This window comes from Muntiacus reevesi, chromosome 6, assembly GCF_963930625.1.
Source record: "Muntiacus reevesi chromosome 6, mMunRee1.1, whole genome shotgun sequence".
Classification (NCBI taxonomy): Eukaryota; Metazoa; Chordata; class Mammalia; order Artiodactyla; family Cervidae; genus Muntiacus; species Muntiacus reevesi.
The window spans coordinates 94,220,522-94,363,914 of NC_089254.1; the positions used below are offsets into that span (position 1 = coordinate 94,220,522).

Below are 143,393 nucleotides of genomic sequence, written 5' to 3' on the forward strand. Positions count from 1 at the left end.
CGTTAGTCATATCTGGGATGAGCAGGCTGCTTTGGACTGAATCTCCGGTCTGGGGACAGAACAGTGCTGTTCAGTCTACCGACCAGACCGAAAAACACCCTTTCTGAACTGACTGCTCAAGAGTGTTAGCCGCCTGGTGGACGTGGCAGCAGCTTCACGGAGCTGCTCTGCTTTCTGTTTCAGAGCAAGTCAGGGTCTCAAATAGCTGAACAGGGGCCAGTCATTCTAAGTCAACTGAATTCTTTTTTTTTTTTTTTGGCTGCACTGGGTCTTTGTTGCTGCATGCGGGCTGTCTCTGTAGTTGCTGTGTGAGAGCTGCTCATTGCAGTGGCTTCTCTGGTTACGGAGCACGGGCCTAGGACTTGTGGACCTAGTTGCCCTGTAGGGGGAGTCTTCCCAGACCAGGATTGAATCCATGTCCCCTGAATTGGCAGGCGGATTCTTAACCACTGGACCACCAGGAAAGTCTGAAGTCTTAATTATCTGTCACCTTTTCTTTCTCCTTTTGCTTGTTTATACTCCCAGCATCTTATTGATTATCTGTGCATTGCCTTGTTGTCTGACTTAAAGGTTTGGCTTTTTAAATTCTGAAACAGGTCAGACGCTCGACCATTTGGCTACCCTGACAATAGGAGTGACATCCTGACTCAGAAATATTTCAAAGCAACATGACTGGTAGAGATACTGGTTCCTCAGACCTGCCATAGTGTACCTAACATTGGTATTTCATTTGGCCTCATTCACTTTTGTAAGTGGCCAGGTAATTTGGCCTGCGCTAACTGGAAGCAGCCATAATATTCCTGGTTAAACCTGGTGCAGGTTTTTGACTGGCACAAAAGAAACTTTGTAACTCACAGATACATGATAAACTAAGAGAATGACTTTACTGATAAATCATTGTTGGAAAACTGCACTTGCTATCATTAGTAACTTAAAATCAATTCAAGCAGTGCTGTAAGTATGGTTTCCTCCTTTTCCCACAAGATGTATTTAGCAAGTAGTTGATGGTAGAAATCTGAAATGTGTCATGCTGAAGGGATTGGGAGCAACATCCAGTCCTATCATGGGGATCAGGGTGCAGTTCAGGAAGAAGGAGGAGGCCTGGACTTGTGGAGTCATTTCAAGGAAGACATTTATTGAGCAGACACGCACACAGTTTACTGTATCATATAAGTTGCTGGAGACTTTAAGAGACGTGAGACATCTCCCCTCCCCTCCAGGGGCTCATCAGCTTTTAGAAAGTGACAGATGTGTTTGGACTTTTCTGTGCCTGTCTTCTTAGGGACGAGCTACTCATTACCTCCTGGAGAAAGCCCATCAACACATCATCAATAGTGCTGTGGTCTTAGTCACAGTTTCCGCCTCCTTAGTGAGACAGGTATGAACTGTGAAGGTTTTTCCTTCCCAATGCTTAACCAGCACAGTGGCATTGATGGTTAGTTAGTGCTGAGTGGAGAGAGACTGATCTCAACGTGTCTACTTTCTCTGCTGCCTTTTCCTTTGACACAACAGCACCAGCCTCTTTCTGAAGGGGACACTATTTCTTTGCAGGGATTTGGTGCCAGGGTATAGAGAAGCCATTGAAGAGAGGCACTTAAAAGAGGAGTGATAAAAGAGTACTGATTGCCACAAAGAGGCCTCACTAAGAACTGCCCTTTTGTGGAGAGAACTTGGGCGAGAAACACCCGGGAGAAAGGAGCTGATGTCAGGTCTCAGGTTCTGGGTGAGACTTTTCCCCCAAAGAGGAGATGACATTGGTTTCGCTCTCTGCACTTGGAAGGATGATTTGGGTTTTCTCCTATTCCTAAACGGGACTGAGAACTTAAGAATAACATCAAACCCAGTGAGACTGGTCAGTTTGTGAGGCTTGGCCTCTGAGGGGCAACGAGGACAGACTTGTCTCTTGCCGGCTTTCATTCAGAAAGAGCTGGTTGGAGACAAGCTACAAGGGGGGGAGAGGGGTTTTAGGTTTCCTCGCGCTGAGGAGGGAGGGCAGAGCGGAAGACACACATCCGGGCCTGTTCATTGTGCTTGGAGGCTCTCCGCACGTCACTGGAGGTGGAAGATGGAGGAATCTTCTGAGGGGGTCCTGTGCTGCTGCTGGTCCTCTCAGCCTGCTGGGCGCTGGTCGCTCCTGGGGTCGGGCCGTTCGCCCACAGGGGTCAGGCTTGATCAGTGATATTACTGACCTTGGCCCAGGCGGGAAACGTGTTGAGGTTGAAGAGGCTTATTCCCCAGGTATTGATGGCCACCATCACTGTCACCAGGCCAATGACATTGACCCCCAGGCCAGCTTTCACCTGCAGGACACAGCAGCAGGACGCACAGCCCGCGGTCACTGTGAGCAGACAGCACAAGTGCCCCGGTGCCCCCGCCTGAGCCCGTCTTGCTGACATGACCCCAGCCCCCCTGCACGGCCCTGACTTGCTCCCCTCACTGCCCCTGGTTCTCTAGTGGTGCCTCATGGCGGGCACAGGCCTGCAGAGGACAAGTGGACAGGAAGGACTTGGGGCTGGGAGATGGCCGTTGGCATCGCCTCTCCTTTTGTAGCACTCACACTGCTGCATGGAGGCCTGGGAGGTAGGTGCCTGGGATGCCAGCTCTCGGCATGTTAAGTTGCACTAAGACAGCTGCATGACTGGGAAATGTGTTCACTGAGATCAAACAGAGCTCATGAAAGCAGAAGCCTCTCGGCCTTCACACGTGAGGGCCTCCTAGGAAAGCCTGTGTTCTGTGACTTGCGTTTTCCCCACAAGGAACAGCTCAAGGAAGTAGCATCCTTGGGTTCACCTGGGCAAAGGTCAGCCGCCTCCACTCAGCCCTTCCGCAGTGAGGTGACGGACAGTGGCATGGCTGGTGGCATGGGGCCTTTGCTGCTTTCTCCTGAGGGAATGTCACCTCTGCGGCTCTGACCGCTTCGTTTCTGTCGCTGACACGCCCAGGCGGAAGGGGGACCGGGGGGAGGAAGGATGGCAGAGCCAGGGCCATCTGGGAAAGTGTACACTAGGGAGGGCTGGCATCCTAGCGGGTGACGAGCAAAGTGCTCAGGGTGTCTCCACAAGTCCACTGACCGGGACTGAGCCGGGCAGGCTGCGAGGGAAAAGTGAATGTGAGGAAGTGGTTGATGACTCAGTGAGTCGCCCTTCTGCCTTCTGGCCCAAGCCCTGTCCTTATGAATCATCCCGACCCCCCAAGCCTTTCAGCATGGAGAACTGCCCACGTGTCCCAGCAGGTGAGAGGAGGCAGGTTCTAAAGGAGCTAAGCGAAGGTCATTTAGAGCTGGGAGGTCACACAGAGCATCTGGGCTGAACCTGCTCACTTAGCAGATGACGGAAGTGAAGTCTTGAGTCAGTTCCTAGACTGGGGCGAGAACCCAGGACCGGCTCACTGCTCGTTATTTGGTGCCTTTAGAAATGACTGACTCTCGTCCCTTGATTCCAGGGTGAAGGCTGGGGGTGAGTGGCAGGAGCACACGGCAGAGGGAGCATGATCGGGGGTGCAGGGGGAGGCCGAGGGGACAGGAGCGTCGTGGAGCTCGGCAGGAGCAGATGGGGCTGTGCAGTAAGATCTGGGGGGCGGGGACAGAGGGGCGGCTGTGACCCCATTCCCGAGGTAACTCAGCTGACTCAGATGGGCAGTATGAGAGTAGAGAGGATCTGAGTATCTGCTCCCAGCCTGAAGCTCTTTCTTCCTTTTCTCCGTTTGATATTTACAGGCTGCTGAGATCTAGTTTGGATTGGAGTGAAAACCTAGCCCCCAGCAAGGGAGGATGGGCCATTTCAGTCCACCAGGCCCACGTACCTGTATGAGGGTTTCCTCCCTCCCCAACCTCGTCAGCCCTGGGAGTCGAGAAGCACAGCCGTGAGCGTAGGCTGAGGGGTGGAGGGTGGCCCCACACTAAAACCAGCCGCAAAGTGTCCCCTCCAAGCTGTGTTTCGTGAGCCTCGCTGAAAACTAAGAAATGCGCTACGGGTGCTTCATTTTGCAGTTGTTGCTTCGGGGGTTTCTTGGTTGGGGAGAGGGTTGGACAGAGAGAAGGATCTTGTTCTAAGTATCTTTCCCCCTCAGTCCACAGTGTCTCACATTTAACCTATGAATAAGCCAGCAACTCCGGGCCAGCGTCCCCACGGTTCAGTGCAGGAACTGAGCAAAGACTAGAACGAGACTCTCAGCTTCCGGAGTGCGTCACACCCCAGGTCGGTCCCAGCCTTTTCTGTCTACGTTCCCACTCTTTTCCCAGATGAGGGCTGGGGAGAGCACATGATTGCTCTTCTTGGTGCTTGTGGACCAAAGAAAAACCTTTTACCAGGACCATTCTTTCTGCCACCCTGGGGCTGAGCGATGACAGATCAGGGGTACTGCTTATAAAATAATAACCTTTAGAAGGCTAGATAGGGCCAGTCATCCCTGTCTTCATGGCAGGTGGGCCTGGTGGGAAGAGGCCACCCACGACTCACCATATCTTTAATCTGGCAGTGCCCATAACTGAAGACGATGGCGTTGGGGGGATTGCCCACTGGCAGCATCACTGCAAAGGAGATGCACATGGTGACCGGGATCAGGGTGTAGAGTGGATTTATTTGCAGCGTCTCAGACTAGGAAAAGAGAGAATTCACAGAAACATTAGCATGGAGGTTAGACTTGCATTTGCCGTGCTTACCATCACAAGTGTGCCTAAATGATGGCTGGCTGTCAGCTGCCCTTGACTGGATGCCATGTGTGAGGGACAGTTAAACCATGCCCTCAAAAACACATAGTCCCAGGCTCTTTGGATGGGCCCCTGCTGCTCACTCACTCCCCATGGAAACACGGACTCCAAGTTGCCTTCCTACTAGAAGGGATGTTTCATTTCTTAGTGCTGGTCTAAGGGAGTAGTTTTAAAATCTGATGCTTCAGCTGAGAAATTCTTCCAACACAAATCTCATGAACAAGTTGTATTGACTGAGGTAGACATCTCTCGCTCTTGGGGTGCAGAACTAAAGTTTTTGTTTTTGTTTTTCCTAGGTAAGATAACTGCCTTATGTGGGACTTGAACTTGTGGTCTTACCCTCAATGGTACCAAGTTTTAAGTGCATTCCTGCACTCACGCAGGCGGACTGATGAGAGGGAGAAGTTGGAGGGAGACCTCTGAGCAGTGAGCAGAGTGGCTGACTGGGAAGAGTTTGGGGCTGATAAAGTAGGAGGATATTATCTTATTGGCAGTGAGGAAGAGCCTTCATCTTACAGGTTCCACCTTACAGAATGGGACGGAGGCAGCGTTGTGTTTGGTGGATCACCTCTGGGGCTGCTTAGCCAGGCTGTGATCTGCCAGTGGCTCCACCCCCACCATCCCACTGCGCAAACACCTACTCCATTAATCACAAATTGTTCTGAGACCCAGGAATGAGCCTGGCATTGCTCATAATTCTCAGAATCTCCTGGACAGAGAAGCGGGGTGGAGGCGGTGATGACAGAGCTGTGGTTTTGGTCTCTGCAGCTGAGAGTACTTCTGGGAGCACTTTTTGTCTCCATTTTCTGTAGCTATTTCTCCCGCCCTCCTGTTAGGTCTCATCCCTGGAGAAGGGAAAGGCTACTCACTCCAGTATTCTGGCCTGGAGAATTCCATGGACTGTATAGTCCGTGAGGTCACAAAGAGTTTGACACGACTGAGCGACTTTCACTTCACTTTCACAGGAGAGAAAGATTGACGGCAATCGTGGGGTATTAGAATCCTCGGGTTTTACGGTTATCTTGTCCATTCTTGTTTCCATTCAGAACTGCCCCTAAACTAAGCCTAGACTTTTGGGAAGGGGTTTCTAGAGCTCTTGATTTTATTATCTATCTACTTATCAGTTACTGGATGTCTGGGAGCCCTGTTCTACTCACCAGACTGCACACGATGGGCAGGAAGATGGTGATGGTGGCTGGGTTGCTCACAAACTCTGTGACAATGGACACCAGGATGCATGCCAGCAGGGTGACAGCCCATGGTGGAAGGCTGCTCAGAGACAGCATCTGCTGCCCGATCCACGAGGAGAGGCCAGAGGTCTGCAGGGAGACAAGGTGATGCAGTGAGGAAAGAGTGGCACTCTTAGCCTCCAGAAGGTCAGGGATAGTGGGGGCTGGAAGGGACCACCAGGAGCCATCTAATTTGCCTCCCTATTTTTAGGCAGGCTGGATCCACAGGCATTCCTGTTTTGTTTTGTTTTTATGATTAAGTCACTTCATAGCCCAGCAAATTATTATTATTTTTTAATATTTATTTATTTAGCTGTGCTGGGTCTTAGTTGCAGCATGTGGGATCTAGTTCCCTGACCAAGGATCAAACCTGAGCCCCCTGCACTAGGAGTGTGGAGTCTTAGCCACTGGACCACAAGGGTCTCAGCAAATTCTTTTTTTTTTATTGGTTGCACATTTAGTCTTAGAGCCGCCTGGTCAGTTGTTGTCACAGGGCACGGAGAGCCTCCACTTGTGATCCTCCTCGGCGCTGTGACAACTTGGCAGGGATTGGAGACCTTTAGGGGTGGTGGGCCGCTCAGCTTCAAACCTGCTACTCTTTCTCCAGCCTCTGACAGTGTCATGCTGTCCATTCAATCAACAATGCCCTTTGCAGAGGTTGCCAAGTATAATCCTTATTCCTGCTTTTGAAATCTATTTCTATTATCGCCCATGAGAGGGAACAAATTATCACCATGTTTGGATAGTAACTTTTCTTCTGGTCTTTGAGGCCTGAGTAGGCAGGGCTGGACATTAGAAATTTTACGTGAGTAATGAGGGAGAGAGGAATTACAGGTCTGTCTCCATGTCGTGGTGAAGGTGCCACCTCACTAGCCTGGAAATGGTCATTCAGCCTCAGCCTGTGTTAGGTTCAGGTCTCATCATGGCTGACATCAGGATCTGCCATCTGCCCGTACTTCTTGTCAATATGAAATAAAGGCTTGAACCTTTTCCATTAGCAACACCTACACACATCAACTCAAATAAACCAATATTTCCACTTGGAGTAATTCATTTGGTTGGAAGATGTTCATCTGCCAGTGATGAGGGCTCTCCCCATCCCCTAAAAATGAAGGGCACAATTGAGTTTATGTTCTTAAAAAACCCCAGGTTGCCGTATGCACTTTCCAGCTCTCCCACCCTCCCTCCTCTCCCTTCTCTAGTTGACATGCTCTGACTTTTCCTGTTCACCCTCCAGACTGCAAATGCAATAAAGAAATGGGGATGAGGGCAAAAAACAGGGTGAGACGTTTTATGATTCCTCAAACTGCGGGCCCTACTCATGTTCTGCTATTAAGGACGGCCTCACTATGTTGTCTGCAGGCCACCCTTTCTCCTCTTCTCCCTGTTCATCAAAAGCTCATTTCATCTCCACAGCACCCGGGCCACTTCATGGCACGCTCATAGACAACTGATAACCAAAGGGCCGCAGAATTCTCTCATGTAGCCATTTTTACCCTGAGACACTTCCTTTTTATTTTCTCCACTGACTGACAGCTATAAATGCAATATGTGAGGACTACCTCAGTTAATAGTGGGTGCAGTGCCTCGAACCTCTGTAATTGCTATTGCTTGTGACACATAAAACTCTGCTCATGAGAAAAGAGAGGAGGCAGAGAAGTGAGCTGAGTGGAAGCAGTGTGTTTTATAAAGAAATGGAGTATTATTTATCATGTTATCCAACAGTACTTGTAAGTAAAGTGAAATAGTGGCAATTTTTTCTTCAGAAGAACTAGCTTATACTATAATTTGAAATAAACTGATAAATTAGACTGTAAAGTTAGGGGGAAAAACAGAGTAAAGGAAACTAAGTTTTTAAACCCTTGGTATGAAAACATTTTTATTGAATTTTCCTCACTAATGTTAAGACTCTGAAACTATTTCCGATTCAGGAGGAATCACACATACTGTACCTAAATTATATTATTAAAGTAGTAGAGTGAGTAGGTTTTATAGCCATACCAACTGTACATGTACAATTTTGGTTAAAAAAAAAAAATCTTGCCAGGCTGGGCTCAGTGGCCAAAACTAACCACTGAAATTCAACAAGGATAGATATGATACTGTGGACTTGGAATCAAATATTGAAAGCATATATATAGAACTGATTGAAGGATTTGAAGCTTAATAATGGCTAACAACGAAAAGAATGAAGGGTATTAGTTGACTGTGGTTTCAGTGTAAACATTGACATGAGTGCCAACAAAGCCTTGTAAAAGCTTCCATAAAATACAGGACGGGGCTTGAGTTATTATTAATAACTGCTCTAGTCTGCAGTAGACTGACCACACTCGGACTGTCTTTGATCAAAGGCAAGGTGTAGTGAGTCCTAAGGAGAGAGACCAGTGTGGTCAGGGCTCACTACTCCTATGAAGAATGGTTAAAGGAACTGGGGAGTTTTAGTTGGAAGAAAACATGATCTAGGGGAACATAAGTGTCTGTATTGTTTTAATAATTATTACTGAGGAGAGGGTTCCTGAGAAGAAAGCCAGACCAAGGAGTGGAAGACATCCAGAAGACTTTAACTGAAAGTCAAGAGTGACTTCTCTGCTGGCTGTGTAGGGCTGGCCTCGTCACCCGAGGTGTCCTGGAGGGAAGAAGTCTCTCCTGGTGGGCTAGCGAACCCCGTGTCCTCCGTGGTTCCTTCCAAGTGGAGGACCCTGGGACCTGATTACTGATGCAGATAGCATTGAGGCCCACACAATGGGCAGTCAAAACTAAGCCACGTTTAGAATGGGTTAATGTGTTAAACATACAGAGAAGACAGAGGAAGGAAAGAGTGAGAACCTTAACCTGATTATTAACAGTTGTTACTTTAGGAAAGGGTAAGGAAAATCAACTCTTTCCCACCAGCCCCCTTTAAAAGATCTCATCCCAAATCCTCCCACACAGGAAATCAGGGGGCATCTATACCCGCTTTAGCATACATTCTCCACAGGTCCTCAGGATAGGCATACAGACTGACTGAGGGATCAGTCTGGGGCATCTCTTGGCCCTTATACCTGTCACCACTGTCAGATCCCCAGATGAGATGGCTACAGAGTCCAGTACTTCTCTTGCCTGCAGTGGTGTGGGCCCGTACATGAGGTGTGAATGCCTGTATGCCGGGACTCTGCTCCCAGTGGTGCCATTTAGACATTCCGGGTGGGACATGATGTCCATTCCTGGCTTCCCTTCTCAGCGACTTGGGTGGACATTCACCACTTAGCACCTCTGAATCTTCCCTCCCAGAACCATAAGGACTCGTTATATAAAGCCAGTGGCTTGACATAATTTACGTAATGAAAAATACTTGGCCCAATAAGACGACTCAAGGGTTACCTTGCTGCCAGAAGCCAGAGCGTAGCCTCCTCCCACCAGAATGACGATCTCCCAGGGCATGGTCTTCTGGAAGTCCTTCCACGTGATGATGGGCTCCATGCCCAGCGAGGGCCCCCGGTCTTCCCCTAGATCACAGGGAGACAGGCGGAGCCAGATGAACCCTCCTGGTGTGATTCGTGGAGACAGGGGTCTCGTTGATGAACGAGAGGATACTCTGCTACGCCGGGAGGAGTCAGAAGGGCTATGGTAAGGCTCCTTCCAGAAATTCTGAGCTTAGACCATTATTTGACTGGAGCCAGCCCCGACTCTTCCCTTGAACTCCTCTCACCATCTCTCTTTTTCCCGAAGCAAGGCTTCTTCGCTGGAATCAGGAAGAGGAGGAAGCCAAGGAAGACAGAGACCGTGGCATCGGTGCGATAGCCCTTCCTGCCAGAGACAAGCAGAGCTGGGGAGGAGAGTCAGGAGGCCCAGGGGTCACACCGGGCCCAGGACAGCCTGTCTGCACGTGGTGCCTTTCTAGGGCACCTGGTCTAGTGGGGACCTCAGCCTTCCCTCTGTCCAGCTGCTGCCATGCCATCCGCTGGTGGATTTAATGTCTGGAGGCAGGGCCTGGCTAGGGTAGATGTCTTAGTGTGAATGTATGGACCTGTTGGAAGGAGTGAGCAGGAGTTATTTTAGACAGAGGAGAAGAGAAAAGGGGGCGTTCTCTTTCCTGGGAGGGGCACAAGCTGGCACTGAGAGCTTGTGGCGTGTGACCCTGGCCCTTGGGAATATCGGGGGGGGGGGTGGCGGGACACCCCTTGGCCACTGCAACCATAGCCTTCACAGGTGGTGTTTTACTCTACATTTTCCCCTTTAAACTCTCAAAACAAGCACTCAAGTAACAAGACCAAGGTCATGTGGATGGTAAGTGGCAGCTCCTGACCCCAACCCTGGAGGCAGACTCCAAAGACTGTTTTCTTCTTGGGTCTGCACTGCAACTTCTCTAAGAAAGATGAATTTTTAAGAGGACAGATTCCTTCCTGGGTTCCTGACTATCCCTAAGAGTCTAGGAAGGGATCCTGGTAGGTACTGCCTGAAGAGTTCGGGTGAGGGGGTCGTTCACAGAGACGGTATCATTTACTTTTCAAAGAAGGAATCCCAACCAGGAACAAAGCCAGGCTCCCGAGTAAACCACAGCACGGTCATCAGGATGAAGAAGAATCCAGTCACCATTTCCGGGTAGCTAGAAGAGAAAACAGGAAGACCTCCTCCAGGAACTGGGACGTTTCGCTTGGCCTCCTCACTTTGCTTCGGGATGCTCTTGCGATCAGGGCTCCAGAACTGGAGACCTGAGACGCAGCTTCTGCTCAACCACTTGGAATACAGCAATGGGGAAGGGTGGCCCCTAAGGCCTGGGCCAGCTTGTCTTTGGCATTAAATAGCACCTCTATTTGTACTTGAGGAAAACTCCCCCAGCTCAGGAGGCCACAGAGAACAAGGCTGCTTCTGTGCACATTTTACCTGCTGTGATTTTCTCTTAGGGAAAGAGAGAGGGTGAAGGACTGATTCTTACGTAATGGCTCCCAGCTTTTCATATTCCTCTTGGATCCTCTTCTCTGATAACTCCTCCCTTTTGGTTCTCTTCTTCTTACTCAGAGAGCAGGTCTCTTTAAAACTGAGAAGGGAAGAATAAGCAGAGGAATGAAGGTCGCTTCTGAGAGCAAGTGGAGAGCAAGTCGTAAGCAAACACTAAACTACTGGCCTGGCTGTGACGGTTCTTCTCTCCCCTCACTCCGCCTATCATGTGTCTTCGTCTGCCAAGTTAACACAGCCTATCAGCAGCCTTCTCCCCAGCTTCCTGGGTGAATCTCTGGTATATAAATGTGAATTCATGTCTCATGGACTTGCGTGAGGGTATTTATGTGGGGTTGTTTCTACACACTCATCTTTCCCCCGCTCCCAGTTGGTTTTTTAATTTAGCTAATTAATTAGGCTGCACCGTGTGGCTTGTGGGATCCTGTTTGATTCCGAACTAGAATTGAACCTGTGCCCCCTGCATTGGAAGCAGAGTCTTAGCCACTGAACTGCCAGGGAAGTCCTTACACACTCACCCTTTACCTAAGTGAGAATCACTGTGATGTGGCATATGTATGTAGATGCTTATATATTTATTTTTTTGCAAGCACGCATAGAAGTGTGTGTGTGTGTGTATCTGTCTAGAGACAGGGTTGTTTGGGGTGAACGGGTTGTTAGTTTTCAATTAGCAATACTGGGAACATGGAAGTATACAGTTGTCATTGATTTGATGATTGTCTCTTGAGTTATTTTTTTAAAAAGCTCAGCTTAGAGAACATTCCCTGAGCAATGGGAAAGTTGGGTCCCCTGGACTAATAGCAAAACATCAGGTATATCTTTCCTTTATGTGTTTGAAACTGATCAAATTTGGAGTAAGCATCAGTAATGGAAAGCTGGCTAAGTAGATTAATATTAGAATAGTATTACAAGAGGAATGTCTAATGTTATTTTGAGTGATATGAGCATATTTCATACAACTATTAAGTGTAAATCAATCATGTCTATAAAATTAAGCCTAAGGCAACTTGGAATCATTTCCTTAGAAATTAGTTCAAATTACTCTCCATGAAACTACATTAACTACTCTCCAATTCAGACTTTTTATGAATCCAGCCCTTCCTCTAACCAGTCAGTTGACCTTAAGAACATTACATTGTAGAGCTCATAGAGAAGTGCAGAGTCCATGTGTGTTTGGAGTATCTAGAAAGCATGATGCCTGAGTCCTCATCTGCTTCACTGCCTTCTCCCCTGGGCATCCTTGATGGTTACTTGGCAGCTCCCAGTAGAGTATCATGCTCAGGGCTTGAGCCATGGCCCTGGATGGATGGGAGAGCCTTGCTCTCAGGGCCCTAGGACTCACTTGCAGCCCAGGAACAGCCAGTGCATCCAAAACCAGCTGACCACCAGCATGATGAGGGAGATGGGGAAGCTGAAGAGGAACCAGGTGCCAAAGTTGACCACTTCTGCAGCTGGATACTGGCTGGAAGGGAAAGAACCAGGACAGTGGTTAGAAAAGGGTGGATTTCATGTAGTATTTTGGGGAGTAATAAGCTAAATAGTCCTTAGGAGACATAAAGCAGAGTTAACAGTACAGCTAATGATAAAAGTATGATAATACATTATCAAGAAGTCACTTGACAGCTGCAGCTGTCCTGAGCCCAGCCAAGAATTATGAAATGCGCTAAAATGGCATCCAAGCAACCAAAATTGATATCATGGAAGGGTATACACGTTGCACTCAGGAGAATCACTCAGATCTGTTTGCTTCTTAATTTATGTAAAGATTCTGATAAATTTACCACCCAAGATATAGACTAAAAGAATATGAATTGGCCCAGAAACTAAATCAGAAGGGCAGAAACTGAGCTTGGGCAGAGTACTATGTTGTGAAGAGCTCAGATCCTAGGGAATTAGGTCTTAAACGTTGATCTATACTTCTTCCTCCCATCTCCTTCCTCATTTTCTTCCATTTTCCTTCATTCTCTCCCTGCTCGAGATCCCACCCCCTCTTGTTTCCTCAGTGCCATCACTGTCAGTCATCCCCTCTCCCTAGTCTTTAATTATTTCTTATCTGGATCATTCCTTTCAGTGCTGGAATGTCTTTCATCTTAAGAGCCCTTTCTTGACTCTGCTTTGTTGTTCAGTTGCTCAGTCAGGTCCAACTCTTTGTGACCCCATGGACTGCAACATGCCGGGCTTCCTTGTCCTTCACCACCTCCCAGAGCTTGCTCAAACTCATGTCCACTGAGTTGGTGATTTCATCAAACCATCTCATCCTCTGTCGTCCCCTTCTCCTTCTGCCTTCAGTCTTTCCCAGCATCAGGGTCTTTTCCAATGAGTTGGCTCTTCACAACTCATGGCCAGAGTACTGGAGCTTCAGCTCCAGCATCAATCCTTCCAGTGAATATTCAGGATTGATTTCCTTTAGGATGGACTGGTTTGATCTCCTTGCTGTCCAAGGGACTCTCAAGAGTCTTCTCCAACACCACAGTTCAAAAGCATCAATTCTACAGTGCTCAGCTTTCTTTATAGTCTTAACTCTCACATCCATACATGACCACTGGAAAAACCATAGATTTGATGATACAGACCTTTGTCAGCAAAGTAATGTCTCTCTCTAGGTTTGGCATTGCTTTTCTTCCAAGGAGCAAGCATCTTAATTTCATAGCTGCAGTCACCGTCTGCAGTGATTTTGGAGTCCAAGAAAATAAAGTCTATGACTATTTCCATTGTTTCCCCCATTTATTTGTGATGCTTTATCCTCCCTTTATTATCACCCCATCTCTCCCCTTCCCTTCACAGCCAATTCTGCATTTCCTCATTTCCACCTTACTCCTCAAACTACTGAAATTTGGCTTCTTTTCAGGTCACTTGACCAAATTGTTCTCACCTAGGTCACCAGTATCCTCCATATCATCAAATCTAATGGATACATTTTTGTCCTTACTTTGCCTGGTCATTCAACAACTTTAAACAATATGGACCACTTTTTTCCCTTGGGTAGAATGACACTAGATTTTCCTCTTCTCTGTCTGATACTGTTTTATTCTCTTTTCTAGTCTACTTTAAATGTTTTTCTAAAAAAATATTTACTTATTTATTATTTGGCTGTGTCAGGTCTTAGTTGCAGCACGGGGGATCTCTCATTGCGGTGCCTGTACTCTTGAGCTGTGGTGTGTGAGCTTCATTGCTCTGCGGCATGTGGGATATTAGATGTCTGACCAGAGATAGAACCTATGTCCCCTGCATTGCTAGGCAGAGTCTTACCACTGGACTAACAGGGAAGTCCCTAAATGTTTGGGCTTAATGTTTATGCCCCTGATCTCCTTATTCTGTGCGTTCTTCCTGAGTAATCTCTGTCACTCTTAGGGCTTCAGTTTCTATATGCAAGTCACTAGGACCAGCTACCATCTACTTTGTGGGACCCAGAGCAAAAGGCAAATGTAGGGCCGCTTGTTCACTGACAGCAGGACATTAAACCCCACATGAGGGCCTTGTGAGCCTGGTGGCCTGGGGATGGCACAGGTGACCTGCCTCTGCAGGCCACCCCGACTCCACATCTGTGTCTTTAGCCTGAAAATGCCTCTTGAGATTCAGGGACGTGTCCACCCGGACATGTCCACTTCTCTATCAGCACTTCCTCATCTTTACCCTCATGTAGGTCAAGGGCAGCTCTGTTAACCCAGCTGCTGAAGCCCCGACTCAGACAATGAGTCCAGGGCTTCCCCTCTCTCAGGCTTTTCCTAATCTGACCTCAGAAGCTCACTCAGATCAGGCCATTTCTCCTCCCACTGTTATCCAGGCTGCCATCAGCTCTGTCCTGGGTGCTGGCAGCAGCAGCCTGGATTGTCTTCCTGCCTTTTCCTTCCCAAATTCCACTGTCCATTTAAAAAATCCAGAATGTGTTTTCAAAACTGTAAATGTGATCACCTCACTCACTGCCTATAATTCTTCAAAGGCTTCTCCCAGCCTTTTTGGATGAATTTCCAGTTCCTTCATGGGCCTTGTGAGGCCCTGGGTGGTCTGTGCATCCACCTCCCTGGCCTTTCTCCCTCTGCCATTGCCTTTATTTTCTCTGCTTTCTTGCCTCTGAGCCTCTTACACTGTTTTGTCTGGAAGATCTCCCTTTGTCTAGTTTACTCCAGCTCAGGCTTCAGGTCTCTACTTTCATCATCACCTCTTTGGGGAGGCATTTCCTCCCTCTAGATGGATGCCCCCCACCAGCCCCCCGCTACCCTTGCAGAATCCCACTCTTCTCATCACATTTAACTGTAATGACTTGATCTTTTCTCTGGCCCTTTGTACAGAAGCTGCTCTGATTCCATTTTCTGCTATATCCTTAGCACCCAGGTCTGTTGCTGACCTGCTATGGTTTGTAAATACTAGTTGACCAAATAGATTACTTACTTATTGAAGTGCTCCAAGAAGATGAGGCTGGTGGAGGTGCCGATGATGGTGGTCAGACCCCCGATGGTGGCGGCATAGGAGATGCTCAGAGAGAGGCACTTGCAGATCATCTGGTCATGCTGGGACTTGTACTTTCTTTTGAGCTCCTGGTTCCTGGAGCTGGGGGTCAGGACTGATGGCTTTGCCTACCAAAGGAAAGTCAGTGAACTTCTCCAACCCAGCTTGGGCTTCTGGCCCACAAAGCATGAAAGATCATTGTGCAGTGGAAATGTTTTGAGCTTGGGTGTCAGATGGGTCCCAGTCCCAGTTCTATTCTTGACCTGCTTGGGCAGCCCCATCTGAACTATAGTTTCTTCTGTAAAATGGGGAAAATCCAGTTCCTCGGCCAGGTTGTTGTAAAGAGTAAATAGAAAGTACTTGGAACCCTTCCTGGCATTTAACAAATGGTAAGCTATTAATATTGTTATTTTTGTTGTTATGAATATTAACAGTTATGTTTTTTACTTGAATTCCAGTAAAACTGACTGCTCTCTACTTCATGTTTAAATACCAAATGGAAGATGGAAATTCTCTGTGGATTTACAATACCGTCCTGGTTCAGAAATGACTAAAAAAGAAGCTTTGCAGAGAGTCAAAGTGTGTTTCTCTCCTCCCTTCTTTCTCACTTTTTCCTTCTTGCCTATTGACTTTTCCTCCCCTCTTTCTCCTCCCCCTCAATTTGCATAGAAATCTCAGCCTTGCCCTGGTCCGGTCAGGCCCTGGGTGGTCCATGTGATGGCCTTTCAGGGTCAGAGGTTTCTGACTTCCGATCTCAGCTCTGGGCTTAAGAAGCCAGTGCCCCTCTGCCCTGCCAGGCCCATGAGGAGACCGGGGGGCAGAGGCTACCCTGCCACAATTCTCAAAGCCCATAACCTCTGCCCCATCTTCCTATGAGGGCCCGGAAAAGGCTGGAGCCTTCCACATTCTCCTGAAAGAGTCCTTGATTATAAGAGATGGAGAAGACCTCAGAGAGTGTCTGGTCCAGTGGTTTTCCATGATCCTTTCTCCTAATGAAAACATCGTGGACCTCCAATAGAGGAAACAAATATGGCATTTAATGGGCATACATCGATGGTTTAATTGAAAGTGCATTTGAACCAAGGTTCTCCTCTTACTACCTCCAAAGCCTTGGGTACATCTCTCTGCATCTCTGAAAATGCAGTTCAAAGTTGCTCCCTCGTTGAGCCAAGACTAGACAGCAAATGCCTGGCACAGTGTTTGGTATTTTATAAACAATGGTGTTTATTTATGATGATACAGTTGCTACATAATTGAGATGATTTTGATGAACACAAAAACTTGAAATCTAGGGTTATAAGTAAGAGTTGCAGTGTGACACCAGCTTCCACATCTGTTTTACTTCTGCATTTTGTTTCAGTGATAAAAGTTCCAGGAAAATCAGGGAACAGAAAAGCAGTTGCCTTAAAAAATCTCAGGATACGTGAACACAATATTTGCAGGGCTCCCGAAGCACCTTTGAGGAGTAGTGTGAATACCTCTGATCTAGACTGAGCCTCAGTTTTAAAGCTGATGAGACTGAGGCTCGGGCAGTGGGATAACTTGCCGAAATCAGCAGCTAGTGGGATGCCTTGTCTCCACGGCATACGCAGACCTCGCACACAGGTGCCTGAAGTGGCCTGGTGACAGCCCGCCTGCCTGGCGCCCTCACAGCTGCGGGAACAGTGCCCCCTGGGAGCTCGGGTGCTTCACGAAGGAAACAGGGCCAGGAGGTACCGTTCCATTACCTGGGATGGGTGCTGCTCCCTGCCTGGGAGGTTTGCTGTTTTGGCAGAACTGGTGACTGTGGGCACACCATTCAGGTTCTGTCGGGACAAAGACCATCACACCATCAGGGGAGGATGTGGGGTCTGGAGAAGCCACTGGATCACCCCGGGGGGGGGGGTCACGCCTCTGTCTCCCCTCCCTGGGGACTTGGGGAGCAGAGCCAGGGTGAACAGAGGTAGAGAGCCACCCCCACTCTGCCTGCCTCCTTTTCACAGGTTCCTGTCCAGCTGGACCAAGCACCCCATTTGAAGAAGCTTTTGAAATTTGGAAAAACATGGCTCTGTTCTTAGAGGAGAGCTTGACTTTCTAGAACTCCATTAGCTCATGAGGAGCCCTTCATTTTAACACACAGAAAATGAGAAAGAAAACGCACACAACCAAGTCCACAGTTTGGACCAATCAAGGCCCATCCATTGGGACTGAGGTGAGAAGTGATGTAAAACCAACCCCAGCGGAAGGGGCAAGGCTGAGCAGTGTGTGGGCAACTTGACTTTCACCTATAAACCATCCTCTTTTGTAGTACGATTTTTCTAAATGAACCCCTCCTGAAAGGAGTCCTAACGGTGAATCCATGGATGGCTGAATATTGGGTTTCTGTGAGGAAAAGTTAGCTTGTCCCTTTGTGAAGCTAAGCCCAGAAACCAGGCCTGGGCTTCAGAACTGCCTGAAGCCTCACGTGTGCAGGCTCAGGTGAGCACCTCTCTGCCCTCACATCTGAGAAGGCCACTGGCTCTCGACAAGCTGCCAGGCATCTCTGTCTCTGAGTTACCTTTTTTTTTTTGTATAACTGTTTTTTTTTTTTTTGGCTGCACCATGCAGCTTGCAGGATCTCCGTTCCCCAAGCAGGGATCAAACCTTCACCCCTTACAGTGAAAAGGCGGCATCTCAACCACTGGATCGCCAGGGAAGGCCCCATGAGTTATCTTGAGGGTCTTTTAAGTATCTCAAAGCACAGGAGAAACCAGGCCATACCTTGTTCTGCATCAGGGAACTGAAGTCTGTATTCGACGTGCTGGAAGAGAACAAAGGAGGTGGGAAAAACAGCAGTGGCCCAGACTGGCTGAGGGTCCTCCCCACATTGATGTTTGGTATAAAGGACCCTTCTAGACTCGGGTGTTCTTGGCTACAAAGAAGACGAATCTCACCTTCGAGAGATGTGGTAAGGATTTGTGGGGACGGGGGTCAGGGGGTTGCCTTTGAAGGGAGACCGAGACTCCTAATAATAGCTAACATGGAGCTGAGCCCTCAAGAATGGATTCCAATCCTCATGACCTTGTTAATCTCACAGCAGATCTGTGGGGCTGGTACTGTTACCTACATTTACAGGGTAGGAATCTAAGCAGAGGGAGGTTACTAGCTTCCCCGGGGGGCTGCGTGCTAAGTGGTGGTGCCAGAGAGGAGCCTGTCTGCCTGCCTGGAGAGCCTGGGCCCCCGGACCACAGTCTCACTGGCTGACCATCTAGAAGGAGAAATGTGAAATTCTTCTTTAAGGAGAACAGGAGCAGGGAGGGCCAGGGCCACGGGTGGTGAAAGTCACAGGAGAGCAAGAAGGTGGGGGCGAGTTTCTCAGCAGCAGCTGCACCCCCCAGGGTGGGAGTCACCGTGGGTCCCTCCCACCCTGGCCACCCTCCAGCTCTGCCTTGGGGAGAGAGGAAGGTAGGGATTTATCACCAGCCTTACCGACTGCCACTCAGCACTAAAGGCATGTTTCTGGTCTGTCTTAGCTCTGAGGACAGTGGGTCCCGTGAGCTCAGCCACTGGGAAAGCCAGTGAGGTGGTGGACACATGCAGGACGTGGGGCCCTGCGGTCGTCACCCACCTCCAGGCTCTATCGGGAGTTGATGGAGCTCAGGGGAAGCGTTCATTGGAGGGAGTTGTCAGCCTGGGGGGAGTATTGTGATATTTCCCTGTCCTCCTTCCCAAATCGGTGAGGAGGCTGGTGAGGAACCCCTCAGACTGCCATCCTGTCTGGCAGTCTGGCAACCCCCTCCCTGAATCCCCCTGCTCCAGTGCTGCTGAGAGAATCCAGGGACACCCTGAGCTTCGGCTTTGGAGTTTGGGACGTGTGTTTTCATTTGGAAAAGAAACAAGGGCAAGAGGCCAGTGGGTGCTGCCGAGGGGGCCAGAGTGAGGGGGAACAGACCCCCTGCACCAGGAGCAGCTAGAGCTTTCGGTGTCCAGCGGTTCTTGTCGGGGGGAAGGCCCAGAGGGAAGGTGGCTGGGCTGCTGCTCAGCATGTAAAGGCCCCACCACAGAGGCAGAGGCAACCCCAGATGGAAGGGCGTGGGGAGTGAGCCACCAGACCACAGAACCAAGGCGGCCAAGCAGTTCTCCAAGAGCACCTCATGCCACTGGGCCCTGTGCAGAGGTGGCCTCCAGGGGATGCTCTGAAGACGCTGAAGGGAAATGCCCGATTGGGAAAGGGTAGGGACCTGAGTCCCCAGGCACTGACCGCACTCTCCAATACTTCCAGCCAAGGCCCTCTGTGCCCCTGTATCTTTCCTGCTCCCTACAGCTGCTGTCCTGACCCTGGAGAAGTCAGAAGTAGCAGAGAGGGTTGGTGAGGGGAGGGGAAGGCAGAGGAAGACAGAGAAAAAGCCAGCTGCTCCCCCGCTCACGGTCACCTCTCATCCTGCAGACCTGGGCTGACGGGGGGTTGAGTGTGAGCATGATAGAGTGTGGGGAGAAGCTTCAAATGAGAGTGAAGTTTTGACACGAGCCTGGACTAGATGGCAGAATATCTGAAAATGAGATTGGTCTAATATCCGGAAGGAGCTGTGGGATTTGCCTGAGACATCATCAAGGGTGAGGAGGCAAGGCCAGTGTATTATGATAGGAGACAGTGGTGGGAGGAGGGGCCCCCTGCATCTGTTTCTCCAGATAGTGCTGGTCTCACTCACTGTGGGTATCCCCCCTTTTTATGAAAAGAGCAAATTGCACAACGGAGCTCTAGTACAGATCCAACTTTTAAAATGTCCTATTCATCACAGTCTTCCTTGAAGACCACATATTGATATCAGATGTTCAAAAGAAATCAGCTGTTCATGAATCTGCCTCACATGAGTGTTTGAGACCAGATTTCTCCTTTTCTAAAAAATCTTGTTTTCATCATCCCGGGGCTCTCTCACCAACTGTCCTGTTATCCCCAACGTGCCACTTAATTTTTCCTTGCCATATCTAACAAGACCAAATCTTGTAAGACTAAAATCTTACCAAAACTAGTAAGACCATATCTAATACCTATGAAATCCTTTGTGGTCCTCTAAGAGGTTCCAGCAATATCCAATATGCAAGATGTTTTTCATCCATAGATTTTTAAAATATTCTCCCAAGAGGGACATCAATTTAGATGAAATTCTGCTTGGGAAATGTATGTACAGTCTGTATATCCTGTCAGGTTCAGCGTAGTCTTTCCCCCTCTTCCCTCAGCCCTGCAGTACCCAGTTTTGAAGGGAGCTGCCCTCAGGATCTTGGGCAGTGTCTCCCGGCCAGAGAGGAAATCGGGGCGGGGGTAAGGTGGTGGTGTGGTGAGCTGTGAGTGTGGCCCATCCAGCTGAAAGGGCGGTTCCTGGGGGGACTCTTTCCTGACCTCTGGGATGGACCTGGGGGGGCAGTCATACTCACTCTTCATTGACAAAGATGAGTTCCAGGGGAGGTTGGCTGTTGTTTACATCGAGATCTACAGCAGCAAAGGAAAGCAGAAAGTTAGACATGGAGTCCGGACTTGATCCTGAAGGGCAGGGACTCCGGGCTGGGGCTGGACTAGGGGGACCCAGGGGCATGCAGGCTCCTGCTGGACCTGGTGCCTGGCGATTCCCCTTCCCTCCACTCTGAGGGCGTGGTGGGACTCAGGGACACAGAAAAAAGCCTGGGGTCCTGGGCTAATCCTTGAACATCTGGGGGCAGGAGCAGCAGAGGCTGCTGGAAGTGGGGCAAAAAGAAACAGCTGGGAATGGGGGTCACAGGGAACCTCTGGATGAACAGGGATGGAGGTTAGGGGATAAGGGGCAGGAGAGGGGGGCGTTAGAAGACGAGGGGAGGGAAGCCGGGGAGGTGGGGTGGTGGGAGCAGGTGCCGAGCTGGGGGGTGTCACTGGAGGAGGGGTGGAGGAGCAAGGGGGAGATGAACTCCAGCAAACTGTACTGATGGGCTCGGCCTCTTCGGCGCTGGGGGTGCCGGCCACGAGCTGCTCCTCCTCGGCACTGACCAGCTCCTGCAGCACGGCCTCCACGATGGGCATGACCATGGCGGTGGTGGACGTGTTGGAGAGCCACATGGACAGCAGCGTGGTGCAGCACATGAAGCAGAGCAGCAGCCTGCAAGGCAGGGAGGGGTTCGGGGTGGGGGCATGCCCGCCTCCCCAGGCCCCACCTCTGACCTCACGGGGCTCCCTCAGGGCCTCCTACCAACCCACCGGTGCGGGCGTTTATCCAGAATATTGGGGTTTTATGTCATACTTGGTACTCCCAGGGCTTGGCACAGAGTCAACATTAAAGATGTGAAGATGTGTTGAATGAATGAAGCACACTTCATGGGCTAGTGTGGCCTTGGCATTCCCCCCTACCCCCACCAAAAAAAGCCCTTACTTAAGCAAAGAGCTTTGGTCATAGGGTCACAGGGCATGGACTTAACTGATTCCTCATCTCTCTGTGGAGAGAGCTTGGTGACATTAGCTTGGTGATGATGTGTGTTTCTTTGTGTGGGTATAAAGGAATTCTTTTTTGGCCCTTGCATCCAGCAAACCTCTGAATACCTTCATATTCCTTGCTTTGCAGCCATGTCACCATAGTTATTAGCGACCGAATAGAGATGAATGGATGGAGCTCCTGGTTCCGCCCACTACTTGTTCCGCTACTAACATGTTGAAAGCTTAGCCCTCAAAGGTCCCAGTGTTCTATTTCACTGTGTGTACTTTTTCAAGCTGGTGTCTTAAAGAGTTGAGGCTTGGAGAAAGGCTAACAAAGATACCATTCAAGTTCTCCTTGACTTTGAAAACATGCACTGTGTGTACAGATATAGTTCTCATTTCCATAAGAGAAGTCAACATAAAAACTTCCCATGTGCAGTTTGGGGCCAGCATGTCTGTCCTATGGATCATGACTGGGTAGGTGCCAGAGCCCCAATGAAGCCTCTCTTTAGGCTGATGGCGACAAGAGTTGGTCTGATTTGGGCCCTCACCAGCAAACAGAGGGCCTCACAGGGGTGGAAGGTGCAGTGAACAGAGATGAGTGGAAACACAATGGGATAAAAATTCTCGAAGATGGTATTCAGGGGTTTTAAAGAGCTGCAGAGTCCGAATATCATGTTGGGAAGTGCCAAACTGTCCAGCAGGTTGAGTGTGGGGTACAATATTAGGTTATTATTGAGTGAGGGGATATTACCGAGAATACCCCCCCCCCCCCTTTAATGCTGTGAATTAAAGCTGTGGTTAAGTGAGAGACGGGAACATCTTCTGAATTATAACCTGTATTCATCTAATGACTAATGTTGAAAATGAATACCATAATATTTATTTATGCTCTGTTGGATTCTCAAAGGAGCCAGGGAAAAAGGGTTGCAAGAAAGCTGTAAGCTAGAAGGAGGTGAGGAAAGTATTCCAAAGGGAAGGGCAGGGTTATTATCCAACAGAGTGGGAGTGAGTTCACACAACACCATCAATTCTGACCTCCTACACATTCCCAAGTACCCCTCCTGACAACAAAGAGAGAAGAGGAGACAGCTGAGGGGCTGCAGATGGGTTCAGGTGCCACGTGTGGCAGGCCTGTGGTCTGAACCAGTGACAACACGAACTCGGGGTGGATGGCAGGAAACTGCCACGCCTCCTCAAATGACAGAGGAGAAGACACCACTGCTTCATCCAGCCTGTTACCTGATACACCGGAAAGAAGGTTGGGAAACAGCTTACGTTGGTCCATCTTGTTTTACTGAATGAGCCGCTTAGATGTTGTAACCTGCTGCACCGGGAGTCTAGGTTACTCGGGTTATTTAGATTGTGACGATAAAGGACACTAACGTCTCCGTTCCAAGGTCACAGTCCCTCTCCCTGGTGGGAGAGGAGGGAGCCTCATGGCCCTGGTGTCCTCCCATCCCTTTTGGTAGAAAACCTCAGGTGGACATCCCCCTGACTGTCCGGGGGCCCGGTGGGAGCTGGGGAGGCGCGCTCAGTGTGACTCACATGCCCGGCTTGGCTCCAGCCATCAGGACCATGCGCAGAGCAATGCGCTTGTGCAGGTTCCACTTCTCCACGGCCGCCGCCACGCAGATGACGCCCACCAGCAGCAGCGTGGTGTTCTTGAAGTACTCGCCCGCCACCTGCGGAGGCCAGGGTGGGTCACCCCGGCCCGACCCGGCGCCCAGCCCCCATCCGGCTAAACGCGCTGTCAACCACAGGCTGGCAGGCAAGAAGCAGGGAGGCGAGGTTTATTTAAATAGCTAGCTATGGTGTATATTACATATATGGGCTTCCCTGCTGGCTCAGTGGTAAAGAATCCACCCGGCAATTCAGGAGACCGGGGTTTGATCCTCAGGGTCGGGAAGAACCCGTGGAGGGGGAAACGACAACTCACTCCAGTAGTTCTAGCCTGGAAAATTCCATGGACAGAGGAGCCTGGTGGGCTGCAGTCTATGGGTCACAAAAGAGTGAGACGTAACTTAGCAGCTAAACAACAATATTACACATACATATTCTACTTTGGGCGGGTGCTGTTCTAGCTTTGTTGTTCAGTTGCCAAGTCATGTCCGACGCTTTGCAACCCCATGGACCGCGTCCTTTGCTATCTCCTGGAATTTGCTGAAATTCATGCCCATTGAATCAGTGATACTGTCTAACCATCTCATCCTCTGCCATCCTCTTCTCCTTTTGCCTTCAATCTTCCCCAGCATCAGGGTCTTTTCCAGTGAGTTGGCTAAGCACATTACAAAGATTATTTCATTTAATCCTGCCAATAACTCTATAGGGTAAATAGTCTTCTCCACTTTTTAAGAGATATAAAAAACACCCATTATGAATATGATTTCAAAAAATAAACATTAACAATTTTATCTTGTGAGTGAAGTGAAAGTCGCTCAGTCATGTCCAACTCTTTACGACCAAATGGACTATACAGTCCTTGGAATTCTCCAGGCCAGAATACTCGAGTGGGTAGCCTTTCCCTTCTCCAGGGGATCTTCCCAACCCAGGGATCGAACCCTGGTCTCCCTCATTGCAGGTGGATTCTTTGCCAGCTGAACCACAAGGGAAGCCCAAGAATACTGGAGTGGGTAGCCTATCCCTTCTCCAGCAGATCTTCCTGACCCAGGAATTGAACTAGCATCTCCTGCAATTCACACAGATTCCTTACCAACTGAGCTATGTCCTTCAAAATTATGAAAATAACCCTGGGTCTGTCCACTAATCTTATTTTCTTTAGTTTTTTTTTTTTTTTTATAAAACCATGTTCATTTTCTTATTAGAAAAACACCTGTTCACTATGGAAAACTTTAAAATATAGAAAACTTAAATATAAAATCACCCTCAATCTTACTACTGTTAATACTGTGGTATATTCTCTTCGATTTTTAAAGTCTATATAGATACATAATTGGATTTATATAGTATGTGCTGGCTTTTATCCTCTGTTTTTTCATTTGACATTGTACTTTGATCATTTTCTTTTGAGACTTAAATTTATTTGAAAAATCCATGCTCCTGGCAGCATGAAGTACTATAGAATTTTTAGCCATTTTCCTTTTGTTGAATATTTAAGTTGATTTCTTTTCTTTCTTTCTTTGCTACAATGGAACAAAGAATAATTTTCTGCTTAAATCATTAAGCTTATATGAATGTGATTATTTCCTTAAGATAGAGTTCTTGAAGGTGTCTTTATAACTTGCCCAATAATTACAAAGTTCCAAAAGGTCCCAAAATGATAATAGTGCAAGGAATATCCTACACTGTATCCATTTTTGTTTATTTGTTTCTCAACCATTTGAAGGTTACAAACATTTTGGACCTTTTCCCGTAAGTATTTCAGTGTTTATTTCCTAAGATTAGGGGTTTTCTCTCGAACAATCATAGTACCAGTTGCCAGCTTCTCCTTGCATTTTAATAATGAGAAAATTGAGACTGAGTCCTGTTCAAAGATGTTTCCTATGTTTGGGGTCCAGAACCATCTCTTCATTGATCCCCTCCCTTGGAATATTCTCTTCTTATCTCCACTTTGATGAGACTTCAAAGCCAGTTCAGGCCTGGTACCCCCCAGAAAACCTTCTGTGTGCCTTTAGCCTCTGGCTCCAGAACATTCCTTGTGGGTCCTATTAACTCTACATGCATCACAGAGCACATAGGGCAATGCTTAAATTGTTGCTTCATGCTTGTACTGTTTATCTTTTTATGTGTGCCTCTCTTGTCTCTTTGGAGAAGGCAATGGCACCCCACTCCAGTATTCTTGCCTGGAAAATCCCATGGATGGAGGAGCCTGGTAGGCTGCAGTCCATGGGGTCGCTAAGAGTCGGACATGACTGAGCGACTTCACTTTCACTTTCAATTTTCACTTTCATGCATTGGAAATGGAAATGGCAACCCACTCCAGTGTTCTTGCCTGGAGAATCCCAGGGACAGGGGAGCCTGGTGGGCTGCCGTCTATGGGGTCGCACAGAGTCAGACACGACTGAAGTGACTTAGCAGCAGCAGCAGCAGCAGCTCTTATCTGTTAACTGAATTCTAGGCTGCAAAAGGCCAAAGAGCATGTTTCTATATTTCTTAACACCTAATAGGATAAATTGCAAAAGTAGACACTCAATAAATGCTCGTCACATACAAGAGAGTTGTTCCCAACAATGGGACCATGATATAAACTGAGAGGAAAAGATGTAGAAAAGTTGAACTCCTAACTTCGAAACCCTCTTAAAGTGAGAAAACAATAACATTTCTGATTGCAAGAAAAATCAATACTGAACAGGGAAGGAAATGCAAATATAGTAAATTCTCTGATGTTTAAAGTAGATGGAATTTATATAACCATAGTGTTGAAATTTGATTATTGAATTATATGCCTATACTGAGAGATGGAGGAGAATTGGGTGATGTAAGAGTATAACACCCTCATCGACTACAATCAGAAGACAACTGATAATGTCTAAAAGTGATAACAATTAATATGTGTGTATTAAGTCGCTTCAGTCGAGTCCAACTCTTTGCGACCCTGTGGACTGTGGCCCACCAGGCTCCTCTGTCCATGGGATTCTCCAGGCAAGAATACTGGAGTGGGTTGCTATGCCTTCCTCCAGGGGATCTTCCTGACCCAGGGATCGAGCCCATCTCTTTTATGTCTCCTGCTTTGGTAGGCAGGTTCTTTACCATTAGCGCCACCTGGGAAGCCACAATTAATATAGGAATATCATAAAGGACTGTGGCACTTAATAGCAGAAGAAGCAGTTAGCAAAGTTAAGTTATTAGCTCTGGGTTGGGGGAGGTAGGTGGAAGAGACAGCTATTTTTTTAATTATGATCTTTTTCAATATTATTTGATTTTTTAACCCTGCTAGGAGCACTTTGGTAAGATAAGAGCTGCGCCAGAAGGCAACCTGCTCCATTTCCCTCTTCTCTCTTGTTCCCCCACGGAGATTTCCTTGTGTCTGATGAGTTCTATGCTGCAGAAGGACCAGCTTTCCTCTCTGATCATTTGCTGGAAGAAAAGCCCTGTGTTTCTGGTTAACCTAGTCCTCGGCCTGGACCCCAACCCTCATGGACACTGTCACTAACTCTCCTGCAGGACAGAGAAGCTCTGCTGGGCTTGTGACTCCGGAGGAGAGTGCCCTCCTGGAAGGAAAGGCAGGGCTTGGACCCCGACGGTGGATGGAGGTGCTGCCTCCTCGTGGGAGGTGGAAGTGCTGCGGGGAAGGCCAGGGATGGCTGAACTGGACCTTCCTCACTGCCGCTCATGGTCCCAGGCAGCTGAGAGGCAGCTTGGTGGTGGAATCAGTGTTTCCCTTTCCTCTGTTGATCAAGGAGGGAGACCTGGGCGACGGTCCCCCACTGGCCCCATGACTCCTGGCCTTCTGTGTAGCTTCTAAAGACTCAGTGCTACCAGGGTTACTTTCCCAGGGGACTGACAGACAGCATTATGGTTTTCTGCCTCTTTGGCACAAACCCTAATGGAACTCCAGTTTGTGATGGCCTTTCAGGAGGCTCAGAGCCTGCACAATGGGAGGGGCTACTTTCTCTGGGTTCCTCTCAAAGGGAAGCAGAAAGGAACCAATGTGTGTAGAGTGCCTTCTGCATACCAGGAATGTTGCATTTTGCATTTGCTTTCTCATTTAAGGTGAGGAAACAGACCCAGAGAGGTTTGGGAAAAGGTTCCAGGGTCCCTGATGTGAGGGGTGGAGTCGAGATATCAATCCAGGTCCCTCTGAATCTAAAGCTACCGTGCGACATGCCATTCATGGTAGCCAACTGGAAACCATTCATCTAATTCAACCCCAGGGGAAATTCTTGGTCCCCTAGACAGCATGGGCCAGCCGACATTCCTTATCTTTATTCACAATCACAGTCCTGATGCTAACCCCAAATACCTGGGCCTGGTCCAATGGAAGCTCCAGGCTCAACTTCAGTGGGATAGTTGTTAGTTGTTTAGAAAACAACTGTGCTGTTTTCTTATTTGGTGTTTGGTGGGTTCACACGTCCTCCCTCCCCGTTGTGAATGATACCACAGGCTTGGTGATTTAGCCTGGGTGTGGTCTGCGATCACAAGATAGTACCATTAAGTGGGGAAGAGCAAGGGCTCTGGAGTCAGCCAGGACTTGGCTGTGTGACCCTGGGCAAGTGATTCAACCTCTCTGGGCTTCATTTCTCTCATCTAAAAAAGTAAATGAGGACTATATGACTCCCAGTCTTTTGTAAAGCTGTTGTGAGGATTAAATGACACGTGCAAACCAGCTAGCCTGGCCACCACCCTGCCAGCTGGGGCTCCTGTGGTTCTCCTGTCAGTCAGTGGTCCAACTGTCCACATCTGGGGCCATTCGCCCACGGAGAAGGCTGAGGCACAGCAGACAGAACCCTGTCCAGGGGTGGTGTCGGTCAGGTTTCTAACCCACTGATTTTTCTTTGACAATGAAGCCTTGGTTATTCAGAACCCCTCTGGGAGTTCCAGGATTCTTAAGGATTTTTTTAATAATTTTCTAAAATGTGTTGCATCCTCACATTTGCCATGAGCCTTCCTTTCCCCACTATCTAATTTTCAAGACTAATATTCTATGAGTTGGGAAACGAGATAATGGAAATCGTTAGAACTATTTGCAAAGAAAAATTAGATTCTAAGACGAGAGCTCCTCCCGTGGCTAGAGTGTGTGGATTCTGTGACATTTATGTTGGCAGGATTATTGCCTTTACTGCTTTTCTGCTCTGTGGTTTTTCTCCTTGTGCCAAAACCCTGGGCTTGGAGAGCAGAGGTATTTCCGGACAGTGTTTAAGAAGAGATGAGCTCAGAGAGACGGCTTTGAAAAGGTGGAGCAGAGGATAACAAGCTCAGGCTCTGGAGTTAAGATGACCTGGGTTCAAATGCCTGCTCCCACAGATGCTCTTGGACCAAACACTGAACCCAGATACTCTCGTCACTCTGTGCAGTGATACACAACACATTGAATCCATCATACTGTGTGCCTCAAGTAAAATGATGCAGGACAGGCTTGGCATATAAGAAGTCCTCAGAAAAGGCCCATTATTATTGTTCAATGAAGTAAAAAAGATGAAATGCTTCAAGACGAGATTCAAGGTCAGGAATCAGGTATGCCAGCATAAATGAAATAAGAAGGAGCAAGGTGGACCTCAAAGAAAAAGATGCTTCCAAACTTTCTTAAGTGAAGGGTGAGGATATCTCTAGAGTTTTCTAACGCAGCCTGGACTAAGAGGCACAAAGACGTTAAGTGCTGAGCAATGTAGTCTATTAATGAACTAGTTCATTGCTAGTGAATTGCAGGTGACATCTCTTAGTGATGAGCTTTTAAAAACATCACCCTCTTTGGCCGTGGAATTATTTATTGCTCTCTAGATATGTCAGGTTTTTGTTTTTACAAAGTTGTTGCTGTTGTTTTTTAATAGGAGGAGGGCAGTTGTGGCTTTAATCCTAGAAGTCTGAGGAGAATAGGAATCTGGATATTGATCTTGGTTCAGTGCTTTTCTCACTAAGAACATCATTAAGGGCATTGTCAAGGAGAAAGACAGAGATGGACCAACCAATCATTCATGAAGATGAGCTGGGCACTCTGATGGGCACTTTCTCACTCAGAAAGCTTTTAACATCCTCATAACTCCCCATGAGGTAAGTACATCAATTGTTCTGATTTTCCAGGTGAGTAAAATGGTTACAACTTAGAGAAGTTACACAGGGAAAGAAAAGAATGTTGCCCATTCCAGTTCTCTAAGGATCAAGCCCTCAGCTTCTGCAGTCATGCACCCTGAGGGGAATGCAGGATGGAGAAAAACAGGAAGCCTCTATACTTTGGGTATGAGCCCTAAATAGTTAAGATGCATATCTAAGGAATCATTTCAATGGCTCCAGATTCTTATATCTTCTCATAAATAGAAAAGCACCAGGATCATTAACTGGAGATGGCTGTTGTGATTAGCAGTAGTCTTCTGATGTTTGACTACATGTTTTTTTCCCCAGAAAAATAAATTCATATATTTCCTGGCTCCTGCCTCAGCTCTTTGGAGCAGCTCCTCAGTAACCCAGGCTGTCTCCCAGGCCATAGTCCTCAGTAAAGTACCGAAATAAAACTTAACTGGCAACTTTTATTTCAGTCAACACACAGTTTGCTCCAGACTAGTTAGTGACAAAACTGGATTCAAACTCAGATCTACCTTACTCCCACCTTGGATCCTGCCCCTTGCTAAGTTGCCGCTGCCCCTGCTCGTGGTGGTGATAGCCGGAGACTGGCCGGATGTGTGGATCTGACTATGTCCTGACACCGTCATGGGTGGCATTGCACAGGTACTGTCAGCACCCTGCTGTTGGCGGCACACACCCAGGCTCTCCTTGCAGGTCAGCTGCGGGTGAGCCTTGTCACGTGGCGGGAAGGTGGCAGTCCCTCAGAAGGTTGGTGGTGGTCACTGGAGATGGGCCTATATTGAGGCTCTTTTGGTTCATCTGAACTATTTGCAGTGAGTCCAGGATGGGATCCTGGGCAGGCTCCCCCTCAGTGATGAGATAAGCCCATCAGAGCTGGAGCCTTCCCGACACCACTCCAACCACCTCCTTGGCAAAGAAGCTACGCCCACTGTGGCTGCCTCTCTGCCCTTCCCTGGGGGCAGGAATGATGATTCTACTGGTTAAGTCTGTGCAGGCGAAGACACCCTCCTAGCCACTTGTCTGTATTCCCTGAGGACAGAGGTTTTCAAACCACTCACTGCCCCCTGGAACCTCAGGGGCTGCGGTGGGAACAGGGTGGCCACAAGGGGTTGCAGCAGGAAGGGCCCAGGCAGCCAGGGCTCTGAGCCCCCATGACCAATCGGAGCAGGACTTCCTCTTCCATCAGTTTCATATATTGAATCTCCTAAGATTTAGTTTCAAAAAAAGCTTTTGTTGCTTAAAAAACATGCTTGGCAAACCCTACCCTAGAGAAGGCTATTGCAGAGAGACTGAGATGGGTGCTGACCTGGCCCGAAGTCAGCCCAGCTCCTGCAGAGCGTAGAAGTGCTGACTTACCCGGTGCCCCCAGTTTCTGCTCTTCATGTGGAAACACTGGTTTGGCCTCAAAGGGCTGCAAGATCTGTAGGTTCCTGGGTATTGGGCCCCTCTTGTGGCCTGGGCATGGGCTCAGCTCTGGGCTGTGTCTGGATGGTTGTGGGTGATGGGCAGCCTGGGTTCAGGTGGGTGGCTGGGCACAGATGCTCAGTCTGTATCCTCACAGGCTTGTATATGTAAGGGGGATGGGGAGGGGGGTGAAGGGGATGGGGGTGTCAGCCTCCAGCCTCCAGAAAGGCAGAGTAGAGAGTGACATATGAAATGCCCCCAGATTTCAACAAAGAGTCAAGGTCTGGGCACCAGTCAGGAATCGGTGGGTCAGAAAGATCAGAAGCCAATAGGGAAGCAGATTTCAGGGTATCAGACTCCAGCATCACTTGGCTGTAAGAGGCTGTTTTGTTTTTACAGCTGGAGCCGCCTTGCCTCTTCTCTGGCCCCGGCAGGAGCTAGAATCTAAGTGGAAGTTGCTAGAGGCCTGCAGTGTAGGCCACTGAGACAGCAGAGGGCGTGTGTGTGCGTGTGCGTGTGCGTGCGTGTGCGTGTGTGCACACGCGCGCACGCGCACATGTGTTTGTTGGGTAGATAGCAGGTGTAATCACTACCAGAAATAGTTCCTGACCCTGGGCACCCCTGAGACTTTCTAAGCCTCAGTATTCAAACCATGCCGTTTAGTTCCCCAGAGCACCCCTGGGCCCCTACCTCGATGCCGTTCTTCTATAAACAGTGACTCTCAGCTCACTTGATTGACAGGTACTGTTCCCGGCTACTGTAATACATTAGAAGGGCTTAGAGGACTTTCAAGGCAGATACATGATAGTAATGAGAGTCACAATGCAAGCAAAACAAACAAAGACACGCCTAAAAATAAATCTGAAATACAGAACTGAGCTCTGTGCACCAGCAGAAGGGAGCAGTGACTGGGTGCTTACAACCTTGATAGAATCCTAAAGTCAAAGGGTCCTTAGAGCCCAGGCCCTCCCCCAAGGAATGCAGTCTACCTCTAATGTCCCTGACTCAGTCATCAGACTTGTGCTTCTGGGGACAGGAACAGCAGGACCACATGGGGTCCCCGTTTCAGAGTCTTCCCTCCCAAAAAGGGGAATCTCCCTTATGGTGCTTTGCCTCTGGTTCTGGTTTGGCTCCTCTAAGCCTGGTGTGCTGAGCTGCACAAGCCAGAAATCATGCCCCTCTTGAGGCCTCTCTTCCTTCCTCATGTGACTCAGCTTCTAGATTTTAGACATCTCGGCTACCCACCTCTGAATGAGCACCTTATCTAGAATTTACTGCCCTGGACAGTGAACATAATAGTCACTTTATAGAGGATTACAAGATAGGCTCCTCTGACCACAGGATTTCCCAGGCAAGAATACTGAAGTGGGTTGCCATTTCCCTCCTCCATGGTTCTTCCTGACCCAGGGATCAAACCAGGGTCCCCTGTACTGCAAGTGGATTCTTTACCAACTGAGCCACCAGGGAAACCCATTAAAAGATACAGTGCATGTACAGGACCTCTGCATTTTGGCAGCCACCTTGGATGGAAAGCTTACACCGAGTCTGTACTCAGCTGACAGCCAAGGGTCTTTTTCACATGAACTGCTAACATTCATCCTTATTAAACTTCATTTTGCCAGTCCCAGTCCATTGCCTCTTCCTGGCAGCATTGGTTCTGTCACTGTATATTAACTGGTCCATCCAGCTTTGAGTCATCTGCAATCCCAGTAATATGCCTTTCATATTTTCATTTGTGTCCTCGCTCCAGCATGATGCCAACATGTCATGAAAGATTCTTTAGGTTCAGCTATTTAACCACTACTCAAGCTACTCAACTGTGCTATTATCCAGCCTACATGGGTTCCTCTGATTGAGAAATTTTTATCCCTGGAAATACTGAAGGTGCCAAAGAAAAAGTTAATTTATGTTCAGCAACTCCTGTTTTAGAAGACCAGGGAAATTGTAAAGCCTATGGAAAGACCTCCATCAAAAAACAGTCAGTATAAATTTTGGGCACTTGATAGGATAAATTTCATTTATCTAGAACATTCTCTCACAGGAAATCGTGTAAATCCTCTGCAATGCCAATAATAGTGGCATTACTGCATAGAGTCTTCTGTGTTACTCCTTGTGGTTTACACTTTCTCTCTACTAGAACAGAAACTTCTCAAGGTCAGGAGTCATTTCTATCTCTTTTCAGCACCAGAGTTCAGCTGAGAGAGGACAATCTAAGCTTTGCATAGTGAACTCTTAACCTGCAGACTGAGAATCCATCACTGTAAAACTTAGCCACTTATATGCACACATCCAACCCCAGTGGGAAACCCAAAGCATTAGCTATGAGATTCAAGAGGGCAAAAACAAATTTCTTTTTCATTTTTGTCACCTGCAAGGTATCTGTAACATCCTACAGTGCACATAGTAAGTACAGCACTCAGAAATAAATATTTTTCTGAATGTTGACTGAATAACCTGAGAGACAGAAGCCACAGATTCAGGGTCACACTGATCCTATTTGCACGCTTTCCTTCACATGGAGAGTACAATACTGACACATACCATCAAGAACACTGCAGTTGAGAAACATTGACTGAGGCTGGTGTGAGAGTGGACTGTATGTAAAAAACACTGTAAATCCTAGATGGGGTAAAGCTGGGTGGAGAGACGATATGTCTACAGCAAGTTTTTAGTCTGATGTTCTCCTGTACCATTTAAGGGACAGATAGTACAGATGAACCTACTTGCAGGGCAGGAGTAGAGACACATATAGAGAATGGACATGTGGACACAGTGAGGGAAGAGAGTGTGGCATTAACATATATACACTACCATGTGTAAAGGAGATAGCTAGTGGGAAGCCACTGTCAACCACAGGGAACTCGGCGCGGTGCTCTGTGACAACCTAGAGGGGTGGGAGGGAGGTTCAAGGGGGAGAGGATATATATATTTATATGCTGTTATTTGCATCCATTGCTGTTGTTGTATAGTGGAAACTAATACAACATTGTAAAGCAATTATACTCCAACTAAAAAAATCAAAGGACAAAGATATCAGGGCGGTCCCAAAGGAAGGGACCAACACATTTAGTGTTGGAAAGTTTTTGGAAAGGCTTCATCCAACAGGGTAACTGTGTAGGATTTTAAAAGCTTAAAGGATTGGAGAGAACTTTACAAGGTAGCAGAGTGGCCTGAGTCCTGGCAAGGGGCTGGGAAAGCACAGGTGGGTTTAGGGAGTGACAAATGGCTGCTGTATCTGAAGAAGGGGATTCCTGTAGACCACCCCCCCACCTCATTTTTCCCAGAAAGCTAAAGCATGTGCTGGTACAGGAGATAAGTCAATGGCTGAGGAAGAGATATGTTCTCTGTCTTGCAAAGTCAACAGGCTCACACACGGCTATCACCCATGTCCTCTACCTGATCGGCATTTCCTTTAATCTGAGCTTAAAAGGCTAGCTAAACAGATTATTTTTGGTCTAAACTGCACCCTGGAGCCCAGCTGTTAAATATCATCACCAACCAAAGCCACTTTATCAGGGCGATGGGGTAGAATTTTTCACCTCAAATGATAAAATTGGCTCCCTGGCTCTTCTGGTGTTTTCCACCTCTAGCTCAAGCAGTAACAACCCCTAATCTCTCCCCAGACAGTCTTCTTTTTCTCCTTACAAAGTGCGGTTGCCTTTGATAACAACTGCCTCCCTAGACTCCTTATAGGTTGAGCCTTCCTAATGGTGCAGATGGGCAGACCCTAGGATGAACTGTTGCCTAGCAACATCCCTAGTGCATGGAGGGGCTGACTGGCCCACCAGTCTGTAGGATTCCGCTGCAGGAAGCCCTTGGGGAAATAGAGACATCATCTACTTTAAGGCTGAAGCATGCTGTTGGCTTTTGGGCTACCTGTAGTGAAATACAAAGATATTAGCTTTTTAATGAATAGTTAGCTCACTTTAAAAATGTTACTTAAGTTTCAATTCTTTCTATAACTTTTTTTCTCTGCACTCTACTTTCACCTTCTGACTCATTGGCTTTTTTTTTTTTTTTTTTTTTTTATTTTATGCATTGGCTTTTGCTGTCACAATTTTAAAGATAAACCTGCCAGACAAGTTCATACTTTTCTCTTAATAAAGGTAATATTGATGCTTGTTCTTTTAGGCATGCATACAGACCCGAGCTACCTGTTCTCTTTCCACAAAGGAAGGGGGACAATTGGAGAGACTGCCTAGTACTTCAGGTCCCAGGAGAGTTTTATGTGGGTCCCAGGATACTGATGTTAGACCCATTTCAGGAATAAAAGCACTGCTGAGCGTTTGGAGGATCATATCCTTTTTGGAGAGTTTGGAGAGTTTTTATGACTACTAAATGCCAACCAACAAACTAATGTACTAGCCACCTCCAAACCAAAATGTTGCAAACCAAAAAAAGCTAAACAAACACTGGCCAATTGAGTCCATCTGGTAGAAGGACATGTTAGTTTGTAGTCATGTACAGTGATTAATTAGTTGCTCTGCTGTGTCTGACTCTTTGTGACCCCATGTACTGAAGCCCACCAGGCTCCTCTGTCCATGGAATTTTTCAGGCAAGAATACTAGAGTGGGTTGCCATTCTCTTCTCCAGGGGATCTTCCTGACCCAGGGATTGAACCTAGGTCTCCTGCAGGATCTGACTAACTGCAATTAGAGGGGAGCCTAATTTTATCTCTAGACTTTCACAAAAAATTCTGTTATCCATGGTTAAGGCATCCTATGGACCCAGGTTCATTATTCCTTCCTCACATCACAGAGGTGGAGTGAAAAGGTATACAGTTCTTACTAGTAACTCACCATGAAGCTATGTAATACTTAAGGGGGTGTTTATCTGACGGTACAGTAAGCAAGTACATAGATTGAAATCTAATAGGTATGAGTTTGAATCCAATTCTGCTGTTTCCTACTATGTGATCTTAACTCTGAACATCTTTCCTCATTCTGTAGAAGGGAAATAGTAATGTCTACCATGATGGAGCTCTTGGGAGTATTAACTAATACAGTACTTCTGGGATTGTACCTGAGTCTTAGTGGGCATTCAAACAATAGATCCCTTTCCTCTTTTCTTCTGAGCCTATGTCCTTAACTAACCTCTACATTCAATCTTCTTCAGAAACCCTAAGCAGAGACCAGGTGCTATAATGAGATAATCCAAATGGAACCAGGTGTTAATGAATGAGGACCGTTCTTCATCTTGCTCTTCGTGTCTGGCTGTGATTTTCTTCTTTCCTATTTGTCGGAGGCTTAACTGTTTGCCCTGAAATTTGGCATCACTCTGGGCCTCCTGTTGACAATTTCTGTCTGAGCTTTAAGAATGCCAGAGATAGTGAACAGAGGGCAGAGTCTAGGTAGACAGCAGTCAAAGAAAGAATCTGCAGTAATCCTGAGTTGGGGAAGAAGGGAGAGATGTTTTTTAGAGGAAGTGAATGAAGACACTGTCAGGCCTCAGGGAAACACAGTAAGTTTCTCTGTCAGCAAGCATTTATTGAGCCCCTGCTCCATAGAGGCTCAACTTTATCATGAGATTCCAAAGACCCCAAGACCTGACCCCTCCTTTGAGTGTTTAGAGTCTACAGGGACAATCGAAAGACAGAGAAAGGAGTGGGGAGCAATCTGGTTGAATGTGCCAATCACATGGTTCCTAAAGGTTTTCAGGTTGAAGGAGCATTTGGATCCAAGAGGCTTCCTGAAAGTGGCAGTTTGAGGGAGATGCAGGTCATGGGTTGAAGGAAAGGAGCACGGGGTCCAGAACAGCAGGTTCAAAGGCTTAATGCTAATGGGTTGGTCCAGGGTTGAAAGAAGCCCCTCCTCAACGCTCTGTGAATCTCCCTTCACATCCAGCCCTCTCTCACTGGCCCGGCAGGGACCAGGCAGGGGCTGCCACCAGTGGTCTAACCTCGTTGGATCGCAGGACTCCGAAGAACGGGTAGAGGAAGGCAGGCACCAGGGCTGCAGCTCCAAGAGGCACCGCCTCGGACACCCAGTACACGGCGGTCACGATCAACACATAAGCACATGAGGCCTCCTGGAAGGGGAGGAAAGTGGGTGGTTAGAGACAGCGTTGCCACCGAGAATCCAAAAGAGAGCCGGGGCAGAGGCAGCGGTCACACGGACTTCAACACGGGCGCTGGTGCACAGGCCTGAGGGTGGGAGCAGAGCTGGACTTGGCAGAGGAGTTTGCTGGGTTGTTGTTTAGTCACTAAGTCATGTCCGATTCTTTGTGACCCCACAGACTGTAGCCCGCCAGCCCCCTCTGTCCATGAGATTTCCCAGGCAAGAATACTGGAGAGGGTTACATTTTTTTCCTCCAGAGGATCTTTTCAACTCAGACATCGAACCTGCATCTATCAGGTGGATTCTTTACCACTGAGCCACCAGGGAAGCAGTTTGGTGCATATGTGCCATCATATTTTGGTGGGAGAAGGTATGACTGCTCCTTGGGGAGACTGATGTCTGACACGTGGTTTGCATGGGAGGTTTGCGGACACGTGGTTTGCGACACGTGGTTTGCGACAGGGAGGGACTGGACAGTCATGCTATCATAGCTCTATTGATCCCTGAAACAGCAGGGTAGGGACAGAAATTAACTGCAGTGTCCAGATAGATCCAAGATCGTATATCATAAAGGTATATCATATGTCATAAAGGAGTTCATACAGAATATTTTGGTGTCAAGTTGATCAGATGCTAGAAGTTCTTGGGGTGGCTGAAGGCAGAGGTTGATTTGTGTAACTGGTTCACATGTGAATTCTGGGCCATTTGAAGCTGGATCACTCCTTGCTGGGGGTGAGGGTGGGAGTGGGGAGCTGTCCTGCGCCTGTGAACCATTTAGCAGCATCCTTGGCCTCTCTACCCACAAGATGTCAGTAGTACCTCCCCGGTTATGACAACCAAAATGTGTGTGTGTGCGCTCAGTAGCCCACCAGGCTCCTCTGTCCATGGGACTCTCTGGGCAAGAATACTGGAGTGGGCTGCCAGGCCCTCCTCCAGGGGACCTTCCCGACCCAGGATCGAACCTGGGTCTCCTGCACTGCAAGTGGATTCTTTCCTGCTGAGCCACCAGAGAAACCTAAAAATGTCTCTAGACATTCCAGATGTCCCTTGACAGTGGGAGGAGGGGGGGATTGTCCTTGTCGAGAACCAGTGCCCTAACCAGTCTGGGACTTTATTCCGAGTGCCTGATACACATGGAAACATCCTTCTGACAAAGGGAATAAGACTGTTCTCTGCCCGGAAGGGAGGACCTGGAAATTTACCAGGGTTTTTCCGAGCCTACCCCCTTTGTTATTTTGAACAGCCTTGGGGTGCACAGAATAAATAAGTATAATATGCTTATCAAAAATTAGTGCTCCAGTGATGCTGGCTGCCAGGAATGGCGCTGATTAATGGTGGTGGGAAAGGTCTCTGTCTAAAGGCCTTAACCATGGACTCTGGAGGGCTCTGAGTAGAAGATCCAAGCTGGCTGTGTATTCCTCTGTTTATACCTAGTTCTAAACCATCTGGTTTCAGGTCTGACCTCCCCTGAGGCTGGCTGGCGATCAAGGAACCTGACAAACCTTGTTCTGTTTATCTCTCCCTTGGGTTCAGAACAAGTGTCCTCAGACTCTTACACAAAAGTTACAAAAGGTCGCTGTGATCAGTGAGGGGCGTCAGGGGGGATTAACCCAGCCTGGCTGGATGGGACCTTGCTCCCTCCTGATATGCAAGGATTAGAGGGCTGGGGCTTGAGAAATGGGAACTGGGCCCAGCAATTGTTGACTGGGGCTCCCACTGAGGTTTCCTCTGGGGCCAGAAGATCAGAGAGAAGTTAAAACTTTTGGAAATGCTGATAAGACAACAGAACTAATACTGGTGGGGGAGGGAGGAAAGGCTCTCTTTGGAAAAGAATGCAACTTAGAGACATGCTCCCTCCATTGCAGAAATAAAAATATCTAAAGGAGTTCAAAGCTCTTCAGCCCACCTGAGCTCATTCATTCCCATTTCCTTTCTGGGAAAGAAACGGAATGGCAGGTGTTGGTTCTAGTTGATGAAAAGGAGATAGAATGGCTTTCTCTCTCTGAGAAGCCCTTATTTCTTCTGAAGAAACTTCAGTCCTTATGGCTTCATCATTACAGGTCCAGGAATGAAGTAGGGGTGGGGTGGGGGGCGCAGAGAGAGAGAGCACGCGAGAGTGCCATTTCCTTCTACCATGCACCATTTTGGTTTGAATTAGGAGAATTTTGATAAGCCAAGGTAAACTTTTTGATTGTAACTATGGTTAGGAATTAGGATAGGTTACTGGAGGAAGTGACCAAGCCACCTTCACTCAGCAGTATTAAGAACAGGATAAACTGCCATCTTTTTTTCTTTTTAGCTGTGTCACATGGGATCTTACTTCCCCAACCAGAGATTACACACGTGCCCCCTACATTGGAATCAAGGAGTCTTAATCACTGGACCACAAGGGGAGTTTCTCCTGCCATCAATTTTTTAAAATAGCTTTTTGTTTTTATTTTCTATGTATTTTTATATTCACATTTACGAGCATTTTCTCTTTCTGCACTCAGTCACTCAGTTGTGTCCGACTCTTTGTGACGTTATGGACTGTAGCCCACCAGGCTCCTCTGTCCATGGGATTCTCCAGGCAAGAATACTGGAGTTGCCACATCCTCCTCCAGAGGATCTTTTGAACCCAGGGATTGAACCCATGTCTCCTGCATTGGCAGGCGGGTTCTTTACCACTAGTGCCACCTGGGAAGCCCTTCTGCCATCATTTTTATCTGAACTTTCCTTAGAGTTTTCTAATTTTCATTAGAAGAATGGGTAAGCTAAACCTTCAGGTTACCTTTCCATCTATTTCACACTCAGTTCACTCATGGAATTCACATAAATTTCCCTTTGCTTCTTCTCAACCATTTCAAAATTCAGCGAGAAAGCCTATATTCGATAACCCAGAACACGCTGTGTGTCCCTGCATCTGGCCCGGGGTCCGGCAGTTACTCAGTCTGTGTTGGGTGAGCTAACTGGGCTCCTCTGCTGGCTAGCAGGTCTCTCTTATCTGCTGGAGAAAACGTTCTGGAAGCCCTCAGCCCCTTATCACTGCCCCTGGTCAGCAAGTATGTACTGGTACATATTCAGGTAGTGCCTTGAAGAGATAGTGTTGTCAGTTCTTCATGGCTCCTGTTTACAAACAAAGGAGTGAGTTTAAAAGTGGCATCTCCCCACAGCAGATGCTTCCAACTGGTGTTTGCATCTGCTCCTTTCCCCACAGTTTGACCACTTCGATGAAACCCCACTGGAAGAAGCTTGAGGTCTGGTTATTTGGTGTCATAAATGATTGCAAGGGCTTTTGAGAATTTAGTCTGAGAGCTGGGTATACCTTTTATCCCACTGGGACACTGAAGCTGGGCTTAGTTATGGACATCACCTCCTGGACCCCCGCTTCCTCTTCTGTTATACGGGGGTCCGACTCTGGGCCTCTGGCTTTAGAGAGCTGGGCAAGAAAAATGGGGAGGTTCTTCTAATCCTTCCTGAAATGTAGCTGTGGCTTGTCCCTTGGAAGGACCATGAGAACTGCAGGCCAGGACCTTCTGCCTAGGTCACTCCTCCCGGCTCCAGCCCAGAGCAAACAAGGCCATTTAGGAATCTTAAGGATTAAATATCAGAATGTAAGTGTGAGGCAAGGAGGATGAAGTGATGGGAACCAGTCTCTGCAGTGGCTTGTGCCAGCTGTGGGTACCGTGACCACATCCTCTATGATATGCCTCCTCCTTGCAGAGACAGGTAGCATCTTACCGACACTGTGACCCATGGAGGGATTGCCGCTGCAGGCCATGTAGAGGCGAGTGGCAAGCAGGCTGCATCCACCCCTGAGGGCTTGGCCCACCCGGGTTCCACCTGGTGGTCCCAAGGGTTGTAGGGGGTCTGAATCATCTACCCTCCCCAACCCCGTTAACACAGACTGGGAAGCTCTGCTGTTATTTGATCCCTTAGTCGTGTCTGACTCTTTGCGACCCCATGGACTGTAGCCCACCAGTCTCCTCTGTCCAGGCAACAATACTGGAGTGGGTTGCCATTCCCTTCTCCAGCAGATCTTCCTGGACCAGGGATAGAACTCGTGTCTCCTGCATTGGAAGGCGGATTCTTTACCAATGGACCACCAGGAAAGCCCATTTTCTTAAGGTACTGATTCTCAGCTGGGGGTGATTTTGGCCCCCAGGGGATGTTGGTAATATCTGGAAGCATCTCTGGCCGTCACAATGGCGGGGGCTGCACTGGTACCTGCCGGGTCGCGACCAGGAATGCCGCTGAACATCCTACAGTGCACAGTATGGTCCTCCCCTCGTGACAGAGAATTTTCTCTCCCCTCCACCCCCCACCGAATGTCACCAGTGTGGCTGTCCCTTCCCTAAGGTGAAACTCAGTTGGACAGGAGGGGATAAGTCAGTGAAGGGCTTAAATCAAGTGCCTCTTGATCTTAGTGAGTCCACCTTTAAACACCTATTCAAAAATTATGTATAGACCCCAATAGAGCAGAGGCTCACCTTTCCTTCCTTTTCTCTTCTCTTTCCCCCCGCCCCCACAACATCCCTCTTCTGTCAAAATTTATGGATGATTTTGTCTACTTCAATAATTTGTTTTTCTATTCTTTTTCTTCTCATGGGTCCTGCCCACTAGGCATTGTTGGCCGAGAAGCTCAAAGACAGGCTCCCAGAATGAAATGGCAACATCTCTCTGCACTCCTGGTCCCCAGAGACAGAGCTGATTTAGGAGACTTGTGGGGGGTGGAGGTGCCTGGTGCTGCCATGGAGGAGTGGGTGCCACTTGGCTGGCATTCCCTAAGTCCATCTGACATTGAGTAAAACAAAGCAACAACATGGGCAGAAATGAAAATCACCCTATTGGGGACAAAGCCAAAGGCAGACTAGTCTATCGGCCAGGAAAACTGTCAGCACCAATCACTGTCTGCTAATCCCAGCCCGGCTTTCATCAACTGGCTCCCTGGCACTCTGACTTATTTGTTCTACTGAAGATTTAAACTAGTTTGTTTTTAAGAAACAGTCCTAATCCCCTGTAACTTTATAATTACTTTTGGTTACTAAGTTACTCAGGGAGCTGAATGGAAAGACAGCCCTTCCCCTCCCACAAACAGGATTAACCTTTCTTGGCTTATTTTTCCTAAAGTCTCAAGGGTAGTGCCAGCTGGGGGAAGGGTAAAGACACTGGGAGGAGGAGGAGGACAAGGAGGAAGAGAGGGACACAAGGAGGGGAGAGGAGGAGGGAAGAAGGAGGAGGGATGGGGAGGAGAGGAGGGGGAGGAGGAGAAAAGGAGCCGCAGGAAAGAAAGAAAGGGAAGCTCTGGTCTCCGGTTCACACCAACCTGGACAAAAAACTTCGGTCACTGTCTGGAGTTGGGGGCTCTTACTCTTTTTTTTTTTTTTTTTTTAATCAAGTCATTTGTTGTCTGTCCTTCCACCACTCAGAGAAGGAAACAGAGAGGATACAGATAATCAAAGGGCCATATGCATTCGGCCAGGGCAGGCAGCCAAGTTCCACTTTCAACTTACAGTTCAGGAGTAACTTATTTAAGAATTTCCAATCGTGCTTATCAGAGCCCACGGAGGGTCACCCACAGACCCTGGCTTGATGGACAAGAGCCTGGCCGGGCACTGCTCCCCAGCACACCCCAGGCTGGGGTCCACAGTCCCCTCCCTCCCCGCCCCCTCCTCTATGGGGAGGTCTTCCTGCATGTCCAGTCACTCTCCCATGCCATGGTCACATGTTGACTCCTGGCAAACACCGCTGTCCAGAGCGTCCTCATCGGTGTCCACCTGGCCCACAGACCGGCCACTCCAGCCACTGACCCACCCCCCTTCTTATCTCCCTCCCGGTTGGGGGCCGTAGGGTTGGGGGGACTGGGGGTTCAAAATGGCAGTTTTGGGGCAGAAAGCATGTGAGCCTCCTCCAGGAAAGCATTTCCACTTCTTGACACTGACAGAAGAGCATGCTGACCTCTGCACTGAGCACCCCTCTTCCCTCCAGCGACCTCCCCTCTGACCCCCCAGCTGACCCACTGGCCCCGGGAGGGGACGGCCGGTACTCACGCTGCTGGGGTGGAGCATGGGCAGGGGCAGCAGCAGGAGCGGCACGAGGATGGCGAGCAGCAGCTTCCTGGCTCCGAGGAGTCCCTTCAGCAAGCCCATCCTGGACCTCCGCCCCTCGGAGCCCGCGCTGGCCAAGTGCTGTGCTGCTTGGCGACGCTCGCCTCCGTCCAGAACGACTTCTCCAACCTTTCTCGGCTTCCAAGAGTCCTCTTTTGTTTTATGGGCAGAACAGGAAGGCAGGTAGAGCCCCTGTCTACACCAAAAGCCGGGCTCCTCGCCTCCAGTTTTAGGTGGGATTGGTGAGCATAGCCTCATGCCCAGCAAAAAGGAAGCGGGAAAGCGTGACCCAAGGGGACATAGTGGCTCGCTCCCTTTGCTAGATCAGTAATGGAGTCACTTTATTCTACAGCTCAGCAAAAGCCCCCTTAATCGATCAAGAGTACACCTCTGCTGCAGCTGTCTGGCCTCCAAGAAGTCATTTAAAAGCTTCGAAAAAATAACAGATGCCAAGAGTCTGTGGCGCCCTCCATCATTCTTCCTCTCTCTGATGGCCTGCTTTGAGCACTAGTTCTACCTGAACCGGCTGTGCCCCCTCCCCTTAAAAAGTCTAGTCGTCCCCGCCCCACTTCCCCTAAAACAAACCCCCGAGGTTGTCAGCAGAGCATGCAGACTTCAGATAGGGCTGGTCTCTTCTCCCAGGACCTGGGACCTTAACTCTATTCAGACTTCTTTCCTTCTAATTGGTTTCCCATTATAAATGTGCCTTGAGCCTGGGCCTCCAGAACAGGGAGAAGAAAAAAAAAAAGTCCCCAAGACATTCCTTTTTTTGTCACGGGACAAAATCCAGCTGGAGGCCCACCTTAACACTCCTTCACCTATGGGAAGCGGGACAGAGGCAGTAGCCACGCCCATTCCTCGCAGCCAATCAGTACGTTGGAAAGAATGAGTCAGTATCTCTTCCAAAGGTGGTTCGGGATTGGTCCCAGCAGGGGCCTGCTGAATTTGCAGAACCCAAGAAACTTGCAAAGCTTATTTTTGTTCCTCAAACATCCTAGGGGCCGGAGTGATGACCATCATTGTAAACATAATCCCACCTCCCCACACACTGCTTTAACGATGCGAAGCATAAGACACTGAGCTTTCTCTTTGAGGGCCACTTGCTGACCTAGTCCTCAGGAAGATATGTCTGGTAGCAGGGAGAAAATGAAACATGAACCCTGGAGAAATTTGCCCCAGAGGATACGACATCAAGAGGCATCTCTGGTGGCTCAGTGGTAAAGAATGTGCCTGAAACGGAGGAGATGCAGGAAACGCAAGTTTGATCCCTGGGTCGGGAAGATCCCCTGGAGGAGGGTATAGCAACCCACTCCCGTGTTCTTGCCTGGAGAATTCCAGGAGGAGCCTGGCCGGCTACAGTCCACGGGGTCTCAAAGAGTCTGACACAATTTAGCAACTAAACCACCCACCACCACCATACAGCATGAAGTCTTTCAGACTTCCCTGGTGGCGAAGACCATTTGCTTCAGTGCCCAGGGGAATACAAAGCACCCGAATCAGCATTGGACGTTAGCCTCTCAGCAAGACCACAGACCTTTTAGGGAGAGTGGGAAGGGTGCTGCTTCTCTGGAAAAGTCTAGACACCAATTTTATTTCAGAGGCCTTTAGAGGATATCCATGGTCCTTCTGGCTGGAGTAGGTGTTCAAATGCTCCTCTCTGAGGCTCTTTACCAAAAAAGAAGCAGAAGGCTTCCTTTGACTGGTATGCAAGGAGGAGGTGGGAGGGCAGAAAAAAATGGATGGGTTCAAGAACAGGGCCTTTGCAGCCTTTGGACTCTTTCTGCTGCTTATAGAAGAAGAGAAGCGTTTCTCTTTTCTCAGAAAGGTCTTGTGGATGAGGGGCAAGGAAGAAAGAGAGAGAAAGCAGCCACACTTTTATAATTGGTGGTCTTTGGCAGCATTGCCTTGATCTGAGAGGTGCTGTGGGGAAGTCAAGGGTTATGAAATTCATGCTCTCAAATTCACAGAACCCAAAAAATGACTTTCTAAGGTCTGCAGCTATGCCAGTTGAAAATAATCCCCAGGCTAAAGGTGAAGTGAATCTGGAAAGGTGAGTCTTGAAAACCAGTTCTTCTTAAACCCTAAAGCAGGAGCAGCTATGGGTGACCTGGTTTGAAATTGTCTTGCCACTGGAGGATGAGCTACCATGACTCATCTCTTTAAATGCTTATTAAAGACTGACTGTCATATTTACTACATTCAAGCCTCATTTTTTGTGATGATTTTGAAACTCAGGAAGAACAGTAACACATGAGTGATGTTTTGGTGGCAAATATTAAAGAGACTGGATGCAGACAGTTGTGGAAGTCAACATTCGATGCTAAACCCGCGAGCCACTTCAAATTCTTTGGTGAGATAATCTGAGATAACAAGGATTCCACTGAGCCTGGAAACTCAATCATGACATTTTTATTACAACATGAGTGAATATTTGTTAAATAAAATTATGTGACACAGTCATACCAAGAGTTCTCCTTCAGGACTCTTTCCATTTTTTCAGACAAAACATTTTCTTAAGGAAATTTTACACATTGCTTCAGAAATATAAGACAAATTCCACTTATATGAGGTATCAAAAGTAGTCTAACAATTAGAAAGTTGAATGGTAGTTACCAGGGGCCATGAGGAGAGGGAAAAGTGGAATGTCGTTTCATAGGTATTGTTTTTGCAAGATGAATAAGTTCTAGAGATCTTTCACACAGTCGTGTGCATGTAGTTAACTGTTCTGTACTGTATTCCTAGAAATGGTTCGGTTCGGATGGTAAGTTTCATATGACATGCTTTATAATCACAATTAAAAAAAAAGAAAGATATTAAAATGGATTAGGGAAGTGAGGAGCACCATTTAACAAGCATTTAATTTTAGATCAGTGCCCTGCTTCCCAGGTGGCCCCAATGGTAAAGAACTCGCCTGCCAATGCAGGAGACACAAGAGATGTGGGTTCGATCCCTGGGTCCAGAAGATCTCCTGGAGGAGGGCATGGTAACCCACTCCAGTATTCTTGCCTGGAGAATCCCATGGACAGAGGAACCTGGTGGTCTGCAGTCCATGAAGTCTCACAGAGTCAGACATAACTGAAGAGACTTAACATGCATGCACGCCCTGTGGAAATATCTTCTGATTCACTACTTTTGTGATTCTCCTTTAGTTAGATTCCAGGTGAGATGACAGAGTAATGGAAGTTTCAGCCTATAGATGCTATTCAGTGTCTCTTGAGGGACACCAGAGGTAGCCATGAGAATGCCAACTATAGAAGAAACTTCCAGGGTTTTTAGATGCTACAATGACCCAGCATCTAGTAATGGCAGAAGGGTTCCATTGAGTCACAGGCAAGTTTCCACTGATGTCACACTCTGAATTATTCTTTGAGTGAATGTGACAAAATGTGTCTGGGTTATGACTGTAGCGTGTAGAGTGTGGCATTCATGAGGCAAAATGGGAGAATCCATGGTTGTCCAGGCTACTCCTTCACTGCTCTCTGGGCAAAGAGTCGAGATTTGGGGGGGTGGTGTTGAGCAGAATATTTGATTTTGTTTATGAATGAAGTCATTGCTGTAAAACTTTTTGTGGGTAAACAATTTGTATTCAGACTAAAATAGTGTTTAAATATCTAGTATAACTGGCTTCCCTGGTGGCTCAGTGGTAAAGAATCCACCTGAAATGCAGGAGCTGCAGGAGGTGTGGGTTTGATCCTTGGGTTGGGAAGACCCCCTGAAAGAAGGCGTGGCAATCCACTCCAGTATTCTTGCCTGGATAATCCCATGGACAGAGGAGCCTGCAGGGTTACTGTCCATAGGGTTGCAAAGAGTCATACACGACTGATATGACTGAACACGCACACATCTAGTAACAAAAATGAAAATGTCATTTGTCTTTAAAAAGGTTGTGCCCTTCTTGTTCCTTTTTTTTGTGTGTTTCAGTTGACTGCCACGTAAGTTTGGACTCGATTTATCAGTACAAAAGTGCCTTTAATTTATTTGTGGCAGGGTGAATGAATGAACCGCCACTGCTATCACCAGTCCTGAGAACAATCCTCTCCTATTCAGGGGTCTTCTGCCCTTGGGAGCAGCTGTGTGTATCCTCACATGGTGCTCAGGGACACCAAGTGTGGGCCTTTCTGCTTGGTGACTAGAGGAAAGCTCTTAGATCCATTCTCAGAGGCATGGAGCCCCAGAGCAGATGCAGGACTCTGACTGTCAGACTACTACCCAGTGTCCAGAGACTGAGGCCTCAGCTGATCCCCTCCCCAACCCTCATGCAGGCTAAGCCCCAACACTGAAGGTAGGCTGTGAGGCTAATCTGCTTTCTGGGCAATCCCAAACTTGTCTGTAACTTTGTTTTGCCTCTGTTTTAATCAGACAGCAATCCCTGAAAGAGGCAGGGAGCATCAGAGAGAGCCAGGCAGAGACAGTGAGAGGTTAGCCTGAGGAAATCAAGATGTGCCTTGAGGATTGAATGTAGAGATATCAGAATCGGACCTAAAGACAGCGCAGCAGAGACACCGATGAACACAGAGATAAGCGGAGTGATGATGTCAAAGAGAACATGTGATCTTAGAAAGAAATTGAGTAGAAAAGTATATATCAGAGTCTGTATCTGAGGGGTGTACAAGAGAGGTATAACTGGGGAATGAGAACCAGAGAGACTGGCTGGCTAGTCTTCTGAGCCTGAGAGCATGAGGATGCAAAGTAAGACTTTTATTTGATGATAAATACCTATTTCTTCATCCTGATATTTCTTCAAAAGATCCTGCATCTTGTGCTGCTAGGTAAGGCTCCCTTATTCAAAGATTTTAAAGAAGTTGAGACCAGCATTCATCATCATTAAACGACAATTGTTAAAAACCCATTTCAGAATCAGATTTAGCTCAGTGAGTCCTCGCTTATTCAAAGATTGGACTTCTTGCAATTTTAGCCTCTCGAACCCAGTCATAAACCTTGGAGAAACTGGAAACATCTCTGAGCTGGTGAGGAATCTTAATTAGAACTGAGGTGATTTACTCCTGGCGGGGACCTTCATGGATTAACTCTTCTTTAACATAGAATGCTGAAAAGACTTGCTATCTTATCTTTCAGGCCAAGGCCAGTTAGAAAGAACAAATTGCAAAGGTCAAGTTATGTTGGTAGCAGAGGAAAGTGCACTCTTATAGCCTGACTCTGAGGAAGACTGCAAAAATATACCAGATTCAGAGTTAACAAAGCCTGGGAACTTTCAGGGTTGATACAAGCAGCCCAGCAGACTGGACAATGCAGGTCCAGGTGTCTCCCCCTGTAACATTTCATAGTTAGTTAAATTTGAGAAGTAGAGGGATCTTAGATCTTATCTAACTCCTACACTAGGATGTCTCCAGGATACTAAATAAAAATGTAAGACATTTAATATGTATAGTTTAAAATATATCTAGTCGATAATTCTGAAATGAAAGATTTGGCATTTGAAGGGGTAAATTTTTGTCATCTGAAAATCACTTTTATTTGGTGCACTTAATTCTCTGAGGATGCTCAATAATTTTAGCATTAGAATAGACAGACCAGGGCATGGGTGCCACCTCTCTTGTCAGGATGACCCTCTCTGCATTAGCTTGGCTTCTCTGTTCAAAACGCAAGGCATGACAGTAGCATTTCTGTGGCCTTCATATTTCTCCGCTAAATTAGACCAGCCTTCAGGAAAGAAGAAGCTTGGTATATATGTCATAACTGATCTTCTGACTGATTCTTCTTGGGGACTTTTGAAAAGTAGGCCCTTAGTTAACAATATATTTATTTGGCTATGGCTCTAGTTTCTTTAGGGCTTCCCAGGTGGTGCTAGCAGTAAAGAACCCGCCTGCCAATGCAGGAGACACAGGAAAGGAGGGTTCAAATCCCTGGGTTGGGAAGATCCCCTGAAGGAGGGCTGGCAACCCAGTCCAGTAATTTTGCCTGGAGAATCCTATGGACAGAGGAGCCTGGAGAGTTACAGTCCATGGGATCACAGAGTCAGACATGACTAAAGTGACTTGGCACACACCCATACTAGTTTCTTTATATCTTATTTCAGAACTTTGGAAAGATGTTCATTCAATCCAGCACCCTGATCTCTTAGGACCAAAGAAATCTGTTCCCCCTCCACCTTCCTGTCATGCCCAAACTTCTATGATGCCGCTCCTGTCTCTTTCCTCACTCCTGGGTGTTTGTGTCATGTGTTAAAGCGTATGTTGTTGCTGCTGCTAGACTGCTGCAATTCACCAGGCCAACCATTCACCCTCTGGAAGCATCTTGAATTACCATCGCAGCCCTTTTTTCCATCCCAGGTCACATTATGGTATAAATCACCATCTTTCGCTTATCAAGAAGTTACAAGGGGCAAAGAGCAGCAGGGCTCCTTATTTGATCTCTGCAGCTCTGAGTTAGCAATGTGTGTTCTGTGGCTGGTCTCTGTAAATGGAGTAGAGAATGAGGAGTTTCTGGATTACTGTGTGCTGGTCCCAGCTCCATGGCCCTGGTGCGGGTCAGTCCCTCGGGGAGATGCTCTCGGACCTGAGGACCGCATCAAGTCATGCCTCAAGGCACGGAAGAGGCTGAGGAGGGACTGGGCCCAGACGTCCTTCTGATACCCTTGGGACAAGGCTGTGCGGTAGGCCGTGTAGGCTAGAGTCAGCGCTGTCCTTTCAAAGTCCTCTTTCTTGAGGATGCCCGGGCGGCTGGAGAGGCTGGCACTCAGCCGCCGGATGTCGGGGATGCTCTTGGGGATCACGTCATTGCAGACAGCCCGGAAGTCTGAAGCCTTCCGCAGGGAGGCCAGCTCCTCGTCCTTGATGGAGATCTTCAGGTCAGGGCTGATCTCAAGTTCAGCCAGCAGGAACTGAGGAGAAACACGGGGTGTGGAAAGGCATGAGGCACCCATGGTCATTGAGGACATCGCATCACCAGATTCATGATTACATGTGTTCATGTAAGGGAGGCGGCTCACAAACAACTTCGAAATCAAGAGACCTGGGTTCCAGGTCTGACTTTCCTACTGTGTAACCCTGGATCGGTTACTTCACTTCTCTCAGCCTCGTTTCATCCCTCTGTGAAGTGCTTAACAGCAACAACACTTCACTGGGATAGTGTGAGGAGTAAATAAGACAAATATGGGCGGCATCTAACACCATGCCTGGTTCAAACCACTGTTAAGTGACTCTGTTGTTTCCACTGTCCTAAGTCACCCCTGTCTCGCCTTTCTCTCTCCTGCCAACCAAAAATCTTCTACAGCACAAATTGGCTATTTTTGATACTTTAAAATCAGAAGCTGGGTATTCGAAGGATGCAGAGAATTGTGCTAGGAATTAAGTGGGCTACAGAGATCTGTCCTCATTTGTTACCTGTTCTTTAAGGATGGGGTAAGGTCTGTCATTTGCACCCCCTGCTCTGTGCCCGGCTCGTATCAGGAATCTAATAAGTCCTGACTCTTCCCTCTGGCTCTGGCGTTCCCCAGCTCTGACCCATTTTCCATGCTACTGTCTGTTATCTTCCTAAAGCAGATCTGTTCCTCAGACTCCCATGTTCATAACTTGGCAAAGGCTGTGCATTTTCCAGTTTGTTCCCCGAGGCAGGGTTTGAAATCTGCCGCCTGGCTCTGCCGCCTGGCTCAGCCACTTCTCAGCCAGACAGTTGTAGTCCTGGAGGACCTCAATGCAGGAGGGGGACTTGGGTGATCACTGGAGCCCCTTGTCTAACAGCTGAGGAGACTCGGGTCCAGAGAGGCACTGTGGCTTATGTAAGGTCATGTGGCCGATGGGCAGCAGAAGCAGAGCTAAAGCTCAGATCTGGAGCCTGCATCTTCACCGTCGAACCAGGCCACAGGGCCTTGGGAAATGCACTGTGGTCTGGAGGAGAAGTGGGGTCGTGGTGCCAGAGATGTGAAAGGCAGAGGAAGAGAGCCTTTGGGGTGGCCCCAGACTCGAAAATGGGGCTCTCCCTGTGTGAGGTTACCGAGACTCAGTGCCACTCAGACACCAGGTGTGGCATCATCTGGGCACTGCTGACCCATCCTGGCTTAAAGCCCCGGTGGGGGCAGACTGCCCTCTTCTGCTGCTTGGGTGCTGGTAGGGGCAACTCTGAGCCAAGTCTAAATCTCTAATTTTGCCTCCACTGAATTCCTAATGTTGTCCGTCCCTGGGATGACAGGTGGGACAGGAGAGGGGTACAAAGACCACTAGCCTTTGAGGTGGGCAGGATTCTGGGACCTCCACACACAAGTCTAGTCTGGTTCCCCAGGCAGCAGAGGCCACCCACTGTCAGGGGCTCAGGTCACTTCTCCAAAAACCACAGAGAAGGAGCAATGCCTGCTCCGTGACTTGGGTTGCTCACTCTGCCCTCTGCCTACCTCATAGAGCAGCTCTACTTCCTCCAGGGAGCTCTGCAGGATGGGGTTCAAGGGCAGCGATGAGGATCTCTTTGGCCGGTGGGCGGCAGGGAAGAGCACGGCTGCAAGAAATTAAGAGTGAGCTTGAGGGCTTGCTGTGTGCACTGGCTTTTCCCCGCGGGTGAACTCCAAGGTCAGCCAGCTACTCTTGAAAGTGACTCCGATTGGTGGTGGATGCAGAGGGGGAGAGGTGACAGACTGCCTTGGTGTGTCCCAGAGAGTCCCAGGCATATCAGAGGTTACTATTTCACACCAGTGATTCCAAACCTGGCTTCTCATCAGAATCATTTCAGAAAGTTTTGAAAAATACGTATGTCTAAGGCCTTTATGGGCCTTTATGTTAGAACAAAAACATTTATAATAGTTATGACATAGGAGCAACCTGAGTGTTCATTGACAGATGAATGGATAAAGAAGTGGTACGTATACATAAACAATGGGATGTTACTCAGATATCAAAAAGAATGAAATAATGCCATTTGCTGCAACATGGGTGCACCCAGAGATGATCACCCTAAGGAAAGTAAATCAGAGGAAAACAAATATATGATATCCCTTATATGTGGAATCTAAAATAAAATGAAATTTATTTACAAAATGGAAATAGACTCACAAACAGAGAAAACAAACCTATGGTTACCAAAGGTTGGGGGGGGGGGATAAATTAGGCATTTGGGATTAGTAGAGGCAAACTATTATATATAGACTAGATAAGCAACAAGGACCTATTGAATAGCACAGGGAACTATACCCAATATCTTGTAATAACATGTAACGGAAAAAGGATCTATAAACAGAATCTTGATGTGTATAACTGAGTCACTTGGATGTACACCTGAAACTAACACATTAGAAATCAACTATATTTCAATACAAATAAAAAAAAAGAGATGAGCAAACCATTGACCATCACCTCCCCCAATTCAACAAACAACTCCCTCATGCTACTGTTCCCTACTAACACTGCACATTTCAGCACTTTATCAGAATGAAGTGTACTGGTTTATGTTTATTGATAACCCTTTGAATCAGAGATGCAGACATCCGACTTATTCTCCTGCCACCTGGAGGGGAGCTGCCAGGAATCTAAGCGCAGGTGATGAAGTGTAGGAAGAGCGCTGCACAGACCCTGCCACTGGCTCTGGGGGGGTGTGATGTCAAGGGCTTGACTCAGAAACAGGCATTTGCTATAAAATCAGTGACTTGACACAGAAGTTCCTCAGTGGCTGCATGGAGATGTAGTGGCTGGGAGAAGATGGGCAAGCTGCTAGAGGCAGACAGGACCAAGAATTAGGAGCAGACGGAGGACACGAGAAAGAGAAGACAGAATATTATAGGAATTGTTGTTGTTGTTTAGTCACTAAGTTGTGTCCAGCTCTTTGTGACCCCATGGATTATACTCTGCCAGGCTCCTCTGTTCATGGCATTTCCCAGGCAAGAATACTGGAGTGTGTTGCTGTTTCCTTCTCCAGGGGATCTTACTGACCCAGGGATCGAACCCATGTTTCCTGCATTGGCAGCTGAATCCTTTACCACTGAGCCACACGAGAAGCCCACTGTAGGAACAGTCATTAGAAATTGCACTCTTCCTGGACCCACCAGGCTAGAAGCAGGTGGCCCCATCCACCCCCACAGCCCCTCCATGTCCCAAGACATGGTGCAGAAAGGATTGGCAAGCTCACTGTCAGCTGTAAGAAAAATGGGCCACTTCTTTGAGACACTTGGTTGTGATCTACCAGAAGCCTGGGCAAGTAGCTATAAAAACTGGTGAGACTTCAAGGGAAGGTTCATTCCCTGAAGTTGTGCAAAGCACAATTTGCATATTTGTACATGATCGCTCAGTTTCTTGACTATGGTGACCTTGGACCAACAGGGAAGGGTCCAGTGATGTCCAGAGTGCAATGTTGAAGAAGGGAACTGCAGAAGCATTTAGAAGGATTACTATCAGAAGTGATAACAGTGAAACATCTTTGATATAAAGGACATTTCCTGAAAAGCTCACTGGTGGGAACCTAACTTCCTGGAAAAACTGCCTGGCTATAGAATTGCTGTAACACTGCCATCTCTGTAATCCATTTATTATCTAGCCCACAAGTTCCTCAGGGGCTTGGATAAATATGCTTTCAGATTTCTGTCTGCCCAGTGGAGAACCTGGCAGGCTTTCAGGGTGCACACAAGTTGCAGATGTTGGCAGACTAAATCCCTACACTGAAGGGGACCTTGACAGGCAGGAGGACAGCCCTCCTTCCCCAGACCACCTTGGGGGACGGAGCCTACGAACTCCAGAGCAGTAGTTCCTCACCCAGAATTTTAGCAGAATTTGTTCTCTTTGCCAGAAAAGTGCCCCTTTCCCATAGAATCATAGATTTTAGGGTCTGAGTGAGCCTCTGCTCACTTGAGGCCTCTGCCTGTGGTCTCAGGTGGAGCCAAAGAGGGCAAGGCATCTACTCCTCATATTTGTAACCTTGACCCCATGTGAGCATCACCCAGGGCACCTGGAGAAATTCTGATTGAAGTGACTAGTGATTGGGATAGTCAACTTTTTGAAAGCTTTCTAGGGGCTTCGAATGGCAGCCTGGGTTGTGAATCAGAGGAAGCTTGACCAAAAACTGTGTAGAAGGAGCTGGCCAGGCTGAGTGGCCACTTCCAGTTTAGCCCGGGGCTTCTCAACCTTGACTATGTTGTAGAATCACCTGGGAGCTTTAAAGACCTAAATGCCCAAAACTGCCTCCCAGGCATCTCTGGGGTGGATGGATGTAGGCGTTGGGACTCCTGACAGCTCCCAGGTATTACAAAAGGCAGGCAGGGTCTGTAACCACTGTGTTATCCAGACCCACTGCCAAGCTGTGGGTGCCCTGCTAGAGTTGAGAGTTGCTTCCCATCTGACAGGGCCTTATGCGGGCATCTGAAGAGATGAAAGAGACATCCTAAAGGAAATCAGTCCTGAATATTCATTGGAAGGATTGATGCTGAAGTTGAAACTCCAATACTGGCCACCTGATTCTCCAAGCCAGGCTTCAGCAATATGTGAGGCGTGAACTTCCAGATGTTCAAGCTGGTTTTAGAAAAGGCAGAGGAACCAGAGATCAAATTGCCAACATCTGCTGGATCATTGAGAAAGCAAGAGAGTTCCAGAAAAACATCTATTTCTGCTTTATTGACTATGCCAAAGCCTTCGACTGTGTGGATCACAATAAACTGTGGAAAATTCTGAAAGAGATGGGAATACCGGACCACCTGACCTGCCTCTTGAGAAACCTGTATGCAGGTCAGGAAGTAACAGTTAGAACTGGACATGGAACAACAGACTGGTTCCAAATAGGAAAAGTACATCATGAGAAACGCTGGGCTGGAAGAAGCACAAGCTGGAATCAAGATTGCCAGGAGAAATATCAATGACCTCAGATATGCAGATGACACCACACTTATGGCAGAAAGTGAAGAACAAAAGAGCCTCTTGATGAAAGTGAAAGAGGAGAGTGAAAAAGTTGGCTTAAAGCTCAACATTCAGAAAACTAAGATCATGGCATCTGGTCCCATCACTTCATGGCAAATAGATGGGGAAACAGTGGAAACAGTGGTGGACTTTATTTTTCTGGGCTCCAAAATCCCTGCAGATGGTGATTGCAGCCATGAAATTAAAAGACGCTTGCTCCTTGGAAGGAAAGTTTTGACTAACCTAGATAGCATATTGAAAAGCAGAGACATTACTTTGCCATCAAAGGTCTGTATAGTCAAGGCTATGTTTTTTCCAGTAGTCACGTATGGGTGTGAGAGTTGGACTATAAAGAAAACTGAGCGCCAAAGAATCGATGCCTTTGAACTGTGGTGTTGAAGACTCTTGAGAGTCCCTTGGACTGCAAGGAGATCCAAACAGTCCATCCTTAAGGAGATCAATCCTGGGTGTTCATCGGAAGGACTGATGTTGAAGCTGAAGCTGCAATACTTTGGCCATCTGATGTGAAGAGCTCACTGGAAAAGACCCTGATCCTGGGAAAGATTGAGGGCAGGAGGAGAAGGGGATGACAGAAGATGAGGCGGTTGAATGGCATCACCGATTCAATGGACATGAGTTTGGGTGGACTCTGGGAGTTGGTGATGGACAGAGAGGCCCAGTGTGCTGCGATTCATGGGGTCACAAAGAGTCGGACATGACTGAGCAACTGAACTGAACTGAACTGATGTGAAGAACTGATTCATTTGAAAAGACCCTGATGCTGGAAAAGATTGAAGGTGGGAGGAGAAGGGGACGACAGAGGATGAGATGGATGGATGGCGTCACTGGCTCAATGGACATGAGTTTGAGTAAACTCTGGGAGTTGGTGATGGACAGGGAGGCTTGGTGTGCTGCGGTCCATGGTGTCACAAAGAGTTGGACACGACTGAGCGACTGAACTGAACTGAAGAGAGCAAGCCCCTTGTGTCCTTGGATACAGAGATGGAGGCACAAGGAGATGTGCGCTTTCCTTGGCGGGAGGAGGAACAGATGTGGGCTATGTCTTCTTCTGACCATGAAACCCCTTTTCAAGGTAAGATCTGAGAGCAATTTCTTTATGTCTTCTCTGTGATTGTGAAATGAAAGGTCTTGTTCTCTTAAAAAAAAAATCACTTGGCAGCAGGGGAAGAGCCAAGAAGGGAACCCAGCATGGGCCCTGAAGTTATTGAGACCTGCACTTTCTTCACTCAATTGTTTCCCCGGGAACAGTTGCTTCCTTTAAGGTGCAGACACGCTGGTAGCCCACTAATTCTCAAGAATTGGGAAGAAAAGGCTTCCTGATGAAAGCTGTATTTAATAATGGAAACACTGTTTCCAGTAGCCCTTGTTCTCAAAGTTTTTAAAATAATAACAGTTCAGGGAAGATTGTTAGAAATAAGGTCAGCCTCTGGATGGGGCTGGTTATTGCTTCAGAAAGTCTGTGTGGGGAGCACAGGAATCTCAGAGATGGACCCTGCCCCCTTCCTCCCATCCCCACCTCTGCACGCACCCCTCGGGTTGCTGCGGCTGCTTGATGCTGCAGATGGGGCAGGGGGCTTTTTGTACCTTGTGAGCTAAGGGTTCACATTCCATTTTATAGATGAAGAAACTTGGAGGCTAAGAAACTTGCCTTCGGCCACCCAACTGGTTTGTAGTAAGGCCTGAGATTAAAATCCAGGTCTCAAGGGCTTCAAGACCCAACACTGCTATATTTAAAATAGATAACCAACAAGGACCTATTGTATAGCACAGGGAACTCTGCTCACTACTCTGTAAGAACCTAAATAGGAAAAAAAAGTTGAAGAATAAATACATGTATATGTATAACTGAATTACTTTGTTGTATACCTGAAACTAATAAAACACTGTTAATCAACTCTACTCAATACAAACTAAAAATTAATAATAACAAATTAAAACCAAAAACCAGGTGAACAAAAACTCCTCCAATCTCACTGATGGAGTGTGTGTGTGAGCTAGTGTGTGTGTGTCTGTGCTAGTCGCTCAATCATGTCTGACTCTTTTCAACCCTATGGATTGTAGGCCGCCAGGCTCCTCCACCCATGGAATTCTCCAGGCAAGAATACTGGAGTGGGTAGCCATTCCCTTCTCCAGGGGATCTTCCGACCCAGGAATTGAACCCAGGTCTCCTGCATTACAGGCAGATCCTGGTCTGAGTCACCAGAGAAGTCCTACAGGAAGGATACATGTAGTTAATTAGAAATGAATGAATGCATATGGTGTAAAACATACTCTTAAATGGATCACATATATTTTTAAAACAAATCTCTAACTTTGATTTATAATGTGTTATGCAAAGTTATTTCCTTGGGCTCCAAAATCACTGCAAACAGTGACTGCAGTCATGAATTTAAAAGACGCTCCCTGGAAGGAAAGCTGTGACAGACCTAGGCAGCATATTCAAAAACAGAGACATCACTTTGCCAACAAAGGTAAGTATAGTCAAAGCTGTGGCTTTTCCAGTAGTCATGTACAGATGTGAGTTGGATCATAAAGAAGGCTGAGCGCCAAAAAAGTGATGCTTTTGAACTGTGGTGTTAGAGAAGATTCTTGAGAGTCCCTTGTACTGCAAGGAGATCAAACTAATCAATCCTAAAGGAAATCAGTCCTGAATATTCACTGAAGGACTGATGCTGAAGCTGAAGCTCCAATACTTTGGCCACCTGATGCGAAGAGCTGACTCATTGGAAAAGATCCTTACCCTGGGAGACATTGAAGGCCGGTGGAGAAGCAGGTGGCAGAGGGTGAGATGGTTAGATGGCATCACTGACTCAATGGACGTGGATTTGAGCAAACTCCCAGAGATAGTGAAGGACAGGGAAGCCTGGTGTGCTACAGGCCATGCGGTCTCAAAGGGTCAGACACAACTGAGCGATTGAACAGCAACATTCTCAGGAGGGGCCTGAAATGCTGCCTGACCATTACTCACGTTTCCTGATTCCTCTCACTCTATTTCAGCATGAAATAGACGACTCCACACCTCCTCCTTTCTCCTGATACCAGTTACCCACTTCTTGCCCAGATCCTCTGACTTCCCTTCTGTTATTGTTTCCCGGCTCTCATCTAGAGCTTTGGGCCAGGTCTCCAATAAAGACTCACTCACCTTTCCACCTTTCTCTCCCACATCATTAGTTTTGCCTTCTCTACTGATTTTTCAAATTGACATGAAAACACGTTGCTGCTTGCTGCTTCTTAAAAAAAAATCCTCCCTTGCCGGCCGCTCTTACTCCTCATCCATCTCTTTGTATTGCTGACTTCTGGCCTCAGCCTGTGTCAGGATGCGTGACTCCTCTCTCCTCACCACCCTGACTTCCGTACTGATCGTCCGCTTTGTATTTCCAGGTCAGATACACAACTGCCTACAGGAATCTCCTTTTGGATTTGTAATAGTTGTCTTTCCTGATCCCTGACCCCATGCCAGTCCCCACCACCCCTCGCACCTGTTCCTACTCTCCTGCTTTGTCTGCTGTCTTTCCATCTCTCACAGCTGCCCAAGCCAAAACCTGGGAGTCATGAGTCATCCTTGCCTCTTCTCTTTCACATTTCACACCCATCCAATCAGCAAATCTTGTTGGTTTTACCTTCAGAACATACCTGGAATCTGGCTACTTCTTACCACATCCCTGCTAACCTCCAGGTATCTAAACCTTGAACATTTCTCCTAATGGTGCTTCGGCTTCCATCCTTGGCTGCCATCATCATCCTCAATGCATTCTTTTCTTTGACCATGCCACACAGGGAGGCATCTTAGTTTGCCTACCAGGCATGGAACCCATGCTCCCTGCAATGGAAGCGCCGAGTCTTAACCACTGGAAGGAAGTCCCCCTCATTGTATTCTTAACAAAGAAACTAGAGCAATTCTGTGAAAACATACGTTCCATGATATCAACCTTCTGCTGGGAAACTTCTGTGACTTCCTATCTCCCTGAGAGTAAAAGCCAAAGATCTTCAGATGTAGGAAATGGCAGCCCATTCCAGTATTCTTGCCTGGAAAATTCCAAAGACAGAAGAGCCTGGTGGGCTTCTGCCCATGGGGTTGCAAAGAGTCAGACCTGACTAAGCACCTGGGCACACACACATAAATATATGTATTCTTTTTCATTGTAAGTTATACAAGATGTTGAATATGGTTCCTTGTGCTATACAGTAAGTCGTTGTTTTTATTTATTTTGTATATAGTAGTTTGTATCTGCTAATCCCAAATTTTTAATTCATCCCTCTCCCACCCATTTTCTCCTTTAGTAACTGCATGCTTGTTTCCTGTGTCTATTTCTGTTTTGTAAACAAGTTCATTTGTATCATATTTTAGAGTCCACATATAAGTGGTATCATATGATATTTGTCTTTCTCTATCTGATTTCACTTAGTACAATAACCTCTAGCTACATCCATGTTGTTGCAAATGGCATTATTTCATTTTTATGGCTGAGTAGTATTCCATTGTATACATGTACCATATCTTCTTTATCCATTTTCTGTCGGACATCTAGGTTGCTTCCATGTCTTGGCTATTATTGTGAATAATGCTGCTATGAACATTGAGGTGCATTATTTTTTGGAACTGGAGTTTTCTTCAGATATGTACTCAGAGGTGGGATTGCTGGATCATATGGTAGCTCTATTTTTAATTTTTTGAGGACGCTCCATACTGTTCTCCATTGTGGCTGTACTAACTTACATTCCTATCAACAGTGAAGAAGGGTTCCCTTTTCTTCACACCAGAGAAGCTACTTTTAATTATTTCAGTCAAGGCTGGCACCTGTCTTGCTCTCTATGCCTTAGCTCCTTCAAGCTTTCTTGCCCAGACATGCAGGCAGAAGCCTGCCTAACGGGAGAGCCTATTTTTGCTTTGAGCCTGATCTTCTCGTTGACTTTTATAACCTGTGACAGAAATCTCTTCTCCCCTCCCATCTCTCAAATAGGTTAAAAAAGCAAACAAACAAAATGGTATTAAGACTATGGCTTCTGGGTAACTGTGAACAGCATCTGTGCCAAAGACCTTGTTGGAAAAGACTCAAAAGATAGACCATATCAAGCCAAAATAAAACCATATTTTTAATGAATCAGTTGAAGCAACTCTATGGAAACAGCCACGGGCGTGGAAAGGAAAAGCCCTCATTTATAACAGATCTTTTGCCAAATCCTACTGATGTCATTTTCTTTTTGGTTCCTGGGCCAGCCCTTCAGACAGCGGTCCCCAACCTTTTTGGTACCACGGATTGGTTTCGTGGAAGACAATTTTTTCATGGACTGGAGCGGGGGATGGTTTCAAGATGATTCAAGTGTATTACATTTAATGTGCACTTTATTTCTATTATTACATCAGCTCCACCTCAGATCATCAGGCATTAGTTGGGGGGTGGCTAGGAACCCTTGCCTTTATTAACATAGTGCCACTCTGAAGAAGCCAGAATCTCAGTCCCTTGTGCTGGGCGTCTTCCTGGAGCGCTTCTCAAAGGGCTGCTGTGAGTCGGCTCCCCTTGGCCAGAATATACCACCGCCCAGGGGAGCCCTACCACCCAGGGGGAGCCCCATCACCCAAGTGGAGCCAGGGGATGCTGGGAGCACCTGGAAGGGATGGAGAGGCGGGGATGAGGACAGCAAGGCTCTGCTGCTAGAAACAGCGTGGGAGTGAGGTCGAGCTCTAGGCTTTCAATGGAGGGATCTGGGGCGTGTTCACTTCTTCCCATCCTCCAGTTTTCCTACCTGTTAGTGTTCAGAATAGCAGCTGCCTAAACGCAGTGACATGCAGCAGACAAAGTGCCTACTCAGTCATGCTGGACCAGTGAGTCAGTCCCTACCGGGGGCCCTTCCCTCCACGGAACATTCATGATTGAAAACACACAAAACACTGAACTGGACGCCTGAAAATGACACCGAGGAACCACCTTCCTTACAAAACTACTTTTAAAAGAAATAACATATATATGGAATAAAAATTAAATATTTATAGGAATTCATGCATGCATTTCTTTCTGTTTTTTAAGACTGGCTAGGTTCCCTGCAGTCCCTCAAGTGGTGCGCAGGCAGGGCCGGGTGGGACGAGGACTTGGGCCAGGTGTGTCCACTTCCAGGAGGCCTCGCTAACCACAGGTGAGTCATTTAATCTTAATCCAGCCGGTGAGGCTGGAGCAGCCATGCTGGCCCAGGGAGCCGCCTCCCAGGGTGGAATCCTAGAGAGCGCGTCCAAGGCAGAGGCTGGGAGAATGGTAGGGGAAAAAAGATGTCCTGCCGCAGGGCGCATTCCTGTTGGGTTTATTTCCCCACTTTCACCCGTGGAGCCAGGCGGAGGGGGAGGGTGGGGGCCGGGGTGGTGCTGCGGAGCAGGGACAGGAGGGCTTTGTAGGGAGAGGTCGCCCTCCGACTCTTTCCATAGGGAATTCTTCTCAATTAAGCCTGGCGGTGGAGGTGGGGGTGGGGCTGGGCTAAGGATGAAGGTGAAAGGGACAGTTTAAACGTTTGGAAAAATTCGTTTTCCTTTGAGTGTGACTCCCATCCCATCTTAAAAAAATGACAACTGTGCATTCTTTTCATGATTAGACAAAATGTTAAAAATGAATTTAAAAAAATCAACCACGTGGAAGACTTGATGATGGTTGGAAGGGCTCCCATATCATTTGTTGGCTCTGAACGCTGACATGAGCCGCTAATCCAACACTTAGTATCAGCAGCCTCATGGAGGCTTCTATTTCAGCTATGTTGGCTTTCTGTCTTTATATAGATCGTTATCGATATGGGGGGCTGACCTTCTCCAGGGAGGAGTGGGTAGAGGGCCAGAGCAGCTGCTCTCAGGATGTTGCTGTAGAATCCACAGGTTTTCTGTTGAGAACCTCACACTTTCTTTAGCGAAATTTTTTTAAGTGGTGGGTAATAGTTGACCTTGATTTAGTTCCTCATTATTTAGGAAGCGTTTTATTTACATTTTTGAATATGACCCTCACATGACAACGCCATGAGGGTCACTTTTTGTTATTAATATGTTATCTGTTCATAAACTAAAGCTCAGAGAGGTCAAGAGACTTGCCAGACATCACACAGCCAATTAGAGGCAGAACTTAAAATTTTTGAGTTCCTTGCAGGGTAGGTAGTTCATGATGAAGCTATTGTATTTACAAGACTTGTAAAAATAAAAAAAATTGAACCATCTCTTTTGGCTTTCTAACAGCCTGTGTGTTAGGAAGAGTGGATATTATCATCCTTTTTTAATAGACAAATTAAGGAAGGCCCCAGTTTCACACAGGGGTAAGTGGCAGAATACAACACTGAGGTCTCTTTGCTCTGTGCTTCCAGGTATTGCCCCCCAAATTTGTGCACATGATGAGGAGGGAAGTGTGTGTGTGTGATGTTCACTGGAAAAAAAAGGGAAAATGCTTCATTAATTATTTGTCCCTGGGCAAGAATCATTTCATAGCCCAGTATAGAGAATTGGCAAGTCCCTAATCTCAGGTTTACAAGTGAGGGAGTAAGAACCCTAAAAGTGCCTTGACTTTGCTTTCCCCTGCTCAGACCCACCTGCTCCACGCTGCTCTGTGCCCCAGCTGGCTGCTGCTTCCTTCCCTGACTCTCTCCTTGGGAACCAGGAGGGGGGCTCATCCCCTTGCTGCCGTGCCATCTTCACCCCACTTTGGATCTCTGGGAATACCAGCGAACCTGACTTCTTTCTCCAGTTCTTTCCAGGACAGAGATCTCATTGACTTTAGGCAGCAGAAAGATTTCAGTTCAGATCGGCATGCAGCGGTCAGTGCTATGGGTCCATCGCTTCCTAAGTGATAAACCTTAGTGGACTGGAGGTGCTGCCAGTGTCTGCCCACGGGAGCCAGAAAAAGATGCCAGCCCAGCTCTGAGGGGCTGCGTCCCGAGGGGAAGGAAGTCGTCTGTGGGGAGAAGCCTTACTGGGCTTCTTCCTTTCCGGGGGAGGCTGGCTGGGGTGGTAGCAGCCGGGCAGACACGAGGTTGCTGAGGGGATTACTATTCCTCTTCTGTTGCTGGGCCAGCTCTCTCCAGCTGGAAAGGTGTGACCACTCCTGCTCGGGAAGCAGTGTGGAGCCCTCCACGTGGACATGCCATGTCCCCCAGGGGGCAGAAGTCTGGCTGGCCAGCACCCCCAGAGCCATCATATTAGCATCAGCCCTGGGCACCTGCTCTCTGCATGCCCTGCCCAGCTGGTAGCGACCTGGGGGGCACTCGTGGGAGTCTGTCCACCTTCTACGAAGCAAAGATGACCTTCTCCCCGGCCTGTCAGGAAGGGATGCTCTCTGCACCCTCCACCTCAACCCCGTTTTCTCAGCAGCTTTGATTTTTTTGGGTGTCATTTCCCCCATCACCTTCTAACACCTTCTAGCCCGTAGAGAAGCATAAAGTGTTTGACAGAGAGGAGATCAAAGGAGGGCACAGGGCTTCTAATTTCCTTCTGTTCCCTCTACCCCTCCAGATTCCTAATGATATTCAAGAAAGAATCATAAGCATCAAACAAATAAAGGAAAGGCAACTCACCCCTGGTCCACCTGTGAGACAGAGTGGCCTGAGCATCGGAATACAGCAGCAGAAGCAGCAACGTCTTCCAACACATCTTTTCCTCCAAAAAGGTGAGACGTCGCCCTCGAACCCAAGGGGACCCCAGGAGCCACAGGTGTGCCTGTCCTGGTCCTCCCAGGGCGGTGGTGAGGTTCTTACCACCCCTCCGTCTTCAGACGTGCAGAGACGCCCTCTCCTGCCTCCCAAGGGTGGAGTGGGGGTTACTCCTGGGGAGGACAGGAGTGGGACCTCTGTTACTCCTACTCTCTCTGGGATTGGGGCACTGGGCTTCCACAGAGAGACTCTGTTTTTGAGCACATCTGGAGTGACTCACGGGGCATGTGATCTCTTTGGCAGTGGGGCGGATAAATATAATTTCTGTTCTTGAGTTCCATGTGTTGGATGCACCCACTGGAATTTTTCTTTAACAAACAGACTCGCGGAACTTGTTAGAGAGCCCGGCAAAGAGCTGGCTGCTGTCCCTGTATACACACACACACACACACACACACTCACACTCACACCAGCGCCAGGGGCGAGAGCCACAGCGCGAGCCGGGAGACTCGCCTGGCAGACACCAGCACTGACTGAACCCAGAGCTGCGTTCAGAAAAGCAGAGTCATTGTGGCGTCTGGGCTGAGTGTCCCCTCTTACCCTTGTGTGGAGCTAGCCCTCGTGAGGAGCAGGAGAGCTGCTGTGGTGTGTAGTTATTCTATGGGCAGGTGATGATCCAGGGGCCCATAGGTGACCCCGTTTGCATTCACGACACCTCGATTTCTGGACTGTCTAGACATGGTCCCAAACCACTTTGATTCTCCCAAGCAAAATAGTAGTGTTTTTCCATGATCCTACGTTTGGCACTTGATTAATTTTTATTGAGATATACTTGACAGGTAACACTGTATAAGTAAGTTTGGGTGTACAGCACATTGAGTATTTTTTTTCCCCTGTGGGTTCACTGGGTCCTCACTGCTTTGTGGGCTTTCTCTAGTTGCGGTGCCTGGTCCTCTCATTGTGGTGGCTTCTCTTGTTGCGGACCACAGGCTCAGCCCAGTGACACATGGGCTTTGGTTAACCTCAGCATGTGGAATCTTCCCGGCTCAGGGATCGAACCCATATCCCTTGCATCGGTAAATGGATTACCTATTCACTGTACCACCACGGAAGTCCTCCATTGTGTTGATTTGATATGCTTCTCTTTTGCAATATGATTGCCACCATAGCCATAGTGAACAACTCCATTATGTCGCTGAGTCATCATTTCTTTTTTTGTGGTGAGAACATTTAAGATCTGTGACCATTAAAAACAATTTTTTTTTAAAAGTTTATTTTTGGTTTGCGCTGGGTCTTGGTTGTTGCACAAAGGCTTTCTCTAGTTGTGGCGCATAGGCTTAGTGGCCCTGCCTCTTGTGGGATCTTCCCAGACCAGGGATTGAACTGGTGTCTCCTGCTTTGCAGGCTGATCATTAACCACTAGACCACCAGGGAACCTCTCCACGACCATTTGGAAAGTCCTGCCACAGACACCTTGATTTTGTCAAGTACCACATTCTTACCTTCTCTGAAATTATAGACGTGTGATGCGAAAGCCTGCAGGACATTTTTTTTTAAGAAATTATATTTATTTACTTTTAATTGATTGATGATTGCTTTACAGTATTGGTTTGATTTCTGCCACACATCAACATGAATTAGCCATAGGTGTAGCTGATCTCACCCCATGGGTTTCCAAGCTGTGGAGGTGGTGCCCAAGGTTAATGGACGACTGGAGAGGACTCCCCTTTGTTTTATTTTTATGTTTTTTAGCTATTACATGTACTTCTTTTTTTTTTTTTTTTTTTTTTTTAGTTGGAGGCTAATTACTTCACAACATTTCAGTGGGTTTTGTCATACTCCCCTTTGTTTTAATCAGAAGTGCTTTTTAAAAAAATCTGTTAGAGGAGGTTGCTTGAAAAAGGAAACGTGGCTCTGTAACTTTTGGAAAACACTGGTCTTTCTAACATTCAGACTAGCTATTGGGTACTTTGTTCCAGCCTTGGTGCTAGATGCTCTTCTTGTATTTATTGATTTAATGCTCACAGCAGACTGTGAGTTCGATATAGAACTGCCCTCTCCAATCGAAATAGAATTTGAAAATCAAATGTAATTCAAAATGTTCTAGTAGTCATGCTGAGAAAGTACATAGGAAATCAATTGTCATAATACATTTTATTTAACCCAATATATCTAAAATATTATCATTTCTATGTGTAATAAACACAAGTTCAAGAAGATATTTTATATTCCTTTTTCACACCAAGTCTTTGAAAGCCAATGTATATTTCACACTTTTGGCACATTTCAGTTCAGCTCAGTCACATTTCAAGTAATAGTTCACATGTGGCCAGTGGCTACTGCATTGGGCAGTGCAGGGCTGGAAGGTAAGAGGCAGATAACTGTGGTCACCATGATATACATTACATCCCAGAACTGATTTATCTTATAACTGAAAGTTTGTACCTTTTGACCACCTTCACCCATTACTCCCCTCTTCCCCAGCTCTGGCAACCACCAGTCTGTTTTCTGTTTCTGTGACCTTGATTTTTTTAGATTCCACGTGTAAGTGAGATCATATGGTATTTGTCATTCTTTGACATTTCACGTAGCACAGTGCCCTCAGGGTCCACCCATGTTGTGGCAAATGGCATGATCTCCTTCTTTTTAATGGCCGAATAACATTCCACTGTGTATATACACACCACATTTTCTTTATCCATGTTTGTTGATTGCCCCTTAGGTTGTTTCTATGATTATTGTAAATAATGCTGCAGTGAGCATGGGGGTGCAGACATCTTTTTGAGACAGTGATTTCATTTCTTCAGATATATCCCCAGAAATGGGATTGCTGGGTCATATGGTAGTTCTATTTTTAACTTTTTGAGGATCCTCCAAACTGTTTTCTGTAGTGGCTGAACCACTTTTTATTTCCACCAACTCAGGCTACCTTTTCTCTACATCCTCATCAATACTTTTGGTCACTGTCTCTTTGATGATGACCATTGTAACAGATATGAAGAGATATCTTGTGGTTGTGATTTCCATTTCCCTGACAGTTGGTGATGTTGAGCACCTTTTTATGGATCTGTTGGTCATTTGTACTTCTTTGGGAAAAGATCTGTTTATTTCCTCTGCCCATTTTTTAATCAGGTTGTTTGTTTTTTTTGCTATTGAGTTGTATGGACTCTATATATTATGGATATCAACCCCTTATCAGATACACTATTTGCAAATACCTTCTCCAGATCATTCTGTTTATTACCTTTTCATTTTGTTGATGGTTTCCTTTTCTGTTCAGTGTATATCCTTTTGAAATCTGCAAAACTTGCCCAAATGACCAGGCACAGACTGGGTGCTCCGAAGTTGCCCGTTGAATATTTGTTGATTGATGCTGAAGCTGAAAAAGCTTCCACTCCTCCCATTGTCTTGCCAAGAGAACTTCTGTAAGCGAGGAGGTTTCTGAGGAGGGAAGATGGATAGGAACTGGCCTGGCCACCAGGAAACCAGAATAGGAATCACAGTCTTGGCCTCCAGTCCTGGACTTTCTCATCTGCAGATGGGACTCATCAAATGATCACCTACTATCACTAGGATGAGGATTAGCTTTTGGATCTGGGCTGGAAACAAATGCGTTTATAACTCTCTTTGTTTTGTAAGATGATGAGCCAGGCCTTCTCTCCCACCACTTTGCCCAGCAGCAGGAGGTGAATGTGCACAATTTCTCTAGGAGCCTGACTGAAGTCTTGGGAAATCCTGGCCCAATGCACTGATTTTTTTCTCTCTCCATGTGTTTCTTGTTCTTGCTGCCATTGCATGCACACCGGTTAAACCTGGCAAGTGAATGCAAGCACCGCCTTTTATAACAACACAGCAAACCCACAACAATGGAGTTTCCCAGAGCTATCGATTATGTATAAAAAAACTTTTTTTGAGGGGGAGGGATGTTTTACTAAAAAACAACAGTGTTCAAGTGTGTTTGCACCTCTGAATTCCCACTGCATCTACCTGTGTGTCTCTTGTTGCACTGTTTTCCAACTTAGTGATATCTACTGTTTACTGAGTTCTGACCATATGCCTTGTTTTATTTCATTCAATTTTCACAGTAATTCTGTTCAGTGGATACTATAATAGAGTCCATTTTACACATGGAAAACTGAAGCTTAAAAAGGACAAATCACACAGTACCTGCAAGGCAGACGCTTCCATATACTACCTACTGGGGGCTGAGCAAAACAAACACCACTGAAGCAGCTTCTGTACGTTGGAAGCATGATCAGTAACAGAGTACTGGGTAGGACCCACTAATAGTGATGGGTGTGTGTGTGTGTGTAGAAATTCTGTTCATTTTGAGGGCTTCTGACCCCAGTGTGTGTGTGTGTGTGTGTGTGTAGAAATTCTGTTCATTTTGAGGGCTTCTGACCCCAGCACAGAAGTGGCACAGTCTACCCACATATGGTTGTCATGTACTCATTCATTTATCTACTTTTTTTTTTTTTTTAAGATTTATTTATTTGTTTTTTGACTGCAGCGGATCTTTGTTGCTGCACTTGGACTTTTTCTAGGTGCAGAGAGCAGGGACTGCTCTTTGCTGTGGTCTTAAGGCTTCTCACTGTGGTGGTTTCTAGAGCTCAGGCTTAGTAGTTGTGGCCCACGAGTTTAGTTGCTCGACAGCATGTGGGATCTTCCCAGACCAGGGATTGAACTGGTGTCCCTTGCATTGCAAGGCAGACTCTTAACCACTGGACCACCAGGGAAGCCCATTTAACTACCTTTAAAGCACCGCCTCTATGCCAGGCAGTAGGTTTAGCAAGCCAAGTTAGACGTGGACCCTGCCGTCAAGAATCTTCATTCTAATGGGGGAAGTAGCTCCACAGAGGTTTAGAGCATGTGATGTTAGATTTAATGATGGAAGAGCCTATGGTAGGAAATGAGAGGGGAGGGGTGTCAAGGAAGGCTTCTTGGAGGGGTTGACACCTGAATTAAGATTTTAGGTGCGAGTTGGATTTAATTAGATTGTGGGAGAGAGGGAATGGTGAAGGATGAGACAACCTGAAAAATGGCACAAGGAGGGAGAGATGACGGGATATGTACAAGGAAATAAAAGTGGTTTGGCCTTGTTGGAAGATCAAGGATGCGCAGTGGGAAGCAGGTTGGTGGGAAGGAGAGCCTTGTGTGTGACACCTGGACTGTACCCTCCTGGGAGGGAAGCGTCAGGGAGGGCCACCTTCAGGGAAGCGAGATGGCCTGCTTTCTGTGGGTGGATTTGACAGAGTAGAGATTAACAAGGAAGGAGCAGAGGCAAAGTTCTAGGGAGAGATGGTAAGGATCTGAAACAGGGCAGGAGCCAGTGGTGAAGGAGAGGAAGGTGTGGGTTTGAGAAAGATTGTGGAGGTAACGGGGACTTTCCTGGCTGTCCAGTGGTTAAGATTTCTTGCTTCCAACACAGAGGATGTGGGTTCAATCCCTGACTTGGGATCTAAAACCCCACAGGCTGCGCAGTGCAGCCCCAAAATAGAAAATAAAATAAAAATACACATTAAAAAAAGATTGAGGAGGTACAATCAGAAACACACAATGACTTCTCAGAGGAGGAGCTGAGCGAGGGAGCAGATGAGAAGTTCTGGGGTGACCCCAGTGAAACTGGGAAAGACAGATGCTGTGACTTTGATGTTGGACCTGCCGAGGCTGAGGCGTGTGCTGGGCGTCTCCATTTCTTGGCTTCTGGGGTGCTTGTTCCCTGCTGTGCCCCCCGTGATATGCTGCTGCTCTTTACCTGTAGCCCTGGGGGTGGGTTCTTACTCCCAGACTTGGGTGCTCTTGCTGCCCCGGGGTTCTCTGCTGAGGTCTGCAGCTGTGAGGACGGAAGAGGGTGTTCATCCTTCCTGGAGAGAAGTCACCTGTGTCTGGGTGGGGATATGAGTGAAGGTAGATCTGCCATTGGAGGGAAATGGGGACACTGACTCCCCTCTTCTGGGCCCTCTCCCTTGGCCCCGGTGGGGATGCTTAGCTAAGGGCCCCTCTTTATCAGGTTGACTTCACTCATCCTCCACATTCTGGCTGCAGCAGTGTCCCTCTCCCTGGGAAGCCCTGCCTGACCTCCCTGCCTACATTTTCTCTCCAGATTAAGCATGTCCAAGGTGCTGTGATCCTCTCCTTTGAACCGCATCCCAGTTGCACTGTTACTCTGTGATATTTTGATTCAGCTGATTAAATGGCAGGCCGTGCACCCTATGAAGGCAGGACAGTGTAATGTTCACCCATCTTTGTATTTCTGGCACCTTCTGGCATCTATTAGGTACTCTAGGGCAGCCAGGCAATAGCGGTCTCAGTCAGAGTCCTGGCAGGAAACAGGTGGCACTTTCTAAAAAGGAATTGAAAAAGACGAGAATGAAGGAATTGCTTATAAAGGAGTAAAAGGACTAACGGAACAGTCCCAAGTTGGGGACTGGCCACGGTGGGAGGCTGTTATCCCTTGTCAGGGATTGAAATAGGTCACCCAAGAAAGTTTGAAGTCCTAAGTCCCAGGTTCTGTGAATGTGATCTTATTTGGAAATAGGGCCTTTGCAGATGTAGTCAAGGGAAGATGAGGTCATTAGGGTGGGTTCTCATCCAGTCTGACTGGTGTCCTCATAAGAGGAGGCTTACACAGACACACCCAGGGAGAAGACAGCCACGTGGTGATGGAGACAGAGATTGGAACGATGTACCTATAAGCCAGGGGTGCCAAAGATTGTTGGTAACCACCAGAAGCTAGAAGACCCAAGAAAGTTCCTCTGCAAGTTTCGGGGCGGCATGGCCTTGCTAACAACTTGATTTCCGACTTCTAGCTTCCAGAACTGTGAGGCATTACATTTCTGCTGTTTTCAGCCACCTAGTTTGTGGGACTTTTTTATAACATCCCTAGACAATTCATATACTCCTTCTGGGCCTGAAGGGACAAGAGGAGGATCTGAACTGTTTGCAGTGATCTTAGCAGAGGGACCACCTGCCAGGAGCTGTGGCCCAGGTAGCAGAATCCAACTACTGCAAACCCTGGCCCAGCAGGGAGGGAACAGGGGAGTGACCGCCTTGACCTCGCACCTCTCCCACTTCCTAATTTCCTTCTCCTGCTCCCATTAGCCTAGCCCATCTGGCAGTCAGAGGACAAGGGAGCTTGGTGATATGGTCTGCGGAAGTCAGTCTCCCAGGTACAGGCCAAAGGGGTCAGGGGAGTGATCTGGAGGGCAAGGTGAGTAGATTCCACAGAGGAAGTACATAAAAATATTGAATGCATGAATGAGTGAATGAATGAAGTCGGAGACAGAAATGCGGGGTATTTCTCATTTCCAGTTTGGGAGAGGACGATTTCGTGGCACTGTTCTGTTTCCGTCACGAGGAAAGAGGAGTCATAGGATTCTCTCCGTTAGGACTTTGGGTGTAGCTTCCAGCCCTGCCCTCTGGCTCAGCACCCAGGTTCTGAGTCTTGTGAAGCCTCCCTCTTTGTGCAGCCAGCACCTTCAGGCTGGATGCTATTTTCAGGCTCTTAAGTGAGGTAATTTGGTACGACAACAGAAACACAGCTGTAATTATGAGGTGCCAGCCTCTGAAGCAGAAATGTTGGCCCTCAAGGGATGCAAACTCAAGTGACTCAGTTGTATATGCAGGCTCGTGCCAGGCAGGCCAGGCTGGTCCCCCCTCGCCTCCCCACCACCCCCGGCTATGTGCACCAGCCTAGAGGAGCACTGGGCTGATTCAGCTCCCACATCCATGTGGGGCCTCAGCGGCCAGGTGCTGCCAGCCAGAGCAGTGAGGGACACAGGGGCATCAAGGTAGCCCTCCAGGTGATGGGCCATTTGAACCAAAGGGGCTAGACCTCTTCTCTGGTGTAAATACTGTCAAGACCAGGCTGTACTGGCAGAGCTTCTGATGCCAGTTTCTGTGTCATGAGAACATCTGCCATGCGATGATCGGTTCAGCTCTGTGTAGACATAATGACTTGCATAATCTTCATTCTCCATCAGGTAGCTTGACCTGCCCTGTCTGGGATCTTTGTCGTTCTCAGATCAAAAGTAACTAGTCATACCCTTTGCTTCTAGGATTCTTTGTTAGTTTGTTTAGAGTTGTTGTTCAGTTGCTCAGTTATTTCTGACCCTTTGTGACCCCATGGACTGCAACATGCCTGGCTTTCCGGTCCTTTACTGTATCCTGGAGTTTGCTCAAACTCATGTCCATTGAGTCAGTGACACCATCCAACCAACTCATCCGTTGTCACCCCCTTCTCCTCCTGCCCTTAACTTTCCCAGCGCTAGAAAGGAGGTTGCTAAAACAGGGCCATGGCATGAGTAGAGATTTGGATGGAAAAAAATCTTGGTGTTCCCATCCATCACTCAAGTTTTCTAGCTATGCTAAGACTGCTGTGGGTTCTTCTCAGAATTATCCTAGATGACAAGCACTCGCTGGTGTCCACCGTGTACAAGCCACTCTGGGGAAAACAGAAGCGGTGGCTCTGCCCTATGAGAGATTATATTTTCCCCCCTTTTAAGCAAATTTTACCACCAAACAGTTTCTGTAGAAGTTGAAGCTGAAGGGTGCCTCAGGGCACATGTTGAGACTCCTCATTTACTAAATAGGTGTAAAGCAGGCAGGAGACTTGGAGAGGAGATGCAAAATGAACTCTTGGAGAAGCCTCTTTTGGTATGAAATGCTCTGGGGAGAAGGTGGTCTTATTTGCAGGAGTCCCTGGGTACTCAGAGAGGGAAGGACTGGATATTAGACAGAATTTGCAAGATTATGCTGCTTTAACAAATAACCCCAAGCTTTCAGTGATTCCCAACAACAATAATACAAGTTTATTTCTCATTCATGTGACCTGTGCATCCTGAGTTGGCCATGTTTTGACTTCTTGATGTCTGAGGATCCTGGCTAGTGGAGCAGCTTCTACATGAAGCACTCCTTGGCCATCATAGCAGAAGAAGAAAGGTTCAGGTAAGCCACACTCTGGTTCTTACGGTTTCTGCTCCAAAGGGACACACGTCTCACATTTCAATTCCTCCCATATTTCAGTGGCTAAAACCAGTCATGGGGCAATTCCTGAGTTCAGCAGGGCAGGGATGTATAATTCTCCCATAGGATGGAAAAATGGAATGTTTGGTGAACATTACTGCAATCTGTTGTATATATCTGTGCCTTCCTCCTGAGATGCAGAATTAGGGAGATGGAGGTATAGCTCAAGCGCAGAGCACTTGACTGCAGAATCAGGGAGATCCCCTGTGTTTGGCACCGTGAGGCTCTCATCACTGCCAGTTGCAGGGATGGGCAACTGGATTCTCAAAGTGAGAGAGAGAGAGATGTGATGGGTTCATCTGAGTGAGGCTGGAGACCAAGGGGTAACGGTTCTGGGTCCACGAGGTGGTTGCTGGATGCCATCCTGACTTAGTTCTCCAGTCGTAGCTGAGAAGCAGATGAAGGAGTACTTGGGAGACTCTGAGTTTTGGTGTAGTTTTCTTTTTTCACATATGTATTAATTTGTATTGGAGTAGAGTTGCTTTACCGGAGAAGGCAATGGCACCCCACTCCAGTACTCTTGCCCGGATAATCCCATGGACAGAGGAGCCTGGTAGGCTGCAGTCCATGGGGTCGCTAAGACTCGGACATGACTGAGCGACTTCCTTTTCCTTTTCACTTTCATGCACTGGAGAAGGAAATGGCAACCCACTCCAGTGTTCTTGCCTGGAGAATCCCAGGGACGGGGGAGCCTGGCGGGCTGCCGTCTATGGGGTTGCACAGAGTCAGACACGACTGAAGCGACTTAGCAGCAGCAGAGTTGTTTTACAGTGCTGTGTTGGTTTCCACTGCACAGTAGAATGAATCAGCCATCCATATACATCCTGCTGTTGCTCATGGTTTAGTTGCTAAGTTGTTTCTGACTCTGTGACCCCCTGGACTGCGGCACAACAGGCTACCCTGTCCTTCACCATCTCCAGGAGCTTGCTCAAATTCCTGCCCATTGAGTCAGTGATGCCATCCAACTATCTCGTCCTCTGCGGCCCCCTTCTCCTTTTGCCTTCAGTCTTTCCTAGCTTTAGGGTCTTTTCCAATGAGCTGGGTCTTCATGTCAGGTGGCCAAAAAACTGGAGCATCAACTTCCAGCATCAGTCCTTCCCATGAATATTCAGGGTTGATGTCCTTTCAGATTAATTTCTTAGATCTCCTTGCTGTCCAAAGGACTCTCAAGAGTCTTCTCCAGCACCACAGTTTGAAAGCAATTCTTTGGCCCTCAGCCTTCTTTATGGTCCAACTCTCGCATCTACACATGACTACTAGAAAAACCATAGCTTTAACTATATGGAGCTTTGTTGGCAAAGTGATGTCTCTGCTTTTTAATGTGCATATATATTCCCTCTTTATTGGATTTTCTTCCCATTTAGGTCACCACAGAGCACTGAGTACAGTTTCCTGATGGTGTGGTTTTCTTTTTTTCATAGTTTTATTGAGAAGCTATTGACATACTTCACAGTATAAGTTTAAGGTGTACAGCATAATTGACTTATATATATTGTGAACTGATTACCACAATTAGTTAACATTCATCATCTCATAGAGATACAATAAAAAGAAAAAAAAGAAAAAATATTCTCCTTGTGATGAGAACTCTTAGAACCAACTCCCTTACCAACTTTCCCATATATCACAGAGCAGTGTTAACTGTAGTCATTATGTTGTACATTACATCTTTAGTATTTATTTGTTTTATAACTGAAATTTTTTATCTTCTGACCACTTTCCTCCAAATCTCCCTCCCTCTGGTGTAGTTTCATGACTGAGCCTAGTCCAGGGGTGGGTTCCAAGAGGCACTTTGCTTATTTTAACTCTGCAATCATGGAAATAAAACTCTTCCCCAGCCACTAGGCTGCCACTGATGTTAGCTGAGCTAGAGAAGGCTAAATAAGATTTGACCCGTGCCAAGTTTCCCAAGACTTCTCATTTCCTTTGCATTTTCTCTTCCTTTATCTCCTACCCTTCATACTAATAAGAACTCAGATGTTTTTGGATATATAGAGAAAAGGAGTTGGGGCTTTGGAAAATATAAACTGGATTTCCAGCTACTACCACCTGAGACCTGGTTGAGGTTTGCTATTTGGACTACAGACTGTAAAGAGGGACATGTCAGTTACATGAAAATGTATAAGTCACAATTCCTCCAAGAATTATGACCAGAAGGCAAGACATATAATTTAGAACAAAATTCACAATCAAGGCAATTTTTGGTATAAGCAGGTGTTAAAACGTGAGAGACAGATAACTCTTCAGTATGTTAATCCACTGAGGTATTTGGAATGTTTGTTACAGCTAGGCAAATGCAGTGTGTGTGTGTGTGTGTGTGTGTGTGTGTGTGTGTGTGTGTGTTCTGGGGAGGTAGGCATGAAAGATTCAGAAGGAATTTCTCAGAATGGAAAGTTCTCTGGGATGGGCATCTTGGCTGCTCTTTGACTAGATTCCACAGAAGGACAGTGCTGAAATTTTATGGAGGAAGTGGTTAGTGTGTCTGTGAGTTAAATCCCATCTTCTTCCTTGCACTCTCGCCTGGGAGGGATCTGATGAATGGGTGTGGAGTTACACTATGAAGCTGTAATTTACAGTAAGCGGCCCAGTGGCCCAGCCTGTCATTGTCGGAGCCAGTGGGTGGCCGGGTTGGAACCCCGGAGAGGTAGCCATGGAGGAGGCCAGTCTCCGAACGCAGCAGGCTTCAGGAAAAGAGGTAGCTATGTGGGGAATTTCCTGCCTTCGCAATCCTTCATGCCAACAACCACAGCTTAGCAAATCCACCTCCTGGCTACTTTGGGGGAATTTAAAAAAAACAAAACAAAAAAAACCTCACAAGCTCTTTTGGGTTTGTCCTTAAAATCCAAACCCAGTTCAGGGCTATTCATTTCTGAATCAGATTTTAGTAAAACAAAAACAAAAACCCTGACACCTAGTTTATTTCATCAAGTGTCAAAATGGAAGAAACTCATCTTCTTTTTCAAGAAATTCTGGGGTCGGGGAGAATTTGTTCTTGAAAGATTAAGAAGTGGGTGGAGGGCGGGGAGAGGTTAGGAAAATGCTTCGGATTTTGGATGGCGCCATCAGAGCTGGTGCTGGCCAGGGGCTGGAATGGGACCGACTGGGGTGGGTCGAGGCTGTCGGCAGCTGATTACACTCAGTGTCGTCATTTTAAGAGAAGGGGGGAGATCCGTCCAGGGAAAGGAACAAGGAGTTCAAGTAACAGACAGGCACCACCCCTGCCTGTTGTGAGGTTGAGAGAGATGTGAGCTGAGACCCCATGGGGCACTCATTAGCAGCCCAGGGAACAGCCTCCCTACCTTCAACTTATCTGACTCAGTTCAGCTCAGTTGCTCAGTCGTGTCCGACTCTTTGCGACCCCATGGACTGCAGCAAGCCAGGCTTCCCTGTCCATCACCAACTCCCTGAGCTTGATCAAACTCATGTCCATCTAGTCGGTGATGCCAGCCAACCATCTCCCTTCTCCAGGGGATCTTCCAAACCCAGGGATCGAACCCAGGTCTCCCGCATTGCAGATGGATTCTTTACCAACTGAGCCACAAGGGAAGCCCAAGAATATTGGAGTGGGTAGCCTCTCCCTTTCCCAGGGGATCTTGTCGACCCAGGAATTGAACTGGGGTCACCTGCATTGCAGGCAGATTCTTTGCCAACTGAGCTATCCAGGAAGACCTCCTCCCTATCTTAGAAAAGCCAAGTGGGTGGGATGTGGGAGGTATGTGTCTGGATTTGAAGGAGCTGGGAAAACAGTGATGGATTAGGTCAGCTGGTGCAGATGAGGTGTTCCTGGGGTACACATGGGGGTACTTGGGGGGAAAGACTGCTTAAAGGGGAGATGAGAGGTCTGAAAGGCTCAAGTAAAGGTTGTTTAGCAATGACATCTACACCTCATTGTCCTCTTCCCTTTTCTTAGTAGAGAAAATGGAACTCATTAGGAAAAGGAAGAGGAGGTGTAGTGTGGAGGAAAGGTGAGATCAAGGGCTGAGAGAGAACAAGAGGGAATGAAGTGGAATTTGTGTCCCCAGCCCCCATCCTTCCTTGTGGTCTGTTCTATCCCAGGAGATGTGTGAGGACAGGAGGTCTTCACTGGTGCGTGCTCAGGCTGGATCATTCAGGCCATTAGGAGTTCATGTCTTTGTGGGTTCAAACAGTATTTGTTGAATAAATCTTAAGGCAGAGTGATTATTTTTTATGTGCATCATCCAAATCATTGTTCCCAAGCTTTTATCTTCTTTCTTTCTTTTTTTGTTTTGGCCACTCCACTTGGCTTGCGGGATCTTAGATCTTGACCAGTGATTAAACCCTGGGCCCACGACAGGGAGAGTGCTGCGTCCTAACCACTACACTGCCAGGGAACTCCCCACCAGTGTTCTCTTTGCATGGCCCAGAAAGACCTTTTCTGTGGTTAAACGGAGGCCTGACTTTGTTCTGGAGTTTCAGGGTGCACTGCACTTAGGCTCAAAAGGTGTGGTGTGGACATGTTTAAAGCCAGTGTTAGACAAACAGCAGAAGGAAGAAGAATGAGTGATGGGAATTCATGGAAGGAACTGGCAGCTCCATTTGCCAGAAATGTTTCAGAGAACTGGTCCACAGTCCCTCTGTGAGCCTGGTTCTTTCCCACACACCTCAAGGGAGAAACTATTGTAGCTTTCCATGGAGGACAGGAGAGCTGGCTGGAGTAGACACATTTACTTACATCGCAACCATGGTGGCTGGCCTTGCTCAAGTTGCTTCCAGTGGGTAGAAGAGGAGAGCATGTTTCCTTCGTGATTATACATCATTTGATGACAAGAAATGGAATGGGTGTATTTCTTGTACTTGAATAAGACCTGTTGTCTTTGTTGGTGCAGGAGTTACAACTCTGTGTGGAAGCAACCACTGTCTGCTCTGCAGTTCAGAGAAAACATTGTCATAATATAGGAGCTTGATAGCAGCTCTTAATCAGAGAAGAGGTTGAATTAGAGGACCCCAGGGATGAAAGGACCATCAAGGTCAGCTGGTACCTCTTCTCTCTCACATGCTGTGACCTGTGAAGGGTGACTTTTGTTAAAGTGCATTTGAGTGGAGAATTGAAATAGGCCCATGACACTAATTTTTAAAAAATCACATGAACATAAACTGAAAACAATGCAAATATCCATCAAGAGGAAGATGGATAAAAGAAATAAATAAAAAGAAAAAGAAAAAATTACAGATATATCATGGATAAACCTAAAAAATATTATTATATTGAGCAAAAGAATATGAGGTTGATACAAGGTTGAAGAATAGGCAAAACTATAACTATGGTGATAGAAATAAAAAAAAAGTGGTTACCTGTTGTGGTGAGGGTGGCTGTTGACTGGAACAAGGTGTGAAAGAACTTTCTAAAATGATGGAAATGTTTTCTACTTCTATCCAGATGCAGGCTGCATGGGTGTGTGTCTGTCATTGAGCTGTATACTTAAGAGTTGTACATTTTATGGAATGTAAATTATATCAGAAAGAAAAAAAAACCCCAATCAAAATCCAAACAATGAACAATACAGAATGGGAAATATGTGGTCAACTGGCTAAGGAACATGGATTGTTGATAAGCTCGATGAAGAAAACTGAATAGTAAACAAAACTAGTAGAAGTCCACTTGCTTAGCAGTTTAAGTAACTTGGACCTGTTACTTAATGTCTCTGAATTTTCGTTTTTCTTCCATTAAAAAAAAGGGAGGGCTCGTTTGTTCATTGCACACAGTCTGCCACGTCAGATGGCACCGGTTTAGCGGGAGGAGGACACAGACTCCAATTGCAGACCTGAGGCTATGCTGCCAGCGCAGAAAGCGCGGTCACACAGAAACCAACGCAGCTGCCAAAGCCAGCCCTGCCCTGTTTCCCTCTCCTGCTTTTCTGGTTACAGCCAGCACCGCAGGAGCTGTGAAAAGCCCTGTGTTTGGGGCCAGACAGGAGCCTTTCTCCTTCCTCCCAGAGCCTTGCTTCTCCTGTGATCCAGAGCCGCCCTTGTCCTCCAGCCCAACAGCCTTGAAAGGCTCTTTCTGTTTGGGGAATGCATTTGAAGCCAGGGAGGGAGGGAGAGACTCAGAAAGAGAGAGAATGAATCTGAGGGCCCTTGCCTCACACCCAGTCCCAGGGCCTAAAATAAGTGGCCAAGAATCCCAGTCTTTCTTCCCTGAAGGGAGACAGATGACAAAGGTCCTCCTTCAGGTAGTTCCAAAGACCCATACAGAGGGACTGACGCCTCCCCTCCCCAGCCCAGCACCCCAGGCCACTGAGCTGGCTTCGGGTGGGGTCCCTCCTATCCCTTCACTGCCTCGGAGCCCCCCAGAAGGGGGGACAAGGCTGGGGTGTGTGTATAATTTGGACCTGGTCACCAGAATAGCATCTGGGTAATTTTCCATCTTGCTTCATTTACTCAAGACTTTCCTCCTGATGTAGGGAGGCAGACAGGTTGTGCCTCTTGTTTGCTGATGGGAAAACTAAGCTCCTAGATAAAGACCTCCTAGTGGAGGTCCTGGGCAGAGGTCACACTCAGGATCCACACAGGAAGCCAGCTTATTATCTCGACTTGGAGCAGAATCAACAGATCTTGGTCTAGACATTTCTTCTCACAGGAGCAGAGTTCAGTGAAAGCACAAATATTGACCCTGTGAAAACCACAAATTCTTAGGCAGGAAGGGAAATGGAGACCAGAGACTCCAGGGCTATTTTATAGACGAGGAAACATAAGCCAGGAAGTAACTTGCTCAGAGGCAAAGGCCAACCAATGATAGAGCCAGGAAAAGAACATAAGCGGGCATGCGGACTCAAGTTCCTGAGCCAACTGGATAGAACTGATCGTAGCATATTTGCCCTTGTAGACCAGGCTTCTCAACCTTGGCACTACTCACATTTTGGGCTCAGTACTTCCTTGTTTGGGGCACTGTTCCGTGCATTGTAGGATGTTTAGCAGTATTCCTGGCTTCTACCAGCTAAATACTAGTAGCACTGCTCAACCCAGCTATGATAACCAGAACTGCCCCAGACACTGCTGGATGTCTTCTGGAGATGTAATTGTCCATGGTTGAGAAGCTAAAAGACTCTTGCTCCTTGGAAGGAAAGCTATGACAAACCTAGACAGTGTATTAAAAAGCAGAGACATCACTTTGCTGACAAAGGTCCATAGAATCAGAGCTATGGGCTTTTCTGGTAGTCATGTACAGATGAAACAATTGGATCATAAAGAAAGCTGAGCATCAAAGAATTGATGCTTTTGAACTGTGGTGTTGGAGAAGACTCTTGAGAGTCCCTTGGACTGCAAGGAGATCCAGCCAGTCCATCCTAAAGGAAACCAACCTTGAATAATCATTGGAAGGACCGATGCTGAATCTGAAGCTCCAATACTTTGGCCACCTGATGCAAAGAACCAATTGGCTGGAAAAGACCCTGATGCTGGGAAAGATTGAAGGCAGGAGGAGAAGGGGACGACCAAGAATGAGACGGTTGGATGGCATCACCGACTCAGTGGACATGAGATTGAGCAAACTCTGGGAGATAGTGAAGGACAGGGAAGCCTGGCATGCTGCAGTCCGTGGGGTCACAAAGAATTGGACATGACTTAGCAACTGAACAACAATGAGAAGCAGTGCAACGGAAAGCCCGTGCTGTCAGTTCAACATGCAAAGATGCACTGTGGTCCACATCCTTTTTTTGTAAAGCTGTTTGGGTATTAGTCTGTAAGTTCTTTGAGGGCACAGACAGGGTCTGATTCAGCTTGATGTTTCCTGTGTCTTGAGACATACCTGGCAGGTGAGAGGCAATCAAGGGTTTTGAATGAGTGAACGAAGCAACTCCCTGGGAGACCCTGAAATGTAAGCTTCCACTCCCTGGATATCCTGTATTATGTTAAGCATCAGCCAGGCAGAGGGAAGAGGAGGGGCAGGAGCATGACCTGCGTGACCTTCCATCAGCGGGAAGGGGGGCCTCCTGTCATTTGCTTTGTCATCCGTGGTCCTGGCCCCACAGAAGTGTCTTCTCCTTGAGCTCCTTTCCTTTTGCTCCAGGCTCAATTATGTGGCTTCTTTTCATTCTTGCAAAACAATAGAAATGGATGCTGTATCATAGAGACTTTTCTCACTGGGGGTTAAGCCAGAATTCTGGAATTTTTTTTTTTTTTTAAGAATTCTGGAATGTTAAGCCTGAGATTCTCACATTTGGAAGCCAGAAGTCCCTAAATACTATGGAGTCATGAAATTCTGACATTGGGAAAATTCATATGTAAAGTTTAAGAAGAAACATTCCTACCACAAAATCCTCTCCTATTGTTTCTCTTAATACCAGAAATTTTCACCAGTGTTGTGTTTGGGCAAGTGACTGGACTCTTGTGTGTCTGTTTTCCAAACAATTAAGTGCTTGAGAGGGTAGAGTTCTTTTTGGTAAGATGGAAAAAAAAAAAAAAAACTTTCAGAAGACCTTATATTCAAAGTTATAAAGTATAAATTCCAGTCATTTTTAAGAGTCACTGGATTCTTGTGACTAGAACTTTATGTTTTATAGTTTACTTTGGGCAGAATGAAAATGGAAGTAACAGAAAAAACAAGCTGTGGGTTATATGAATCTTATAAGGGAATTAATTAAAGAGATTGACCTTTCCAAAGATTTTACTGGGAAATTAATTCAAATGGACAAATTGACTTGAATGTAAATGGTGAAAGAGGACACAAACTGAAATAAGTACAAAAAGGGAAATAAAGAAGTGACAGTGAGAGGGAAGAATGATTTTGTTACAATGATTGGGTGCTGTTGGCCTAAGATGATTTTAAAGGTGGATTTTACCAAGCTGCTGAAGTGCGTCCAGGACCAGAGAACCATCATGTCTGGCCACAAGCTGTTAGCATTTATACGATAGCTCTTCAGCCTAAATTTTATCAGGGATAATGAATGTTAATTAAAAAAATTTATTGACATATAGTTGATTTACAATGCTGTGTTTAATTTCTGCTGTAGAGGAAAGTGTGTGTGTGTGTGTATATATATATATATATATATATATATATATATATATATATATATATATATATATATATATATATATAGAGAGAGAGAGAGAGAGAGAGAGAGAGAGAGAGAGAGGTTTCCCTGATAGCTCAGTTGGTAAAGAATCTGCCTGCGATGCCGGAGACCTGGGTTCGATCCCTGGGTTGGGAAGATCCCCTGGAGGAGGGTCTGGCAACCCATTCCAGTATTCTTGCCCAGAGGAGCTCGGTGGGCTACAGTCCATGGGGTTGCAGAGTCAGACATGACTGAGCGACTAAGCACAGCCCAGCACATGACCTCAGGCAAACAAGTCTGAAGCAGTCAGACATGAAATGTTCCCCGTGAGATTTATCTCTGATGCTTCTCAGTGCTGAACTTAGACCCGTATCATTTTATATGCTTCTGGTGTATCAGCACATAGATGCTCCTTTCCAGGTGACCAGTCCAAACCAGTCAATCCTAAAAGAAACCAACTCTGAATATTCACTGAAAGGACTCAACCCGAAGCTCCAATATTTTGGCCACCTGATACAAAGAGCCAACTCATTGGAAAAGACCCTGATGCTGGGGAAGATTGAAGGCAAAAGGAGAAGGGGTCAGCAGAGGATGAGATGGTTAGATAGCATCACCAACTCAATGGACACGGGTTTGAGCTAATTCCGAAAGATAGTGAAGGACAGGGAAGCCTGGTATGCTGCAGTTCATGGGATTGCAAAGAGTTGGACACAGCTTAGTGACTGAACAACAAGTCTAAAACTGTGTGGTAGCCAGAGCCAGCTGCTGGGGAGAGTACAATAGATGAGGGTGGGGAGGGATGATGTGATCAGGTTGTCAGATTTAACACATAAAAACACAGGACGCCCAGTTAAATTTGAATTTCAGATGAAAAATGCTTTTTTTTTTTTTAATATAAGTATATCCCCTGTGAAATTGAAAGTTAAGTCACTCAGTTGTGTCCGACTCTGTGACCCCATGAGCTGTAGCCTTACCAGCCTCCTCCATCTGTGGGGTTTTCCAGGCAAGAGTACTAGAGTGGGTTGACATTTCCTTCTCCAGAGGATCTTCCCAACCCAGGGATTGAACCTGGATCTCCTGCATTGCAGGCAAACGTTTTACCGTCTGAGCCACCAGGGAAGTCATATCCCCTGTAAGGTATGGGATATACTTATATACTTAAAACATTATTCACTGTTCATCTGAAATTCAAATGTAACTAGGCTTCTTGTGTTTTATCTGGCATCCTCTCTTGGGACTCTCAGCAGCCAAGGAACTGAGATCCTTGATGATGGTAGTGATGTTGAGGGCATTGTGATGCTTCTGTATCAGATGGAAGATGGCTGCCCAGGTCCCCTTTTCTCATGCCTTCTCCCATTCACTTGGGGTTTCTAGATGAGCCAGGAAGTCCTCTTGCCTTGTAGATGTCCAGGCAGTAAAGGAAGGACAGAGCAGCATTTGTAGGTCATTGCTACCATAAAGTTCTTTCTCCAGTTCCCTTTTGTCTTGCTCCAGCAAGAGGAACAACTCAGTCTTTTAAGGATTTGTGGACAGAAGGAAATGTGACTGGATAAAGCTATTGCATTCTGGAGCATGTGTCCTGGGGAGATAATGGCTCTCACTCTGCTAAAATAAATGGTCTGCTTTGTTCCTGAATAATAATCAGTTGGCAGTTTTGTTCTCTTTTCCCGGCAGCTGGATGAGGACATTCTGATTTCTGAGGAAAATGGGTGACCTGGGGCTGGCCATGTTGGACAGAGGGGGCAGGGAGAGTCACCACACCTGGGAGCCCCCTATGGTGACAAAGATCCTGCTGCAAAACCTGTTGCAAAATCTCTCCCCACTGGCTGTCTTAATGCCCAAAGGTCTGCCATAAGTCTTAAGGTTAATGACCCTCACCATAAAAAATGCATATTTCTCTGTGAATCAAAACATCCTCTTGGATGTTTTGAATTGACCCCATTTTTTTTTTTAAAGCTTATAAACAAGGGAAGCTTATTTCTCATTGAATTAGACCCTAGAGTCTTCCTAACCCCACATTTGGCTGAAAGCAGGGTCTCAGTGTTGTTGGACTCTAGGCCAGGCAATTCTTTGGGGGACCGAGAGATAAAAGAGGTTGACCCACAGAGGGAGAATATGACAAAAACCTAGAAATTAAGGGACTGGGCAGTTCAGGAGGTCTGGGGGAGGTGGAGAGGGGAGGAACCAGAGAGAGGAGAGACCAAGAAGAGGATGGGGTGAAACTACCCACTTTACTTGCTGCCATATTGGCGGGGCTCCACGGAGAGAAGCACCCCAGACAAATTGGGTTGGGCGTGGCTGAGGTCAGGACACTGAGTTCCTGTCTTGCTCCTCTGTGTGAGTCAGTGTCAGTCAGTTCTATTTGATTTTCTTACCCGTTCCTCCCAAATGCCTGGAGACAAATGAAAGCAAAAAGAGGGAAGTTTCTGTCCTGCTCTAGCCTGGAGGAGTGCATTAGGCTGCAGGGAAGGGAAAGCCCATATCCAGTGGATTGAACCTTAATGGGGTTTCTTTTTCTCATGTGACAGCAAGTCCGAGTAGCCAGTATGGGCTGATGTGAAGCTTGAGCATGTCTCCGGGGGTATGGACTACATCTGTCAGCCTGCGGTCGAAGAGGGCATGGGGCTCGGTGTTCAATGAGCTGCAGTGGCCCAGCAGAAAATCCCTGGCAGAGATTCAAGTAGCCCTGGCATTCTGGGCCTTTCCCTTTGCCACCTGGAGACAAGTTCACCATCCCGAGATTGTGCTTCCCAGCACCATTCATCTTTATTTTTTTAAATTTTTTTGGCTGTGCTGGGTCTTTGATGCTGAGTAGGGCTTTCTCTAGTTGCAGCAAGTGGGGACTACTCTCTAGTTTCGGTGCACAGGCTTCTCACTGTGGTGTCTTCTCTTGTTGTGGAGCATGGGCTCTAGGCCTGAGGGCTTCAGTAGTTTTGGCTCACAGGCTTATTTGCTCTGGGGTATGTGGGATCTTCCCAGACCAGGGATCGAACCCATGACCCTGGCATTGGCAGGTAGATTCTTAACCACTGGACCACCAGGGAAGTTCCATCCAGTACCAGTCATCTCAATGAGTGGTTGAATGTTTCATTTCCCCCGCAGATATTTGACTCCATCTAGGCACCCCCTGTGTCTTCCTCTCTATTTGGGAGGGTGCCAAGAACACTAGGCTTCCCTGATAGCTCAGTTGGTAAAGGATCCACCTACAATGCAAGAGACCCGGGTTTGATTCCTGGGTCGGGAAGATCCACTGGAGAAGGGATAGGCTACCTACTGCAGTATTTTGGGCTTCCCTTGTGGCTCAGCTGGTAAAGAACCCACCTGCAATGCAGGAGACCTGGGATAGATCCCTGGGTTGGGAAAATCTCCTGGAGAAGAGAAAGGCTACCCACTCCAGTACTCTCGCCTGGAGAATTCCATGAACTAGAGAAGTCCATGGGGTTGCAAAGAGTCGGAAATGACTGAGCGACTTTCACTTCACTTCAAGAACACTGCAGGGGCCAGTTTGGTTCAGGGATCTCTGTAGATTGTCTGTACACAGGATGATTTTTTTTTCCCTGAGCTTTCCATCCAAAACCTACTTTCCAGAAGAGCAATGGTTACAACTTTGCCTCCTCTATCCAAAGAAGTCTTTTGCCACCATTAATTCAGTTCCATTTCATTCCTGAAGACTAGAGCCTGAGAAAAGATACAGTGTATGTCTTGAAGGTCAGAGAGCTTGGGCAATGCATGCAATTTTCCATTGGGAATGAACATTCCCATCTCCTGAGCAGGTCTATAAATCCCCAAGGTTGCCCTCTCCTCAGTCTTGGCCAGCTGAATGAATAATATTTCTCATTCTAATAACCACAGAATTTGGACTGTGATAAAGCCAGTTGTAAAATTCTCTCTGTGGATGGATAGAGAATGACATAAATGGGGATGAATGGCTCCAGGGTCATAGCCTACATTTTGACTGGAGCCAGCTGTCCTAGAAATGTGTCCTTTAGGTTCCAAAGGATAAAGAATGTGTAGCATGTCCCTTCTATGTGGCAAAAGCTGCCTGACTTAGTGACAGTAAGTTTTGGAATCAGGAGGCCAGGATGTAAAGCCCTGGTTTTTTCCCCTCTCTAGGTGGACAGAGCCGGACAGGTACTTAAGCTCTCAGACTGTTTCCTCCTCTGTAAGAGATAGGGATATCTCTTCATGGATATGAGTGGGAATTTCAAGTGCTGACCTATTCAGTTCAGTTCAGTCGCTCAGTCATGTCTGACTCTTTGCGACCCCATGAATCGCAGCATGCCAGGCCTCCCTGTCCATCACCAACTCCTGAAGTCTACCCAAACTCATGTCCATCGAGCCGGTGATGCCACCCAACCATCTCATCCTCTGTCACCCCCTTCTCCTCCTGCCCCCAATCCCTCCCAGCATCAGGGTCTTTTCCAACAAGTCAACTCTTTGCATGAGGTGGCCAAAGTATTGGAGTTTCAACTTCAACATCAGTCCTTCCAATGAACACCCAGGACTGATCTCCTTTAGGATGGACTGGTTGGATCTCCTTGCAGTCCAGGGGACTCTCAAGAGTCTTCTCCAACACCACAGTTCAAAAGCATCAATTCTTCAGCATTCAGCTTTCTTCACAGTCCAACTCTCACATCCATACATGACCATAGCCTTGACCAGACGGACCTTTGTTGGCAAAGTAATGTCTCTGCTTTTTAATATGCTGTCTAGCTTGGTCATAACTTTCCTTCCAAGGAGTAAGTGTCTTTTAATTTCATGGCTGCAGTCACCATCTACAGTGATTTTGGAGCCCCCCAAAATAAAGTCTGACACTCTTTCCACTGTTTCCCCATCTATTTCCCATGAGGTGATGGGACCAGATGCCATGATCTTAGTTTTCTGAATGTTAAGCTTTAAGCCAACTTTTCACTCTCCTCTTTCACTTTCATCAAGAGGCTTTTTAGTTCCTCTTCACTTTCTGCCATAAGGGTGGTGTCATCTGCATATCTGAGCTTATTGATATTTCTCCCGGCAATCTTGATTCCAGCTTGTGCTTCTTCCACCCCAGCGTTTCTCATGATGTACTCTGCATATAAGTTAAATAAGCAGGGTGACAATATACAGCCTTGACATACTCCTTTTCCTATTTGGAACCAGTCTGTTGTTCCATGTCCAGTTCTAACTGTTGCTTCCTGACCTGCATACAGGTTTCTCAAGAGGCAGGTCAGGTGGTCTGGTATTCCCATCTTTTTCAGAATTTTCCACAGTTTATTGTGATCCACACAGTCGAAGGCTTTGTCTTAGTCAATAAAGCAGAAATGGATGTTTTTCTGGAACTCTCTTGCTTTTTCGATGATCCAGCGGATATTGGCAATTTGATCTCTGGCTCCTTTGCCTTTTCTAAAACCAGCTTGAACATCTGGAAGTTCATGGTTCATGTATTGCTGAACCCTGGCTTGGAGAATTTTGAGCATTACTTTACTAGCATGTGATATGAGTGCAATTGTGTGGTAGTTTGAGCATTCTTTGGGATTGCCTTTCTTAGAGATTGGAATGAAAACTGACCTTTTCCAGTCCTGTGGCCACTGCTGAATTTTCAAAATTTGCTGGCATATTGAGTGTAGCACTTTCACAGCATCATCTTTCAGGATTTGAAATAGCTCAACTGGAATTCCATCACCTCCACCAGCTTTGTTCATAGTGATGTTTTCCAAGGCCCACTTGACTTCACATTCCAGGATGTCTGGCTCTAGGTGAGTGATCACACCATTGTGATTATCTGGGTTGTGAAGATCTTTTTTGTACAGTTCTTCTGTGTATTCTTGCCACCTCTTCTTAATATCTTCTGCTTCTGTTAGGTCCATACCATTTCTGTCCTTTATTGAACCCATTTTTGCATGAAATCTTCCCTTGGTATCTCTAATTTTCTTGAAGAGATCTCTAGTCTTTCCCATTCTATTGTTTTCCTCTATTTCTTTGCATTGATCACTGAGGAAGGCTTTCTTATCTCTCCTGGCTATTTTTTGGAACTCTGAATTCAAATGGGAATATCTTTTCTTTTCTCCTCTGCTTTTCACTTCTCTTCTTTTCACAGCTATTTGTAAGGCCTCCTCAGACAACCATTTTGCCTTTTTGCATTTCTTTTCCATGGGGATGGTCTTGATCTCTGTCTCCTGTACAATGTCATGAACCTCCATCCATAGTTCATCAGGTTCTCTGTCTATCAGATCTAGTCCCTTAAATCTATTTCTCACTTCTACTGTATAGTCATAAGGGATTTGATTTAGGTCATACCTGAATGGTCTAGTGGTTATCCCTACTTTCTTCAGTTTAAGTCTGAAATTGGCAATAAGGAGTTCATGATCTGAGCCACAGTCAGCTCCTGGTCTTGCTTTTGCTGACAGTATAGAACTTCTCCATCTTTGGCTGCAAATAATATAATCAATCTGATTTCAGTATTGACCATCTGCTGATGTCCATGTGTAGAGTCTAAGACATCACACATCACTAAATGTGCCTCTGAGCCAGGGCTGGCCACCCGTAAGGCACAATCCAATTGAAGGAGTCCTTTCTGCCTCAAAGGACATGGGAACCACTTCCTGGTTGGATACCCTTGTTCTAGCTCTGATCTTCCCCAGGAACTCTTCTTTGTTATTTGTTGTTCAGTCACTCAGTCATGCACAACTCTTTGCAACCCCATGGACTTCAGCACACCAGGCTTCCCTGTTCTTCCCCATCCCCTGGAGTGTGCTCAAACTCATATGCATTGAGTTGGTGATGCCATCCAACTTCTTTGCTACTAGAAAGTAATTTTTCATTTTTTTATTACAAAAAATATATTAGTGTGAAATTTCATTGGCTGTCTCGAAATTCACCAAAAGAAGGCAATCATCCAGATGATTCTGGTAAAAACTTTAGTGAACTCAGGCATCCTGTGCATGGTCGTGGGGAATGCAAATAGATAGAGGAAGCAATGGTTAGTATTTACTGAGTAGCTACTATGTTCCAGACACTGCATGAAGTGTTTACATGTGTTACCGCATTCAATTCTCACATCAACCCACTTGGGTAACTACTGTTGAACCACTTTGCAGATAAGGAAACTGAGGTGCAGAGAGATGGGAGGGGGGATGTACCCCTACAGCTAGGAAGTAGTAGTTTTTGTTGTTTTAGTTGTGGAGTTGTGTCCAGCTCTTTTGTGTCTCCATGGACTGTAGCCTGCCAGACTTCTCCAACCATGGGATTTCCAAAGTTAGAAGAGTGGAGTGGGTTGCCACCCCCTTCTCCAGGGGATCTTCCTGACCCAGGGATCGCATTTGTGTCTCCTGCATTGCAGATGGGATCTTTATTGCTGAGTCACAGGGGAAGCCCAGGAAGCAGCAGGGCTGGGGCTTAAGTCCAGAGCTGTCTGATTGCAAAACCCACACTCTTAACCACCATGGGATTATTAACCTCTTTGCCTTTTTTCCCCAACTTGTGATTCCCAGTCAATGTAAGAGACCACGTGTCCCTTTTGCCCTCTAACTCTCCATGTCTCTTTTCTTCTGTTGTGCAGCCCTGGGCTGAATCCCACAGTGAGCCTAAGCTGCACTGTAAGGAGACTGGGCTTTGGTGGTGTGCTCTGGCCCAGGCAGGTTTAATGACATTAAAAAAAAAAGTTTATTTATTTGGCGGTGCAGCATGTGGGATCTAATTCTCTGACCAGGGATTGAACCCAAGCCCCTTGCATTGAGAGTGTGGAGTCTTAGCCACTAGACCACCAGGGAAGTCCCCCAGGCAGGCTTTGAGGTATTAAGCTGTCTGGCCCTCTCTTTGGCAATGACCATACCCCTGGCACTAAGGGTACGGCAGATGCCCCTGGCAGTCTTGGGGGTGGGGGCAGACCTTAGTTTCAGGGACCAGCCCTTCTGCCACCAGGGGCACTCCTGAGGCTGGTGGAGGTCCGACCAGCACTGTGCCTCCAACTCCATCCCCCAGGAAATCAAGGACAGAACTGAAGTCTCTCTTTTCACTTCCTCCTTCTCTGCAATGGGCATAATGATGGGATGCATGCATGCATGCTTGCTAAGTCATTTCAGTCGTGTCTGACTCTGCAACCCCATGGACTGTAGCCCACCAGGCTCCTCAGTCCATGGGATTCTCCAGGCAGGAATACTGGAATGGGTTGCCATGCCCTACTCCAGGGGATCTTCCTGATCCAGAGATCAAACCTGAGTCTCTTATGTCTCTTGCATTGACAGGTGGGTTTTTTTGTTTTTGTTTTTAAACTCACTGAACCATCTGGGAAGCCCCTTAATGATGGGATACCAAGGAATAAAAGGTTGAGAACATGTGTTTTGTCAGTTGTTTCAGAAGGCTCAGAATTGACCCCATGCCTCCCTCCTGTGTGAGCCTTGTAGAAGTGCTCCTGATGGCTACTTCCCTTCTTAAATCAGTGTTGGAGTCACATGTCCAGGAAGTCTTCCCTGAAGAAGCAGGCTAGGTTAGGGTGCCCTCCCTCTGTGCGTTCTGCTATCAGAGTACATCACCAGCACATTTATTACCAGTTGCCTTGTCAGTCTCCTCCTAGGCTCTTTGGGGGCTATTTCCTGGCATGTAGCACATACTTCTGCATGTTTGTTGATCTGAACTTGAGCTTTGAGTCGATCAATAACCATTTCAAAAGTTTTGTTGTTTTACATTTGTTGTTAATACCTAGTGATTCCGCCCTTTAGGCAGAACTATTCCTCAGAATTTTAGGCATCTTTGGGAGTTTCTATGCCTTATTCAGATCTCTGGGTCATGACTTAGTGTTCCGGGGATTTCAGAGGGGAAGAAAAATCATTTGCTTCTGCAAACCCTCATGTCCACCATTCTGATAAAGGACCCCAGCTGTGACAAGGAGATTATTTACTTGAAACTAATGAGCAAAGCTAATAACTGCAGTTGATTTGGGCAGGGACAGAGTGTTCCGGAGCAGGCTGCTGGCAAATGTCCCCAAGTCTCCAACTCAGCAACTGAGCCAATGAGCCCATTCGACGTGCCAGTGCTTTTCAGTCCTTGAATCTCCTGTCCAATAGCAAACAGACTTTAGGGTTGTGGTTTGGGGCTCAATTGCCTGAGAGGAGCCAAGAGTGAGTTTCTGTGGCTTGTTCTCATTCTCTCTGGTTCCAGTTTTTGTAAAAGATATAATAAAATAATTAAAGTCTGACCTTTGTGAGGGTGTGGGATTGGAGGTCCACCCCTCACTTCCACAACTTCCTTCTCCACAGCTCCTCCACAGGACGGCTCCTCTCCTCCAGAACAGGAAACAGACTTCTTTTCGGGGCTCACAGATGCCTGGTTCCCATGGCTCAGGCGTTTTTGTTTCCTTCTCCATTCCTCCTAATGCAACTGCAACTCACGTGTCAGGAAACCACTGCCACTGACCCATTTGAGGATATTCATGTCTTTATCTGACATCCTGAGCCTCGCGAACTTGTCCCAGATGCCAAATCCCATTCTAATGAATTGTGTGGGCATCCAAATTCTTTCCTTCTGGTGGAATTTTGTTAAAATTAGACCTGACAGGAAGTATTAATGAGTGGGAGAGATGAGAATTAAATGTGTGAATTAAATAACATGTCTGGTGCAATTTATAAAACATTTTTTAGACATTTAATTTCAATATGCATCTTTCGAGCATATATTGTGAAGCCCAATCCTATTCTCTGTACTGAATAATAATAATAACAATAAAAACTACACACACACACACACACACACAAACCGTGGTCTCTGCTCTCAGAGTGTTTGCATCTTGGAGGGAAATGACAAGACACATGTGACGAGTCAGAAACAGCCTTCATGGGATGCACAGACCATAGGGAGAGAGGTGGCGTGGAGCACAGGCAGGAGTGTTGGGGTTTAAAGTGAGGCAAGCACAGTCATGAGGTTAATTGGAAAAGGCTTAATGGGGAAGGATAGTCTGAAAGTGGAGGTACAATTTTGCCAAAGACTATTGGAGAAGGCATTCTAGGCATGAGGAAAGGGGCGAGGAAGCCCAGAGATGGTTACCAGGGCAACAGAGGATGAGAGGATTCTAGGGCGTGCAGGATCTGATGGGCCATTGATGGGGTCGGTAGGAGCTGAGGGTGGGATGGCCTCTGGGGTGAGATCATTAGCCAGAATGTCAGGGGCCCGAGCAGCAATGACTTCAGAAGAAGGGTTGGTGTGCACGCACGCTCAGTCGCTTTAGTCGTGTCCAACTCTTCGTGACCTTATGGATTGTAGCCCGCCAGCTCCTCTGTCCATGGGATTCTGCAGGCAAGAATACTGGCATGGGTTACCCTGCTCTCCTCCAGGGGATTTTCCTGACCCAGGGAAGGATGGAACCCACATCTCCCAGATTGCGGGTGGATTTTTTACCACTTGCCACTGGGAAAGCCCAGAGGGGTTGGTAGATGGTGGCTATTTCAAAATCTTAGGAAAATGTTGGCTTTCCTTGGAATTCTGGAGTGAGGCACGTTACCCAGCTGAAGTTAGAAGCAGTCAGAGAAAGAGAGTCTCTGTGTTTGAGAGGAATGGGGCTGAAGAGTGCTCTGGAAAATGGCAGGTTCTGCCAGGATAAGGTGGAGAGAAGACAAGCAGATGGCTGACAACAAAGGCGACTTAGCTCTAGGGACTGGTGCCCCACAATATTAACCGTGGAGGCTGTAGCAGGAAGCTCCAGGGCAAAAGTAGTGGGTGCCCATTTTTTTTTGTTTGCTTGTTTTTGTACTAAATTAGCAAGCACACCCTGGGTTTTGTGCTTTCAATCCTGAAGGGCAAATAAGAAATTGTCATGGAGCTAAGTTCTTGAATTTCTAGAAACGTAGAGATTCTTATTCCATACAATTCGTCAAAAATAGGACACAAGCATTGTATCTTAAGCATTGTAATTTAAAACATAAAATGTACATCCCCTAACATTTTGGGCTTCCCAGGTGGCTCAGTGGTAAAGAATCTGCCTGCCAATGCAGGAGACTCAAGAGATGTGGGTTCAATCCCTGAGTTGGGAAGATCCCTGGGAGGAGGAAATGGCAACCCAATCCAGTATTCTTGCCTGGAAAATCCCATGGACAGAGACGCCTACCAGGCTACAGTCCATGGGGTAGCAAAGAGTCGGACACAATTGAAAACAGCTCAGCACTAACATTTCATTGTTGAACTTAGACTTGTCTCTCTGACCTGGGGGATACTGATTGGAGTTTCCTGTTTTCTTTGTTATATGATCAGCATCCCAATGGATAAATAATGGCCACAGATCTTTTGCTACTCCTTCATTGTGGGGTGGAGCCCAATTCTCTATTTGGATCTGAGCTTACCTTGGCGATATTCTTGACCTACAGAACAGAGTGGAAGTGACATTCTGGGAATTCCATGACTAGACTTGAAACTCCCTGCTGGGCACCCTGGAATGCTCTTCTGGGAGCCCTGAGTTCTGGAAGCTCATGGGAACTGCCATCTAAAAATTCACTACCTTGAGTTCCCCAGGCTTGAAAGGCCACATATGGGCGCTCCAGAGGACAATCCCAGCTGGGATCAGCTTTCTAGCCATCCCCATGAAGACATGTGACTGTAGCCATCTTGGGTCCTTCACTGATGTGTGTGGAAGAGGAAACGTGTAATGGTCGGCCCTCTCTGAATTTCAGAGCCCTCTCTGAATTTCTAGCCCACAGAATTGTGAGATAGTAACAGAGTGGTTGTTTTAAGTCACCCAGGTTTAGGGTAGTTTGTTATCTCTGCTAGATACTTGGAACCTTGTTATGAAGAGGGCTGGGCTCATAGTCATGGGACTGGGAGAGACTAGAGATCAGGTAGTCCAGCTCTCTGACGTGCGTGTGAGAATTCTGAGTCCTGGCAGAGGCGTCCAGAAACTGATGTCAAAAATGACCCGTGATCCTACAGAAAGTGCCTGGGCCTCCTAGTTTCAGTTTTGCTTTCCCGCCCCTGAAAGGGAGGGGTATCCTGTGTTTACCTTTCCTGGATAACCTTGCTGGAAAAGTGCCAGCAAGCAGAGTCAGATATATAGATGGTCAGCCACATTGTGTTGGCCATGGGAAGTTGTTTCAAGAATCTATTCTTTAGCAGTTGGTGTCTGCCCTCCCAGGGTCCCGGGAAGTCTCGGAGGTCACAGGGACTGTGCTTCCTGTTTGTCTGACGTCACTCCCCTTCCCATTCCTTCTACGGGAGAGGCTCCCTCCAGCCCAGTGGGAGCAGCAGGGAAAGCTTGGAGCTTCTTTCCTGCATGCTGAGGCTTCCACAGACAATTCGAGACCAGGTCCAGCCCCATGGACAGGAGACCGTACACAGAGGAAACTCAAGCTTGGTTTAATGCTCTGCTGGCGTCATTTTGAAATTCTTAATACTTTTGAAAAAGAGGATCTACATTTTCATTTTACACTGGGCCTGAAAATTACATAGGCAGCCATGCCATGACTCATTCATACTCCTGCCTCATCGTTGAAACGAGGGGTCGAGGCTGTCTCACTGGGGACTGATAGGAAGGGGAGCCATGTGGGAAAATGAATGCTGTATTTCTGTTTCCCATGTTCAAAGATAAACTGAGGCACTCTTTAAGAGTTTATCTGAACAAAAATCGACTGGAATCAAGCAGCACCAAACTGGAAGTGGTTAGGAGCCCTCTGACCTGCAGGAACTGGGGAGAGACAGAGGGAAAGTGAGGAAGAGAAGTAAGGAGACTATTTGATTGGCTGTATCGTGAAGCCTGGTTGGCCAATTGGCTGTAGCATGAAGCCTGGTTGGCCATTGGCTATAGCGTGAAGCCTTGGCCGATTGGCTGTAACGTGAAGCCTGGTTGGCCGATTGTCTGTAACGTGAAGCCTGGTTGGCCGATTGGCTGTAACGTGAAGCCTGGTTGGCCGATTGTCTGTAACGTGAAGCCTGGTTGGCCGATTGTCTGTAACGTGAAGCCTGGTTGGCCGATTGGCTGTAGCATGAAGCCTGGTTGGCCGATTGGCTGTAGCGTGAAGCCTGGTTGGCTGTTCACGAATGGGGGTCCTTTGCGTCTTGACTTTCAGGCTTTTACAGGTTAGACTTTGGTTTGCTTAAGCAGGCTGCCCCGGTGTTCGGCCTCCTCAGTCTAACAGCCTCCTTGTTTAATTCATTTAACACCCCCTGTAAGACAGGACCCCTTCCTCACCCCTCTACAGTTGACAAAATGACCACCTCGGGCTGGACTGACTGGGTGTGAGGGCCGCTTGGCAGGGCATGAGTTTGGAGGCAGAGGGTGCCCTGCGGCTCAGGCCAAAACTGCAAAACCCAGATGCTTTCTCTGCCGTCCATCACTAGGAGCCAAACTGAAGATCCTTTCTCACCAGCCCAGTTTTCCTACGAGGATCAAGAGTGGTAGCAATAACGGGAAAGTGGGGGGTGGGCCTGGGGAGCTTGGACACCCACATTGTCTAAGAGAGAAAAGAAATGAAGAGCTAGACCCCACCCACAGCCTAATAGAACCCTAGGAAGCCGGGACAGGGGTTAAGGAGACCCCGCCCCCTCTTGCAGCAAACGTGAATCTCGCTCTCTCTGGCTCGTCAGGACGAGCTGTTCCACACTTGGTGATCATTTCAAAACTCTCTTCTGCCTGCTGTCGGCCTGCCCTTTCACATACGGGCTCAGATCCAAACACAGCTGTCGCCTCTTTGTCTACCACCTGTGTCTCAAAAAACCAATCAGTTCGGGTCTGCACTGCCAGAGCGGACGATTCTTCACTTTTTCGCTTATCTCTTTGCCCTCCTAGAGCAGTGATTCTCAAAGTGGGGTTCCTGAACTGGCAACATCAGCCTTACCTTGGAAACTGCAAGAAATGCTAATTCGTGGATGCCACTCCAGACCTACGGAATCAAAAGCTCTCAGGGTAATGGACTCACAGACTTAGAGAATGAACTTAAGATTACTGGGGGTGGAGTGCAAGAGAAAGAGGGAGAAGAGATCGTTAGGAAGTTTGGGATGGACATGTACATGCTGCTGTATTTAAATAGATAACCAACAAGGACCTACTGTTTAGGGCAGGGAACTCCACTCTTGTTATGTGGCAGCCTGGATGGGAGGGGCGTTTGAGGGAGAATGGATACATGTGTATGTATGGCTGAGCTGCTCTGCTGTCCGCCTGAAACTTTCAGAACATGCTTAATCAGCTATACTCCAAAATAAAATAAAAAGTTAAAAAAAAACAAAAAAACTGAGGGTAAGGCTGCTGACCTGTGGTTGAATAAGTTCTTCAGGTGGTTCTAATGATCACTGAAGTTTGAGAAACCCTCTCCTTGAGATTGGTGACTGAAATAAGTCCTTCCCCCAGCACCCAGGATTTCAGTGTTGACACCTCTATGACAGATGGCATATCAATTTTGCAAAGGAATGCAATAGTAATTCTTTCACGTATAAAACCCCTCCCCACCACACACAGACTCACAAAAGTACACAGAAAAAGGAAAAATGCCTTGCTTCTCATTCCTCCTCTATCTAACATCTGTTACCCAGGCTTTGAGTTGTTTGAACAAGAGCATCAGCGTTAGAATAAGCTTGCTTGCAGGGTGTCTGGAAGGCAGGTGCAGCCTGCCACTTTTAATGCAAGCTGAGAACAAACACAGCATACTGAGCCCCCATCAGCCTTCTGCTGCTAGAGACAGAGGTGGAATTTCTGTTTTGCTGGAAAGATACCCCCTAAAGTGCTGCCTTACCTTGAGGCCTTAATTAGAAGCAGCAGTGGCCCTCGGGCCTGCTGAGTTTCTATTTGATGTGATTGCACAAAAGAGCTGAGGTGGAGAACTGGACCTTTTGTTATTTCACGTATACAGAAAAGCTTTTTCATAAAAGCCCCTCTCTAGGTTCTTATTTGCTATCACATGCACCAGGGTAAACTTATAAAGATTTACACAGAGCAAGCAGTTAGTAATGTCTGGTTTTCCCGTGTTTGTCATAGATTAACGGATTTAATTTATGCCATTTCAGCCCCACTTGCCCTCTCTCACAGGGGCCTCTCCCACTACAGCTGCCTTCCCGTGCATTCATCACTGCCCTGCGTCCTCTGGTCCCTGTGACTCTCTCTCCTTTTTCTTTGCATCTTTCTAGAGAGGTCTTAGTGTCTAGCATTAGCTTGAATGCTTGAACATATAAAAAAAAATCCAATATAAAAGTGAAAATTCCTACTGGAGATACTGATATTTTAATTTCATAATTGCACGCCCTGAGTTAACCTGATAAACCAAAGAGCTATGGAGATTTTCTTGTGCTTTTCTTCATACGAACGTAGACCAGAGAGGACATGCCACAGACTGAGATTTCAGTTGTAAGCTGTCTGGCTGATAAGGCGCTGGGAAATACAGAGATGTGACAGTCCTCCTAGATCTGCCACATACGTCATGTAAATATGTTCAACAGTCCTAACTAATTGTCTACTGTGTGGTACTTAACCGCGTAGCAGAGAACCCTTACACTGGGCTAACAAGAAACACATAAGAACTGATGTCTTCTGACATAAGAAGGGGGTCTTGCACCAGGATCTGTGCATCTGCACTGCTTGGACAAAGTCTTTTATTGCTCTCTGTCTTGATTCTCTGGGTTTTCAAATTATGGGTTACTCTTTTGTTTTTGCTTATATTTTTAAGCTCCCTAAACTCACTTTAAGCACAAAAGGGAATTTATTGATGAATATTGGAATATCTCGAGAATCCAAGGCCAAACTATAGCTTGAGCTTCATGAGGCCTGGAACTAGGAAGTGGGTGCAAAGCCATCAAGAGCCAGCAGGTATTTCATTCTCACTTTTCTCTCTCACACTTGGGGCCAACTGGACTCTGCTTCTTTCTCAAGGTTGAATCATGCTTCTTTGTGTCTGTAGACCAGCTGATACTTCTTTGGCATGAGAACGACAAATATGGCTGCCACAAAATGGCTATATTTTAACTATAGTGCTATATACTAGGTCCTTGCTGATTATCCATTTTAAATATAGTGGTGTGTACATGCCCACCCCAAACTGTCTGAGGTGGGGATTTATTCTGTTAAGAATAATTATCTCAAATTTGGAAATAAAGCAAAAGAAAGACAACTTGTCCTTTTAATGTCATATCAGAGTCCTGCTTAGCCACCTTAGGGTTCTTTAATTATCTTGAGGAATGTATCTTTATATAACTCACTTTCTACTACTGATGAAAGACCCAGATTCTGCAGTTAGATGGTAACTTTTAGATAAATGTTTGTCTAGTAGATATTCAGTTAATTTTATCTCATAGAGATTATAACCAAAGATTATGACTTTATTGCTCATAATCATGTTAACTAGTTTTGTACCTAACCTAGTAATCTTACTCCAATATTTTCTTTCTTTAATGACTGTGTATTCCCTTAGTCTATACTTTTCCTTTGAACCAGCTTCACTATCCTGTTGATTTCCTGAGAAACAAATTGGGCACATCTTGACATATGTTTATTTTTTTGTGTTTGTATGAGAGGCATGTTGTTAACTTTTTGAACTTTATATTCTTTTCAGTTTTTGGAATAAAGGGGAGGAGGGTTGAGTTGATACTTCAAAGTTATCTACAATAGCTTCTATTTTGGTTCCTTTGAATTTCCTGTTTTCTAATGACTTCCACAACAATTTACCAGTGATCTGGTCTTTTGCTTTAGTGAGAGTCTGCTGTTGGTATACTTTTTCAGTGTTTTTTGGTCTGAAATACACTTATTTCATTTTTGTTCCTGAAAGGAACTACCACTGGATATACATTTTAAGTTGCCATTCTAAGACTCTCTCTTAGGTCTTTGAAGATATTCTACTGTCTTCTGACCTCACTTGTTGCTAGTAAGAAGTCAAATAAATCTAATAGTTATTTTGTCATAGGTAATTTTTATTTTCTCTCTGGTTGCTTTTGAGATCTTCTTTTTTTCTTCAGTATTCTTTGACTAAAAAATAAAAATCTCAAAGTGGATTTTAAAAATTTACATCTCTTGAAATTCATAGGGCTTCCTAATTCTCAGGATTTGTGGTTTTCACCAATTCTTTGAAAAATTCAATTAATATCTTTCAAATATTACCTCTTCGTATTATTTATATTATTATAGACCAGTTGTTACACTACTGGTGGGAGTGTAATTGGGTATGACACTTTTAGGAAACAACTGTCGTTACTTACTCTTGTTGAAGCTCTTCACCCTCTTTGAGTTTGTAATTCTACTGATAAATGTATTATTAACAGAAATACAGACATGTATTCATTCAGGGACTTTCAAAGCTATTCATAGCAGCATTATTGATAGTGGCCCCAAACTAGCAGTAACTCAGATGTTCATTAAGAGTAGAATGATAATTAGTCATGATGTATTTATACAGTGAAGACATATAGCAATTATAACAAACACTAGCTATAAGCAATAGGTGGATGCATCTCACAAGCCTAATGTTGACTGAAAGAAACCAAATTCAAAAAAACATGGTCTCTATGAAACCATTTTATTTTATTTTATGAAACCATTTTAAACAAACCAAAACAAACAGAAAACCATACAGTTTGACAAAACAAAACTGTTGTGTTTAGGGGCAAACACCTTGGAGTTAAAACTAGAAAAATAGATAACCATAAAAGTCACGATAACGGTTAGCCTAGATGGGGTGGGATAGTACTGTGACTGGGAGCCAACACTCGGGTTTTCTGGAGGTACAAGTAATATTCTGTGTTTTGACCTAATTGATGGTTACTTGAGTGTTTGGTAGAAAAATCACTGAACTATATGCTGCTTTGTGAGAAATGAAATACACACTTTGACTTGTAACTAATGAGAGTATTACATATCTTAATTTGTTAATGCAGGTAAGGAGGTATTTGGAGGGAAATTTATAGCTTTAAATGCTTATGTTACAAAATAAGAATGGCTAAAAATCAAGAAATTGAGCATTCAATTTAAGAAATTAGTAAAAGAACATTAAATAGTTCAAAGAAAGTTGAGTAAAGAAAGCAACAAAGATATGAGAAGAAATTAATGAAGTAGTAAACAAATATAGAGTAAAATAGAGAATAAAATGATGATCAATACAAAGAGTTTATTCTTTGATATAACTAAATTAACAAACTTCCAGAAAGGTTGATGAGACAAGCAAAAAGATAGAAACAGATGTGAGGAATAGAAAAGGGAATGTGCAGTGTGTAGCAGATACAGCAGAGATTAAAGATAGTAAGAGACTGTTATGAACAAATTTATACCAAAAGTAGTGGGAATATATAACATATTGAAACTGACTTTAAAGTAATACAAAAATTAAATAGCTCTATACTCACTGAACCAAATAAATTGAATTGGTAATAGGGAATCTTCCCATTAGGAAATGTCAGCCCTACTTTTATAGGTAGGTTTCTCTAGACTTAAAGAAATAGATTATTAAAATATTACACAAACTCTTAGAATAGAAAAAGAAAGGACACTCCCCAGCTCAATTTATGTAGTTAATAAAAAAATCTTCAAACCAAAAGCAGATGAGGACAATACAAGAAAGGAAAACTGTAGGCTGATTTTACTCAGTGAACACAGATAAAAATATCCTAAACAAAATATTAGCAAGCTGAATGAATAATATATAAGGCAGCAACAATTCATAACTAAATTGGAATAAGGCTAAACTCAGAAATCCAAGACTGGTTCAACATTTGAAATAGACTGATATAACTTACCTTGTTCATATATTCAGTGAAAAAATTCACATGAATTTTCACAAAAATTCTCTCAGTAGAAGCAGAAAACTGTTTGATATAATCCAACATCAACTTATGATAAAGAGTCAACATATCAGGAATAGAATGGAATTTTTTGAACTGGATAAAGAACATCAATGTACAAAGGAAAAAAAACCCAACCTTATAGCAAATACCATACTTAATGATGAAATTGAAAAAGCAGATCCTTTAGCAAGCAGGAACGAGACAAGAATCTCTGCTTTTACCACTTCCTAGCCAGTACAGTAGGAGGAAAAAAAAGATTTATAAGGTAAATGATTAGAAAGGAAGAAACCACGCTGTCATTATTCACAGAAGATGTGATTGTTTGCATAGATTCATAGTGTGTTAGAATAATAAAAATTGGGAAAGGTTGCCAATTATAAACACAATGTAAACAAAGAAATTTCATTTTTATACACCAGTTAACATTTGGAAATTTTAATTTGATAAAGCTATCATTTATAATAGCAATAAAAATGTAAGGAAAGTATGTCCATTTTTCCAAATTTGAACTTGAGATTTAAAGCATTTCCAATAAAAATACCAACTTAGCTTTTCATGGAAGTTGGCAAGCTGGCTCTGATTTTTATGTGGCAGCGCAAAAGTCCAAGACTAGCCAACACTGTCTAGGAGGGAAAAGAACAAGAGTGGAGGGATTTGTCTTCTGAGGTGTCAAGCTTCACTATAAAATAATGATGAAGATAGTGAGGTGTTAGTTCAGGGAGAGACAGAAAGACTACTGGAACAAAACAGCCCAGACACAGACCTAAGCAGTTTTAGAAATTTGATAACTGGCAAAAGGGGCATTACAGAAAAGTGGGGAAGTGTTAACACCGTTGAATGATTTCGTTCCTGTTGTTTAGTTGCTAAGTCATGTCTGATTCTTGCGGCCCCAGGAACTGTAGCCCGCCAGGCTCCTCTGTTCATTGGATTTCCTAGGCAAGAATACTGGAGTCGGTTGCCATTTCCTTCAGTAATTATCCATATGGAAAGTAAAGGATATTGGAACTCTATATCATTCCATGTACAAAAATCATTTTAGAGTGATTAAGGGCTCAAAGGTATAAGGCAAAATTTTAAGCTCTTTTAGAAAAAACATAGAACATCTTTAATCTTTAAAACATAGAATATCGAGGTAGGGGGGAGGAGTTTTTAAATGGTACACAAAAGTGCAAAGCAGCAAGGAAAGGATTGGAAATTCTTCCACCTTAAGAACTGCTACGCTGCTGCTGCTGACAAGGGCTCAGTCATGTTTCGTGTCTGACTCTGCGACCCCGTGGACTGTAGCCAGCCAGGCTCGTCTGTCCATGGGATTTTTCCAGGCAAGAGTACTGCAGTGGTTGCTGTGACCTCCTCCAGGGGATCTTCCCAACCCCCAGACTGAACCCAGGTCTCTTGTGTCTGCTGCATTTGCGGGCAGGTTCTTTACCCCTGGGGCCACCTGGAAGCCCAAGAACTGCTATAAGTTCTTTATAAGACCATAAAAAGAGTGAAAATAAAAGCTCCAAACAGGGAGAAAGTATTTGTCACACATATAAACAAAAGAGATTATTATCCAGAACATATAAAAAACTTAACAAAAATCACTAAGAAACAGGTAAATCACACTATACAAATACAGAAGATATGAGAGCAGGAACATTATTGGAAAGGAAACACAGGCAACAACATATTTTTAAAAAATGCTTAATTTCATGATTAAACATGGACTGCAAATTAAAACAAGGAAGAGATAATGATTTTACGCCTCCAGACTGGCAGAAATGAATAATTCAGACAATATTATGGATGAGAGCAAAGCCCTACTGGTGGATGTGTAAATCAGTACTTTGGGGAAAAAGTACTGTGTCTAGAAAAGCTAAAGGTGCTGCATGGCGCAGAAATTCCACCATGTACCCCTTAGAGAAATTCTTCCATATAAACTCTAGGAGAGGAGCACAAGAATCTTTGTAGCAGAACTGTTGCTAAAAACAAAAGAAAAAAACTAGAAACAACATCAATATCTACCCAGGAGAAAATGAATGCATAAACTGTGCTAAATATACCAAAAAATGAACACAGGACAGCTTATGCATTGACTTGGGGAAAAAATCCCCAGCAAGAATATTGAGTGAAAGGAACCATTCACGGATGAACATGTGACTCCAAAGTGTTTGCAGACTTGCAAAAACCAAACCAGGTCTCCTTCAGGCATATATATGTGCTGAGATATTTTGCAGACGAGCCTTCTACAGGCTAGGCTAGGCTCCGGGTTGCCTACCATTTATGACAAGAGGACCCTTATCTGCTTTTCTGAGCGATGAGGGGGCCCTGAGTCAGGAACGCAGGCGTCCTTAGGACTGCCTGCATCACAAAGAACTCCTGACCATCCAAGCTCTGCCCTCCCGACGGGGAGGCCAGTTGATGGCCTCCGTCTCCATTCTCAGCTCACTGCTGGGCTCTGGGGCTGGGCGAGGCCCTATTTGAGGCAAGGAAAGGTGGACTTAGAAAACTCAAATTCAATAGCTTTACATGAATTTAGTCTTGTTCAAATCAATTCCTGTGGTTCCAGGTGGTTTCTTTGCTTTTTTAAAAAAACCTTATATCTACATCATACCAACATACCTTTTATTTCAAACACTAGGACATGATCTGAGAGGTGCACCAGGACACGCGGGGTTCAAACAGGGTGAAAAGCAGTAAACCCAGTCCTTCCTGTCCTGAAAGACCCAGTTTCTGGCCACATGTCTGGGCAGGGATCCCGAAAACTGTGGGCCCAGCTGCTCCCGCCTCCTGGTGAGGGGCTAATGCATTCTTCCCCCACCCCACCCCTTCCCTCCTTGCCAAGGCAGCTGTCTGGTAGGATGAGGAAGGAAGGAGGACAGGTGACAAGAGAAGGCAAAGGAGGACCGGGAAGGTGGGAGGACGGGGGAGTGTGAGGGGAGGAGACCCAGGCTGGCCTGGAAATGAAGCTCTTCAGCCCCTGAGCCAGAACTGCTTTTGAAACACACCAACAGCTTCCAGCAAGTCCTCAGACAGACCCACTATTCATCTGGACAGTACGTTTTTCCTTGCAGAAAAGAACCTTCTTCAGTCAGCAGCTCCTGGGATGTGGGCTGCAGGACGCAGTCCAATGGGCCGGCCCTCCTTCGCCCACTGACGCTAATGCCCGTCAGCAGGCGACATCAGGGCCTAAAAATAGCCTCCGCCTCACCCACTCCCACCCTGGGCCCTGCTTTCCAGGGACTCCCTCTGCGAGTCGACTTCATTCCGGGAGGGGAGCGTATTTCTGGACGAAGACGATTTGTGGTGTGTTTCTATTCTGAGCGGCCTTTTCCTTCCAAGGAAGGCAACTCGAAAACACGTATCTTCAGTGAGACATTCAGTAAGGAAAGATTCGTGAGTTCTACCAAGTCTGAGCACCTGATTCAAAGCCAATTCAGTCAAAGGCCGGGGTCCTGTCAGTGGTGTTAACTGAGACAGGCAAACACGTTATTATGGGAGAGCTACCAGGGAAAACGGACCCCTCGGCAGACTGGCGAGCAGTCACCCGAAAGCAGCTCATTCTGGTCTTGTAAGCCCGAACTTCATTGAACTCGATGACCCTGATTTCAAGAAGAGTAACCTCCCAAATGACAGCCTTCATGCCTTTCCCAAGCTTAGACAATGGGCTTATCATAGAATATAGAAGTTGTCACTGGGTTGAAATATGAGAACATGTACTGATGTGGGGAAGTCCAGCACCATGGACCATGAAGACAGGACGGGCAGCCCCCTCCAGCTGAAGATCCGCATGAGGGTATTTAATAGGATGATTCTGCCATCCCCTCAATGCGCTCCTCCCAGCAATCTTACTCATCTCGTTAGTTAACCTCACTGATCATCTTCCCACCCTGAATCCTAGCTTCTTTTCTCAGTTACCCAATTCCTCCCAGGGGAACTCACTGTCTGTTTTTCAGATATCTCAGAGTCTTCTGTGATAATTTCCCTGCACTTCATACCTGATCCTCCAGGCAGCGACTATCTTCTTCCTTAGAAATGAAAGATTTGCCTTGACTCTCACTCCAGCTCTCAGCATTCTACCAGCGATTCATGGATCCTGCTTGATCAGTCTGGCAGTCCCCCAGTAAATCTCACATGTCTGGTCAAACTGATTTTATCAAACCATCACTTTTGTCATCTCCTTACTCGAGAACTCATAATAGCTCCCTGTTGCCACCTCCACCCGATTTTCCTTGGATGGCTCTTGCTCTTACCTGTTCGTCTTAATTTTTTTGTGGTTACCTGTTGTGTGGAGTTTATTTCTCAACTTTAGGATCCCCCTCTAGCTCAGAGCCCAGCTTTTCAATGGAGGAGCAGGGGAAAGAGAAGGAAGGTGGTAGGGAAATAGAGGTGCATGTCCACCGCTGTGACTGTCCTACCCACTCTGCCATTCCCACTCCGCCATTGCCTCTGTCCTTTCTTCCCCCCATTCTCCGATAATCCAGGCTTTGAACTTCCTTTCTTTGAGACTCAGCTTCCTATTGGGATCTTTGCTATTAGTGGCACCTTCCTTCCCAGTCTTCTGAGCTCCTTCACCCATGCTGGGTACATCTTCTCTGACTCTATGGGGAAACATGCCGGTGCCATTGTTCACCTGCTGGTCATGTCCACTGTCCATGGCAAGTTAGTGATCCACCTAAAGATGTGCCAACAGAGACTGAATTGCATGGATTGCCCATGTCCCTGGAAAATTCTCAGGCTTCCTAAATAACCCTCCTGTATTTGCTAACTGATAGTAGAAGAAAGGCTTGGATTCTGCTGACTCCTAACCATTGGTAGCTCAGTTTCCTTTCTCTGACCTCATCATCATTTACCAAATCTTTGCTGAACACCAGTTGATACCAGTTGTGGCAGTTGATACGTCTTAGTCTTTGAGCATTCAGATAAATAAGGCACAGCTTCCAGTCTGGCTGAGAATATAGGCAGTGTTCAGGAGCTTAGCCACCCAGAAAAAGAGCAAAGTCTCCTTTCCAAACACGTTCTTTCTTTGCACACAAGTCAAAGGAATAGATACATCAACAGTGGGCAGGCAGGAAGGGCTCCCACTTCTTCGTTTTAACTCAGAGAGTGATAGTGTTGCTTAAATAGCCACAGTTCTAATGGAAAGAAAGTAGTTTAAAAATCTGTCTATGCCCATGGTATCTCTGAGATAAGAACTGAGCTTAACACATCATATAGTAAGTGGGCAGGTAGCAGAGCCTGACATGTTGCTTCTGAGAGAATTGTCGACCACTGCATGTATGGCTTTCCAGGCGGTACGTGCAGAAAAGAACCTGCCTGCCAGTGCAAGAGACATAAGAGACATGGGTTCGATCCCTGGTCGGTAAGATCCCTTGCAGGAGGAAATGGCAACCCACTCTCATATCTTTGCCTGGAGAATCCCATGGACAGAGGAGCCTGGCAGGCTACAGTCCACAGGGTCACAAAGAGTCGGACATGACTGAAGTGACTTAGCACACACCATCATGTATAAAAGAACAATTGTGGGGAACCCATGGGCCACGTCAGATGCATTTAGGCTGTTTATTCTTTTGAATTCTGCCTCTAAAAGCAATTTTTATCTTAAAATATAATCGCAGGTTATTTAGTTGTATCTCCATAATGAATATTGAGCTTGCATAAACTCATTAAACATTTACTGGGTCAGGAAGGTCCCCTGGAGAAGGAGATGGCAACCCACTGCAGTATTCTGGCCTGAAGAATCCCCATGGACAGAGAAGCCGAGCAGGCTACAGTCCACGGGGTCGCAGAGAGTCAGACACAGCTTAGAGGCTAAGCAGAGCATTGAACATTCACTGTATGGTTTGGGAAATAAGCTTGAACAAAGGAAGCCTTTCTTGGGCCAAGTTATCTATTTTTGCATTCTTTTTTTCCCCACCAATTCAGGGACTTTTGGGGTTTGGCTGACTGTTCAATGTTCCCACCTTGGGGCCTGCAGCCCACGGGTTGGAAGTGGAATTGCACAGTGGCCCCTATGCAATATGCAGAGAGTGGTCTAATTGATGTTTGTGGCAGGAAGCGTCATGAGAGTGGCTTTAACGACCCGTGTTAATCAAGGGAAATACCATTTAATCCCCCTTGTTCAGCATGGTCTTTAAAAAATTACTGTTTTTCAAAAACAGGTGATACATTTGCATAGTTCAAAAATGAAAACCATAAATAGATAGGGTAAAATGGCTCCTTCCCCATTCTCTCCCTTGTCCTGCCAGTTTCTCTTCCTCCAGCGGCTGTCCCATAGTATTTTTTAAGAGGTATTATTAGAGTAGGTACAAACATTCTTTAAGATGTATTATTAAAGCAGGTGCAAACAAATATGAATATACAGGCTTTCCTCTTCCAACTTTTTAAAAACAACTAATGGTGTTCCCTACACCCTATACCTTAATTTTTCCTCTTAATGTCTTCTCTAGGAGACTTTTCCAAAGCAGTTCCTTAAGAGTTTTCGCATTCCATTTTGGAGTTGTATAATATTCCATTTAGTGGCTGTCTTACTGACTTGGGTCTCTTTCATCAGTAGAAATTGATAACAGGCAAGATGAGAAATTCAGGCAAGGCTTTACTGGGACTCGTGTTGTAGCACGAGGGAGTGAAAACCAATAATAGGCGCCCTTGCTTGCCTCCAAGGAGGGCAGGTTAATATGGTGAAGGCAGAGGCAGATTGGCGGGTCAGGCGAGAGGGGTGGCTTAGGTGGGCTGCTTGCCTTCATGGTGGTGCTGTGTGCAGAGATCATGTGCAGTTCCCTCCTTTTGTTCCCAGCACCTCTGAAGTGGCAGGTGGTTTGTGGCCTTCTTGTATCTTATTGTTCATAATTACTTTAACTGTGAATGTGTGTATTTTTACACACATATTTTAATCAACTGAGATGTTGATTAAAGTTCATTCTAATCTAAGTTGATTTTAATCTTTTGCTGTTGCATACGTTTCACTCAATAACTTTGTACACAGGTTCATTTTGCATGTGTTAAAGAATGATGGGAAAGTAGAATTGTTGGGTCAAAGGGAACATACCTTTGTGCTTTAAGAAATATTGCCAGATTACTTCCAAATAGTTGTATCAATTTGCACCTCTACCATAAGTGAGAGGACCTGCTTCCTCTACAGTCTTCTGCCTTATTAAACTTTAGGATTCTTGTCCATTTGTTAATTAAGAAAATGGTATTTCAGTGTCTTTAATTTACATCTTTTATTATGAGTGAGGTAGAACATTTGTATTTCCTTTTTATGGGCTATCCTTCACCCACGTAACTTTGGGCCTTTGATCTTTTTACCTGTCATTTTGTGAGAGCCTTTTTTATTTACGGAATGTGAACTGAAAATATTTTTCTATTTGTCACTGGTCTTTGTTTTTATAAGGTTCATTTGGCTGTTTGTTTTTATCCATGCAGAAATTTCAATTTTTATGAAGTAAGCAATTTTAACCTTTTCTTTCTCATCTGGATTTTGAATCATTTTAGAAATGCTTTAACCATTCTAAGGTTATGAAAGATTTCTCTCATGTTTTATGATAGGTTTTTTTTTTTGTCATCACATTTAAATCTTGACCTACTTGAAAATTTTCTTGGCTTTTGACAGAAGGTGTGGTTTACAAATTGTTTCCAGATGGCCTATCTGGTTGTAATAACACCTTTTATCAAAAAGTCCATGTTTTCCCCACACATTTTCCAGTGTTCTTATATACCAAATTACTTCATTGGAAGGAAGACTATTTCTGGATATTCTCCAGACTATTTCTAGATTTTCTACTGCTTCATTAGTCTGTCTGCTTATTTATTCACTAGTACTACTAAATTAAAATTTTGAAGTTTAATAATACTACTGTGATAATTAATAATACTAATATAAATACTACTCATAACCTTTTCCAGAATTTTCTCTGAGAACATTAGAATCATATTGTCTTGCTCCAGAAAAAAAAGTTTGTTGGTATTTATGGTGATATATAAGTTTATGAATTCCTTTACAGAATATTGACATATCACAACATAGTATTCCTTTCTCTTTGTTCAGATCCTCTTTTGTTCCTTTCAGAACTGTTTTCAAGGTTTTTTTCCTATAGGTCTTGAGATTTTTGGTTAACTTTATCTTTTTTCTTCCAAGTTCCTATTGTAAATGGTGCCTATTTCCCCATTTTATCTTCAGAGATTTATTGTTTATTAGTTCTGGTGCATTCTACGCTACTAAATATTCTTATTTTTTTGAGATAGTTTTTCTGTCAATTTTTTGGGGTTTGTCTGGTGTATCATTATAGAATTTGGTGATGTTTACTTCTTCCTTTCCAATTGTTTTTATATCTCTAATTGCTTTCTTTTGTCTTGTGCTAGGAAGGTTAATGGAATGGTTCTTCAGTAATAACCTGTGCAGAATAAGGTCATTGTAATGGAGAGAGTTTCGGTATATATATTTATATTTAAATTTTATTTATTTACTTTGTCTTTGGCTGCTTTGGGTCTTTCTTGCTACACAGGTTTTTTCTCTGGTTATGGTGAGCAGGGGATACTCCCCATTTGCAGTGTGAGGGCTTCCTGTTGTAGTAGCTTCTGAGCTCTAGAAAACAGGCTCAATAATTGAGGTGCACGGGCCTAGTTGCTCCATGACATGTGGGATCTTCCCGGATTGGAGACGGAACCTGCGTCCCCTGCGTTGGCAGGCAGATTCTTTACCACTGAGCCACCAGGGAACCCCTGGAATATTTACATTGGAGCACAGATGTCTACTGGGGAGGGACTGGTTCCCTCTTTAGGAAATTTAGTGTTGTTTTAAGTTATAAACTGAGTTGCCCAGCAGGTTAGATGGCAAGAAAGAATAACAGACATCTCTGAGAGGAAGCTCACATAGAGTTAGGGAGTCTAGCCTAGGGCTCAGAGAGGCTACAGTATTTGACCTTTTCAAGAACTCCTCTAGGTTTAACTCTTATGGAGCCATGAATGTGACTTTGGGGAAAAAAACAACTGTCCGTGCATTTCCGTGTATTTTCCTACATGCATAGATGGGAAGAGTGGGTTATTGGACCTGTAACATTTGAAGTCCAAGTTCCTATGCTCCTTCCGTGGGATGCTGGGTGTGGTGCTGGGGGCTGGGGGACCCCTCCATAGTACTCAGCTGCAGGAAGTGCTGTGCCTAGGGCTGCCTTTCTTCCTGTGGATTGCAGTCTTCACAGCATCACCCTGGTGACTCCTGGGGTGAATGGGCCATTTCTGGGCACTGGGCCCATTGTACTGGAGGTGATATCATGTTTTAGGAGCAGAGGCATCAAGGATGGAGAATGAGGATATTGGAGGACTGAGAAGAGCATAGATGCTTCTCCACCTCCAAACCAACCTCCAACCTACAGAGCCCCGCTTCAGAGCTGAAGTGCACCAGCTCTGCCTGCCCTCAACAGGTAGCAGGAGAGGTGATCAGACGAGGTCCTTGCGTAGCAGCCATACTGTTTTTCTGTTTAGTGGTTTTGTGTATATATAGTGAATTATTTCTAGACAGTAGGGATGGTTAGAAGGACAAAGCATAGATCAAGCAACACATGAGGTATCTGTCAAGTCAAAGGGGAGCAAGAAGAGTGACTGATGGAATCAAAGACACTTACTGCTGTGATGAAAGGAGGAGTACCATTGTCGGAAGTCTTGGCTTGACGTTGGTTCAGGGGAGAGCTAGGAGTTTGTTCAGGACCTTAAAGCCCCAATAGGTGGTAAAAATGCCGCTGCTGAACCATCACAAGCCACGCGTGGCCCGTGTGTTTAAGGCCTGCTCGGATCTGCTCCACATCACAGAGTGGATTTGAGGGGCTGACTGCAGACACCCTGGCCTGAAGAAGACAGATGCTGAGGATTTTCTTAGGGTACTTGCAGAGATCATGGTGGGGGTGGGGGTGGGGGAGTAGGTTGCCTGTCTCAACAGGTGTTTGGTGTAGGTAATATTGGCCTATGTATTTATTTTCTAGCTTTATTAAGGTGTAATTGACATATAACATTGTGTAAGTTTAATGTGCACAGTGACTCCTTCTCTCTACCTGCAACCTTGCTGTGTGGCCCCCAGATGTCCTGTGTAATTTCCAGGACCTGGAAATTATTATTATTATTATGTAAATAATAAATCTTGTTCCTTTCAAGTTAAAAAGAAAGTAAAGTGCACAACATATTCTTTTGATACACTTAAATATTGCAAAATCATTACCATGTTAGTATTACCTAATACTTCCATCCCACGAAATTAGCATTTCCTTTTAGTGATGAGAACATTTAAATCTGTTCTCTCAGCAATATCTGATGTATGCTATAGTATCATTAACTATAATCACTATGTTGGGTATTAGATCTCCATAATTTGTTACTTTTATAACTGGAAGTTTGTACCTTTTGACCAATACCTCCCTATTTTCCTCACCCCCAGTCCCTGATAACCACCATTTCACTCTCTGTTTCTCTAAGTTCAGCATTTTTAGATCCCACATGTAAAGGAGATCATATAGCATTTGTCTTTCTCTGCCGGACTTATTTCATTTAGCATATGGCCTTCAAGTTTCATCCAAGTTGTAGCAAGCAGCAGGATTTCTTTGTTTCCATGGCTGAGTATGATTCCATTGTGTATGCATACACCACATCTTCTTTATCTGTTCACCTGTTGATGGACCTTTGGGTTGTGTCCATGTATTGATTATTGTACATAATGCTGCAGTGAACAGGGAGTACAGATACCTCTCAGATCCTGTTTTCACTTCCTTTGGATGTATACCCAGAAACGAGATTGCTGGATTGTATGGTAGTTCTGTGTTTAATTTTTCTGAAGAAACTCCATGCTGTTTTCCAGGGTGGCTGCACCATTTACTTTCCCACCAGAGGGGCACAAGTGTTCTCTTTTCTTCACAGGCTCCTCAACACTCATTATCTCTTATCTTTTTGATGACTTCTTCTGTAGAAGACTGCCCCAAATGACACATGTCATTCACAAGTGGTGTTAAAACTCCGCGTGGTTGAGTCACAGTCCTGTTTGTTGGTGGCAGTGAATCCAGAGGTGGCTTCTTCACTTTAGACTCACGGCCCTTTGGAACCGGACCTGCTTGAAGCAGGAAGGCTGTATGTCTTCTCACTCTGTGCTGAGTGTAGGCGAGGCTACCCTTTGGTTTGCATAAGCAAGCCTGGGGCTTTTTAGAGTGGTTTTTGGAAGGAAGTTCTGGAAGTGGGTCTTGATTTCTTACTAACTTAGGCAGTTGGGGGCTTGGAAACTTAATAAGAGACGTGACTTTCTTTTGCATCCCTGACTGGTAAGCGGAGCGTCGTGGTTACACTTTGCCCTTTCTTCAACGTGTATTTTCCAGAGGGCTGTCTTCTCCGTTGCACTGAGAAGAGAAAGTCAGTGTACTAGACCCCGAAACATGTAAAACATGCAACAGAGAGAAACTTCCGTTGCTAAACCACCAAATTTGGCTGGAAGTTCTGCCGGTAGCAGCCCTCTCAAGCAGCAGACACGTGGTCCCCTCTTTCCAGCCAACGTCTGGTGTCCAGCCTGTGAGAGTGAAAAAGAACCAGAAGACCGGGTCAGGCATCTTCAATTCTGGCCACACATCAAAATTTTAAGAGCTCATGGAGTGTTTACAAATTCTGGTTGCTCAGGCTGCTTCCCCCAGAAATCCTCGTTCAGTGGGTCTGGGTTGGGGCCCGGTGAGTGACTCAGATGTCCAGCCAGGGTTAGGAAGCGCCAGTCTAGGCTTGCCCTAAAGCATCACCAGGGAGCCGACTGACCTTTGGCAAATCACTTTACTTCCTCGGACTTCAGTTTCCTCATCTCCAAAGTAAGAACTTGGATTGGAGGTGTCCAAACTGGCCACAAGTCAGCAAGTCCCAGGAAGCCTTAGAAACACAGATTCCAGAGTCCTTCTCCAGATGGCCGAGTCTGAATCTTTGGGCCCAGGGCCCAGGAACCTGTATTTTTAAAGATTGGTGTAAAATGCATGACACACATTTTACTGTCTGGACTATTTTTACTGATTCAGTGCAGTCATGGTAAGTATATTCATATTGTCGTGCAACCAATCACCAGAACTTTTTCATCTTGGAAAACTGAAGCTCCCTGTCTATTAAACAACAGCTTCTCATTCGGTCCTGCTCTAGTGCCTGCCAACCACCTGTGTCTGTGACTCTGACTACTCTCATAATAGCTGGAATCATACAGCATTTGTCTGTCTATGCTGGGCCTATTTCACTTAGCATAAGATCTTCAAGGTTTATCATGAAGCAGGTGTCAGAATTTCCCTCCTCTTTCAGGAAGAATGACATTCTGCTCTACGTATAGACCACATTTTGTTTATTCCTTCATCTGTTGGTGGGGATTGGGGTTGCTTCTACCTTCTATTTAGTTTTGGCTGCGCTGGGTTTTCACTGTGCTGGGTTTGCATGCGCTTTCTTGAGTTGGGGCGAGCAGAAGCCACTCTCTAGTTGCCGTGTTCAGACTTCTTATTGTGGCGTCTTCTCTTGTTGCAGAGCTTGGGCTCTCAGCACGCAGACTCCAGTAGTTGTGCCACATGGGCTCAGTAGTTGCAGCTTGAGGGCTCTGGAGCTTGGGCTCTAGGTGTCCAAGGTAGGCCGATGCACTGGCTGAGTTGCCCCTCATCACATGGAATCTTCCCAGACCAGGGATCAAACCCGTGTCCTCTGCTTTGGCAGGCAGATTCCCATTCACTGTGCTACCAGGGAAGTCCTTTACCTTTTGACTATTGTGCTTCAGTGAACTTGGGTGTACATACATCTCTCTGAGACCCTACTTTCAGTTTTTTTGGACATACACAGAAGTGAAATTGCTGGATCACATGGTAATTTTAATTTTTTGAGGAACCCTCAAACTGTTTTCCACTGCAGCTGCACTGTTTTACATTCCCACCGATAGTGCCTTAGAGTCCCAGCTTCTCCACATCCTTGCAGTCCTGATGGGCAGGAGGAATCTGTACATTTAATAAGCTGTCCAGGAGATCCTGGAGTTGTCAGTCCCTGAGTAGGGCCCCATGCCATTGGACCCAGTGGTGACTTGGGCTCTTTCTAGCTCGAAAGTACCTGGATGCATATATAAGGATAAACTTGAATGGCTAAACTTAGAGTGAGTGTCAGCAGTTGTCATGATTTGCTTCCATGCTATGTTTGTTTGGGGGCTTCCCTAGTGGCTCAGGCCGTAAAGAATCTGCCTGCAATGCAGGAGACCTGCATTCAATCCCTGGGTTGGCAAGATTCCCTGGAGAAGGGAATGGCTACCCACTCCAGTATCCTTGCCTGGAGAATTTCATGGACAGAGGAGTCTCTGGCAGGCTACTGTCCATGGGATTGAAAAGAATTGGACACAACTGAGCGACTAACATTCTCACTTTCTATGTCTGTCTGGGATTTTTCTCTAGCTGTTTTAGGTGTGAGCAGTTTTCTTCTCCATTGACTTTGAAGATGGAATCAGTGCCTGGCACTTGATAGACGGCTCAAAAATGGAGTGAATCAATGAGTGAACAAATTAAAGTCCCTAAGGCAGAGAACTGGCATTCTGTTTATTATGAACCTCTCGCTGCACTAAGCAGAAGTGTGCTAACACAGTTCATACTGATAAATGTTCGATTGTGAAGTAGACTCATGTAGATCATTTTTGCCAGTATAAGAGTTGGCATATTGAGAAGACTGAATGCAGAGTGAGCCCCAGGTGACCGTGTCTGGGTTTCTGCTTTATAGGAGAGTTCTTTGGTTAAGGCAAAGCCTGTGTAGGCAGCATCAGAAGGTATGGGGTCTAGGGCAGGGGTCCCCAACCTCTGGGATCTAATGCCTGTTGATCTGATGTGGAGCTGATGTAATAATAAAAAAGTGCACAATAAATGTAATATAGCTGAACCATATGGAAATCACCCTTCCACCCCCTTCCCCACACACCCTGGTCCATGGAAAAACTGTCTTCCATGAAACCCGTTCCTGGTGCTAAAAGGTTGGGGACCACTGGTCCAGAGGAACACACCTGGATGAATGAGTCTGTTCATTTCTCTTCCCTGTGCACGGAGCTCCCAGGGCGAGCCAGCTGTTGGCAGCCAGGAGCGGGTAACACCCTGGAGCAGGTTTGTCTTTCCAGGGGAGCTTCCCATCCAACTGTGGCCTGCCCTGCCCTGCCGGCTTGCTGGGGCCAGCGCTGCTCAGGGGAGCTGGGGCCCTCCCTTAATGGGTGGCCAGAAGAGGGGAGACTGCAGCTTTGTTCTCTGGAAGGTGGAGCAGGGTTTCACACCACAGCCCTGGACATCCTGCTGATCACAGCCCCGTGGATGTGTCCGCAGTTGTGTCCTGCGGGGCCTCCAGTGCCGGCAGCCCTTCCCATCTGGACCGCGGTCACGGAGAAGACAGCCCCGCAGCCTCCTTGGCATCATGGGTTTCACCTTGGGTGCACCCAGCAGGGGCAGGGTGCTGGCTTCATCACGGCCAGTGTGCTCAGCCAGGATGCTCCCCTGGCTAAAAATCAGATCTTCCCTTGGAGTAGACAGCCTCCGGATTACATACAGTGTCATAGTGAATCCACACAGTGGGTAGTTTTTACTTTGCAGGGCGGTAAAGTGAAAGTGTATATTTCTTTAACAGCCTTGGTCAGAAGCATTGATGTCATCTGTTCCCTGTATTCACTAATTGTAGGCCCTGCTCTGCCTTTCACATCCCCCTGTTCAACATATAATTTTTTTTTTTTTTAAGTCAGCACAGCAGGTTCTTCTGGCTTCTCTGAGTTTTCTCTTGGAAGTTGATGAAAGTTGAATGAGTGAACTGATTTAAAAACCAGGATGGGATTTTCCCCGTAGCCCAGTGATTAAGAATCCACCTGCTAATGCAGGGGACAGGTGTTCGATCCCTGGTCCCGGACGATCCCACCTACTGTGGGGCAACGAAACTCATGAGCCACAACTACTGAAGCCCTAGAGAGTGGTGGGGTGGGGGTGGGGCTGCAACTAGAGAAAGTCTGCAAGCAGCAGTGACGACCCAGCACAGCCAGAAACAAACAAAATTAGTTTAAAAATGATTAGAAGGGTATATTTAAAAAAACAACAACAGAATGCATCTAGGAGAAGGTCCTTAGAGACAAATGTGTATTTCCATGAAATTAACAAGTGTATTTGCAACCATAACTGACATTGACACCGTGTGTCCTCAGAGCTGGCTGTTCCGAGCCTCTTCTTCCCGCGGAGGAGAGGAGGGAGGCGCTGAGCGGGGGTGACTCGCCCACCGTCACGCAGCTCGTAGCAGAGCTGCGGTCCTCTCTATCTTGGTCTCTGGCTTGTCTCACCATGGCGCTGTTGTCTCACATGCCTTCCGTTCATCCATTCATTCTCTTCCCTACTCTATGCTCCTAGCACTTAGAAGAAAAAGTGAGGCAAGACATACGTAGCCCAGAAGTAACCTTTCTAACATGTACAGTTTAGTGCCTTTCAGTATATTCACAGTGTTGGGCAACCATGCCCTGCCTTTAGTCCTAGAACATTTCCCCCAACCCCAAAGGACACCCTGTGCTCATTAAGCAGTCACTCCCCGTTCTCCGGCACCCCCAGTCCCTGGCAACCACTGACTGGCTTTCTGTCTCTATAGATTTGCCTGTTTTGGATATTTCATACAAATAGAATCCTAGAACATATGGCCTCCTGTGTTTGGCTTCTGTCACTTAGCATGTGTTCAAACCTCAACTGTGTTGTAGCATGTATCAGCACGTCATTCCTTTTTAAGACCCAATCATTACCCACTGTGTGGAGACACCGTATTTTCTTTATCCATTTCTTTCCTGGAGAGCAATGGGCTGTGAACAGTTCTGCTATGAACATTTGTGTACACATGTTTGTTTGAATTCCAGTGTTCAGTTCTTTGGGGTATATACCTAGCTGTGGAATTGCTAGTTTTAATGATAATCCTATGTTTAACTTTTTGAGGAATTTTCTAGCACTTTTGAGTGGAGCAGGTCTTTTCTTACACGTCCAGTCTTAAGAAGACCGGAATATGCTTAAACGTCTTTGTGTGTGCATGCTAAGTTGCTTCAGTCATGTCTGACTCTTTGTGACCCTGTGGGTTATAGCCCGCCAGGCTCCTCTGTGCATGGCAAGAATACTGAAGCAGGTTGCCATTTCCTCCTCCAGGGGATCTTCCTGACCCAGAGATCAAACCCGTGTCTCTCACATCTCCTAGTTCTTTACCACTAGCACCATCTGGGAAACACTGTCTTCACACAGTGTCAAATATCTGAGTGAAAAACCAACTGTGTGCATGTCCTCAATGGTTTATGATCCAAATGTTTGACTCTAACGAACCCTAAGACCTGTGTTCTTTAAACACACAGAGACCCAAACATTTAGATGAAGGTGACCAACTCAGGAAATGCAGAGACCACAGGCGTTTGGAGAGAGAAGGCTGAATGGCTGACTGTTGTTCAAGCTACAGAGAGTCTGCATTTCTGTATCAACACAAATGCTGACTAAAGACCAATTTAAGTCAAATGAAATGAGAACAGGGTTGGGGTGGGGAGGTAGGGGGTGGAAGGGTATGGGTGGGGGGATGGGCAGAATCTAATACCTGCCTCTCGGGTACCTGTCTGCTTCAAGCTTCTGGACTCAGAGGCATGTATCAACTTGCATGGCCCCCATAACCGGCTTTCTTGGGCAAAACATCTCCCTTATCCTGACATACCACAGCTACTTAGTTGTGGAAATTTAACCTTAAAAACAAAATCCCGTGACTTGCCCTGTCCTTCACTAAACTGGAAAAGTATAGCCTGGTAGACCAGTAGAAGTAGCTAGCTGAAAACATCTCATCTATACTGCGTCTTCTGAAGATCTGAGACCTCTATTAAGCTGGTGATTTTCAGGAGTAAGCATCTTTGGCCTCTGGTCAATAGACAGGGGACTTCCAGTGCTCTTTGCAATTTTCAGAGAGCTTGTTGCTTTGGGAGTCAGTGGAAAGAGAAGGGACTCTGGCATTAGACTGAACTAGACCCCCCCAAGTCTTGAACCTAATGCTTCCCAGTGGTGTAACTTTTCTTTGTGAGCCTGTTTTGGTATGTTTTGCTTTTATTTGCTTATATACCATGACCTTTGGGCTGGTGTGAGGATTAAATGAGATAGGGTGTGTATTAGTTCTTTTCTGTGTCAAGCACATCAGGCCCCCTTGTTTCACCCCTCATCCAGATTCCAGTAACATTTATTTTTCACACCAGTTATGTTTTGCTGTCCATGGTTTAGGGGGATGAAAGATGGGGGACACGGCCCAGCAGCAGGACCTGTCCATGTGCAGAAAGCGGTATATAACAGACTCACAGGTTTTCACTCTATTGAGATATTCCGTGAGCCTTACTTCTTTCTGCTCCTTCATTTCCTTTTCATTCTACTGCAGGGTGAATTAGATCACCCAGAAAGCACATTCTTTATCCAGAACATCAACACACCCTATTTCCTTTGAAGGGCAGAATCAAAGGAAAGCAAACAAGAGACCCAAAGAAGACCATTGTGCTGGCTGGGAAGATTTGGGCGCCTTGTGGATGCTTGGATCTGAGCCCCTTATTCCAGCCTCAGCAGTTTCAGCCGCAGAGGAGTTCTCTGTTCAAGTGCCATCTTCTGTCTTCTGGGGGACAGTGCCCTCTGCCTTCAAAACCCTTGACTTTTCTTTCACGTTTCCAAGTTCATGATCGCTGTCTATCTCAGCTCCTGGGGACTCCCTCCCTCCACAAATGTGTGGAGTGTGCCAACCATGGGCTATCCTTGCCATCAGCCAACTGGTTGGAGTTGCATTTCCAAGTTAATGGATCCAGTGCAAGTTATACCACAGTGAATGTATTATTCTCATGCGGACAAGTGTCTTAAAGTACTTACATGCAGACATTGCCAAAATAGTCAAATTATTCCAATGGCATGGGAGTGAATTCTCACTCCCTGAGTCTTTAAAATTTAAATATTTCCCCAATCATTTGTAAGTGGTAAGATAAACAGCCCTCTAGCTCGTCATTTGATTAAAGGCAGACATACCCAACCAGGCTTGCTGTTAGTGTGAGAATAATCTCTCTCCTGTTCACCCCTGTTTCTCCCTGAGTGCTTCCATACTTTCTGAAGAACCAGGGAGAAACCTGCCTTCCTCTGCCTTTCTCTGCCGATCTCCACAGGAAAGATGTGGGGGGACACCCAGTTGGTGAGGTGGGGAGAAGGGCCTCTGAGCGTGTACCCCGAAGTGTGTGCATGTGTGTGAGTCACGCAGTCGCGTCTGACTCTTTGTGACCCTCTGGACTGTAGCCCGCCAGGCTCCTCTGTCCATGGGATTCTGGCAGGAATACTGGAGTGGGTAGCCATTTCCCACCTGGCTAAGGAAGCTCACACGCTAAGTCAACGCTTGCTCCAGGACGTGCTCTCGGAATCTCCCACGTGGAAGTTACATTTCTCCCTTCGTCACTGAACCCTCTGTGAACCGTGTACCCGCTGGAGGCTCCTGGTGTCACACCACAGCCCTCGGCTGGAATCTCCCAGCTCTTCAAGTTCCAGGAGGGAGAGGGGCTGATGCAGTTGGTCTGGGTCACTGCAGCCTCCAGGCCCCCAAGTCTTTGGATGTGTCCCGGCCCTCCGCTCAGCTGCCCACATGTGACCACAGCTGCGGCTCCGGTGACCAGAAAGCCCCACTGAGCCCGGTTGAATGTTTCCTAGAGTTGGGCATCTGCAGAGAGGGGGTGTCTCACCTCTCCGCATAGCCTCCCACCATCTTCTGACTTCTCACCATCTCCCCTCCATCCCCCCACACCCCACCCACCTCTCCCCTCCAGCAGATGGCCCTGGCTCCTCTCCTTGGAAGCTCTTGTACCCCCACATCCCCCACCCTCACAGGCTCACCATGCAGCCCGAGTCCTCACCAGCTTCCTCTCCCAGACGGGGAGTTTCTTCTTCGAGGGGTGGTGGCAGCTGTTTAAGGTGATAGTTTTATCCCCAGCATCGATTATACTGTCCATACGGTGAGTCTCCTGTCCACATGGTGGGGTTTGCAGTTCTTTGTAAGGTCGTTGGGGGCTCCAGGCTGCCCCTGCTCACGGGGACACCCCGCCTCTGATTCTGCTCAGGCACCCCTTGGTCAGGGACCCAGTTGTCCCTTTCTGCCCCACAGATGGGCTCCCTCAGCCCCGCTCTCCACCTGCAGATCAGAGGGACTTACCTATGTCAGGATGTCATTCCAGGGGAACTTGGAGAAGCCTTTCCACTTGGGGCAGCTCGTCCTCCCCTCTGGACCTCTCTCATAGAAGGGTCTTCCTTCTGCTTGGAGTGCTCCTCATCCCAGGGTCCTGGCCGCCCTTCACCCTTGTTTTCAGTGGCCACCATCTATTCTCTCCCCTTCCTCAGGCCTCTGAGGAGGAAATCTTTATCTTTCATTTAAGTGGAAGTCAGTGATTTCTTTGGACTTTCATTTCCACTTTGGTGTAACCTGGGGAAGAGAAGATGGCCCCATGGTGCAAGTGAAAAAGAAGAGGGGAGAGAGGCACATACACGGCCGTGGCAGGGTGCACAGGCTGTGCACTGCACAAATCCAGGCTCCAGTTCACATGGACACACACACCATGTGTGATGTGAAAAACGGGGTTTGCCGGATGAAAATGCTTGCTTTGAGCTCTGCCTTCTCTTATTTGAGGGCAATTCGGAGGCATGGAGAGGGTGATGTTTTGAGCCCAGAAGATCCCAGTTTGAATCCCCTTGTTTCTGTCACCATCCCATCAAATGGCCCTGGACAACTCTCACAACATCTCAGACTCCAGTTTCCTCATTTGTGAAAGGAAAATGATAGCACCCCCTTTACAGAATTGCTGTGAGAAAGAAATGAGACCTGATATTGATCAGATGGCATATTTTAGGCGCTCCATAGATGCTATCTCCCCAGGAGAGTTGTCTGGTTTAAGGACTGTTTGCCAATCTCATTTTTGGCCCTTTTCAAGTGAAAATAAATAGGACCTTCGAGAAATGCTAAGGGTATGTCTGTTGGAGGAAGAAAAAGATACAATTATTTCCCTTGAAGCTCAGTTGAGGAAAATAAGAAATTAAGATATGTGGCCTATTGGGACATTCCAGAAAGTTGCCATCTTTAAAAAATATATATATTTTTTTCAGTTGTGCCATTCAGTTGTGCCATTTCTTAGTTGCAGCATGTGGGGTCCATTATATATATATATATATATATATATATATATATATGTGTGTGTATATATATATGTGTGTGTGTGTGTATATACATACATACATATACATATGTGTGTATATACATATATGTATATATATAAATATTTATATATATATATATATACTTTAGTTGCCTCCCGTGGAATTTAGTTCCCTGACCAGGGATTGAACCCAGGCCCCCTGCATTGGGAACACAGTATTAGCCACTGGACCACCAGGGAAGTTCCAAAAGTTGCAATCTGGACATCAGAAAGGACAACTTATTGAGTCCTTCCTGAAAGTTAGGCACTGTTTGAAGCATCTCCATGGGTTATTGGTCTGGTGAAAATCAACTCTTCTGGGACACAGCATCCCAGACCCTGTCCCCAGAATTCTGTGTCTTTGTCAAAGGATGAAAAAAATATATATATTCTTTGCTTTCCAACTCGCTTCTGGCATTGCCTGGCACTTCTGCAGATCTTTGGGTCCCCGAATCTGGTCTTTTTGCATCAACCCGTCTGTCCCTTTTGATAATTACCTTGGAGAAGTGAGCGGGACTCCAGAGATGAGCCTAAGACGCGAGTCCAGGAGCTGGTGGTGTACTGGAGCCGGCTTGCGCCCCCTGCTGGAGCTCCCGGTTTGCATCTCCTCTGTCGGTCTGGCCCTTGAGATCAGCCATCACAGAAATATTTGCAACATGGAAGACAGCAGAGTCTACAAATTAGGACCAGCCCCTCTTTCCCTGCGAAACTGGTTGACTGCCTCCCACTGACCTGCTAACAGCATCTCAGGGGCTGGAGAAAACTCAACAGGCTTTTCCAGACTTGAGTGGAGGTGCTCGTAGGAAACCTTTAATTCACAGACATGCACTAAATGGAGACTTTCAGGCAGGCAGATTTTCCACTTCTGTTGTTGTTCAGCCACAACGTCGCGCCCCACTCTTTGTGGCCCCATGGACTGCAGCACGCCAGGCTTCCTTGTCCTCCACCATCTCCCAGAGATTGCTCAAACTCCTCCATTGAGTCGGTGATGCCATCCAACCCTCTCACCCCCTGCTGCCCCTTCTCCTTTCGCCTTCAGTCCACTTCTGTGTGTGCTAAGCTGCTCCAGTCGTGTCCGCCTCTGTGCGACCCTTTGGATTGACACCCACCAGGCTCCTCTGTCTGTGGGATTCTCAGTTCCAAACGGAGGAAGACAAGTGACAGGTCTTAAAAACTACACTTGAAAGGCACCCTCCGGGGACCAGGTACATCTTTCGTGTTACCTTTTGAACCTGGAAATAGCTTAATATACTGTTTCTTATAACCCGACATCTCTGCACTCTGGAAATGAAAGGGGAGGGTACAGACCTAGCAGAAAGTAGGTGAAGTCGAGTGTTCATAGAAGAGAAGAGCGGGCCGGCACATCCTGACCGCCAGTGTTTCCCCACAAGGTGGCGCTCGCTTCCCAGGAGACGGGAACTATCAGGCATGCTCGCCGCCGCCGAGTTGCGGAGAATTGGGCTCACATGCACCTTGTAATCTATCGCCTTAGCGCAATTGGTTTGAGCTGAGCAATGCTAAGGTCAAAGTCACTGGCCCGCTGCCTAGCAAATCCATCTCTGTGATCCTGTGAGTCCTCATTCATTATTTCTGCTCCTGGAGGAAGAGGAGCAGAAAACTCCCAGCCGTGGTGGGGGGGTCCTTAGCTGGTGAGTCTCATGTTCACTGATGAAGGAGAGGAAATTCTTTTTTTAAAAATTAATTTATTTATTTTAATTGGAGGCTAATTACTTTACAATGTTGTAGTGGTTTTTGTCGTACACTGACATGAATCAGCCATGGGTGTACCTTACATGTGACCCCCACCCTGAACCCCCCTCCCACCTCCCTCCCTATCCCCTCCCTCTGGGTTGCCCCAGAGCACCGGCTTTGAGTGCCCCATTTCATGCATACAGCTTGGACTGGTGATCTATTTCACATATGGTCATATACGTATTTCACTGCTATTCTCTCAAATCATCCCACCAGGAGAGGAAATTCTAACTGAGCCTTTAGTTCTCATAAGAAACCAGAGGGTTCCTCTGTCTCCAAATGGAAGGTATAGAAGATGTCAGAGATCTCTGGAGAGCGTGCTTCTGAATCCAGGGTCTCCTCATCTCCGGGGTCCCTCCTTCTGCCCTCTGCACATCACCAGTTCACAGCCTTGATGAAATCCTGCTGTGAGCTGCAGGGCTTAAAAGGACATAGCACTGCCCAGATGAGGTACATCACAGAGCAGATGTGATGTGAGCCCAGACCGTCCGCTTGAGCTCTCTGGTCAGTGGTCTCCTCACTGACCCTCCCTGGCAGGCCCTGGAGTTCCCCCTCTCCCTGGCAGCCCACTGGATCTGAACCCCCCAGCCTGAGGCCAAGCTTTGCCCTTTGGCCTGTTGCGTTCACAGATGCCAGCTCTTGCTCCTGACCAGCTCTGCTGGAGGTCATTTTGTCCTGCTGGCCTGGCTAGCGTTCCCTCCGGCCGTCACCTCCAGCGTTGTCTGCTGACCATGGCCCCTCGATCTCCTCCTCGCTTCTCTGAGCTGAGCCTGCTCCCGCCGTCCTCCCTGGAGGCCCTGTCCACCTCTCGGCTCCCACTTTCCTCACCTGCCCATTGGGCACTTCTGGTCCTGTTCCCCGAGCTCTTCATTTAGCCCCAACTCCTCTCAAGCTGTTCCTCCGCCTCACCAGCAAACAAAGCACCTTTCAAATGGTCTCAGCACCACCCTTTCCACAGGAATCACCCTGGGGAAGCAGAGTCTTGGGAATCTCATGAAATGAATCTCTCATCTCTCTGTTAAATGCAGACATCCTGTGCATATCAGATTATGCCAGACATCAGAGTCAAGGGTACAAAGTACACAATTCTGACCTTTGCAACCTTTGTCAATGGCATACATAGACCATGACCCCACCTTGCCTCTCTCTGCCTGGTCCTGACCAAGTCCTTCTGCTTTCAAGTTTTCTTATTAGGCTGATCTGAAGGGAACTGCCATGTAAGGTCGCCAGTATGCCTTGCTTCCCATCTAGTTCTTCTATTCAAGATAGCCAGTAGCTGGAGAGGCACATGAAATCAAGGGAGAGTTTATTCAAGGTGAACAGATCAGATCTGAATGCTGAAGGGAAGGATCCAGTGGGTAGGGAAAGCAAAAGTATTTGTGAATGCCTGTAGTGAAGACAAAATAGCTGTCCTTCACCCAAGATCTTACAGCTCAGAGGTGTAGAAAAAGCAAGAATGGGCCACGGGGTCAGTGTGAGACTCCTCAGCCTTCCTGACACGTAAGGCTCATGCGTCCTGAGGACCAGTCCTGTCATTTCCTTCCTAACATCACTGTGGCGGTCCCCTTCCTGAATCCAGATCTCCTCCTGCCCTTGATTCCAATCTCTTCCAGCTTTTTCCTTTCAGGCACCGTGATGATGGCGTGACTGGCCCCATGAGCGCACTGTCTGTATCTCTGCCCTTTGCTGGGGAGCTGTGCGGTCTCCACGCACTCTGATTCTGGGACCCACAGCTTGCTGTGGCCAACGGGACAGGAACAAACCCGATGAAAGTGCAGATTTTCGAAACGCTTGCCCCCTTTCTCCTCCATCTCCAACTCCCGCTTCATTATGTGAACACACCTGGACCAGACTCCTGGAGGATGAGAGGCTATGGAGCTGAGGCATCAGCCAAGACCCTCTTAACCAACCAGTCCTCAGCTGACCTGTAGGGTGGCCCAGCAAGGCATCTGCTCGGGAGCAGAAAGAAAGGTCTGTTTATGCACTCCACGGAGGTTGTGTGGTTGTTTTTATGCACCAACACTGTGGCCATCGAGAGCTGTCCTGGCTTAGAATGTGAGCGCCATCAGAGGTGTTCTCACCTGGAGATTCTAGGAGTGATGGAGCCTCTTCCCTCATCTTTCTGTCATTCTAGGCTCCTGGGAGTAGATTGGGAAAGTGCTGAGAGATTCTGGCGACATATTTTCAGAAAGAACACAGAGGATCATGGTTCTTTGAGCCAGAGGTATGTAGGAGTGCTATCTAGCTGAATATAGGAAGGGACCTTTATTATCCTTCCCTGGGCTGCATTATTGACACCTCCTGGTAACCAGATATTATTCAGCCTGTTTGGTTGAAGAAGCGAACAGCTCCTGCCTGGGAAGCCTTTGGGTTTATCACATGTGATACAGCACTTTCCAAATGGAACTAAAGTCTAGCAATCACACTTCGTCACCTGGATTATTGCAATGACTCCTAAATTCGTGTCCAGATCCTGCCCACCACTGCCAGATTTATCTGTCCCCAACACACTTCACTTCTCAGTTTCCTTCTCTCTACTCAAGGAAATCCAGCGGTTCTCCAAGGGCCTTTGGACTAAGCCCAGCTCAGTCTGGTCCTTTAGTAGCCCTATAGCTTGCACCAGCCTAGCGACAGAGGATGAGATGGTTGGATGGTATCACCGACTTGATGGGTAAGAGTTTGAGCATGGGAGATCTCTCTGGGAGATAGTGAAGGACAGGGAAGCCTGGCGTGCTGCAGTCCATGGGGTTGCAAAGAGTCGGACATGACAGTGGCTGGACAATAACAACACCATTTCCCACACACTCTGGCGTGGGCCAGGCTCTGGGCCTTTCCCAATCTGTGCCCCTCACTGCCACTTCCCTGCCCACCTGCCCTTCTCCTCATCTCCACTCCACCTGTGCTGAGTCCACTGACCCTGCAAGGGTCCACCCAGCCCTCACCTCACCCATGAAGCCTCCTTGGTATCTCTAGAAAATGCTGATGTTTCTGTGTTGTGAGAAGATGTAACACTTGGAACCAAAAGTGAGTCTCACAACCTTCCCGTCCCTCAGTGACCAGTCTCCAGAGAACAAGGCAATGGCAGAGAATTTAGATGAGTCCTCATTAGAACTGTCAGTTAAAAGCTACTGGTAACCCGAGGGAAAAGCTGTGAGGAACACATACTCAGTTTCCCCTTCTGTAAGCCTACAGAGGATATGTGGTGGAGAAAAAAAAATAGGATTTTCTAACCTTGTGGGTGGAGATGGCGGCACCTTTTAGATTATGAAACCGGAAATATTTCCTTCCCAGTAGAAGCTGGGGCTTCCCTGGTGGCTCAGCAGTAAAGTATCCACCTTCCAATGCAGGAGACATGGGTTTGAAAGATCTCCTGGAGAAGGAAATGGCAACCCACTCCAGTATTCTTGCTGGGGAAATCCTGTGGATAGAGGAGCCTGGCAGGTTCTGGTCCATGGGGTCTCAAAGAGTTGGACACGACTTAGCAACTAAACAGCAACAACGGGTAGAAACTACTGTCTCTGAGAATTAATGTTTGTTCTGTGTGTGTGAGTGGACCTGTTTCAACAGGTGCAACAGTTAAAGAAACAATCATGCCTGTAACCATTCAGATGCGAGATCACAAAGATAATCTGACTGGTAAGGTCCTTCTGGACCCAAAGGAAAGCAGGTATCCCAAAACCATGCTCACTGGATGCTTGTGGGATCTGGGGGTCAGTGGATGTCAGGGCTAATCTAGGAGAAGTCTGGACCCTCTCCAGGCTAGGTGATTTAGACCTGAGGAATGTACTGGGGGGAGAAAGGAGATGGTGGTGGCATTGTGGTCCCTTTTGATGCATAGACATTTGGTTTTCTCAAGGGACATTGGAGATTCCAGCTGGGGAGGTTTGATGAAAGGAGATGCTTTGAGGGGAGATATGGGAATTCTAGTCCTGGGAGCCAGGTTAGGGGCTAAATTTGCACCCCAAGGGCCACCTATTTGGAGGCATTAACATTTCAGATGCTGTCCTTTTGCAGCCCAGTAAAGTCCCCTTTATTGGCTTGGCCAAAATAAGATGCTACAGAGAAACCTGAACAAAATTTTTGGCCAGCCCAATATTTAGTACTCTGCTTTATCCCTTCCCCTCCAACATTTAGTGCATTCTTTTAATTGACCTAATTCTCCTGAGCACACCCTGTGCAGCTGGCCTGAGGCCACAGTGGACAGAGGTCAAAATGGAGGGTTACTAGTGCATCTCTGCCTTCTCAAGGGCTTATGGCTTCTTCACAATCAGCTTTTAACTTTGTTGTTGCTCAGTGGTTCAGTCATGTGCATCTCTTTGTGACCCCATGGACTGCAGCACACTAGCCTTCCCTGTCCCTCACTGTATCTCCAGGAGTTTGCTCAAACTCAATGATGCTAACCAGCCATCTCATCCTCTGTTGCCCCCTTCTCCTCCTGCCCTCAATCTTTCTCACATCAGGGTCTTTTCTAATGAGTCAGTTCTTCACATCAGGTGGCCAAAGTATTGGAGCTTCAGCTTCAGCATCAGTCCTTCCAATGAATATTCAAGGTTGGTTTCCTTTAGAATGGACTGGTTGGATCTCCTTGCAGTCCAAGGGAGTCTCAAGAATCTCCTCCAGCACCACAGTTTGAAAGCATCAATTTTTCGGCGCTCACCCTTCTTTATGGTCCAACTCTCACATTTGTACATGACTACTGGAAAAACCATAGCTTTGGACTATAGCTGCTTCAAATAAGGAAGCAACGTGGGAGGCCTGAGTCATCTCCTGGCTCAGGTGGTGCAGGCAGAGGACTGTGCCTGCTCATGGCAGCTCCATGTACGCATCAACCAGGCTTCTCCTGAGAGGCAGAATCACTTTGGGCAGATACACTGAAAGAGATTTATTATCAGGGGAGGGGCCCGTGGATGATGATGACTGTGGAGTCCCATGACCTGCCAGCTGCAGGGTGGAGGCCCAAGGAAACTGGTGCTGTGGTTTCAGCCCACACACTTGAGAACCAGGGGAGCTCATGGTGTAAGTCCCAATCAGAGTCCCAGTGCCTGAGAGTCAGCAGCATGATACGAGGGGGCAGGAGGAGGGTGGACATCCCAGCTCAAGCAGAGAGCAAATTCGCCCTTCATCTATCTGCCTTTTTGGTCTATTCAAGCTCTTAATGGATGGCACGAGGCCTGTCTGCATTGGTGAGAGCGATCATTTTTACTCAGTCTATTGATTCAAATGCTAATCTTTTCTGGGAACATCCTCATAGACACACCCAGAAATAATGTCTTGCTAGCTCCCTGGATATCCTTTAGCTCAGTCAAGTTGACACATGAAATTAACCATCACAGTGTATAAGCAGATGCATTGTATGACTCAGCTGAGTTGAGTACTGTAGTTTATTAAAAGTAAGTATCATAGTAAATTTACAACGTGTGAGCTCAGTCATGTCTGACTCTTTGGGACCTCAAGGATTGTAGCCCACCAGGCTCTTCTGTCCATGGAATATTCCAGGCAAGAATACTGGAGTGGGTTGCCATTTCCTGCTCCAGGTAATCCAGGGGATCTTCCCAACACAGGGATCAAACCCACATGTCTTGCGTCTCCTGCATTGGCAGGCAGATTCTTTACCACTGTGCCACCTGGGAAGCCCACAATACAGATTATTCTAATATGGTCAATAATCAGATTAAATTTAATGCAGACTCAACAGTGTCACAATGTTACTCTTCAGCTGAATTAGACAGCTCCACAGTGTTATCAGATGATGCATCATTCATGCCATTATAAGGCATTTGAGAACTTTATGCAGCAAGTTTTGGTTAAGTGTCAGTCAGTCAGTTCAGTCGCTAAGTCGTGTCTGACTCCATGAACCACAGCATGCCAGGCCTCCCTGTCCATCACCAACTCCCGGAGTTTACCCAAACTCATGTCCATCTAGTTGGTGATGCCATCCAACCATCTCATCTTCTGTCATCCCCTTTTCGTCCTGCCTTCAATCTTTCCTAGCATCAGAGTCTTTTCCAATGACTTAGCCCTTCGCATCAGGTGGCCAAAGTACTGGAGTTTCAGCTTCTGAAGTGAAGTGAAGTTGCTCAGTCATGTCTGACTCTTTGTGACCCCATGGACTGTAGCCTACCAGGCTTCTCAGTCCATGGGATTTTCCAGGCAAGAGTACTGGAGTAGGTTGCCATTTCCTTCTCCAGGGAATCTTCCCAACCCAGGGATCAAACCCGGGTCTCCTGCATTGTAGTCAGATGCTTTAACCTCTGAGCCACCAGGGAAGCCCTTCAGCTTCTAGATCAGTCCTTCCAATGAACACCCAGGACTGATCTCCCTTAGGATGGACTGGTTGGACCTCCTTGCAGTCCAAGGGACTCTCAAGAGTCTTCTCCAACACCACAGGTCAAAAGCATCAATTCTTCGGCACTCAGCTTTCTTTATAGTCCAACTCTCACATCCATACATGACCACTGGAAAAACCATAGCCTTGACTAGACAGACCTTTGTTGGCAAAGTAATGTTTCTGCTTTTTAATATGCAGTCTAGGTTGGTCATAACTTTGCTTCCAAGGAGTAAGCATCTTTTAATTTCATGGCTACATTCACCATCTGCAGTGATTTTGGAGCCCAAAAAATAAAGTCAGCCACTGTTTCCACTGTTTCCTCATCTATTTGCCATGAAGTGATGGGACCGGATGTCATGATCTTAGTTTTCTGAATGTTGGTTAAGTGTGAGGTCTGATTATTCTGAATGAGCAGAGAGAGCCTTGATATTATGAATATAATTGTGACTAGCACTCTTACATAAGCAGGCCCTCTCTGAATTAGTATTATGGTAGTCAAACCACAAAGCCAAGCCGATTCAATATAGAACCAGACCCGAGGCTCTCTCACCCAACACTGCTAATTTGGTTATAGCAGAACAGTATCATTAAATTGATGTTAATTTAATTATTATTGATTTTTCAGGAATTCTTTTGAGGGGTTGCAAGTTATAAATTTGCTGTGGTTTTTATAAATTAAAAAAATTTATTCCAAATTTTATGTTTATACATATTCAAGTAACATTATAAAAAATTTTAAGTCAAATTGGAAAGTCCCTGAAAAGGCTTCCCTTTTAGGGGATTATTTATTACTCTAGTTTGGAAAAAACTATGATTTGGGAGAAAGATCTTTGGCTTCTGTTTGTGTTATTGGTATTATAGACTTGTCTCCTACGCTTCTCCAGTTAGTTTTATGCATGATAAACTTGGGCTTCCCTGGTGTCTCAGCAGTAAGGAACTCACCTGCAATGCAGAAGACACGGCAGGAGCTGCAGGTTCAATTCCTGGTTCGGAAAGATCCCCTGGAGAAGGAAATGGCAACCCACTCCAGTATTCTCCCCTGGAAAATTCCATGGACAGCCCATGCAGCTGAAAAAGAGTCAGACACAACTTGGCAACTAAACAACAATGATAAACTTGGCTCTCCAATTATTTATCATGAATCTTTGGTTTACCCCACAGCACCAGGCACAATACTGGGCATGTAATAGGGGGTGGGTAAATACAGGGTTGTGTGGGAGTGATCTGGGCTCCATGAGTGGAGTGAAATTGATTGGAAATGGATTAGAAAGAAATGGAGTGAAATGTGTCCTTATCTTGCAAAATATTTTTTTCATTAAACATTAAAGAGAAGTTTGCCTTATAAAGGCAAGCAGACTGAGGTTGCTTTGAAAGAGATTAAAATTATGCAAAAGACATCACTGAAAAATTAGTATCTTCTGAAGTTCATATATGCAGAGCAAATATATTTAAATTCTTTTCAATGTCCCTTTCATCAGCAAACATTTAGTAGCATTACTGACATCTGAGTTGTTTGTGGGGACCAAGATAATAGAAATCATTGACTCTCAAAGAGCTCAAAATCCCATAGATTGTATGGCAGCACCAGAGGTGTAAACTTCAAAGAACATTATTTCTTCTCTATTTCTCATTAAATACTTTATGTTCTGGGAAAATTCCATAGCCAGGCTATAAGTTCTGATAAGTACAAGGGCCTCTGTGTCTCCCATGGTGCTTAATACAGAGGAGCTGCTCAGTCAATACTTATGAAGTAAAAAGGTCTTTAAACAAAAGGGGAGATAAAAAAACCCCAATAATCTCCAAGAGTCCTGCCCATGTACATCCAGGGAATCCATACAGATGCCATATACCCTAGTACACACCTCCACTCCTGAGTATACACGCCCAGACACACACACTCTTTCTTTGTTTGCAGGGCAGTGAGATAGTCTGAAGCAGAACACTAGGATGGGGAGGCAATGTGAAGCTGTGTCCCCAGAAGACCTTCCCTGCATCTGGAAATCTGACCTCACCAGCTCAGGGTGGGTAATCCAATCCTGGTCACATTTTCAGTGAGTTCTCAGATATCGACAGCCTTCCTGATATGTACCCAAGCCTGAATTTCTCCCTGGGCTAGCCCAGGCTGCCCGATCATTTCAGGTCTTTTTTTTTCCTTTTTAGGTCCTACCCTGTGGCATTCGGGATCCTAGTTTCCCGACCAGGGATCAAACCTGTGCCCTCCGCATTGGGAGCACAGAATCTTAGCCACTGGACCCCCGGGGAAGTCCCTGGCTGGCCATTTCAGTGCAAGAACGGAGCTTCTGTGGATGGGGTTTGGCTGCAACCCACAGGCCCTGTGGAGGGGTCTGCTACCTAGAGTTAGGGACCAACCTGGCCCTGGTGTGCATGCCTGTTAGGGCCCCCAGGAGTGGTCTCAGTGCCCTTTTCTAGGTTGTAAACAGAGCAAAGGGGAGAGTCCAGCTTCCACCCACAGGAACTCCAGGGCTTTGGGTCACGACAGGTAGCAGGGCAAAACCATCTTAGGGCCCAGGAATCTGAGTTTTAAACAAGATCCACAGGTGATTCTGAAGTACTCTCAAGGTGGAGGACTGCTGAGTGTGCTAAGAGCACCCATGCTGTTGGCCCTCCCACCCTGCTGAGGTTCAGAGTTGCTCCCCTCCCCTGGTGAAGGCCATCCTGAGATGCCACCCTGGACAGCTGGGAAGTGATCTGTGGCCCACGAACCTCCCTCTACCACCAACCCAGCCCCTGTCAGCTGCTGCTGTGGCCTTCTAGGCCATCCAGGTGGGAGCTGCTCTGACATTTCTGTTTCGCCCTCCTGATTGAGAATGTCTTAGTCACCACCAGAGCCTCACCCTGCCCTCCTGGCCTCCTCCCTGCCTCTGCAGCTGGCGGCTGCATCTTCATTTTCTTTTGCAGTTATCACATGTCTGCCATGGAAAGAAACAAGGCTGAAAGTGGCCTCGACATCGTATCGCTTGCCTGTGTCGTGAGCTGTGAGCCTCGTCCAGATCAAGGGTTCTATTATCAATACTGGCAGGCTGAGGGCCAGTTCCAAGGACTCTCTTCTCCAATATAGGCTCAGAAAGAGGGTGATTAGAAAAAGGAAACTGGGGCTTCCCTGGATGTCCAGTGGTTAAGACATCATCTTCCAGTGCAGGGGGGTTGGATTCTATCCCTGGTCAAGAGCTAAGATTCCCAGGTGCCTCATGGTCGAAAACCAAAACATAAAACAGAAATAATAATGTAACAAATTCAAGAAACACTTTAACAATGGTCCACGTCCAAAAAAAAAAAAAAAAAAAAAAACCTTTAAAAAAAGGAAGAAAAAGGAACCTAAGAATTTTCTCTGTTCTGTCCTCTCCCCTTCCTCTGATCCTCCCCTCTGCATCCCATCACTGCATCCTGGACCTGGCATGAATCTAGCATGTGAGTATGACAAAAGTTCTGTTGGCCAAGAGTGCAAGTAGCTCTATCTTCTGTCCCTAGGCTGGTCTTACATCCTTAAAAACCAAGCCCCCTTCCCTGTACCTTAAAGCTGGTGGAGAGATTTGGCACCATCGGGTTCTTAGTTCAATGTGCTTGACACTCCATAAATAATGATTATTATTCTGAAGGGCAAATCCAGTCATTGCAGAAAAACCTAACCTGATAAGGAGGAAGACAGAAATCAGCCAAATGAGGCTTTCTTCCTGTGGACTGGATAAGTTTCTTACTTTTAGCACAATATTTTTCTTTTTCCAATTGGGTCTCCTGGGTGGTTGATTTCATTGTGGTTTCACCCTACTGCAAGCTCTGCTCGCCCAGTCATTTCTAACACTGGCTTCATTCGATGATTAGGATCACCCAGGGAGCTTTAATAAAGTACAGTTTCTTCCTTGTTGGGACTCCAGTTCAGTCAGTCTGGGATGGAGTCCTGGCATCTGCGTCTTTCTTGGTGATGAGTTAGGGAACCACAACCCTACACCACACTATATGCCATGGGGATACAAAAGGATTCTGACCCTGCTATTGCCTTTGAGGAGCTTATGGTCTAGTTGGGGATGGGTATTTTAGACGCTCAGCAGCATTTCGTTCTATTAAGTTCATAAGAATAACGTAGAGCCCGTGTTGGAATAGAAGATGGAGAGGGCAGGATTGAGGTGGGTGTTTCCACAGTGTCTGTGTGTGCGTGTTTAGCTGTGAATTTCACCTGTTGATATCTTCCTGCCCCTTAGTTGGTCCATTGTTTCATTGAGGATAGGAGGTAAGAATGCAGACTTGTAAGTTCATTGAGCTAGGAGAGTTATCTAATCCAAATGCCTGTATTCACCTTTGAAGACACTAAATTCCAGAGAGATGACATGACTTGCCAGAGGTCCCGCAGAGGTCTTGGCAGAGCTGGAAGTGAATCTTGGGCTCAAGCTAGAGCATCTGGCATCCAGGGAGAGACAAGGACTACCTCCCACAAACTTCCTCTTGAGAAGGGGCACGGTAGAGAGATTTGTTACAGAACCCGTTATGAAAAGATCACCAACCTCGCTCAGTGGTCAGTGCTCAGTGGCACTCCCGCACTTGGGGCTTCATTTCTGCCCACCTCCGCCTCTTGTAGCTGTCGGGCTGAGGAGATTCACAGGGAGGGCTTTTGGACTTGGGCAGTTAGAGCCAATTTGCTGCTTGTAATGATTGCTAAGTACATCTTACACTGGGGTTCTAGAGCCATCCCAAGGCCTCTTGGGTCTAGGACCTAAAAGGCTGGAAGGGTATCCCCCTCTGACCTGTAGTTCTCCTGTTTGGGGATAATCTAGTTAAATAGTCACAGAAACATTGAAACAGAGAGAGTGGTCATATCTGGATCAGCTGTCAGTAAACTTCTAGGGGACGAGAGAGAAGCTAGAAGGAAAAGTAGTCTCAGGGATAAGGGTTGGAGTAGGAGTGGAGAGTATGGCAAAGAGCAAGCCCCGATGTTTCTGGAAGCTGAGCCAACTGTTTCCCTTCTGTCTTTGGTGACAGGGGAGATAGTGTTAGGACATGGACTTTCTCTTTTGTAGCTTTTTCTATATAGGCTGGGGTTCTCTTCACCACCTCCTCCACCAACCTGCTGTGGTCTTGAGTGATGTGACCCAAAACACCAAAGCAATATACACTAGGGAGGGTGCTGTTGCCCCTTATATTTCTGTTGGATTATAGACTTGACCTTTTTCAGCTTTGTAACATATATGTGGTGTGTGTATGTATGTGTTCAGTCGTGTCTGACTCTTTATGAACCTGTGGACTGTAGCCTACAAGGCTCCTCTGTCTTTGGAATTTTCCAGGCAAGAATATTGGAGCAGGTTGCCATTTCCTACTCTAGAGGATCTTCCCAACCCAGGGATTGAACCCACATCTCCTGCATTGGCAGGCGGATTCTTTACCTCTGCGACACCTGGGAAGCCCTTTGTAACATATAATAGTGTAATTAACATCTCACCAGGTCCAGAGGATAAAAGGAATCGGTCTAGCTGTAAAAATCAAGGAGATGTAGGAATCAAAGACAAGGAAAGCAAATGGGCGTCTCTATGAACTAACTAGAGGGTTTTTCCTCGTCTTGGTACTTGAATGTATGCAGAAGGGCAATATTGCTAAGATAAGGCTATCTATGAATTATTCCCCCCTCTTCCTGCCATGTTTCCTGCTTTGAGCTTGCAGAAAGAGATCTGTGAGGACTCACCTTGCTCTCTCCCTTCAAGTAAATATTTTTTCCCAGCTGAAGACACTGGAACGCACCCAACTCTCAGAAGATGCTAAAGGACCCCCAATTCAGGAGCCCAGAAAACACAACACCTAGCCAGCCTTGCCCCAGGTTGCTTTGACCTTGTGGATAGTTAACTGGGTTTCTGCCTTCTACTATGTGTCCCTGCAGTGCCCCTTCCAGGAGCTGGTTTCTGTCTTATTGTCTCGTTCAGAATTTCTGCCTGGTTCTCTTATCTGCGGATCCTGTGTCGGGGACTCTGAGGAGTTCTGTCAGTGCCTCTCAGTGCCTGGGGTCCTGCCCCTGCAGCCAGCTCCTCTGGCCAGTTCTCTTGGTTCTTGCACCCTGCTGACCATCTAGGTGGTTCCATTATGATTCAGGGAAGCCATTTAGCATCTGTGGTGGGCTGAATAATGGCCCCAACGATGTCCATGGCTTAATCCCTATACCTTTGAATGAATAGGTTGGGTTACATGGCAAAGGCAACTTCACAGATGTAATAAAGGATTGCAGATTTTAAAATACAGAGTATTTCTTTTGTACTTAAAAAAAAAACTTTTCATTTTGTATTGGGGTGTAGTCAATTGACAATGTGGTGATAGTTTCAGGTGGACACTGAAGGGACTCAGCCAGTCATATACAAGTATCCGTTCTCCCCCAAACCCCCTCCCATCCTGGCCGCATACAACATTGGGCAGAGCTCCCTATGCTATACAGTAAGTCTTCGTTGGGTTTCCATTTTAAGTATAGCAGCGTGTACATGTCTGATCCCAAGTTGAACTCAGGTGAGCCCAATATTACTAATCAAACCCCCGGTTTTCTGGGTTCATCACCCCTCTCCCAAGTGTATCATTATTTCTCCTAGTGCCTCATGTTCTTCTAACCCAGTAACTTTCTGTTGTTGCTAAAGATGGGCAAGGATTACTGTGAGATGAACTGCTTGTGATGACAGCTATTATTTCATGAATGCTTATTGTGGTCCATTAGCTTTACAACCATCACTTCATTTTCTAAACACAATAACCACGTGAGGGAGTAGTTATTGCCATCATTTTGCAGACCAGGACACTGACATTAAAGCTCAGAGAGGTTGAGGGTCTTGCCCTGGGCTGTACGTTTGTTAAGGAACTGGGAAAAGAAAGTGAAAGTGTTAGTCATTCAGTCGTGTCCGACTCTTTGCGACCTCATGGACTGTAGCCCGCCAGGCTCCTCTGCCCGTGGAATTCTCTAGGTGAGAATACTGTAGTGGGTTGCCATTCCCCTCTCCACAAACCCAGGCTCTCTTTTATTGCAGGTGAATTTTTTATTGTCTGAGCCACCAAGGTATTTTGATTTTAAGGCCTGTTTCCAAACACTGGATCTACTTCCTTCCACAGTTAGGAAGGTTCTGTAAACCCCAAAGGATTTACCTTTGCTCATCATCTGCTTTTTGGAAAAGCAACTGTTCTGATTTTACACAAGCAACCACACTTTCTTTGATTTCCTTCCTTGAAGAGGTGGGGCTTAATTTTCCTCCTTCTGCCGGGGCTGAGCCTGGTGTCTTGCTTGTGACGAACAGCATACGGTGACGTGATTCTGTGTGACAGCAGCTGGGTCACAGGAGGCACTGGGGCTTCTCGCCCGCTCTCTTTTCTCCGATTGCCCGCTCCCTCTGAGGGAAGCAGGCTGCCGGTTTGTGAGCCGCTGTCTGGAGAGCTCCACGTGGCGAGGAACTGAGGCCTCCAGCCAGCAGCCAGGAAGAGACGAAGGCGGGCCATCAACCGTGTGACTGAGCCTGGAGGGGACCCTTCACTCCAGATCACTGTGGCCTCCGCCTGCAGCAGCAGAAACCTCCCCAGAGACAAACCCAGCCAGAACCCCCAGCTAACCCTCCCTGATTCCTGACCCATGGAAAGGACGAGATAATTAACGCTGGTTGCTTTAAGCTGCAAAGTTTGGGGAGTAACTTGCTACGCAGCAAGAGAAAACCAATAGAGGAACATGCTTGTCTTCTCTCTGCTGATGAGCCTCTGAATTAAACTCTTCCACGGGTCACAGATATTAGAAGGGAAAGCACCTTTGGGAGATGAAATAGTTCAACCTGCTCGCGTCTGCAGTAAGACAGACACAGTCATGTTTAACTTCACTGGGTGTTTGTGAGAATTAAGTGCAGAGGCAGGAGGAGTATGTCTAAGTGTTTGAGTTGAGTGAGCGAGTGGTCACTGAAAGCCATGCTCCCTACTCTGGGTGAGGATGCTGGGGCCCAAGAGATGAGGGGACCAGTCAGGGCCCCGGAACTCAGCAGCTGAATCCTACAAGCAATTCCCAGGGCATCCCCTCAGTGTCCCCCCTCCTCCTACCCCTTTCCCCACCACTTCTCCGCCTTTTCCTCGTCCACCAAGTGGAGAGAAGGCGTCAATGAGCCATGTAGATGATGTTTGAGGGGTGTGAACAAGGCGTGAAGGGAGAATGCTGTCCAGGGGCTGTGCTGTGTGACGACGTTGAACTTGGTCCCCGAAAGTCAAAGCAGTTGCTGGAAATTCTCAAGGCAGTTGTGATGGGCTGAAGCCTGAAGTTAAGGAAGGTGAGGCTGGCAGGCAGGATGGAACAGAGAGGGAGGAGGCTGGCAACCGGGATGCTGATGGCGTGGGCAGCCCAGCTCCCACCCGGCCGGCCCTGTGCTGGCACCCCAGCCCCTGGTACAGTCACCTTGCACACAGCAGGTGCCTAATAAGTGTGTGCTGTCCTGACTGTGAGCCACTCTGCTTCCCTGTCTCCAATCTGCCTCCTCTCTCAGGCCCCAGGTGCTAGCCCTCCCCCGTCTTCAAAACGCAGCTCAGACACACCCCCTCCACGCGTTGTATTGGCACGGCTTTCTCGGACCCACAGAAGAGTTCACCGTGGACTCGCTCTCCTTCCTCATCCATCTCCCCCTCCCCGGAGCGCAGGAGCTCCGAGTCGCGAACAGACCCAGCTTGCCCGTCTGGGTCTTCTCTCCACTTCACGCTCTGATTCTTCCCTGTTCCCTGTAGGTCTTTGACCTTCACACGTGAGCGCTTGGGTGAGGACTGCTTGGGGGGTGGTGACTGGCAGAGGGGTGGGCCTTTGCTTCCTTGAAATGCTATCGTGTGTGTGTGTGTGCGTGTGTGCACACGTGTGCGTGGACTGAGTCATGTCTAATTCTCTGCAACCTCAAGGACTGTAGCTTGCCAGGCTCCTCTGTCCATGGGATATCCTAGGCAAGACTACTGGAGTGGGTTGACATTTCTCCTCCAGGAGATCTTCCTGACTCAGAGATCAAACCCGTGTCTCTTGCATCTCCTGTATTGGCAGGTAGATTCTAGTGCCCCCTGGGGAGCCCAAATGCTATCATGTTAACATTGTAAAAAGCCTTTCCTGTCAAATGTCTCTGCGTGAAGTCAGGTGTTTGCAACTGTTTTAAAGGTAGGAGCCGTTGAGAATGCAGAGGGGTCAGAAGTGGGCAGCTGGTGCATTATCCTGGCTGGGAAGAGCAGTGTCTGAGGTGAGCCTGGGCCATGGATGGCTCTGGCCATGCACAGCCCAGCTGATGTCCCACACAACGGCATTCTTCTCTGCCTGAAGATTTCATTCTGGACCCTTGCTGGCCCAGTCCCTCCTCAGTAGGCTTGCATCTTACATGTACTAAGTCATCAGATAACGTAAAAGTCTCAGATTCAAAACTGTCTTTGAAAAATCTATGGTGTTGCTGTGAAACTATTATGTGTGTAAAATCCTGGGCCAAATTATGTGGCATGTAATGACCAGCATATAAAATAGAGGGACGAGTGCAAATTCAATATCACAGTGTTTAACAGAGAACCTCTGCCAAAGAGAATGATTTTTCAACACAGCAGTCACGCTCTTAGGGGGACCAACTATCCAGCTTGCCAAGAACTGTCCTGACTCTCATGCCATCAGTTCTGTGTCTCAGGAAACCCCCAGGTCCCTGGCAAGCAGTTGGTCACCCCCACGTCAGCACTGAGAGCCACGCACATTGGAAGAGGCCTCGTGGGCACCAGGGCCGATGGTGGGCTTTGCGTGTCCCGGTGGCCTGTAACTCCTCCTCTTTCTCTCTGCATCCTCCCACCCACAGTGCATGTAATTGAATTTGTACCACCCATAGAAAATGCCCTCAGCCTCTTGGTGTACTAGAGAAGCAGCAAAAAGACAGGCGTTGGCATTGCTGAGTCCTTGGCATCACTCATATAGCAGAAAGTCAATGTGTGTGTGTGAGTGTGTGTGAGTGTGTAGGGGCAGAGTGTGGTAAAGCAAAGCAACTACTGACAGGTGTCACAGATTCCCTGGCCTACACGGTTCATTCTCAACTGCAGGTGGGTGAAGTTGACACTTCCTGGCTGGGCTTGCTCCTGCAGTCGGGATGTCTACGGGCAGCAATCGGCCAGTCCTGGGGACATGTGTCCCTGTCAGATCTTGGATGGGACAGGGAACCTGTGACTGAGAGCCGCTCCCTGTGTTTGGTTGGCACTTACACCCTTAACTTGGCTTTGGTATCAGTGACTTCTCGTCAAACCCACACCTTTTCCTCTGTGTTGGAGTTGCTTGGACAGAAGATCACTTGGAAAGGTTTATTCTTCCTTCTTCTCTATCTGGAGTTGCTTAGAACCAACTGGTTGACAGCAAGAAGATTTTGACAGGGGAGCAACATCTAGTTTTGCCAAACAGCTTTTGTGGGGCGGGATCAAGCCACTACCATATCTGCAGAGGGGGGCGGAAGCACATAAATCCATGCGTGTTCCTTCTCTGATCTCCCAACAGTTAAGGAAGGGCGCTTAAGCAATGCAAGGAATCGGGAGTTTGCCAGGGGTCTAACAGTGGGTGAGATAGGACCAGTGCAGCAGTCAGAGCCAGGGACAGGGACAAGTGAGACCCGCAGCCCCGAGAGTGCCCACCACACTGCTAATGTTTTTCCCGGGAGAAAATAGGGGAGCCCAGAGTGTGCATGCCAGCCCCTCTTCTCCTCTTTCCACTGAGAAACAGCTCCGGGAAAGCCCCTGGGGTCTTCATGCTCACACCAGCAGTATTATAAGCCTGGCCATCTAATTAGTGTGTATTTTGTTTTGGTCCGGTTTATATATAATTAGGCGTTTTTTTTCACTGTCTTGAGAAATACAGGAGAAGCATCTAAAAGCCTTCTTCTGTATATGGATCTACAGGATCCAGGTGTGAAGGTGGTGGTGGGGCATTCACAGAGGAAGGGAGACAGGCTGCAGGCACTGGCAGGGGAGCAGAGATTCGTGACTGTGTTTGTTTCAGGGCAGAGGAGATGGTGAGGATTATTCTAGCTATATGCTGTGTGTTATCTTCGGGGCCAACTCAAGCTTCAGCTGTGGTTGGATGGCACTGCTTATACATATCCAAGTTTCCATATGCTGCTCCAACTCTTGAGATTCCCTTGGACAGCAAGGAGATCAAACCAGTCAATTCTAAAGGAAATCAACCCTGAATATTCACTGGAAGGACTGATGCTAAAGCTGAAGCTCCAATACTTTGGCCACCTGATGTGAAGACCTGACTCATAGGAGAAGACCCTGATGCTGGGAAAGATTGAAGGCAGGAGGAGAAGGGGACGACACAGGATGAGATGGTTGGATGGCATCATCGAATCAATGGATGTGAATTTGAACAAACTCTGGGAGATAGTGAAGGATAGGGAAGCCTGGCGTGTTGCAGTTCATGGGGTTTCAGAGTTGGACATGACTTAGCGACTGACCAGCAACAACTCCATCGCACCATGTCCCAGAAAAACTGCCCACAGGGCTCCACAGACCCGGAAACTCCCTGGGAGCATCTCATCTCGGCACCTAACACGGATTCTGATTAGATGTGTGCTTGTCAGTTTACTTGCTGAATGCTCTCTGCTTTCTACGCTGAAGTCCAGTGAGAGAAGGACTACAGCAGTTTGACTCAGCATTGTAGCTCCAGGACCTAACGCAATGCCTGGCTTAACGTATGTGTATTGTAAATATTTACTGAATAAATAATTGTTCTTTCCCATGAGGTTCTTTCAGGAAGCTGGCGGAGCTTGCCAAATGCTTATGCCCACGTGTGAGTGAATATTAAACAGAAGACACAAGAATACCTATTTCACTTTTGGAGAGTGTGGATTGTATTCGGTGATTTTTTTTCAGTCCCTCTTGATCTCCGTTAATGAGCTTAGTCTATGAGGTAGAAGAGTCTGGAAGTTTGCTTTTCTGCACTGTGCATAGTTGTATTCAACTCTCTGTGACCCCTTAGACCATAGCCTGCCAGGCTCCCCTGTCCATGGGCATTCTCCAGGCCAGAATACTGGAGTGGGTTGCCATTCCCTTCTCCAGGGGATCTTCCCAACCCAGGGATCAAACCCAGGTCTCCGGCATTGCAGGTGGATTCTTTGTTGTCTGAGTCACCAGAGAAGCCCGTTTGTCTTTCAGTCCTTTTAAATGAGCTGCAGAAGGAGGTGGTTCTGGGGACAGGGGAGGAGAACTCACTGCGGGGAGAGGGAGTCGTTTGGCCAGCTGAGACCAGGTTGGCTCTGACAAGATCCTTTCGGGCTCATTAAAGATCGGTTGCTTCCAGGCCCTGTGGCATCCCCTCTGAAGGAGAAGAGTGGCAGACCAACTAATACCTGGGAATTCAGAAAGTGAAGTGAAACTGATTCAGTCGTGTCTGACTCTTTGCGACCCCATGGACTATACAGTCTGTGGAATTCTCCAGGCCAGAATACTGCAGTGGGTAGCCATTCCCTTCTCCAGGGGATCTTCCCAACCCAGGGATCAAGCCCAGGTCTCCTGCATTGCAGGCAGATTCTTTACCAGCTGAGCTACCAAGCCTCCGAATTAGGCAGATGAGCAGAGGCTCTGCATTGAAGGGGAAGGAGTGAGGCGGGAGAAGTCACACCTGTGCCTTCCCCGTGCCAGTTAACTTGCCAGTGAAACCCTCTTCTGCCAGGTGGGAGACAGGAGCCATCTCACTGACCGCCTCAGATCCCAGCCACAAATAGACCTCGGTCATCAGCCACGTTCACAGGCCTTGCAGTGGGCAGCTTGCCCTCTGAAGGGCTCTCTCAGCCTCACTGGCCACCTGGCATCACAGCTCACTGTTTCTAGGCAGGCTGTGTGAGGAACGGGATCTCATGCCCTCTGCGGTGGCTGCTGAAGGCCTGTCTAACAGTGGAATAAGTTGAAATTGGAGGCCCTTAAGCCCACACTCCCTTAAATAGAAAACAGGCAAATCACCCATGGAAAATAGCCCTTCTCCTGCTCTAATGTAAGGCTTCCTGGGGGTTGCGATGTCTGTGCTGACAAGCGATTCACCAAATTGATGCTTTTCCAGCATGGCTTTGTCTTTGTGCTAAAACAGTGTCAAACTGTACATTTTAGTAACAAGGCCCTGACGTGGCTTCTGAGCCCTCTGTAGGGATGGATGATTAGACAAAAGCATGATTTGGAACTTTTCTCAGTGGGGGGAGGTTGTGGTACTTATGGCAGGATTAGGTACTTATGGAGGGTCTGTGTTTCATATTGATATCAGAAGAATTGGATCAGGATGAACCAAGCTCAGGGGAGATATGAAAAGCAAGGAGGAAAAGGAACCGGCGGTTTTGAGGCCTTGAGGGTGCAGACATTTGTCCAAGCATGACAAAATGAATGACTTCATTTTGTCTGTGATTGTCCTTGATCCTTTTGGGAGCCTGGCCTCCATCTACCTGGCGTGGGAGCAGGAGGCAGAATCTGGCCAGAAAAGGAGCTTTAGGACGTTTAGAGCGTCAGTTCAGTTGGGGAAGCAACAGGCTCAGCTCTGAGATGACTCCAGAAGTCAGAACTCAGCGTGCCAACTTGGCCACAAGGCTCACAAGTTACACAGGCTCCTCCGGGCTTGTGGTCATGGGCTCTGCAACTGGGCTGCAGCTTGGTGGGGAGGAGAAACACCCAGGATTTCTCTTCCTCCTTCAGAACAGAGGTCCTCAAACTAGCCGGCACCAGCACCCCGAGTTTCTGATCTGGGGGTGGGGCTGAGAATTTGCTTTTCTAACCAGCTCCCAGGTGATGCTGCTGCTGGTAGCCCAGGGACCACACTCAGAACCTCTGCTCTGGAGAACCTGCGTGATGGAGGCCCAGCTCAACCCTTGCAAAGGGCCGGGTTTTCTGGGGGAGGGGAGTGAAGTCCTTCGGGCGTCCCTGCCCGCCATGCCCCCCCCACTGTCCCTCCTACTGAACAGGCTGCCGAGTGCAGGGACAATGGGGGATGCTCTTCTCCTTCTGCTGTTTTATAATTCAGCCCTCTCAGCACTTTGCAAAGCCTTCTTTTTTCTCTTTTATTAAAATAAAAAGGATTCTGGTATCCTTGAAGACAGATGCCCTTTTAGTTTTGCTTTGGGGTTGGGGGGTGGCTTTGAGCTGCCTATGAAGCAAACATCTTAGGGAGCCTGGTCTCTTACGTGTCTGGCAGGGGAGCCAGTGGACAGTCACTCTACTCCCAAAGGCCAGGACCCCAGTGTCAGGAGCCCTGGGCCACCTGACCGCTCCTGTCCTGAAACCTAATGTTCTGCATCAGCACCCCAGGAGAGGCTAATGAAGGTCGGCATCTGGCTCAGGGAGGCTCTCGGCAGATGTGTAGTTCATAGATAGATGGAGTGAGGGAGGCAGTGGGAGGCTGAGGGTGTGTGTGTGTGTTGGGGAGTGATCTCCTTTTCTCAAGTCTGGAAGGAAACTCTTTTCTATAATAAGAGACTTATTTCCAAGTCCTAGTTTCACAAACTGATGCTACTGGCCAGAGAGAGGGGTGAAGGTCATTCTTAAGAGTAGGGGTTCCCCACTTCCAAGTCCCCTTTATAAACAGGGCTTAATGAAAGCCCCAGTCTGGAAGGGACGGGACCCCTTGAATGTTTAGCTCCAGGTCTAGCGCGAGGCCAGTGCATCATACTTTGTGACTGCTCTTCCTGCGAATTTAAGGCTCTACACAGGCTTCTTCCGTTGGAGAGTCAGATGTGCTCGGAAACGGGGTCTTCTTCTCATTTCTGAGCAGGATCGAGGCCAACATGGTGGGTTCAGCTTTGGATTATTCACTGGAATGAGAGCAGCCGCAACAGGCTGCTAAGACTCCCAAGTGAGACCTGACTCTGAAGTCTCCATGCAAGTCACTGCAGGTCCCTCTAGAAAAGCCAGGCCCTGCCCTCACAGAGCCTGGGGATGCCTGGGACCCTGAAGCCACCCCCACTCACCCCCTCCACCCCTGGCCTCATCTCCGGC

At 46.8% G+C, this 143,393-nt stretch overlaps 2 protein-coding genes across 2 annotated transcripts; both read right to left on the reverse strand.

The window, feature by feature from the left end:
• Positions 1 to 1,068: 1,068 nt before the first annotated feature.
• Positions 1,069 to 43,214, reverse strand: SLC13A4 (solute carrier family 13 member 4). The gene is made up of 16 exons (XM_065938496.1): positions 42,900 to 43,214; positions 36,713 to 36,841; positions 23,261 to 23,397; positions 21,229 to 21,401; positions 20,710 to 20,764; positions 18,058 to 18,097; positions 17,046 to 17,123; positions 15,262 to 15,446; positions 12,215 to 12,334; positions 10,853 to 10,954; positions 10,421 to 10,522; positions 9,626 to 9,723; positions 9,298 to 9,422; positions 5,866 to 6,027; positions 4,458 to 4,595; positions 1,069 to 2,300 (listed from the first exon to the last, which is right to left on the reverse strand). The coding sequence occupies exons 1-16, from the start codon at positions 43,212 to 43,214 to the stop codon at positions 2,163 to 2,165; spliced, it is 2,097 nt and encodes a 698-aa protein (XP_065794568.1). The 3' UTR covers positions 1,069 to 2,162.
• Positions 43,215 to 45,345: 2,131 nt separating this feature from the next.
• Positions 45,346 to 63,671, reverse strand: FAM180A (family with sequence similarity 180 member A). The gene is made up of 3 exons (XM_065939677.1): positions 63,332 to 63,671; positions 51,304 to 51,404; positions 45,346 to 49,797 (listed from the first exon to the last, which is right to left on the reverse strand). Exons 1-3 carry the CDS (start codon positions 63,405 to 63,407, stop codon positions 49,405 to 49,407), a joined length of 570 nt encoding a protein of 189 aa, XP_065795749.1. The 5' UTR covers positions 63,408 to 63,671; the 3' UTR covers positions 45,346 to 49,404.
• Positions 63,672 to 143,393: the final 79,722 nt, after the last annotated feature.

Bases quoted from the DNA above. Each gene is read 5' to 3' on its own strand.
- SLC13A4 (XM_065938496.1), bottom strand. From the start codon at position 43,214: ATGAGGCTATGCTCACCAATCCCACCTAAAACTGGAGGCGAGGAGCCC. The intron at 36,842-42,899 runs GTGAGTACCGGC...CTCCCCTTCCAG, and splicing joins CCATGCTCCACCCCAGCAGC to GAGGCCTCATGTGCTTATGT. The intron at 6,028-9,297 runs GTAACCCTTGAG...GTCTCCCTGCAG, and splicing joins CTCTGGCTTCTGGCAGCAAG to ACCTCTGGCCTCTCCTCGTG.
- FAM180A (XM_065939677.1), bottom strand. From the start codon at position 63,407: ATGTGTTGGAAGACGTTGCTGCTTCTGCTGCTGTATTCCGATGCTCAG. The intron at 51,405-63,331 runs GTGAGTTGCCTT...AATTTCTTGCAG, and splicing joins GTCTCACAGGTGGACCAGGG to CCGTGCTCTTCCCTGCCGCC. The intron at 49,798-51,303 runs GTAGGCAGAGGG...GTTTCTCCTCAG, and splicing joins AAGTAGAGCTGCTCTATGAG to TTCCTGCTGGCTGAACTTGA.